A 120,979-nucleotide genomic window follows, 5' to 3' on the forward strand; every position below is an offset into this window, starting at 1 on the left:
ATAGGGGGCTTTGTTTTCTCCCATAGTGTATGATGTCTTCTGTTTTCTTTTGCAGTGCATGGTGTGCTTTGTTTTCACCCATAGTGCATGATGTCCTCTGTTTTCTTTCGTAGTGCATGCTGTGCTTTGTTTTATTCCATAGTGTACACCAGTCCTAGTCGTGGTTTCGCACCCATTTCTCCACAGAGACCACCCTCTTGGGGGTTACCAAGAATTTGCGCACTCGTCTTGACCAGGGCGAAACCACGGCGCTTATTCTTTTAAATTTAAGCGCCGCATTTGACACGGTTTCGCACCCTGTCCTTCTCAAAGCACTGAAGGCGGCTGGGGTGGTCGCACCTGCATTGGCTTGGTTGAGTTTTCGATAATTTCAGGTTGTCTCTTCCAACTTTTCTTCTTCCGTCCGATCGTCTGCGCATGGGGTGCCTCAGGGGTCCTCAGTGAGCCCTATGCTCTTTAATATCTATGTGAGGCCCCTGGCTACCATCGTGGAAGATGCTGGTCTTTCCCTTCACTCATACGCAGACGATACTCAAATTATCTTCTCTCTTTCTTCGGCCAAGCTGTGTTCCACGTCCGCTCTTAAACAGGGTCTTAGTCGAGTGGCGGAGTGGATGCAGACGAACCTCTTAAAACTGAATGGGGACACGACGGAGGTGGTTATTTTGGGCAAGCATAAACATCTTTGGGGCCCCCAACATTGGCCCCCGGATATGGGCCCACTACCCCTTCCTGTTGCGCAGGTCCGAAACCTTGGTTTTGTTTTAGATGATTCGCTCTCTATGCGGCAACAAGTGGTTAGAGTGGCAGCCACCTGTTTTTCCATCTTAGGGTGGCTTCGGAAAATCCTCTGGATGCTCCCTGACTCTACCAAGCGCACTGTAGTCCAGGCCCTGGTCATCTCTCGCCTGGACTATGGCAACGTGCTTTACCTTGGAGGAACTCAGGAGATACAGAGGAAACTCCAGCATGCTCGAAATTCTGCTGCCCGCCTCTTATGCAAGGTCCCATGGAGATCCTCCATCTCTCCATATCTCAAAGACTTAAACTGGCTCCGCATTGAAAGCCGAGTCAAAGTTAAGGCCCTTTGCTTTATGTATAAGATTAAGCAGGGGTCAGCACCGGCCTATCTCCAGTCTCTCTTCCAACAATATGTTCCTTCCCGTCCTCTCAGATCTTCATCTCAAGGGAATTATTTGATTCCACGTTTTAAATTGATGAGAATGAGCGGACGCTCCTTCTCCTGTCTGGCTCCAAAACTGTGGAATTCTCTTCCAGCTGCATTGAAATTTGAACCATCCTTGACGAAATTTCGCAGAGACCTGAAGACCTGGCTCTTCCCTCAATGATAACTTTGGACTCACTTTTGTGTTACCTCTTGCGGCGCCGGGAGACCCCATTGTGGGTAGCGGTGCGCCTTATAAATGCAATTATAAATAAATAAATAAATTATGTATTCTGTTTTCTGCTGTAGTGCATCGTGTGCTTTGTTTTCTCCCATAGTGTTTGATGTCTTCTGTTTTCTTTCATAGTGTATGCTGTTCTTTATTTTCTCCCATATTGTATGCTATCTTCTGTTTTCTTTCGTAGTGTATGCTGTGCTTTCTTTTATTCCATAGTTAATGATGTCTTCTGTTTTCTTTCGCAGTGCATGGTGTTCTTTGTTTTCTCCCATAATGTATGAAGTCTTCAGTGTTCTATTGCAGTGTATAGGGGGCTTTATTTTCTCCCATAGTGTATGATGCCTTCTCTTTTCTTTCGCAGTGCCGGGTGTTCTTTGTTTTCTACAACAACAGATGGATAACCTGCACACCTAATTCAGTGCTCCCAAAAATTATTTTCTTATTAACAACGTTCACTACATTTTTAACACCGTTTAAAAAAAAAATGGTTCACCCCAGACACACCTGACTAACCCCCGTCAGGTGAAAATATGTGAAAAAGTCAAACAGAGCCTGCTTGAATGCTAGGGTGCTATATATATTCCATTTTTCAAGTGGACATTTCACTTAATGCAAAAATCTATGCAAAATCACTTCATCAACATTGAATAAATGCGGCGTGATTCCTCAGTTGTACATCAACCGTAATTGAAGGTTAAACATATCTCAAAATAAACGAGACGGCATTGCAACATGCATACACAAACATTTCTAAACAGGATTATCACAGTTCAACACAGTGTGTACTGCTTTATTTGCAATTTCCAATTTTCAATTTTCAATTCTTCAACACAGCATCCAACATTTCCCAATGCATTTCGGTGCTGGCACCTTCATCAGGGGAACACTGTAAAAACATATATGTACAATCCATGTATTCCATGTCTATTTGAATTTCCAAAATGACAAAAAAAAATTAAGATAAAGTTCTTCAAATGATTATGTGAAAACACCACTAGCCAAAGCAAAGGAACATAAAGGAAGTCCCCAATCTGGTGTGACATATCTCAAAACACTTTAGAGCCCAAGTGTGCATATGACCAGAACAATAAAGTTTTTTTTGCGTAACCCATGTTTTTTCTAAAAAGGCACGCAAAGTGAAATGAATAACGTGTGAATCTCCAAGGTCATGCTATGTGAAAGTATACACAAATGTGATGATAATCCACACAGTGTGGCATGCTTAATGTGCAAAAAGTGACTTAGAGTACTCAATTTCCTTCAGTCGGCTCACTCACCTAAGATGCTTGTAGAAACAACCAACTATGCAGTAGCCTCATAATACCAACGCGGAAGCCACGTACTCTAATAGAATTGACATGAGCCAAACAAACAATATCCCAATCAGCCAAAATAACGTATAAAAGCTAGGCCCCATAACTGGATAAAAATATCTGACTTGCACACACCTCTGCTCGTATTCGCTAACACCGACTCTCTCCCCACTCTCTCTAAACTGAAGATCCAATGTTGCTACACATGCTGCAGAGAAGAACGTTACAGTCAATACTCGAACCTGTGGCATAATCATCACTAGTTTCTAAAGAGATATTGGCTAGTTCACTCTCATTCTTACCTATGGTTTAAAAGGTACAAGGTCCTCGGAAATCACTTGCGCTGTAATTTCGTTGTGCCCCGAGGCGTTCTACACGCTTCTATTTCAACTTCCGCGTTAGCGCGACATAAGGGAAATCATAGATATTGGATTGGATTGGATGTGTATTTGTAAAGCGCGAATTGCTGCCCGAAGGCGTCCAAGTGCTAAGAATACCGTCAACCCAGGTTGTGGTCCCGTGGGGAGATGAGGGAGATGATCAGATTGGGTGAAATAAAAAGGTTTTCAGCTGTTTCCGGAAGGCTAGAAGGTTAGGGTTAGCTCTAAGATGCAGCGGGAGGGCGTTCCAGGCCCTGGCTGCGTTATATGAGAAAAACCTGCCTCCGGATCTGGATCTCTTTATTCTGGGAACTGCTGCCAGGAAGGTCTGACTCGAACGTAGATTCCTATTGGGCGTATAGTGGGTTAGTAGGTCTTGAGTGATTCTGGGGCCAGAGTTCCAGAAGGCCTGATGGGCTATGCACATGGCCTTAAACATAACTCTCTGGCGCACTGGTAACCAGTGGAGAGATATCAGTCCAGCCCTGACTGACTGTCTTCGGGAAGTGTTAAGTAAGATGCGGGCAGCGCAGTTCTGGACTATCTGGAGCCTTCTCAGCGCGTATTCCGGGGCCCCGAGGTAGAGTACATTATTAAAATCAAGGCGTGACTGGATTAGACCTTGGACCGCTGTTTGTCTGGCCTCCCTAGGAAGGAGAGGAAGGATTCTCCTCAGCATCCTCATGATGCCGAAACATGTTGCTGAGAGTTTTGTGGCTTGCGTACTGAAGGACAGAGATCTGTCAAGCCAGACTCCGAGACTCTTGATGCTGTTTTTTGGGGTAGGTGGAGGGCCCAGACTAGATGGCCACATGGATGCAGGGACACAGAGGTCTGGGGGACCAAGAAGCATCAACTCGGTTTTGTCCCCATTCAATTTTAAAGATGATAGAGACATCCAGGTTTTCACTTCCTCTAGATATAAACAACAGACTCCCGTTGTCTGTATGCTAAATCTGAATGGAGGACAGACTCCGCGTCCCACTAAAACTCTAACATCTCAATGCCAATCGAGCACTACACTATTGCATCAAAAGAATTAAAATGAATCAGAAGAATACCAATAAGTTGCTACACCATTTTTTGAAAATAAAACCACCAAAAGTGTAAAAATTAATCAGATAAAATTAAAGAAACAGGTTGCCCCAAGTACATTGTACAGGCGCATTCTACATTTGATGTAGCATAAAATAGACTCCAAGTATTCAAGACCACAGAAATCTCTAAGAAACCACTGGGTGGCCCTAATGCACAATACCCTGGATCTGTGAGCCCAAATCCATCCAATGACCATAGTAGCTCTCCATATTCGTCCTTCTGTACAGAAAGTACTATGTGGGTCTATTGTTGCATGTCTTTTTAAAGGAAACCATATGATAAGTTCATAGGTCCGAATGGACCCCATACACATTTTCTTGTAAGAAACATTTATGCAAAAAAAGATATATGTAAAAGAGATTATTTGAGAAACCATATCCACTTCCATACATGTATATTTAAAAAAAGCATGTGAATTAAATTTTATCATTCAACCCACAAGGACTCATAGTCTTCAAAAATCTGATCCAAAATGTCTCTCTTTGCGCTAGATATCTGGCTATATCAACATGTGGCAGGGCTGACACCTAATCTAATATAGTGAACCGTAGCTGAGGTATGGTGTGTTTCTGTTCTCCCCAGTGCAATGCTAAACATGACTTCACATTAGCGGTTCTAATCATGGTTTTGTGTTCTGTCATTCTAATTTTTACTTTTCTGGTGGTTCTTCCAACATATACAAGTCCGCAAGGACACTTGATGGCATATGTGACCATGCTGGAATTGCAAACTGATGTATGTTTGTGCTTCATTTTTTTCCCTGTATGTGGATGTGCAAACTTGTCACCCACAATCACGTTGCCACAGTGGCAACAGTTATGCCATTTTCACATCCTGTGTGTGATGGTTGTCATACAATCTGTATTTGTCTTGCTAAGTATCTTCCTTGTACCTTTCAAACCACAGGTAAGAATGCAAGTGAACCTGCCAATATCTCTTTTGAAACTAGCGATGATTATGCCACAGGTCGTTCTTCTCTGCAGCACGTGTAGCAACATTGGAATTTCAGTTTAGAGAGAGTGGGGAGAGAGCTGGTGTTAGCGAATACGAGAACAGGTGCATGCAAGTCAGATATTTTTATCAAGTTATGGGGCCTAGTTTTTATACTTTTTTATACGTTATTTTGGCAGATTGGGATATTGTTTGTTTTGCTCATGTCATTTCTATATAGAGTACGTGGCTTCCGTGTTGGTATTATGAGGCTACTGCATAGTTGGTTGTCTCTACAAGCAATTTAGGTGAGTAAGCCTACTGAAGAAAATTCAAGTCACTTTTTGCACATTAAGCATGCAACACTGTGTGGATTATCATCACATTTGTGTATACTTTCACATAGCATGACCTTGGAGATTCACATGTTATTCATTTCACTTTGCGTGTCTTTTTAGAAAAAACAGGGGTTTATTTATTTATTTATTTATAGCATTTGTAAAGCGCTTTTGCAACCCTACGGGCATCCTGGCGCTGTGTACATATTGCTGAATAAATACTGTGCATCAGAGGAGGGGAGGATAGTAATAACGTTCTGGTGAGATTAAGCTTTGGGGAAGAGCCATGTTTTCACCTTTTTTCGGAAAGCCATCAATTCGTCTGTTTTCCTGATGTCAATAGGCAATTTATTCCACAGATGGGCTGTGGCTATGCTGAAGGCTCTGCCACCATAAGTGGCTTTCCTGATCCTGGGTATGCTTATGAGATTGGAGGATGAGGATCGGAGGGACCGTGTGGGTATATACTATTTGAATTTCTTTTGAAGTGGTCGGGGGCCCAATCCGTGTACTGCCCTAAAGACAATGCAGAGGGATTTAAAGCAGATCCTTTGATGTACAGGTAACCAGTGAAGGTCGGCCAGAGCGAGGGTGGTAGAGGATCTTCCCTCTCGGGAGAGTGCCAGCTTTGCTGCTGCCGCCTGGATGCTTTGCAGTCTGGAGATCAAATAGGCCGGGGATTCCAGAAGCAGAGCATTACAGTAATCCAGGCGGCTGAGATCTGGTCATATGCACACTTAGGCTCTAAAGTGTCTTGAGAAATGTCACACCAGATTGGGGACTACCTTTATGTTCCTTTACTTTGGCTAGTGGTGTTTTCACATAATCATTTGAAAAACTTTATTCATAATTTATTTTGTCATATTGGAAAATTCAAATAGACATGGAATACATGGATTGTACTTATATGTTTTCACAGTGTACCCTGATGAAGGTGCCAGCACCGAAATGCATTGGGAAATGTTGGATGCTGTGTGGAAGAATTGAAAATGGAAAATAAAGCAATAAACACTGTGTTGATCTGTGATTACCCTGTTTAGAAATGTTTGTTATATACATATTGCAATGCTGTCTCGTTTATTTTGAAATATGTTTAACCTTCAATTACGGTTGATGTACAACTGAGGAATCACGTCACATTTATCATTGTTGATGAAGCGATTTTGCATAGATTTTTGCATTAAGTGAAATATCCACTAGAAAAATTGAATACATAAAGCACCAGTTGGGCATGTGAACAGTGCACCCTAGCATTCAAGCAGGTTCTGTTTGTTCTTTGTTTTCTCCCATATTGTATGAAGTCTTCTGTCATTTGACATATTTTCACCTGACAGGGTTTAGTCAGATTTTTCTGGGGTTGCACTAGAAACTAGAGCATTTCAAGCTAAACCTAGATCCACAAGCCAAATCATTAAACAGTTACAATACACCCTTAGAAGAGAAATTAATCAACAGCTACATGCCACCACCCTCATCCAATACAACAAGGCGAGGCGTATTCCTAGAGGACTGCCTATAGCATTAAGACCTATGTTGTTTAAATTTAATAAACCATTTATGACTAAATGGTATGCTATATTGAATACGTGCTCCTTAGACTTGATACTTCTGATCATAGAAGAGCTTTCTGATATACTTAAGGAACTTGAAACAGAAATACATGATCTGAAAACTGATTTATCCACGAGAATGACTTCAGAGGAATTAGACCAAACACTTAAGGAACTGACTGAAACACTTGATTTACACGCAAAGGAGGTGCACGAGCGTAAACTGCGCAAATTCAGACGGGACACAATAGATTATAAAGTGGACGAAGTTTATACTTGGCCAGATATGTACGCACAAAGATGCACCTTTATTAAACCAGAAGCCTCCACATCAGAAGAGAGTATTGCGACAACAGGATACATGTCCTCCAATGTAACTCAGTCCAGAACTGTTGAAACCACAGATGACACGGCCACCACCAGTGGAACACCGAAACAGTCTTTTTTCAGAAACAGGACGTACAACCAATCATCCACCGGAAGAGGCAGCAGTTGGAAAATCAAACAAAACAGGAGGGGACAAGGGGTCAAAAAAACAAAACGGAACACGACGCAATCCGAATAGGAATCAATTATGAATATTTCAAGTACCGAGTTGACACTCTGTGAACGGTCTATTTTAAACAAAAGCATATCTTTTGTTCCTACTTACAATACTAATGCATTAGAAACAGAAGTTTAAATGTTCAAATGTATGCAAAAACTGAGATTGAGTTGATTTTTCCATCATGTTGCACAAGAAACGTCACCAGCAGAGCCTAAAAAAGGTTTTAAACCAAAGAGTACTTTCATATCTCCTTTTTCGCATAAGACACTTGATCTATTCGAATTACTGGTCAAAAAAGATTTGGTTGCATTACATCAGAAGGAACACACACAGCTGAACATGTCCAGAAGGAGCTGACCATCTTACGCAACTTGGCCACTAACGAAAAGCTGGTGTTCCAGCCTGCTGATAAGGGTGGAGCGTTGGAGATCATGGACACCACATACAGGATACTGACACCTACATACTTTTGGAATCTGATCCCACAAATGCATTCCAAACAAATTTACTGCAGATTCTGAAGAAAGCAAAAGATCTTCGATGGATAGATGACAATACTTACAAATGTTTGATTACTGATTACCCAAAAAGGCTGCATATGTCTATGCTCCCGAAAATGAACAAAAATCCCATTGATCCCCCATTCTGCACTATAGTGGCAGGGTGTGGCTCTTTGCATGTACCAGTGGGTACATTTCTAGATTATCACTTACAACCCCTTGTGCAGAACTGGGTTACCTATGTGCAAGACACGATGGACTGTCTAAACAAGTTACAACACATTAATATACCATCAGATACAGAAATTTAGCTGGGAACCATTGATGTATCAGCATTGCACATATCTGTTCCCATGGAGAAGGTATTGAAGCTGTTGAGTGGATGCTGCTGCGTCATGATTACTGATTACCCAAAAAGGCTGCATATGTATATGCTCCCGAAAATGCACAAAAATCCCATTGATCCCCCATTCCGCACTATAGTGGCAGGGTGTGGCTCTTTGCAGGTACCTGTGGGTACATTTCTAGATTATCACTTACAACCCCTTGTGCAGAACTGGGTTACCTATGTGCAAGACACGATGGACTGTCTAAACAAGTTACATGACATTAATATACCATCAGATACAGAAATTTGCCTGGGATTCATTGATGTATCAGCATTGTACACATCCATTCCCATGGAGAATGTATTGAATCTTTAAGCATCTTTCTATTGGAAATGTTACAACTCAGCCTCTACCACAGTTATTTTACCTGGAAACAGCAATTTTACTTGCAGAAGACGGGAACCTCTATGGGTTTTACCGGGGCACCAACATACGCCAATATTTTTATGGCTAAATTCGAAGATACACACATTTTACACAACAGAGTCTGGACAGATCATCTGATGTGGTACCTTTGATATATAGATGACATCCTGATGTTATGGAAAGGAACACAGAGTCAATTTGAGAATGCTTTACTCATGCTGAGTACCTGTCACCCTCAGATAAAATTCACACATACAATGGATTCAACAAGCATAAACTATCTGGACATTCGTATTGAAAGGACAGGGAACAGTTTAGTGACCAGGGTATTTAAAAAACCTACAGACAGGAACAATGATCTACATTATAACAGTTTACACTCATTCACCCTTAAAAACCATCTACCACTATCACAGTTTATTTGGATCAGAAGGATTAGTTCAGATGACAAGCAAGCCCAAATAGATTTTGATGAACTATCACGACAATACTCCGTGAGAGGGTACCCTACGGTGGTTTTAGAGATGACCAAGCAGAAAGCTTTACAGTGCAATATATCCCAACTATTACAAAAGTCAGTGGAATCTACATCCCATAGAGAAGTTTGTGTTTCAAAATATTCCACAGCAGCTATGACAATTAAGCGGTGCATTCAGAAACGGTGGGAATTAATAGAGCAGGAACATGATTTCAATGAAGTGTTTAAAGGTAGCCCCATCTTTGCCTTCTCCAGGTCTAAAAACCTTAGGGAGATACTTAGCAAGACAAACACAGATCCTTAGCAAGACAAACACAGATCGTATGCCAACCATCACACACAGGATGCGAAAATGTCATAACTGTGGCCACATCTTTCCTAATGGCCCGGAGACGCCAGCAGTCATCAAAAGCAGCGCCCGTCGCATACAGTTATTTTTTAGATCAGAAACAAGGGGAACATTGACTTATATGTTACCGTTCTCGGAAGCACGGCAGATAGTCTATGAAGAAGTGGCCTCTAGATGTCGGCTCGATAGTTTATCTAGAACTGTTTCCGGTAATGGAGAAAACACCGATCCTAACGCTCCAGTTTTATCTTGAGGCCCTGAAAAGGCACTAAAGGAAGATATTTCACATCTCTTCATGACTTTATGAGTCTTTTTACTGGAATCACACTCAATGCACTTCTCGTATAATGGACTAATCATCGACTATATTTCCATATTGCCACTGTATCTGTTAAGGAATTTTCTATATTTCCATACTTGTTGCTACGTTTAGACCACTGTTTGAAGCATCGCCAATTGCAGTAAGACTCATAGCGACCAGCTATTAATATAGACTGTGGCTCCTGAAGAAGGCGTTTTTCAGTACGCCGAAACGCGCGTCGAAATTATTAACTTGCCACATTTTTGTTAACCTTTTAACGACTGTGTTGAATATTAATGCTTATGTCTTTTATGTAATGATTTTATGCAACATTTTGATATGTTTACATGTTATTATTTTTTGATTTAATATTAATGTATTGTCAGATTTGTTTTTATACTTGAATAACTATTAAAAATGATATATATACTTTTTTAATTTCTTGTTAGAATTCCTTTCTTGTAACTACCCCAATTATGATGTTATGACTTTATGTACACATGTGTCTAAAGGTAGCCCCATCTTTGCCTTCTCCAGATCTAAAAACCTTAGGGAGATACTTAGCAAGACAAACACAGATCGTATGCCAACCATCACACACAGGATGCGAAAATGTTATAACTGTGGCCACTGTGGCAACGTGATTGTGGGTGACAAGTTTGCACACCCACATACAGGGGAACAAATCAAGCTCAAACATACATCAGATTGCAATTCCAGCATGGTCATTGTTGGACAGGCCACGTGACGGGCCGCTCTCCCCCGGCTCGACCAAGCCCGAGCCAGTCATACAAGCACCACACCCCACCATTGCACGTCCTACGTCCCCTCAGGGACACCTGCCCCCGAGCATGATAACCTCGTGGGTCCGATCCACGGCCGACCCACGCGCCCAGCCCGGGCCGCCATCTTGGACACTTCGCCACGAGGCCGCCTGGCCCCCGATCGACCTCAACCCTGGGCCTAGCCCGGCCTCAGACATTCCGGCACCACCCTCCACCCAGGAGGTGAGCGAGCTACTTGGCCAGTCAATGGGAGAAAGAGGTGTCGATGGTTCTCCCCCGGCCAGTGCCGCTCGCCCATCGCCTCCCCGGGCGCTGGCTCCACCCCCCTGCTGGGTGGCTGGACTCCCTCATCCCGGACCTCCCGACCTCCAAGTGCGAGGGTCCGGACATCAAAGCACGCCAGCCCTATAACTGGGGCAGCTCCAGAACAGGAAGGCAGTTGTATCTTGGAGTCGAGAGACGAAAGAAGAACTCATCCTGGACGGACTACTGGCGCTGCCGTAGCTCTGTCCTGTGCACCATCGTCCTGCCTGTTGGCGCTGCCACAGCCGTCGTAACCTTCATCCTTCACCGTCGTCCGGATCTGCTGGCGAGGCCGCGGACCGTTGTAACTGTCATCTGCATCGGGACCTGCTTGGCTTCTCCACGGCCCGTCGACCATCCTTCATCCATATCGGGACCTGCTTGGCTTCTCCACGGCCCGCCGACCAACCTTCATCCATCTCGGGACCTGCTTGGCTCCTCCACGGCCCGATCAGCAACCACGCCGAGCTCGAGGATTGAGAGCTATTGAACTCATTGGTAACTAAGACTGTCCCGCTACCCTTTTCCGCAACCAGAGATCAGAACCGAGGGGACCCCTGAGTCCAGACCTCCTTGTATTATATCAACGTAACCTAAGAAGTGCATATAAAGTCTCGTTAACCTTCAATCTTGTGTGGTGTCCGTCTGTGGGGGGGGAAGTTACTTATCTGTACAGTCGTTGGAGACGGCTCTCCCTGGAGACCTCTCCCCGTAATCTCGGCCGACCCTCCCGGTCCGTCTAACATTGGTGGCCAGCGGCGCGATCCGAATCACCGCATAACGTACAGAGAGTAGCTCACCCCACAACGAACAACAATGTCGACTAAAGAGAGCGGATCAACTGAGAAGTTCCAAATGGAAAAGCTAGAGGAATACAGCCATCGTGAACTAAAGCAGTTCTGCATCGAACTAGGTATCGCTACCACCGGACTAAGTACCAAGGACGATTTTAAGCATGCCCTAGAATCTTGGGCAGAGACCGGGGATGTCGAAGCCCCGGAGCAAAGCACCGCGAAAAAGACCAACACGGCCCCTGAAGAGCAAAGAACGGGTCTCTCGCAAGACGAGATCCAAGAAAGAGAAAAAGCCCGACTACACGAACTTGAAATGGCCCGACTCAAGATGGACATAGAACTCAAATTGGCCGAGCAAAAAATAAACTTAGAGCACCTTCGCCTCCGAGAAGAAAGAGAGGAGAAACAGAGGCAAAGGGAGCTCGAGGAAAAAAGACTGACGTACGAGCACGAGCGGAACCTAGCCGAGATCAACCTGCGCAAACAGAATAAAGAATTAGGGGTGCCCGACAGACCGTCCACCCCCGGGACCACGGACAAAAAAGTGCACATCCCCAAGGATGTGGTCCGAGAATATTTTCGAGAAGACGACATCCAGCAATGGTTTAAAGCATATGAAATCGCGATGACTGCGCACCGGATCGATAGAGCCGACTGGGGAGCCGGCCTATGGGGCAAATTCCTCAATGAGGGCCGCGATACTCTGTTACAGCTCCCAGACCACCAGATGACCTCCTACGACCATATGAAAGCGGCCCTCCTCACTCGCTATGGCCTCACGCCCGAGATGTACCGTCAGAGGTTCCGAGACTGCACACGCATTCCAGGTACAACTTGGGTGGACTATGTAACGTACTTTAGCCGAGCCTTCGAAGGCTGGATCAGAGGGAACAACGTCACGACCTACGAGCAGTTGTTCAATCTGATGGTATGGGAGCATCTGTCCAACAACTGCTTCATTGAACTACGCCAACACCTCCTCGACAGCAAGTTAACCGATCCCCGGCAGCTCGCAGCCGAAGCTGACCGGTGGGAGATCACCCGAGTGGGCCGGAATGGGTCCTACGAGCAGAACAGGAACAACAATGGTCACCACCGATCCAGAGGAGGAGGAGGGGGCCAAGGACGAGGAAGAGACAACACTCCGGCCGCCCCCACTACCAGCACCACCCCCCCGGCCAACCGGGGCAGCACCCCGGCGCGACCGGGATACAGAGCCAATGTTACATGTCACCGATGCCAACGAGTCGGCCACTATGCAAATGACCCAAGCTGCCCGCAGTATCAGAGCCCAAGACCCCGCCAGGTGACCGCCGCGGCACTAGGGGAAGAACAGATCTCCGAGGAACAAGAAACAGACGAGCAAGAGTATCAAGGGTGGGAGCCAGCCGCCATGACTCTCGCGTGCTTAGGGGGAAGAGACATGGTCCCGCGGGTCCCCCTACCCGCTAACACCCAGAAGTACGGCCAATGGGTGAGCATCAATGGACAACGGGCCGAAGCCCTTCGAGACACCGGGGCCAGTGTGACAGCCGTCCGCTGTCATCTGGTGACCCCAGAGCAATATCTACCGAACATTCTCTGCCCTGTACGATCAGCCGACAACTCGGAGAGTCTGTGTCGGATGGCCTGCGTCCCCTTTGAATGGGGAGGGGTCTCCGGCATGTTGAAAGTAACGGTCCGAGACGACGCCCCCGTGGACTGCCTCCTCGGAAATGACCTGGAAAGCTCCCCGTGGGCAGCCGTGGAGCGAAAAGAACACTTGGGGATGTTGGGCGTCCCAGACTGGGCGTGCGTCACCACCCGGTCTATGGCCGCCCGTGCCAACCATCACCCGGAAGAACCAGAATGGCCGGCGCCTCCGCCTCCGGTCGCCCCCGCCGAGACCCCCGACCAGTGCATCCCCCTCGAACCTGCTCAACCTTCCGACCTTGCTAATCTCGACCAGTGGGCTCAAGAAGGGGGGCCCACACAAGAACAATTTCGTCAGGAGCAGAAGACCTGTCCCTCCCTTGAGGGACTCCGACAACAAGCGCTCGCCCAAAGCGCAGGGGATACCTCCGGAGCTCATTGGGTCTACTGGGACAATGACCTACTGTACAGCGAGCAACGAATCGCCGAGCTGGGGGCCAACCGAGTACTAGTGGTGCCACTCCGCTTTAGAGACTTCCTGCTAAATCTGGCCCACGATGTCCCCCTGGCAGGGCACCTGGGACAAGATAAAACCTACAGCCGCCTAGTGACCCACTTCTTCTGGCCAAAAATGAGAAACGATGTGCACCAGCATTGCCGATCTTGCCCCACGTGCCAAGCCAGTGGGAAGAGCGGCCGCAAATTAAAGGCCCCCCTGCAACCCTTTCCCGTAGTCACAACCCCATTTGAGAGGGTCGGAATAGACATTGTGGGACCCCTAGACCCACGTACAAGACAAGGCCATCGCTTCATCCTAGTACTAGTGGACCACGCCACCCGCTACCCTGAGGCTATTCCTCTCCGGACCGTCACAGCCCCAGTGGTCGGCAGGGCCCTGATGGGGATCTTCTCCCGTGTGGGGTTCCCCCGAGAAGTCGTCAGTGACAGAGGCACGAACTTTATTTCCAAATACATGAAGTCCCTCTGGCAACAGTGTGGGGTCACCTACCGCTTCACGACCCCCTATCACCCCCAAGGAAACGGACTTGTTGAACGGTTCAATCGCACACTAAAAGGGATGATCGGGGGATTGGAAGAACCCCTCCGTCGCCAGTGGGACGTGCTGCTGCCGTGCCTCCTCTTCGCCTACCGGGAGGTCCCACAGAAGTCCCTAGGCTTCAGCCCATTCGAGCTGCTCTATGGGCACCCAGTACGGGGGCCACTCAGCCTGATCAAAGAAGGCTGGGAGTTGCCTCCGGCCAAGAGTCCTCCAGATGTCTTCCGGTACCTCCTCACCCTCCGCAACCAGTCCCAGCGGTTCAGAGACCTAGCGAAAGCCAACCTAGAGGCCAGTCAAGAGGACATGAAGAGATGGTATGACCAGAACGCCTCATCTATTGAATTCGAGCCGGGGCAACAGGTCTGGGTAATGTCCCCCACAGAACCGTGCGCTCTCCAAGACAAATGGACGGGACCCTTCAAGGTAATCGAGCGCAAGGGACCCGCCACCTATCTGATCGATATGGAGTCCGCCCGGAATCCGCTCCGAGTCCTCCACACCAACAGACTGAAACCCCACTTTGCACGAACAGAACTCAGCCTCTTGATGGCCACAGACAACGGGGTTGAGGACGACTCCGAGCCTCTCCCTGACCTCTTGCGGACCCAGGAGCAAGACGGCTCCGTGGATGGGGTCCGACTCTCGGAGACCCTCACCCAGGAACAACGCCAAGAGTGCCAAGCCCTCCTATCACGATTTGCCAGCCTGTTCTCCCTCACCCCAGGTGTCACTTCCTGGTGTGTGCACGATGTGGACACCGGAGACAGCCCTCCTATCCGCCACCGGGCCTACCGCGTACCTGATCGGGTACGGGCCTGCATCCAGGCGGAAGTAACTAAGATGCTCACGCTCGGGGTCATCGAGCCCTCCGACAGTCCATGGGCCAGCCCGGTCGTACTGGTCCCCAAAGCAGCCGCCCCCGGAACCACACCCGAACTCCGGTTCTGTGTCGACTACCGGGGCCTGAATGAAGTCACCAGAACGGACGCACACCCCATCCCCCGGGCAGATGAACTGGTCGACCGAATGGGCGCTGCCCGTTACCTCAGCATCTTCGATCTAACGGCAGGCTATTGGCAGATCGGCCTCACACCCCGAGCACAAGAACGTTCTGCCTTCTCCACCCCCGATGGCCACTATCACTTCACGGTCATGCCCTTCGGCATGAAAAATGCCCCAGCGACTTTCCAACGGCTCGTCAATCAGGTCCTGGCGGGGCTCGAAGAGTTCAGCGCCGCCTACCTGGACGACATCGCTGTGTACAGCCACCTCTGGACCGAGCACCTCCACCACCTCCAGGCAGTGTTGCAAGCCCTTCAGCGAGCTGGCCTCACGATCAAGGCCAGCAAATGTCAAATTGGACAAGGGTCAGTGACCTACCTCGGACACCAAGTAGGAAGCGGTCTAGTGGCCCCTCTTCAACTGAAAATTGCCGCCATCCAGAACTGGCAACCCCCTAACACTCAAACTGAGGTGCGAGCCTTCCTGGGCCTCACGGGCTACTACCGAAGGTTCGTGAAAGACTATGGTACCATCGTGGGGCCTCTCACCGAACTCACGTCGAAAAATCAGCCCAAGAAGGTGAACTGGACCCCAGAGTGTCAAGCGGCCTTCGAACAGCTAAAGGCCGCCATGTGTTCCGCTCCTGTACTCCAGGCCCCAGACTACAGCCGGGAGTTCGTCGTCCAGACGGACGCCTCCGACCAGGGCATTGGGGCGGTCCTGTCCCAGGTGAACACCGAAGGCCTTGATCAACCGGTGGCCTTCATCAGCCGGAGACTCCTACCACGGGAGCAACGCTGGAGCACCATAGAGAGGGAAGCCTTCGCTGTGGTATGGGCCCTCAAGAAGCTCCGACCCTACCTTTTTGGCACCCACTTCCGGGTGCAGACTGACCACCGACCCCTGCAGTGGTTGATGCATATGCGGGGGGAAAACCCAAAACTGCTACGCTGGTCCATCTCCTTGCAAGGTATGGACTTTACCGTTGAACACCGGCCTGGGTCTGACCACGCCAACGCGGATGGCCTGTCCCGGTTTTTCCGCCTCGACGAAGAGAGTCCCCAAGAGGATGGGTAACTCTCCCCGCCTTCAGCTGGGGGGGACGCATGTTGGACAGGCCACGTGACGGGCCGCTCTCCCCCGGCTCGACCAAGCCCGAGCCAGTCATACAAGCACCACACCCCACCATTGCACGTCCTACGTCCCCTCAGGGACACCTGCCCCCGAGCATGATAACCTCGTGGGTCCGATCCACGGCCGACCCACGCGCCCAGCCCGGGCCGCCATCTTGGACACTTCGCCACGAGGCCGCCTGGCCCCCGATCGACCTCAACCCTGGGCCTAGCCCGGCCTCAGACATTCCGGCACCACCCTCCACCCAGGAGGTGAGCGAGCTACTTGGCCAGTCAATGGGAGAAAGAGGTGTCGATGGTTCTCCCCCGGCCAGTGCCGCTCGCCCATCGCCTCCCCGGGCGCTGGCTCCACCCCCCTGCTGGGTGGCTGGACTCCCTCATCCCGGACCTCCCGACCTCCAAGTGCGAGGGTCCGGACATCAAAGCACGCCAGCCCTATAACTGGGGCAGCTCCAGAACAGGAAGGCAGTTGTATCTTGGAGTCGAGAGACGAAAGAAGAACTCATCCTGGACGGACTACTGGCGCTGCCGTAGCTCTGTCCTGTGCACCATCGTCCTGCCTGTTGGCGCTGCCACAGCCGTCGTAACCTTCATCCTTCACCGTCGTCCGGATCTGCTGGCGAGGCCGCGGACCGTTGTAACTGTCATCTGCATCGGGACCTGCTTGGCTTCTCCACGGCCCGTCGACCATCCTTCATCCATATCGGGACCTGCTTGGCTTCTCCACGGCCCGCCGACCAACCTTCATCCATCTCGGGACCTGCTTGGCTCCTCCACGGCCCGATCAGCAACCACGCCGAGCTCGAGGATTGAGAGCTATTGAACTCATTGGTAACTAAGACTGTCCCGCTACCCTTTTCCGCAACCAGAGATCAGAACCGAGGGGACCCCTGAGTCCAGACCTCCTTGTATTATATCAACGTAACCTAAGAAGTGCATATAAAGTCTCGTTAACCTTCAATCTTGTGTGGTGTCCGTCTGTGGGGGGGGAAGTTACTTATCTGTACAGTCGTTGGAGACGGCTCTCCCTGGAGACCTCTCCCCGTAATCTCGGCCGACCCTCCCGGTCCGTCTAACAGTCATATATGCCATCAATTGTCCTGCAGACTTGTATATGTTGCAAGAACCACCAGAAAAGTCAAAATTAGAATGACAGAACACAAAAGCATGATTAGAACCGCTAATGTGAAGTCATGGTTAGCATTGCACTGGGGAGAGCAGAAACACACCATACCTCAGCTATGGTTCACTATATTAGAACAGGTGTCAGCCCTGCCACATGTTGATATAGCAAAATATCTGGAGCAAAGAGAGACATTTTGGATCAGATTTTTTGAAAACTATGAGTCCCTGTGGGCTGAGTGATAAAATTGAATTCACATGCTTTTTGTAAATATGCATGTATGGAAGTGGATATGGTTTCTCACATAATCTCTTTTACATATTTTTTTTGCATAAATGGTTCTTACAAGAAAATGTGTATAGGGCCCATTCGGACATATGACCGTATTATATGGTTTTCTTTAAAAAGACATGCAACAATAGACCCACATAGTACTTTCTGTACAGAAGGATGAATATGGTGAGCTTCTATGGTCATTGGATGGATTTGGGCTCACAGATCCAGGTTATTGTGCATTAGGGCCACCCGGTGGTTTCTTAGAGATTTCTGTGGTCTTGAATACTTGGAGTCTATTTTATGCTTCATCAAATGTAGAATGCGCCTGTACGATGTACTTGGGGCAACCTGTTTTTCACTTTCTTTCATTTTTTCTGATTCGTTTTTACACTTTTGGTGGTTTTATTATCAAAAAATGGTGTAGAGTTGGACTAATACAAACACTCTTTCAAAAGCTGCCAAAAGATCCCTGACCACTAAAACGGACCTGAAGATTAGACAAGTGCAGAGAACCAAGTTAGACCTAGTTCCAGCACTATAGATACTAGTAGGACACGTCGAAACTTAGAAAACCATAGAGTGTTGATATTTCCTGCTAATGTGAGCGTGAAATACATTCTTATGCATGAAGTAAAAAAAAGAGTATGTAATGTGTGGGATTTTTTTTAATGCATTTATGTGTACTGCCGTTTAAAAAGCATAAGCATGTCCAGTGAGTAATGTACTGTATTATTGAGTCTATTCAGAAAATATTGAAGACACTCAGTTACTCTGTTATGTATAAGGTGAAGGAATACTTAAATGACAAAAAAGTTCATTAAGAAAGAAAAAATAATAATATAAGCACAGAGTCAATAAAAGGGGCTTCTGTGACAAAACAAAACTTTCTTGTGATTCATGGTGTGCTTTCATTTCACCTATAGTGCATGATGTCTTCTGTTTTCTTTCGTAGTGTATGCGGTTCTTTTTTTTATTCAATAGTGTATGATGTCTTCTGTTTTCTTTCGTAGTGCATGGTGTGTTTGTTTTCACCCGTAGTGTATGATGTCTTCTGTCTTCTGTCTTGTTTCCCGTGCAAAATTCACTGAAGACATCACTGATTTTATCACCCCACACGCCCTCCCCTCCGAGGAATACATTCTACTGGGAGACCTCAACTTTCACCTGGAAAAGAGCAATGACAGCAACGCCACCACCCTTCTGGATAATCTCGCCAAACTCGGACTCAAACAACTTGTCACTACCCACACCCACATCGCAGGTCACATACTCGACCCTATCTTCACCTCCAGCAAACATGTCTCCTTCAGTCCCACCACAACTCTACATTGGACGGACCACAGCTGCGTTCACTTTAGCTACAATAAGACCACAACTCACAACCATCCTCAACCTACTCTGCGAAGAAACTGGAACAAAATCACCATCGACCAGATCTCCTCATCGCTTCTTCAAAACCCCCCTGTCCACTCCTCAAACCCCGACCAAGCAGCCATTAACTTCACCCAATGGCTATCCAACAGCGCCGACATCCTAGCACCGTTGAAAAAACGCCAAATCAAGCTAGGCAGCAAGAACTCCTCCTGGTTCAACGACGATCTTAAGAAATCTAAGAAATTCTGTCGCTCCCTTAAAAAAAAGGCCTGGAAAAAAGACCCAAACACCAGCACCAGGGACGCCTTCAAAAACGCCACCCGCACACACCACCAACTAATCCGGTCTGCCAAGAAAGCCGCACTCAAAGACCGACTAGATAACAACGCCCACAACAGCAAGGAATTATTCAACATCGTCAAAGAGTTTACCAACCCCTCAGCCAACTCCAACGACATCACCCTCTCTCAAGCCCTCTGCAACTCCCTAGCTTCATTTTTCCACAACAAAATCGCAGACATCCACAACAGCTTCGACAACCGACCCGGAGACCAACCCACCCAACCCTCTGCAGGACCTTCACCCCCCTTGAACATCCTTAATGACTGGAACCCAATCTCCACTGAGGACACCATCCGCCTGATGAACTCCATCCACTCAGGATCCCCCACAGACCCATGCCCTCACCACATCTTCAACAAAGCAGACTCCATCATAGCACCACACCTCCGAGACGTCATCAACTGCTCCTTCAACTCCGCCACCTTCCCGGAAAGCTGGAAACATGCCGAACTCAGCGCCCTTCTGAAAAAACCCACAGCTGACCCCACCGAACTCAAAAACTTCCGCCCCATCTCGCTCCTTCCATTCCCGACCAAAGTCATCGAGAAAGCTGTCAACAACCAGCTCGCCGCATTCCTCGAAACCAACAAATCCCTCGACTCCTCACAGTCCGGCTTCCGAGCCAAACACAGCACTGAGACCGCCCTCATCGCAGCCACAGACGACATTCGAACTCTACTGGACAATGGAGACACAGTCGCCCTCATCCTCCTCGACCTCTCCGCAGCCTTCGACACAGTCTGTCATAGCACCCTATTACAGCGCCTCAGAAACATCGGAATCCAAGGAAAAGCACTGGATTGGATCACCTCGTTCCTCACCGAAGAACCCAAAGAGTCCGCCTCCCACCATTCAAGTCTGAAGCCACTGAAGTCATCTGCGGCGTGCCACAAGGATCTTCACTCAGCCCCACCCTCTTCAACGTATACATGAGCCCCCTCGCGGTCATCGCACGCCAACACAACCTCAACATCATCTCATACGGTGATGACACTCAACTGATCCCATCACTCACCAAAGACCCGAACACGGCCAAAACCAACCTACATGAAGGAATGAAAGAAGTAGCCGAGTGGATGAAGCACAGCCGACTAAAACTGAACTCAGACAAAACAGAAGTCCTTATCCTAGGTACCTCCCCCTCCGCCTGGGATGACTCTTGGTGGCCAGAGGCCCTTGGAAAAGCACCCATCCCGACGGACCACGCACGGAACCTGGGCGTCATCCTGGATTCTTCACTCTCCATGTACAGACAAGTCAATGCCGTTTCATCATCCTGCTTCAATATTCTTCGCATGCTCAAAAAAACATTTCGCTGGATCCCCACCGAAACTAGAAAAACTGTCACCCACGCTCTGGTCACGAGCCGCCTGGACTACGGAAACACCCTATACGCCGGTACCACCGCAAAACTCCAGAAAAAACTCCAACGCATTCAGAACGCTTCAGCCAGACTCATACTAGACATCCCGCGTAAAGACCACATCTCTGGTCACCTGAAAAACGTCCACTGGCTCCCCGTCAATAAAAGGATTACTTTCCGCCTCCTAACCCACGCTCACAAAGCACTCTACGAACTTGGACCCGATTGCCTTAACACACGACTCTCCTTCTACAACCCCTCCCGCCAGCTACGATCCTCCAACCAAGCCCTTGCTACTGTACCTCGCATCAACAAAACCACCATGGGAGGTAGATCCTTCTCCTACCTGGCAGCTAAAACCTGGAACTCACTTCCCACTCACATTCGCCTCACTCAGAACCACCTAGCATTCAGAAAGCAACTTAAAACTTGGATATTCGACAAGTAATTCCCCCACCCTTCTTCAAGCGCCTTGAGACCCTCTGGGTATGTAGTGCGCTATATAAATCATTTGACTTGACTTGACTTGACTCCTAGTGCATGGTGTGCTTTGTTTTCCCCCATAATGAATGATGCCTTCTGTTTTCTTTCCTAGTGCATGGTGTGCTATGTTTTCTCCCATAGTGTATGATGTCTTCTGTTTTCTTTAGCAGTTTATGGTTTTCTTTGTTTTCTCCCATAGTGTATGATGTCTTCTGTTTTATTTCATAGTCCATACTGTTCTTTGTTTTCTCCCATAGTGTATTATGTTGTCTGTTTTCTATCGCATTGCATGGTGTGTTTGTTTTCTATAATAGTGTTTGATGTCTTCTTTTTTCTTTAGCAGTGTATGGCGTTCTTTGTTTTCTCCGATAGTATATGATGTTTTCTGTTTTATTTCATAGTCCATACTGTTCTTTGTTTTCACCCATTGTGTATGATGTCTTCTGTTTTCTTTCACAGGGCATGGTGTGCTTTGCTTTCTCTCATAGTGTATGATGTCTTCTGTTTTATTTTATAGTCCATTCTGTTCTTTATTTTCTCCCATAGTGTATGATGTCTTATGTTTTATTTCATAGTCCATACTGTTCTTTGTTTTCTCCCATAGTGTATGAAGTATTCTGTTTATTTCATAGTCCATACTGTTCTTTGTTTTCTCCCCAAGTGTATGATGTTTTATGTTTTCTGTCGTAGTGCATGGTGTGCTTTGTTTTCTCCCATAGTGCAGTGATGTCTTCTGTTTTCTTTCATAGTGTATGCGGTTCATTGTTTTATTCAATGGTGTATGATGTTTACTGTTTTCTGTCATAGTGCATGGTGTGTTTTGTTTTCTCCCATAGTATACAATGTCTTTGGTTGTCTCGTGGTGTATGCGTTTTTTTTCTTCCATATTGTATGATATCTTCTGTTTTCTTTCATAGTGCATGCTGTGCTTATGTTTATGTGCATATGTACAATGCTGATACATCAATGGTTCCCAGCTAATTTTCTGTATCTGATGGTATATTAATGTCATGTAACTTTTTTAGACAGTCCATTGTCTCTTGCACATAGGTAACCCAGTTCTGCACAAGGGGTAGTAAGTGATAATCTAGAAATGTACCCACTGGTACGTGCAAAGAGCCACACCCTGCCATTATAGTGTGGAATGGGGGATCAATGGGATTTTTGTGCATTTTCGGGAGCATATGCATATGCAGCCTTTTTGGGTAATCAGTAATCATGACGCAGCAGCATCCACTCAACAGCTTCAATACCTTCTCCATGGGAACGGATATGTACAATGCTGATACATCAATGGTTCCCAGCTAAATTTCTGTATCTGATGGTATATTAATGTGTTGTAACTTGTTTAGACAGTCTATCATGTCTTGCACAAAGGTAACCCAGTTTTGCACAAGGGCTTGTAAGTGATAATCTATAAATGTACCCACTGGTACATGCAAAAAGCCACACCCTGCCACTATAGTGTGGAATGGGGATCAATGGGATTTGTGTTCATTTTCGGGAGCATATACATATGCAGCCTTTTTGGGTAATCAGTAATCAAATATTTGTAAGTATTGTCATCTATCCATCCAAGATCTTTTGCTTTCTTCAGAATCTGCAGTAAATTTGTTTGGAATGTATTTGTGGGATCAGATTCCAAAAGTATGTAGGTGTCAGTATCCTGAATGTGATGTCCATGATCACCAACGCTCCACCCTTATCAGCAGGCTGGAACACCAGCTTTTCGTTAGTGGCCAAGTTGGGTAAGATGGTCAGCTTCTTCTGGACATGTTGTGTTGTGCTGTGTGTGTTCCTTCTGATGTAATGCAACCAAATCTTTTTTTTTTTTTTTTTTTTTAAATCCTCATATTGCGGTTTATGCAGAAAAAGAGGTGTTTGGGAGTTTGACCGTGTTTGAGCGATTGTTCCAACATACTGCCCCTAATCGTCTATCGATGGAATACAAGGGGAGTTTCTATTGTCTTAGCTCTTTTCAGTCTTTTTCCTTCCGTACACCTTTATCTTGCTCAATAATTCCTTTGTTACTGAGACTATCTGGCCCTTGGGCTGTTTGGCAGACATCATGTCATACCTGAAATTATTGCTCCGCTTAATCATTGGAATCAAAAAAGAAAAAAGAAAAAGATAAAGGGGCCAAAGAAACTTCAAAACAAGGAGGGGTTCTAGTTTCTCATCTGGAGATGATATAATTTTCCCAGATCTCCCAATACTTCATTCTTTTGGATTGTTTCCCTCTCCTATCCAATCTGCTGGTTCTTATTACAGCATTTAACCAATTTTCATGGGTTGGTGGAACCGGTGTTATCCAGTTAATACAAATCTCTCTGCGTGCTAACAAGATCATGATGAACAATACATTTTCTTGCTGCTTACTTAACCTAATCAGATTTGGTTGAGTTGTGCAATGGATCCCAAAAATAATTAAAAGAGTACTCACAGTTATAGGTGATGCCAGTACTGCAGTTAGTGTCTTACCAATCTCTTGCCAGTATTGAGTGAGTGCTGGACAGTCGCCAAACATATGGATATCATCCACTTTTTCTTCGCCACATTTGCCGCATGATTTTACTGTCGAGCCTTTAAATTTTGATAATCTTTTGGGTGTCCAATAGGCTCTATGTATAGAGAAAAGATGGTTTCTTTTTAGGGCTGCGGGCTTTACACACTGCCAGCATTTCTCTACTGATTTTTTCCAAATTTGATTTAGATTTAAGGCTTTGTTTGGTAGATCTTTCCTCCATATCTTTTCAGGTATAGTAAAATTTTCTTCGCCAGATTCGATTAGAGTCCAATACCATTTTGAGACCTCTTTCTTTAATACCATCTCTTTCGTCATTTCTGGCTCCAAATTATTCGGGTCTGTTGCTCCTTTCGGAAGGGTATTTGCCCAACTGCATAGCTGATAATATTTAAACTTCGATATTTTTCGTTCTGTTATTGTTTGTAGATGTTCCCAGGATATTAAAACATTTTCAACCAGGAGTTGACCCCATTTTTCAATTCCAGATTGTCTGAGTGGGGTTGATAGTAAGTCCCTTAAGCATTCTGGGGTGCCTGGCGAGTTCCATATTGGAGCCATGCTACTATAGTAAGGAATCTTTGTGGCAATTCTTATCTGATTCCAAAGCTTAACGGCGTTCTTCAAAACCTTCAGTTTTACTTTTTTGAAAAATTTAGGGTGACCAAATTTAAAGAGGAAATAATCTTCACCGTTTGTTAAATGTTGTAAGTAAATTGGATAGGCATGATGTACGTTTAACAAGGCTCTGAAGTTCTTAAATTGGAGGGATCTATAGTATTCGTATATGTCAGGACTTGCTATTCCTCCTTGTTCCTTCTTTCTCCTGAGTTTGTTCCATGAGATTCTTATACTTTTTGCTGACCAAATGAAGCTAGATAATTCTCCTTGTATCTTTTTTAAAGTTTCTTTTTTAAATTCTAACGGAATGTTATTAAAGAGATAAGTGAATTTGGGAATAATTGACATCTTTATTGCATTGGATTTGCCTAAAAAAACATAGCGGCAGACCTGACCAGATTTTGAGAAGTTTTCTCATTTCTTTCACCGTCATGTTTAGGTTTGTTTCTGATATTTTTCCAAGATCTTTTGTTATAGTGATGCCTAAATATTTTCTTTTATCCTTTAGAAGAGGTAAGTTTAAGTTAGTATTCCAGCTCATTGCCTCTGTTTTGTCAATAATTATCAGATAACCTGAAACCTTGCTGAATTTGTTCATTACATCCTCTATCGCTGGTTTAGATAAGTTATAATTATCAGTGAACACCATAAGATCATCAGCGTAGAGGGCTACTTTCTTGGACCAGTTTTGATATTTGAAAGGTGTTATGAGTGGATGATTTCTGATAGTGCAGGCCAAGGGTTCGATATACAAATTAAAAAGTAGCGGAGACAAGGGGCAACCTTGCCTTGTGCCTCTCTGAATCTTAATGTTATTCGTGAGGCTCCCGTTAACTGCTATCCTTGCTCTTGGGTTTGTATAGATTTCTTTTACCATGTGACTAAAGTTGCTCCCTAATTTGTTTTTTGACCAGTAATTCGAATAGGTCAAGTGTCTTATGCGAAAAAGGAGATATGAAAGTACTCTTTGGTTTAAAACCTTTTTTAGGCTCTGCTGGTGACGTTTCTTGTGCAGCATGATGGAAAAATCAACGCAATCTCAGTTTTTGCATACATTTGAACATTAAAACTTCTGTTTCTAATGCATTAGTATTGTAAGTAGGAACAAAAGACATGCCTTTGTTTAATATAGACCGTTCACAGAGTGTCAACTCGGTACTTGAATTATTCATAATTGATTCCTATTCGGATTGCGTCGTGTTCCGTTTTGTTTTTTTGACCCCTTGTCCCCTCCTATTTTGTTTGATTTTCCAACTGCTGCCTCTTCCGGTGGATGATTGGTTGTACGTCCTGTTTCTGAAAAAGACTGTTTCGGTGTTCCACTGGTGGTGGCCGTGTCATCTGTGGTTTCAACAGTTCTGGACTGAGCTCCATTGGAGGACGTGTATCCTGTTGACGCAATACTCTCTTCTGATGTGGAGGCTTCTGGTTTTTTAAAGGTGCATCTTTGTGCGTACATATCTGGCCAAGTATAAACTTTGTCCAGTTTATAATCCATTGTGTCCCGTCTGAATTTGCGCAGTTTATGCTTGTGCACCTCCTTTGCGTGTAAATCAAGTGTTTCATTCAGTTCCTTAAGTGTTTGGTCTAATTCCTCCGAAGTCATTCTCGTGGATAAATCAGTTTTCAGATCATGTATTTCTGTTTCAAGTTCCTTAAGTATATCAGAAAGCTCTTCTATGATCAGAAGTATCAAGTCTAAGGAGCACGTATTCAATATAGCATACCATTTAGTCATAAATGGTTTATTAAATTTAAACTACATATGTCTTAATGCTATAGGCAGTCCTCTAGGAATACGCCTCGCCTTGTGGTATTTGATGAGGGTGGTGGCATGTAGCTGTTGATTAATTTCTCTTCTAAGTGTGTATTGACGGTGTATTTCACACGCCTGCCTGGCGTCTGACGTCAGCGTCTTCAAGCGTCTTTGGCTCATTTAGTTGTACAGAGACATTCAGAAAACTAGAAGACACTGCTTCCCTCAGCCAGTAGAGGTGGACTAATACAAACTCACTTTAAAAAGCTGCCAATAGATTCCTGAACACTAAAAAGGACCTGAAGATTAGACAAGTGCAGAGAACCAAGTTGGACCTAGTTTAAGCACTATAAATACTAGTAGGACATGACAAAATGTAGGAAACCATATAGTGTTGATATTTCCTGCTAATGTGAGCGTGAAATACATTCTTATGCATGAAGTAAAAGAAAGAGTATGTAGTGTATAGGAAATAGGAATTTTTTGAATGCATTTATGTATACTGTCGTTTAATAGGCAGAAGCATGTCAAGTGAGTAATATACTGTATTTATGAGTTTTTGTATAAATGTTAAGTCTATTCGGAAAATATTGAAGACACTCTGTTATGTATAAGGTGAAGGAATACTTAAATGAAAAATGAGTCCATTAAGAAAGAAAAAATAGTAATATAAGCACAGAGTCAATAAAAGGGACTTCTGTGACAAAAAAAAGTTTATTGTGATTTATGGTGTCAGAGGTATTATGCTTGCTGAAATACTACATTATTTGATTCCAGCCTCTGTTTTCCTTAAATTAGTCATTCCCCTTATCCAACAAAGCTCACCATGCACTACGACAGTAAACAGTAGACATCATATACTATGGAATAAAACAAAGAACCGCATACACTACGAAAGAAAACAGAAGACATCATGCATTATGAGTGAAAACAACCACAACATGCACTAGAGAAGAACAAAGAAGACACCATCCACCATGGGAGAAAACAAAGAACAGCATGCACTAGAGAAGAAAACAGAAGACAGCATACAATATGGGAGAAAACAAAGTACAGCATGCATTAGAGAAGAAAACAGAAGACACCATCCACCATGGGAGAAAACAAAGAACAGCATGGACTATGAAAGAAAACAGAAGACATCATACACTATGGGAGAAAACAAAGAACAGCATAAAAACTGAAGCTGCCATTATCCATGAAAAAGGCAAAATACATCATACACTAAGAAAATATCTAAGCCTGGGCAAAATTTTAATTGCACCAGAGTAATTTCAGTTTTTAACCATTACTCCTGCAATGCGAAGTTACTGCATTTATGCGATTACCCTGGCTTGAGTAATTAAGGGTAATTTGGGACAAATCCTACCACAGGAGCACAGGAAGAACAAACTCATGGCCGCTTTTAGGGGGAATTGGTATAGGGCAATCAAGTAAATATGAGGCATCGTCAAAACCCAAGGGTGTCGCGTGGGAAAACCCACTGCAACGCCCATGGAACGCGTGCCAGGCGCAGAGTAAGGCAACGCAGCGACGTGTGCTCCTTTGTCTTACTTCATATCTATGCGGCCATGCAAAGCCCTCAAAGTGGCTTCGGTGGCCTCGTAGATATGGCTGAGAGGGTTGCGCCGCTGGAGCGTCAGAGGAAGTGGTGCTCCAGCAGCGCAAGCCTCTCATAAATAAGCCCTTCAGAGAGCGCGTAGCTCTGGCCACAGCTGTTCGTGTCCTGTAGTACTTAGTGCTATTTTGGACATAAAGGAGCTTTTTGCACTAAGAAAATAGCGCTATATGCTGGATTACGCTTGCCATGTACTTACGCATAATTACGAATCATTTCGCACTAATTACGAGTAATTTGGCTTTAGAGAATTACACCCACCCCTAAAAACACGAAAGACACCAGGCTCCATGAAAGAAAACAAACGATTGGAGGTTACAAATCGGAGCTTATTGGAGAAAATCTGGCAGGCAGTTGGCGGGCTCTCATATTGTGTCTGAATTTCTCAACTATGGAGATGTTGAGCTGAGAGTGGGGGATGTAATTCAGGAAGGGGCACCATATCCCGTCATGAGGGCGTAAGGTTGAATGTCCCTGGTACCATCCTTCCATCCATCCTTTTACTCGTTTACCCTTCATTCCACCCACCCTGGCCTTGCACCTTTCTTTAATGCAAGTGGCCTTCCACAATCCTTTTCCTCAACCCACCCTTCCTTTCGTCCAGCCTCCACCACGCTCTTCATCCACACATGTGTTCATCCTCCAATCCTGTCTTTCATTCTTCCACCCTTCCTTTCATCCTCCCTCCCTTCCTTTCGTCCACCACATCCATTTCATTCTCCCACCCTTCTGTCATGCTCCCACCCTTCCTTTCGTCCGCCACATCCATTTCATTCTTCTACCCTTCCTTTCATCCACCACATCCATTTCATTCTTCTACCCTTCTTTCATTCTCCCACCCTTCTTTCATCCACCACATCCATTTCATTCTCCCACCCTTCTTTCATCCACCACATCCATTTCATTCTTCCACCCTTCTTTCATTCTTCCACCCTTCTTTCATTCTCCCACCCTTCTTTCATGCTCCCACCCTTCTTTCATTCTTCTACCCTTCCTTTCGTCCACCACATCCATTTCATTCTTCTACCCTTCCTTTCATCCACCACATCCATTTCATTCTTCTACCCTTCCTTTCGTCCACCACATCCATTTCATTCTTCTACCCTTCCTTTCATCCACCACATCCATTTCATTCTTCTACCCTTCTTTCATTCTCCCACCCTTCTTTCATCCACCACATCCATTTCATTCTCCCACCCTTCTTTCATCCACCACATCCATTTCATTCTTCCACCCTTCTTTCATTCTTCCACCCTTCTTTCATTCTCCCACCCTTCTTTCATGCTCCCACCCTTCTTTCATTCTTCTACCCTTCCTTTCGTCCGCCACATCCATTTCATTCTTCCACCCTTCTTTCATTCTCCCACCCTTCTTTCATTCTTCCACCCTTCTTTCATTCTTCTACCCTTCCTTTCATCCACCACATCCATTTCATTCTTCCACCCTTCTTTCATTCTCCCACCCTTCTTTCATGCTCCCACCCTTCTTTCATTCTTCTACCCTTCCTTTCATCCACCACATCCATTTCATTCTTCCACCCTTCTTTCATTCTCCCACCCTTCTTTCATTCTTCCACCCTTCTTTCATTCTTCCACCCTTCTTTCATTCTCCCACCCTTCTTTCATTCTTCCACCCTTCTTTCATTCTCCCACCCTTCTTTCATTCTCCCACCCTTCTTTCATTCTTCCACCCTTCTTTCATTCTTGCACCCTTCTTTCATTCTCCCACCCTTCTTTCATTCTTCCACCCTTCTTTCATGCTCCCACCCTTCCTTTCGTCCACCACATCCATTTCATTCTTCCACCCTTCCTTTCGTCCACCACATCCATTTCATTCTTCCACCCTTCCTTTCGTCCACCACATCCATTTCATTCTTCTACCCTTCCTTTCATCCACCACATCCATTTCATTCTCCCACCCTTCTTTCATTCTCCCACCCTTCTTTCATGCTCCCACCCTTCTTTCATTCTTCTACCCTTCCTTTCATCCACCACATCCATTTCATTCTTCCACCCTTCTTTCATTCTCCCACCCTTCTTTCATTCTTCCACCCTTCTTTCATGCTCCCACCCTTCCTTTCGTCCGCCACATCCATTTCATTCTTCTACCCTTCCTTTCATCCACCACATCCATTTCATTCTCCCACCCTTCTTTCATGCTCCCACCCTTCCTTTCATCCCCCACATCCATTTCATTCTCCCACCCTTCTTTCATTCTCCCACCCTTCTTTCATTCTTCCACCCTTCTTTCATTCTTCCACCCTTCTTTCATTCTCCCACCCTTCTTTCATTCTTCCACCCTTCTTTCATTCTCCCACCCTTCTTTCATGCTCCCACCCTTCTTTCATTCTTCCACCCTTCTTTCATTCTTCCACCCTTCTTTCATTCTTCCACCCTTCTTTCATTCTCCCACCCTTCTTTCATTCTTCCACCCTTCTTTCATTCTTCCACCCTTCTTTCATTCTTCCACCCTTCTTTCATTCTTCCACCCTTCTTTCATTCTTCCACCCTTCTTTCATTCTCCCACCCTTCTTTCATTCTCCCACCCTTCTTTCATTCTTCCACCCTTCTTTCATGCTCCCACCCTTCCTTTCGTCCACCACATCCATTTAATTCTCCCACCCTTCTTTCATTCTTCCACCCTTCTTTCATTCTTCCACCCTTCTTTCATTCTTCCACCCTTCTTTCATTCTCCCACCCTTCTTTCATTCTTCCACCCTTCTTTCATTCTTCCACCCTTCTTTCATTCTCCCACCCTTCTTTCATTCTCCCACCCTTCTTTCATTCTTCCACCCTTCTTTCATGCTCCCACCCTTCCTTTCGTCCACCACATCCATTTCATTCTTCCACCCTTCCTTTCGTCCACCACATCCATTTCATTCTTCTACCCTTCCTTTCGTCCGCCACATCCATTTCATTCTTCTACCCTTCCTTTCATCCACCACATCCATTTCATTCTCCCACCCTTCTTTCATTCTCCCACCCTTCTTTCATGCTCCCACCCTTCCTTTCATCCCCCACATCCATTTCATTCTCCCACCCTTCTTTCATTCTCCCACCCTTCTTTCATGCTCCCACCCTTCCTTTCGTCCACCACATCCATTTCATTCTTCTACCCTTCCTTTCATCCACCACATCCATTTCATTCTCCCACCCTTCTTTCATGCTCCCACCCTTCCTTTCGTCCACCCTTCTTTCATTCTTCCACCCTTCTTTCATTCTTCCACCCTTCTTTCATTCTTCCACCCTTCTTTCATTCTTCCACCCTTCTTTCATTCTTCCACCCTTCTTTCATGCTCCCACCCTTCCTTTCGTCCACCACATCCATTTCATTCTCCCACCCTTCTTTCATGCTCCCACCCTTCCTTTCGTCCACCACATCCATTTCATTCTTCTACCCTTCCTTTCATCCACCACATCCATTTCATTCTCCCACCCTTCTTTCATGCTCCCACCCTTCCTTTCGTCCACCCTTCTTTCATTCTTCCACCCTTCTTTCATTCTTCCACCCTTCTTTCATTCTCCCACCCTTCTTTCATTCTCCCACCCTTCTTTCATTCTTCCACCCTTCTTTCATGCTCCCACCCTTCCTTTCGTCCACCACATCCATTTCATTCTTCTACCCTTCCTTTCATCCACCACATCCATTTCATTCTCCCACCCTTCTGTCATGCTCCCACCCTTCCTTTCATCCACCACATCCATTTCATTCTCCCACCCTTCTTTCATTCTCCCACCCTTCTTTCATGCTCCCACCCTTCCTTTCGTCCACCACATCCATTTCATTCTTCTACCCTTCCTTTCATCCACCACATCCATTTCATTCTCCCACCCTTCTTTCATGCTCCCACCCTTCCTTTCATCCACCACATCCATTTCATTCTCCCACCCTTCTTTCATGCTCCCACCCTTCCTTTCGTCCACCACATCCATTTCATTCTTCTACCCTTCCTTTCATCCACCACATCCATTTCATTCTCCCACCCTTCTTTCATGCTCCCACCCTTCCTTTCATCCACCACATCCATTTCATTCTCCCACCCTTCTTTCATGCTCCCACCCTTCCTTTCATCCACCACATCCATTTCATTCTCCCACCCTTCTTTCATGCTCCCACCCTTCCTTTCGTCCGCCACATCCATTTCATTCTCCCACCCTTCTGTCATGCTCCCACCCTTCCTTTCGTCCGCCACATCCATTTCATTCTTCTACCCTTCCTTTCATCCACCACATCCATTTCATTCTCCCACCCTTCTTTCATGCTCCCACCCTTCCTTTCATCCACCACATCCATTTCATTCTCCCACCCTTCTTTCATGCTCCCACCCTTCCTTTCGTCCACCACATCCATTTCATTCTCCCACCCTTCTTTCATTCTCCCACCCTTCTTTCATGCTCCCACCCTTCCTTTCGTCCACCACATCCATTTCATTCTTCTACCCTTCCTTTCATCCACCACATCCATTTCATTCTCCCACCCTTCTGTCATGCTCCCACCCTTCCTTTCATCCACCACATCCATTTCATTCTTCCACCCTTCTTTCATTCTCCCACCCTTCTTTCATTCTTCCACCCTTCTTTCATGCTCCCACCCTTCCTTTCGTCCGCCACATCCATTTCATTCTTCTACCCTTCCTTTCATCCACCACATCCATTTCATTCTTCCACCCTTCTTTCATTCTCCCACCCTTCTTTCATTCTTCCACCCTTCTGTCATGCTCCCACCCTTTCTTTCATCCACCACATCCATTTCATTCTTCCACCCTTCTTTCATGCTCCCACCCTTCCTTTCATCCACCACATCCATTTAATCCTTCCATCCTTCTTTCATGCTCCCACCCTTCCTTTCATCCACCCACCATGCCTTTCATAGTCCCACTCTGCTTTTCTTCCTACTCTGCCTTTCATCCTGCTCCTCTGCCTTTCATCCTACTCCCCTGCCTTTCGTTCTTATATCACCCTTTCATCCTTCCACCCTTCCTTCCATCATTTTACTCCCATGCCTTTCATTCTTCCACCCTTCCTTTCATACTCACACCCTTGCTTTCATCCGCCCACCATGCCTTTCAAAGTCCCACTCTGCCTTTCTTCCTACTCTGCTTTTCATCCTGCTCCTGTGTCTTTTGTTTTTATACTCTTCCTTTCATCCTTCCACCCTTCCTTTCATCGCACCACTTTTACTTTCTTCCTACTACTCGGCCTTTCATCCTGCTCCTCTGCCTTTCATCCTACTCCTCTGCCTTTCGCTCTTATGCTCATCCTTTCATCCTCCCACCCTTCCTTTCATTGTCCCACTCTTCCTTTCTTCCTACTACTCTGCCTTTCATTCTTACACTCTTGCTTTCATCCTCCCACTCTGCCTTTCATACTCCTATCACGTAGATTATTCTTTTACCCTTCCATTCGTCCTCTCACTCTTCCTTTCATCGTCCCAGTATTTCTTTCTTCCTAGTATTCTGCCTTTCATCCTACTCCTCTGCCTTTTGTTCTTATGCTCATCCTTTCATCCTCCCACCCTTCCTTTCATTGTCCCACTCTTCCTTTCTTCCTACTACTCTGCCTTTTATCCTACTCCTCTGCCTTTCATCCTACTCCTCTGCCTTTCGTTCCTCACCCCACCCTTCCTTTAGTCCAGCCTCCAGCAAGCTTTTTACCCACGCATGTGTTCATCCTCAAATCCTGTCTTTCATTCTTCTACCCTTCCTTTCATCCTCCCACCCTTCCTTTCATCCTCCCACCAAGCCTTTCATTCTTCCACCCCTCCTTTCATTCTACCACCATTGCTTTCATCCGCCCACCATGCCTTTCATAGTCCAACTCTGCCTTTCCTCCCACTCTGCCTTTCATCCTACTCCTCTGCCTTTCGTTCTTATACTCATCCTTCCATTCTCCCACCATGCTGTTAATTCTTTCACCCTTCCTTTCATCCTTCCACCCTTCATTTCATCTTCCCACATTTCCTTTCTTCCTAATACTCTGCCTTTCATCCTGCTCCTCTGCCTTTCTTCCTACTCCTCTTCCTTTCGTTCTTATACTCATCATTTTGTCCTCCCACCCAACCTTTCATCGTCCCACTCTTCCTTTCTTCCTACTCCTCTGCCTTTCATCCAACTCCTCTGCCTTTCATTCTTACACTCTTCCTTTCATCCTCAGCCCTGCCTTCCATCTACAGCTGTTTAACTCTGATCCATCCACGAAGTTAACTAACTTTGCTTGAAACATTAAATCTGCTCTCCAGACCCAAGCCCAGCGCATCAGATTTTGTTTCTCTTGATCTTCTCCACTCCGGGTCTTTCGGTGCCTGGAGGACTTTTGCTGTTGTTTGAGGAGCCAAACCCTGAAGGTGCGCCTGTGTCCAATCCCAACTTCACCCTCTTACAGAAAAGATACAGACAACACGAATATATCACAGTGCAGGGACTGTCACAAACCCAATTTACCACACTTAAAAGCTGCTTATTATTATCTTATCTCTGGCACCTCAGAGGCGATCCCAGGGCAGTCTCTCCAGGACAGACACACCTTGTGATCTGTGCAGAAAGAGACGTCATCCTTGGGGCTGGAGGCTGATTGGAGGATGCTCAGCCTCTTCAAGGTATATAAAGGACTGGGTCTAAGGTCAACGAAGCATCTCTCTGAAGGAAGAAACATTGTCTGGAGGTGACCTGAGCTCTGTTCCAGAACCAGAGAATGGACAGTCGAGCATGGACCCTGGTGGCAGTGTGCCTGGTGGGCACCTGCTGGAGCTTACCTGTACAGGTGAGACCCCTTTAACGATGGTATATGGAGCTGAGTGCAGGCACAGGTGAGACCCCTTTAACAATGGTATATAGAGCTGAGTGCAGGCACAGGTGAGACCCCCTTTAACAATGGTATATAGAGCTGAGTGCAGGCACAGGTGAGACCCCTTCAACGATGGTATGTAGAGCTGAGTGCAGACATAGGTGAGACCCCCTTTAACGATGGTATATAGAGCTGAGTGCAGGCACAGGTGAGACCCCTTCAACGATGGTATGTAGAGCTGAGTGCAGACATAGGTGAGACCCCCTTTAACGATGGTATATAGAGCTGTGTGCAGGCACAGGTGAGACCCCCTTTAACAATGGTATATAGAGCTGAGTGCAGGCACTGGTGAGCCCCCCTTTAACAATGGTATACAGAGCTGAGTGCAGGTACAGGTGAGACCCCCTTTAACAATGGTATATAGAGCTGTGTACAGGCACAGGTGAGACCCCCTTTAACAATGGTATATAGAGCTGCATGCAGGCACAGGTGAGACCCCCTTTAACAATGGTATATAGAGCTGAGTGCAGGCACAGGTGAGACCCCCTTTAACGATGGTATATAGAGCTGAGTGCAGGCACAGGTGAGACCCCCTTTAACGATGGTATATAGAGCTGTGTACAGGCACAGGTGAGACCCCCTTTAACAATGGTATAGAGAGCTGAGTGCAGGCACAGGTGAGACCCCTTTAATAATGGTATACAGAGCTGTGTGCAGGCACAGGTGAGACCCCCTTTACCAATGGTTTATAGAGCTGAGTGCAGGCACAGATGAGACCCCCTTTAACAATGGTTTATAGAGCTGTGTGCAGACACAGGTGAGACCCCCTTTACCAATGGTTTATAGAGCTGAGTGCAGGTACAGGTGAGACCCCCTTTAACGATGGTATATAGAGCTGTGTGCAGGCACAGGTGAGACCCCCTTTAACAATGGTATATAGAGCTGAGTGCAGGCACAGGTGAGACCCCCTTTAACAATGGTATATAGAGCTGTGTGCAGGCACAGGTGAGACCCCCTTTAACAATGGTATATAGAGCTGTGTGCAGGCACAGGTGAGACCCCCTTTAACAATGGTATATAGAGCTGTGTGCAGACACAGGTGAGACCCCCTTTAACAATGGTATATAGAGCTGAGTTCAGGCACAGGTGAGACCAACTTTAACAATGGTATATAGAGCTGAGTTCAGGCACAGGTGAGACCCCCTTTAACGATGGTATCTAGAGCTGAGTGCAGGCACAGGTGAAACCCCCTTTAACAATGGTATATAGAGCTGAGTGCAAGCACAGGTGAGACCCCCTATAACAATGGTATATAGAGCTGTGTGCAGGCACAGGTGAGACCCCCTATAACGATGGTATATAGAGCTGAGTGCAGGCATAGGTGAGACCCCTTTAACAATGGTATATAGAGCTGAATGCAGACACAGGTGAAACCCCCTTTAACAATGGTATATAGAGCTGTGTGCAGGCACAGGTGAGACCCCCTATAACGATGGTATATAGAGCTGAGTGCAGGCATAGGTGAGACCCCTTTAACAATGGTATATAGAGCTGAATGCAGACACAGGTGAAACCCCCTTTAACAATGGTATATAGAGCTGAGTGCAGGCACAGGTGAGACCCCCTATAACGATGGTATATAGAGCTGAGTGCAGGCATAGGTGAGACCCCTTTAACAATGGTATATAGAGCTGAATGCAGACACAGGTGAAACCCCCTTTAACAATGGTATATAGAGCTGAGTGCAAGCACAGGTGAGACCCCCTATAACAATGGTATATAGAGCTGGGTGCAGACACAGGTGAGACCCCCTTTAACAATGGTATAGAGAGCTGAGTGCAGGCACAGGTGAGACCCCCTTTAACGATGGTATATAGAGCTGTGTGCAGGCACAGGTGAGACCCCCTTTAACGATGGTATATAGAGCTGAGTCCAGACACAGGTGAGACCCCCTTTAACAATGGTATATAGAGCTGAGTGTAGGCACAGGTGAACCCCCCTTTAACGATGGTATATAGAGCTGTGTGCAAACACAGGTGAGACCCCCTTTAACCATGGTATACAGAGCTGAGTGCAGGCACAGGTGAGACCCTTTTAACAATGGGATATAGAGTTGTGTGCAGCACAGGTGAGACCCCCTTTAACGATGGTATATAGAGCTGCATGCAGGCACAGGTGAGACCCCTTTAACAATGGTATACAGAGCTGAGTGCAGGCACAGGTGAGACCCCTTTAACAATGGTATACAGAGCTGTGTGCAGGTATAGGTGAGACCCCCTTTAACGATGGGATATAGAGCTGCGTGCAGACACAGGTGAGACCCCCTTTAACGATGGTATATAGAGCTGAGTGCAGACACAGGTGAGACCCCCTTTAACAATGGTATACAGAGCTGAGTGCAGGCACAGGTGAGACCCCCTTTAACAATGGTATATAGAGCTGAGTGCAGGCACAGGTGAGACCCCCTTTAACAATGGTATATAGAGCTGAGTGCAGGTACAGGTGAGACCCCCTTTAACAATGGTATATAGAGCTGCATGCAGGCACAGGTGAGACCCCCCTTTAACAATGGTATATAGAGCTGTGTGCAGGCACAGGTGAGACCCCCTTTAACAATGGTATATAGAGCTGCATGCAGGCACAGGTGAGACCCCTTTAACGATGGGATATAGAGCTGAGTGCAGGCACAGGTGAGACCCCCTTTAATGATGGTATATAGAGCTGTGTGCAGGCACACGTGAGACCCCTTTAATGATGGTATATAGAGCTGAGTTCAGACACAGGTGAGACCCCTTTAATGATGGTATATAGAGCTGAGTTCAGACACAGGTGAGACCCCTTTAACGATGGGATATAGAGCTGAGTGCAGGCACAGGTGAGACCCCCTTTAATGATGGTATATAGAGCTGAGTGCAGACACAAGTGAGACCCCCTTTAACAATGGTATATAGAGCTGAGTGCAGGCACAGGTGAGACCCCTTTAACAATGGTATATAGAGCTGAGTGCAGGCACAGGTGAGACCCCTTTAACGATGGTATATAGAGCTGTGTGCAGACACAAGTGAGACCCCCTTTAACAATGGTATATAGAGCTGAGTGCAGGCACACGTGAGACCCCTTTAATGATGGTATATAGAGCTGAGTTCAGACACAGGTGAGACCCCTTTAACGATGGGATATAGAGCTGAGTGCAGGCACAGGTGAGACCCCCTTTAATGATGGTATATAGAGCTGAGTGCAGACACAAGTGAGACCCCCTTTAACAATGGTATATAGAGCTGAGTGCAGGCACAGGTGAGACCCCTTTAACAATGGTATATAGAGCTGAGTGCAGGCACAGGTGAGACCCCTTTAACGATGGTATATAGAGCTGAGTGCAGGCACAGGTGAGGCCCCCTTTAACAATGGTACATAGAGCTGAGTGCAGACACAGGTGAGACCCCCTTTAACGATGGTATATAGAGCTGAGTTCAGACACAGGTGAGGCCCCCTTTAACAATGGTATATAGAGCTGAGTGCAGGCACAGATGAGTCCCCCTTTAACGATGGTATATAGAGCTGAGTGCAGACACAGGTGAGACCCCCTTTAACGATGGTATATAGAGCTGAGTTCAGACACAGGTGAGACCCCCTTTAACAATGGTATATAGAGCTGTGTGCAGGCACAGGTGAGAGCTGCAGTAACAGGGCAGTATGTGGTATTGTGTAGGTGGTGATGTACAGTGTTATATATGGTTGTGTGTAGGCATAGAGTCTCAGGTGTGCATCGCTGTAAGTACACCTATGCAGGTGAGAGCCGAACTAACAGTGTTATATGGACCTGTGTGCACATAAAGCCTCTCAGATGTACCGCACCTGACTGTGAGGGCATCTGCAGACCCAAGAAATGCAGTAACCATAATGTAGGGGTCTGTACTGCACCTGTACAGCAAAGTATATTAGTGACAGTGTTACACAGCCCTGTGTACATGTAATGACTCTCAGGTGTGCTTCATCGAGAGCGCACCTGGACAGGAGTGTAATATGAGTGACAGTATTTCACGAGGCGTGGCTTGGGCGCCGATGGCGATGGTCGCCTGAGAGCTCGGCTCCGGGACTAAGCCCGAGTTTATCCTGAAAATCGGTGGCTGAGGGGCACCCCAAACCCCGCATTCGGTTGTGCGAGGCGACGACACCCTGCCGGGGGCCTTAGTGGAATTTGGACGGGGACTGCTCTGAAGAAATGCCGAAGTTTGCGGAGTGGCGGAGTGCGACCCAACATGGCGCCCGGATCCCTTTGTCCCCTCGATCGGAGCTACTGAGCTGAGGAGGACTCGCGGATGTCGGCTGGCACCCGGCTTCATCATCCTCGGTTGTTTTGGACAGTGGACATCGACGGGCTCAGACTTTATGCAACGGGTTCACACTCGATTAGACGACTGGGCGGGTGCCCACGCACTGGAGGGCACCGGGTGTGGGAGCCTTCGGCTACAGGTGGTGGCCCGCATCGCGACTCCGCAGCCAGATACGTCCTCCCGGCCAATTCAACTACATGGGAGGCGCGACACTCTGGCGCCACGGAACAACCGAGGGAGTTGGTGGCCCTCACCCGGGAGCTATAGTGGGTGAACGGGCCTGCCCGTCCAGGCGACGGTTGTCTCCGCCCCCTCATCGGTGCCCTCGGACGACGTGGCGGTGGTGTGAGCCGAGGCGGCGGAGCCCCTACAGGCACTGGAGAAGGAGATCGCCCAGACCCGATGTGAGACGGAATTCCCGGGAAGGTCGCGATCGACTCCTGTACGCGGAGACACTTACTCCGGGACACCTACGGAGAGCCCCCGGCAGCATGGGGAAACCCAGAGGAGCCAAGGGATCCACCCAGACCACCTCGGACTCTGAAGCCCAGGACAAGGAAGAGCAAGGAGACCCCAAAAGACCTGATGGCGCTCCGCTGCAGCAACAGTTCGACCGAATACTGGAGGCGATAGAGGCTACTCGGTCGGCCCTCCAACAGGACATTGCTCAGGTGGCGACAGGCCTGGGCCTCCTTAGGGCGGACCATGGTAAACTCTCGGACCGGGTCAAGGAGGTGGAGGGCACGGTGAAAACTTTGGAACCGGCGCAGAGAACCTTAGCTGCGACGATAAAGGATGCCATGTCCCGAATCGAGACCCTCGAACGGAGGGCGGAGGATGCGGAAGGCCGCAACAGAAGGAACAACATCCGAGTGGTGGGCCTACCGGAAAAAATCGAGGATGGTGATATGGTGCGATACTTGGAGACCTGGCTCCGAGACACGGTGGTCCCGGAGGGGCTGTCCTCCTTCTACACTCTGGAACGGGCCCACAGAGTTCCAGCACGACCCCTACAGCAGGGACGCACTCCAAGGCCGGTGGTGGCGCGGTTGCTACATTTTCGGGACAGAGACTTGATCCTAAACGCCGCCAGGCACAATGGTCCGTTCCAGGTCGCGAACAGTCAGGTGAACATCTTCCCTGACTATACCTACGAGACGCAACGCAAGCGGTTCTCCTTCCTGGCGGTTAAGCGTGAACTCAGAAGTGAGGGCATCCAATATTCCCTCCTATTCCCCGCGAAGCTCCGCGTCATTGTCGACGACAAAGCCCAGTTCTTCGACACCCCGGAGGAGGTCTGTAACTGGCTCGAACTGTATCGGACAGGGAAAGATGGTTTCGGCGCCTCGACCCAACGGGAGGATGAGCCGGAACAAAGGAGGCGATCCAAGAGAGTCAGAAATCGCCGCGGCCGCACGGGAGGGCCATCGACTGCGGAGACATCATCGGAGCGGAGGGGAGTGTTGGAGGTTCTGTCGGAACTATCGGGAGCAAGAGATGAAACTCTCGAGGAGGAGGAGGAAAACCCGGGTGCCCAGGGGGCACCATCGGACTCGGAGGATTCAGTGGCAGACAGTACCCATACACCGGTGATCACACCGAAGTCGGTGGAGGACCTCTTAGACGGACAAGGGTGACGGGGTACGCTGCCTTGTTTTGGGTGGGGGCCCGGCAGGGGGGAGGCGGCTGCCGTTCTTTATTGCTGACAACGGAGGAGGGAGGGTTGGGGGGCCTCTGCTCTTGCCCCAGGAGGGTTTGATACCGGGGGGGGCTTGCTATAGTCCTGGTAGCCTGGGCGACGAGGGCCCACTGCCTCCGCCCAGCCCGCACCTGGCCCATAAGGCCTTCCTACGGTGGCGACCGTGGGACTAGGGGAGGTTTTGGGGTTGATACACGCCGAGGTTTGGATGGGATCTAGATGGTGCAGTTTGGGTCCTGTTCTGGGGGGGTTGGGGGGGGGCCTTGTTGGTTTTTGGGTGGTTTGGTTTTGGTTGGGGAAAATGGCCGCCATCAGCGCTGAGTGGATTGATGCTTTTTCTTTGGGGGGACCCAAACGGGAAGACTGTGCAAGAACACTATGGGACAATGGCTGATGTTGCTAACTTGAAATGTGTTACTTGGAACGTGAGGGGGCTTCACACTATGTCCAGGCGTCACAAGGTCCATGCTTATTTAGTGCGTAGGGGAGTGCAAATGGCGCTGCTGCAGGAAACGCATCTGAACAAGGCGGAAGGGGCGGCGCTTCAGCGTAGGTGGCGAGGGCAGGTCTTCTCCACGGCGTACTCTGCTTATGCCAGGGGGGCGCTAATATGGATTAGGGCAGGAGTCCCCTTTCAGGTCACGAGGACAGTGTTGGACCCAGAGGGGCGTTTCGTGGCCATCTCAGGCACCCTAGGAGGGAGGGATCTGAACGTTTGCTGTGTGTATGCTCCTAATGTTGACCAGACTGCCTTCCTTTCCGGGTTATCGGGCTCGCTGGCCCACTTTTTTGCCGGGCCCCTCCTGCTGGGGGGAGACTTTAACTCCGTAGTAGATGTGGACATGGACCGCTCGCACCCCCCGCTCCCCGATTCCCCGGTCCGGCGTACGGCCAAGGGTCGTCAGGATTGGCAGACCCGCTGGGGTTTGACGGACATTTGGAGGGCGCATCACCCCGCGACTAGAGATTATTCATACTTTTCGAGCCTCCATGAGCTACATGTCAGGCTAGATGGCTTTCTTGGTTCGCCTGAACTAGTTTCGGCAGCGGTCCGTTCGGAGTACCTATCGCGGACCATCTCGGACCATAACCCCCTCCTGCTGGACGTTCGCTGGTTCCCCGGGACGCCGGCAGTACCCACCTGGAAGATGCGCCCCGAGATCCTCGAGGACAGTGTCTTCAAGGCGGACCTAGGGGAGAAAATCGCGGATTATTTTGCGTCCAACGGCGGTTCCGCGAGTACTAGGGCGTTCGAATGGGACGCTTTTAAGGTGGTGGTGAGGGGCTACTGTATCTCTAAGAAGGTGGGCATGAGGCGTGTTATCCTGGCAGATTTAGATACAGCGGACCGGGCACTCCGCGAACTTGAGGTTAGCCGTCCCGGGCACCCGGAATTACAAACGCAAACGGTAGAGGCGAGGGAGAAGGTAGCGGTAGAGGTCGAGCGGCTCCGCTGTTTTGATTATAAGGCCTATACGGTCCGGTCTATTGCGGAGGGAGATAGGTCAAGTGCGTTGCTGGCGTGGTTGGCCAACCCCACGCGCCAGTCCCAGACAACGACAAACATGCGTAGGGCAGATGGGACCGAGGTTTGCACCCAACCGGAGATTCTTAGTTGCTTCCGGCATTACTACGAAAGTTTGTACCGTAGTCGCTCCGCGCGTGACCCGGATCGGCTTGACAACTATCTTAGCCCACTGGAACTCCGCACAGTAGGACAGGAAGTGGCTGAAACCCTGGGATCCGATATCGACTTAGGGGAGATCCGCGGGGCCATCAAACGGATGGCGAGAAACAAGACCCCGGGCCTAGATGGCCTCCCAGTGGAGTTCTATGCAGCTTACGCTGACCTCTTGGCCCCTCGGTTATTAGTGGTCTACAGGGAGGCGAAGAGGTTGGGTCGTCTCCCTGGCTCGATGTGTGAGGCGTTGGTGGTTCCTCTCCTCAAACCGGGCCGGGACTCGTCCGACCCGGGGTCTTACCGTCCCCTATCCATGCTGACGGTGGACTACAAAATATTGAGCAGCATCTTAGCCTCGAGGCTGCTGGGACATATGAGTTCCCTAGTACATGAGGACCAAGCCGGTTTCATCCCACGGCGGAATACAACTATGAACATCCGACGGTTGTTCCGCTTGCTTGGGGAACCATTTGTGGAAGCCCCGTCCCCGGTGGTCTTGTCGGTAGACCTGGAAAAGGCTTTTGATAGCCTGGAATGGGACTACCTATGCACGGTATTACGGAGATTCGGCCTCGGGGAGGGATTTGTCAAATGGACCGCAGTCCTCTACGCTTCCGCTTCGGCCAGGGTTCGATCGGGCCCTTTGATTTCGTCGCGATATCCGGTGGAACGGGGCACGCGGCAGGGATGCTCTTTATCCCCGCTTCTTTTTGCACTAGCGGTAGAGCCGCTGGCGATGCACCTCCGCTCGGGAGCCCACTACACGGGCTTATGGACGGCGGCGGGCCCGCATTATGTCTCGCTCTATGCGGACGATCTGTTGCTCTTCCTGGAGGATCCGGTCGACGCTTTGCGGGGAGCGGAAGTAGCGCTAACGGAGTTCGGAGCAGTCTCGGGTCTCCAAGTGAACTGGTCTAAGACCTGCCTCTTCCCAATGCGCAGGGGCACCCCCGCTCCTACGCTAAGTAAGGAGATCAGGTGGGAGCCCGACTGCTTTAAATACCTCGGGGTATTTGTGTATCATGACCAACCCGACCTCCTAGATGGGAACATTGCCCGTTGCATGCGAGCGCTCCGAGGCTGCATGGACTTCTGGGCCACGCTGCCGCTCTCAGTGGCGGGACGTATTGCCCTGCTCAAAATGGTGGCGCTCCCCCGGCTATTGTACTACTTCCGAACCTTGCCGATTTGGGTCCCACCGGCCACGTTTCGTCGCCTGCGTTCTATGGTGATCGGGTTCCTCTGGGGAACGGGCCGGCGGCGGGTGGCCCTCAACACCCTGATGAGGCCAAAGGACGAGGGGGGGCTTGCTGTGCCGGATTTCGAGAAGTACTACCTGGCGGCATAGCTCCAGACCTACACCCAGGAGATAGCCAGGGAATTCAGAGGCCCGGAAGACGGAAGGGGGACGGGTATGGCCAGGCACATCCTCTCCTTTATCGCGCTGCGACAACGCTTGATCCTACGGGACCTATCGATGGAGGAGCGGACTATCCGACTGTGCTGGAACCGGGCTCACGCTAGAGGCCACTCACGGAATCCATATGCACCTGAAATACCGTTGGGGATGCTGACGGCCCTCCCCCACGGAGGGGATTGGTCACGATTGGCGGACTGGGAGGACTCAGGTTTACAGCTCGTCGGGGACCTGTATGAGGACGGAGCGCTCTTGTCCTTTCAGGATCTCATTGACCGCTTTGGGATCTCCAGGGGCGACTTTCTGCTGCATTCGGCCATTGTGCGAGCGATCCAGGCGCACTGGCAGAACGGGCTAGAGGAACCCCAATTATCTCAGGTATGCCAGTACGTGATGATGTCGGCGGGCACGGTGAAGGCGGTCACTTGCCTCTACGGCAGGTTGATCACCGAGGGGTTGGTTCCTCTCACCACATTGAAATCCCGCTGGGAGGAGGACATTGGTAGGGAGATACCGGAGACGACCTGGGCCCAGCTGGTGAGGCGTGCCTGGAAGGGTACACGCAGCGCCCGTTTCCAACTGGTCCACTATTATGTTCTCCACAGAGCGTACCTGACCCCGGTAAAGATCAGGCGTTATTTTGCCACGGCTTCAGCAGAATGCCCTAGGTGCCCGGCTCAGGAGGCGGACCTTTTACACATGCTATGGGCCTGTCCAGGGCTGACGTCCTACTGGCAGGAGGTAGAGGCGACCTTAGAGGAGGTGACGGGGAGGCATCTATCATTCGATGTGGCGGTGGGGCTCTTGCACTGGTTCCCCCACACCCCCCGGAATAAAATCTCCAGTAAATTCATTGACCTGGGGCTCCTACTTGCTAAGCGAGAGGTGACCAGGAACTGGAAGGCACGGGCTGGTCCGGCAGGCAGCAGATGGCACGGTGAGCTTTTGAAGTGGGCGGCGGGTGAGAGCGCGCTGAGATACCAGCTGGCTTGGAGGCAGGGTAACGAGAAGGCGCAGGAGGCCGCGTTAGAGTGGGAAACGCTGGTGCAGGCCCTCAGAGATTATTGTACCCCCAGCGACTCCGATTGTGATGAGGCAACTCGCCCCGAGTCCCGATAACCATTAGCATTGATAGCACTATTACCTTCACCGTGGGTCAAGCAATGGATCCTACGTTGATGAGCTCCCTGGCGCTGATGGTGGGGGGGGGGGGGGGGAGAGTTCCGTAGTTAATGGGCAGTTCAAGGGGGGGGGTTACTGTGGGGGTATTGGGTTTGTTTAGAAAAGCAGAAGACGGACAGTGTGTCATCCGGACCAGCTCCAGCATTCTACTGACCCCAGCTTATTTGCCGCCCGACCCCAGGGATATGGGCTAATTGGCTGTGTACAAACGTTATGGAGGGGGATCAGTGGGCTTTCTGTTGTACATATCGTTCATAACACAATGCTGGTCGATACTGTATTGATTTACTGATTCCTGCAATAAAAATATATTTAAAAAAAAAAAAAAAATGAGTGACAGTATTTCACAGCCCCGTGTACATGTAATGCCTCTCAGGTGTGCTTGACAGAGAGCGCACCTTTGCAGGAGAGTATTTCAGTGACAGTATTATATAGCCCTGTGCACATGTAATGCCTCTCAGGTGTGTTTCATAGAGAGCGCACCTGTGCAGGAGCATGTACCAGTGACAGTATTACACAGCCCTGTGCGCATGCTACGCCTGTCAGGTGAGCTTCACAGAGACCGCACCTGTACAGCAGAGTATATATGTAGAGTATATATGTATATATGTATATCAGTGACAGTATTACACAGCCCTGTGCACATGTAATGCCTCTCAGGTGTGTTTCATAGAGAGCGCACCTGTACTGCAGTGTGTACCAGTGACAGTTTTACTTAGCCCAGTGCGCATGTAACGCCTCTCAGGTATTGGTAGTGATTGTGAGCTGGGCAAAAATTATGTGTGCTTAGATATTGCACCTTTTGGCTTTTAGGTGGTGGTGAAAGCACGCAGTACACATAAAATACAAAATTCAAGGGTGCCACAAATGCCATTTTTTAGCACCAGGACTTAGGGCCTTATGTAGGTAAATACTATTTACCGATTCTAAAATACCGAATTTTACCGATTTGGTATTTCAGAATCGGTAAATGGTATGTAGGTATTGAGTCGGTAAATTTTACTGAATCTGTAAATTCGGTAATTACCGATTCGGTAATTCCCCATCATTCCCATGGGCCTGGAGGCCCATAGGAATGAAGGAGAATTACCGATTCAGTAAATACCGAATCGGTAATAGGGGGAAGACTTACAAGGGTGGCAGGGTGTAACATTGACACCCAGTTGCATCCCTGAGTAGTGCATGGGTGCACATGTTGCACACATACATGCCCTAAGGGCATGTATGACTGCCACATGGCACTTTGGAAAAGCACAAATTTGCTTTTTCAAAGGTTTTCGATATTTACCATCAACTTTTAGTTGGTGGTAAATATCGAATCCTTAACTCAGAAATGCACTCACTTGAGTGCTCCCTGCATTAAGGATTAAGTAATTTACCAAATCGGTATTTCAAGGATTCAGTAATTTACCGATTCCTTAAATTACCAATTCGGTAAATTACTGAATCCTTAAATTTGGCCCCTACATCTCAAATGACCCATACCGGTCGTCGAAACGGACGAAAATCAGTAATTTCGGTGGTCAATCGGTATTGGGCTACCTACATCTGGCCTGTAATCTTTTACAAATTAAGTCACTGAACTTATACATTTAGCTTTATTTAAACTCTGCTTCAAAGAAATTGGCAACAAGAAGAAAACTGACAGTAAACCTGGTTAATTGGTTGCAAAGACTGTGTTTTAAAATATCTTATGGATTTAATGCACCTGTTGCAGGGATATGTGTGTTCCCAGTGAATCTGATTGAATAATAATTGTGAGATAACTCTGGAGGTTAATGCACTTGCTGGAAAAATCTGTGTTATGTTTAGCCTCAGTTTTGACTCAAAGTAGCATTGAGGGTTAGTGCAAAGCACATCATGTAACATGCAAATGACAGATTTTATTTTATGTAGATAGATAGATAAGTGGGTTACTGCTTTGAAGCCGGAGATCCTTATGTTACTTGCAGTTGCATTGTAAAGCTTTTAATATAGCACAGTGAGCTATGGAAGATGATATGTGTCTTTTACCCACTGTTTTATGTAACACACTCTGTACAATGATTTACAAATGCAGATGATTTATTGTATATGTATATTTATGTGTGATGAACAGCGCTTCGACACCCTGCATTGGGATGAGTAGCACTATACAAGAAAAACTTAGTGGCACTTAAATTATTTCAACGCCTCCTCAGGGGTAGTAAGCGCTATATAAATGCTATTTATTTTGTGTAAATACTGGGAAAGACCAACACATCTGACATTATGACAGTGCACGCATATCTTGAAAACCGACCCTAAACAAAGTGAAAATCTGCCTCCCTTAGGTGTGTGGGACGTGCTTACAAGGTGTGAGCCTTTGTGACGCCTCTGCTTCTAGGTGTGAGCCTTTGTGACGCCTCTGCTTCTAGGTGTGAGCCTTTGTTAGGCCTCTGCTTCTAGGTGTGAGCCTTTGTGACGCCTCTGCTTCTAGGTGTGAGCCTTTGTTAGGCCTCTGCTTCTAGGTGTGAGGCTCCTGACTGCTCCCAGCCAGGAGACTGAACAAAAGGAGTCCAGCTGGAGTCTGAAATGAGAACGCCCCGCCCCTGCCTGCACGTTGTTGCTTATGGGAAGCAGGCAATGTGCAGGCGCTGCTGAATGTGTTCTGGTGTTTAAAAATGACACCGGGACGAGTCCAGCACATTATTCAGTGGGGCCCAACCTCTTGGCATGGTGGACGGCGTTCACCCTGTGGATATATATTCTATGATTCCTCATGTCCTACGATGTAATGCAACTTCTTCTTTTCCTTTATGTATGTAAAGCGCTCTGATACTCCCGGGTCTAGCTAGCGCTATATAAAACTTTATAAATAAATACAACAAAAATCATAATAATAGTTGGACGCCGTCCACCCATGTGTACCCCCTGACTTGTGCCCTGGGCCATTGCACAAAGTGCTCGGTTTTCTGCATTTGGGGTCTCAGAATGGGGGGTGAGGCCTAAATCGCATATTCTAGAAGATGTAAATATTTTTGGAAACTCAAACATGGATTTTGTGGAGTGTGCCTGCTCCATTTCTGACACTTTTTACCAGGATGAAATCTTGCTTGCCAAAAACCTGCGATTATGGAATTAGCACGCACATTTGAATTCCGATTGGGCCCAAATCAGGATTAGTGCGGCCAACAGATGGTCCTACTTGAGATACCCCATGGACAACTCAACAGACTCTTCTGTTACATTGTACGAGAACTCTGTACATCCTCGGAGCCATCTGTGCTGCTGAAGGCCATTTGTTCTTGTAACACTTTTTACCGAAACGTTCCTCCAGCAGTTAAGTCAGCATCCAAATAGGTAGATGAGCCACAGACTTCACCCTTGACATCTGTGCAACCCTGAGTGCTTGAAACAAGGGGCCAAGCCATGCCAGGAGCCACAGTGTTTAACCACCATATGGACGCTTCATTATCGATCGCAACAATATTGACCGCAAAATATCAGCTGCCCAGTATCGACAAGAAGAGTCAACAAGGAGGCATGGGAACAGTAAATCCCCGCTCCCCAATATACTCTTACCTTGATGGGTTGTATGTTTTTACAACGAACTCCGTTGTAAAGCATGCCTTTACCACGCATGCATTACTACGGAATGCTATTTTCACGCTTATCCTTCTCCACGTATTTTTCCGTGGTGACGTCATACGTAGAAAAAAAGAAACAGCCGTTTCCTTCCTCTGCGACGCCGATTGCCTGCACATCTCGTCTAAAGGTTAGTGTTTTTTTTGGGGGGGGGGAAGCCCCCCTAACCCCCCTTTTTTATTTGTACCCTTTACCACACATGCCTTTACTACATACCTCGTAGTAAACGTATGCGTGGTAAAGGCTGTCGTTGTAACCACGCATGCGTTGTAATGCATGCGTGGTTAAGGTTTTCGTTGAAACGGCCTCTTTGTAGTGGCCGTTTCCCACCTTGATGATACTGTGCCAGGTGATGCCCTGCAGCCCATACCATTACAGGTTGAGGTTTGTTGTTTCCATATTTTGACATATAGCCCAAAGTACATCTTATGTCATCTTTTAAAACATTAGGGTTTCCTAAAGTTCTAATATCCTTATACTTACACTGAGTGATTAAAATGTCACTTTTCTCTTTTGCAGATTTTCTATGAACTGGAGAAAAATCGTAAGTAAATTTTTAGTCGTGATACCTTTGAACTTGAGCATAGCGCCTGTATGTAACGAAGCGCTGTACTCTTAGCGCGGGTGGTGGCTGCATCGAGTACTATCTACCTAATCCCTTTAAATCAGATTTTGTGTGTTTGCAAAGGGATAGAGAGTAAGATGTGCGGCCCTGAACGATGAGCAAAGTGTGCCTGTGCGCCTTGTGCATGAACATAGTGCTGCTATGAGTCACAAGGTGTGAGGATGAAAGGAGGAGCAGTCACACCACTGACTACATGCACAAATGAAGTTGCCAAGACCGGACATGAGAATAAGAAAAACATCCACAGAGAAGCGAACCCCTATGCACCATTGGCGTTAGACAGAAATGGAGCCCTTTATGGATCGGACTGTCCATTGCGTATTTGGAACCGGTGTTTGGGAAAGGATTTAGAATGTCAATTAATCAATCAGGGATTTATAGAGCGCACTACTCACCCGTGAGGGTCTCAAGGCGCTGGGGAGGGGGGATTTGGACAGCTTGAGGTCATCCGAAGAGACAGGTCTTGAGGTCTTTTCTGAAGGCTTGCAGTGTAGGGCTCCGTCTGATGCTGAGGGGGAGTTCCTCCCAGGTCTTGGCTGTGATGTAGGAGAAGGATCTTCCCCCGTTCTAGCTCTGTGGATGCAGTGGATGTTGGCAAGGGCTAGGTTGTTGGAGCCAAGGTTTCTCTTGGGACTGTGGGAAGAGATTCTTCTGTTGAGGTTCAGTGTTTTGGAGGGCTTTGTAGGCGTAAGTGAGCAGCTTGAAGGTAACTCTCTTTTCGATGAGGAGCCAGTGGAGGTCGAAAAGGTCCTGGGTGATGTGGTAGTGTTGTGAAATGCTGCGGGCGAGTCTGGCTGCGGCCTTCTGGATGGTCTGGAGTTTGCAAAGGAGTGATTTGTTGATTCCGGCGTACAAGCTGTTTCCACAGTCCAGCCTGCTGGTAAAGAGTGAGTGGGTGACGGTCTTCCTGGAGTGGGGGGGGGGTCCATTTGAAGGTCTTGTAAAGTATGTAGAGGGTGTTGAAAAATGTGGAGGACACAGCGTTGATCTGTTGGTTCATGGTGAATGAGGAGTTGAGTATGATGCAGAGGTTGCGGGCGTTATCAGAGGGAGTGGGGGATTTCTGAGGCAAGGGAGCCACCAGATGTCGTCCCATACTGGGTGGTGGATCCGAGGATAAGAACTTCTGTTTTCTCCGAGTTGAGCTTCAGGCAGCTGCTGCTCGTCCAGGATGCAACGTCCTTCAGTCCTTCATGGAAACTGTGCCTGGTGATGCTGTGTTCCACTGTGAGGGAGAGGATGAGCTGCGTAATGTCGGTGTAGGATACTATGCTGAGTCCGTGTTTTCGGACGATGCTTGCAAGGGGGGCCATGTAGATGTTGAAGAGCATGGGGCTGATGGAGGATCCTTGGGGTACTCCGGTACTCCACATCTGATCTTTGTGGGTTTGGAGAGGAAGGGCGGGAGTCTTATTCTTTTCGTTCTGCCAAAGAGGAAGGAACAAATCCAGTCTAAGGCAGTTCCCTGTATGCCATCGTCATAGAGTCTGGTGACTATTATGAGGTGGAAGATGGTGTTGAAGGCTGCTGAGAGGTCTAGTAGAATGAGGGCTGCAGAGTGGCCTTGACCAAGGAGGGTGCGGATGTCGTCAGTGGAGGCTAGGAGAGCAGTCTCGGTGTTGTGGTTGCTGCTGAATCTAGATTGGGATGAGTCAAGGATGTTATTTGTTGGATGTTGATGATTTTCTCGATGACTTTGGCGGCTAAGAGGAGGAGAGAGATGGGCCTGTAGTTCTTGAGGTCCGTCGGGTCTGCGGAGAGCTTCTTGAGGAGGGTTTTGACTTTGGCACTTTTCCAGGCATCGGGGAACATGACTGTTTCAAGGGTGCAGTTGATTGTCAGGGTAGTGGTCAGTGAGTGCTCCGGAGTGGATGCTCTTCATAGTCTTTGCGGTGTCTTCAGTGATGACAGGGGTCCAGGTGAGGAGGGTCTGCTGGGTGGCATAGCTGGTGGATGGTCATGGGTCGGTGACTTGGTCTTGGTTGTTGAAGTTGTATTAAAGCGTCCTGACCTGTGGTGGAAAAAAGAGCTAAGTTTGTTGAAGAGGTTCTGGGGGGAGGGACATTGGTGGTTTCGCTGGGGTGTCTGGTGAATTATTGTATAATGGTGAAGAGTTAGGTGAAGTTGTTGGATTTGGAGAGGATTCTGTCCTGAATGAAGTTTCTCTTCTTAGATCGGTTGAGTTGGTGGTGTGCCGTGGTAGTTTCCCTGTAGGCAGTGCATGCTTCTGGGGTTTTGCTCTTTCTCCATGCTTTCTCCAGTCATCAGCATGAGTGCTTGGATTCTCGGAGGTCCGTGGTGAACCTGGTAGCTTTCATGTTGTGTCGTCTGTTGGAGTTCTGGAGGGAGGCGAGCATGTTGGTGCAGTCAGCGATCCATTGGTGGAGGTCGTTGGCTGCAGTGTTGATGTCTGTAGTGGTAGGGGGAGGAGTGCGGTTGAGGGCGGCGGTGAGGTGCTCTTTGGTGATCTTGCTCCAGATTCTGCCTTGGAGGCATGGCATAGGCTTGTGTGCGGTGGGTTTTGAGAAGGAGAAGTGGACGCAGTGGTGGTCCGTCTAGGTGTGTGCTGTGGTGTGACTGAAGGCAATGTTGTTTCCTCCGGCTAATATGGGGTCATGGGCGTGTCCCACCGTGTGGGTGGGGGAGCAGATGAGTTGCTTCAGTCCAATGTTGGCAAGGTTCCCTAGGAGGGTGGTGGAATTGGAGTCGCTGGGTTTGTCTAGGTGGAAAGTCAGGTCTACGAGCAGTACCTAGTCTGTGGAGGCAAGTGAGTGGAACGCAATGTAGTCTGTGATGGTGTTGGTGAACAGGGAGCGGGGTCCGGGTGGTCTGTAGGCGAGTGTCCCGTGGAGAGTCATTCTGGGGTTGGGCTGAATCTGGAAATGGATGTGTTCCATGGGGGGGCGAAGCGTCGTTCAAGATGGAGGTTGTCACTCGGAGGGAGCTTTTGTGAACAATGGCGAGGCCTCCTCCAGGACGGTTGGAGTGGTCTTTCCACAGGATCTTGTACATGTCTGGGATGGCAGTTGCGATGTCAGGAGCAGAGCTGGCGTCAGTCCAGGTCTCTGTGAGGAAGGCAATGTCGGGCGAGAGGGTGTTGAGGAGGTCCTAAACTTCTACTGAATGTCTTTGCAGGGAGCGTGCCTGTGTAGGATGCAGTGCAGGGGTATGTGTACATTGGTGTCCGGTGGGTTTGCAGCAGCTGTCTGCATCTGGAGGTGGATGAAGGTAGATGAAGGTGTAGCAGCAGTGTTGGCAGGAGAACGGGCCTTGGGACCTGCTCAGCATCGAGAGCTGGCAGTTGTTGCATCCAGGGTTGAGTGCGTGGAGAGAGCGGGAGTCGTAGCAGCGGGGAGTCGGAGGACCAGGGTCCCTGGCGTGGTCAGGTCACGGGTGGGCACAGACGGGCTTGCCTTTGGCGTGCCAGTGACATGGCTGCGCAGTGGCCACCATTAAGTAGGGGTCGGGGAAGGGACAGAAGCTGGAAGGCAGGAGTAGGTACAAGCGCGGGGGTGGAGCCGCGGGAGCAGCAGCAGTAGGAAAAAGGCAAAAGGCAATGAAAAAACAGAGGCAACAGAGAAATCTGCAAAACAGGCAGTGGAAAAAAAACAAAAACAGAAAAAGACATGATGACCAGTAAACAGAAAAAGACAGAAAAGGCTGAACAGAGTAGACCAGCAGAAGAGCAGGCTCTTCCACTGGACCACCAACGATGAGGCGCAGGTAGGACCCTGCGGGTGAAGGAGGGCCTTGAACACCTCCCGAGGAGCCAGAAAGGCGCTGGGGGCCGTGCCTCAATGACAGAGCTGCACGAGGGGAGAGCAGTTTCCCTGACCAGGAGGTCAGAGGTCAAGCATTGTAAGATCATACGGCCCATAAGAAAGATGGGCCTGCACATTTTCCCAGTTTGCAGCATATGCCCCAGCACCTTCAGGGCTCTGCGCATTTCTCAAACCTCCACCCACTCTGGCCATGACCGTTTTTGCGAGTTGGCAGAAATAGACAGTTTGTGCATTGACACTGATGCACATTTGGACCCAGTGAATGTTTCACCTTCTGTAATTGCTTTATGAATCCATCTATTCCTGTGCGCGAGCAGCTGATGTGAAGCTGGGAATGTGCCTTCTCTTTCAGACACCCAGCATGCAGAGGAGGCCCTGATACCAGACATCTTCGAGATCATCACCAATGAGAACCAAGGTAAGAGTAAAGCTCGGGTTTCTGGGCGCTAGACTTTATCATACGTGACCCTGAGGCCTCATTTAGATGTAAAGACATAATACAAATGTGTGGACGAAGAATTACATGGTGGGGACAGGGTGAAAGGGTGCCCTTGACAACATGTGTGACATCACAGCTGGTGTTTGCTGACAGAAGACATAAAGCGCTTAGAAGGCAGTTACCCATCGCAGCTGTTAATCTGATTTTTCTGTCTTAATACTCTCAATGTTATTATGGCAGTAAAATGCTTTAAGTGGTGCCATAAATCACTCCTGCAATGACAAGATGATAACACTATAGGAATGGAAGAGGCAGGAAACCATTCCCAGTAAATATCGACAGCTGCAATCACTCACTGTGCGTGGCTGTGTGCTGAGGTCTTTTTAGTCCTTAGGGTAATTCGTTTTCCTAAGTAGGGGCCCGATTCACAGAACTAACTGAAGACAAAATCCTAAACTTACTACCATTTACTCATTTTGGCATTCACAGAAGGCACTTACTCATTGATGAGTCAGTGCCTCTGTGAATACCAAAATGAGTAAGTGCCTCTGTGAATACCAAAATGAGTAAGTGCCTTCTGTGAATACCAAAATGAGTAAGTGCCTTCTGTGAATACCAAAATGGTAGTAAGTTTAGAATTTTGTCTCAAGTTAGTTCTGTGAATCAGGCCCTAGGTGCTTAGGCTACGGTTTTGGTTTTTGACCCAAAATGGCCGCCTCTACCTCCGCCACGAGTGGTTCTTGCATTTTCTTTCTTGAGATTGCCCTTTAGGTTTACAATCAGCTTCCTTCTCTTCCGTGTGCTCTTGTTCCTTCCTGTTCATGACAGACCCTGACTTCTCTCTCTGTGTTTTACTGTTGTAGGCAGCTCACAGCTGATCCACGAAGGGGACATTGCCATCCGCCCAGGCCGCAGTGCCCTCCAATGTCCAGACAACAGCTGCTTCTGGCCTAAATCCAGTGATGGGACTGTCCCTGTGCCCTACACCCTCAGCCCCACTTACAGTGAGTTCACTTTTATGCCAAGGCCCAGCCTTGAATTGAAATGAAACCTTTCGAGGCTGCTTCCCCTTATGTTATCCTCTCCTTTCCTCTGCTGTCCCTCAGGTGCTGAAAATGTGGCTGCCATTACAGATGCAATGAGTGAGTTTGCAACAGTGACCTGCATCCGCTTTGTGGCCCACACGGCAGAACCAGATTACCTGCAGATTGTTCCTGATACTGGGTAAGAGCACAGGACACCCAATGACTGACCCTAAATTCAGCATCACACCAGAGAGGGCTCCATCAGGTGGACTCATTACCTCCAGACCCTGCCTGACGATGGGTGAGAGCACAGGACACCCAAAGGACTGACCCTACATTCAGCGTCACACCAGATAGGGCTCCATCAGATAGACTCATTACCTCCAGACCCTGCCTGACGATGGGTGAGAGCACAGGACACCCTAAGGACTGACCCTACATTCAGCATCACACCAGAGAGGGCTCCATCAGATAGACTCATTGCCTCCAGACCCTGCCTGACGATGGGTAAGAGCACAGGACACCCTAAGGACTGACCCTACGCTCACCATCACACCAGAGAGGGCTCCATCAGATAGACTCATTACCTCCAGACCCTCCCTGACGATGGGTAAGAGCACAGGACACCCAAGGACTGACCCTACATTCACCATCACACCAGAGAGGGCTCCATCAGATAGACTCATTACCTCCAGATCCTGCCTGAGGATGGGTAAGAGCACAGGACACCCAAGGACTGACCCTACGCTCACCGTCACACCAGATAGGGCTCCGTCAGATAGACTCATTACCTCGGGACCCTCCCTGACGATGGGTGAGAGTACAGGACACCCAATGACTGACCCTACATTCAGCATCACACCAGAGAGCGCTCCATCAGATAGACTCATTACCTCCAGACCCTGCCCGACGATGGGTAAGAGCACAGGACACCCAAGGACTGACCCTACGCTCACCATCACACCAGATAGGGCTCCATCAGATAGACTCATTACCTCCAGACCCTGCCTGACGATGGGTAAGAGCACCGGACACCCAAGGACTGACCCTACGCTCACCATCACACCAGAGAGGGCTCCATCAGATAGACTCATTACCTCCAGACCCTGCCTGTGGATCGGTGAGAGCACAGGACACCCTAAGGACTGACCCTACGCTCACCATCACACCAGATAGGGCTCCATCAGATAGACTCATTACCTCCAGACCCTCCCTGACGATGGGTAAGAGCACAGGACACCCAAGGACTGACCCTACATTCAGCATCACATCAGAGAGGGCTCCATCAGATAGACTCATTGCCTCCAGACCCTGCCTGTGGATCGGTAAGAGCACAGGACACCCTAAGTTCTGACCCTACGCTCACCATCACACCAGAGAGGGCTCCATCAGATAGACTCATTACCTCCAGACCCTCCCTGACGATGGGTGAGAGTACAGGACACCCAATGACTGACCCTACATTCAGCATCACACCAGAGAGCGCTCCATCAGATAGACTCATTACCTCCAGACCCTGCCTGACGATGGGTAAGAGCACAGGACACCCAAGGACTGACCCTACATTCACCATCACACCAGAGAGGGCTCCATCAGATAGACTTATTACCTCCAGACCCTGCCTGACGATGGGTGAGAGCACAGGACACCCAAGGACTGACCCTACATTCAGCATCACACCAGAGAGGGCTCCATCAGATAGACTCATTAACTCCAGACCCTGCCTGGTGATGGGTGAGAGCACAGGACACCAAAGGACTGACCCTACGCTCACCATCACATCAGAGAGGGCTCCATCAGATAGACTCATTACCTCCAGACCCTGCCTGACGATGGGTGAGAGCACAGGACACCCAAGGACTGACCCTACATTCAGCATCACACCAGAGAGGGCTCCATCAGATAGACTCATTACCTCCAGACCCTGCCTGACGATGGGTAAGAGCACAGGACACCCTAAGGACTGACCCTACGCTCGCCATCACACCAGAGAGGGCTCCATCAGATAGACTCATTACCTCCAGACCCTGCCTGACGATGGGTAAGAGCACAGGACACACCAAGGATTGACCGTAGAAGTTTAGTTTAGAATAATATGTCTAAACTCTTTATCTTTTTAGGTCAATATAAAAAACAACTTGATAACGTGGTAAAAAACCCTAAAGGAGCAATGACCTTACGTTGGCTGCGAGCCCTCAATTAGTGAGCATCACTGAACTGTTGACTACCACCTAGAGACTCTCCATGGTTTTTGTTGCCTCAGGGAATGTCCATCCATGTTCTGTGGGCTCTCACTGAGGTACCCCAGGGGTTGTGTTCTCTACGTGTGAGGCCCTCCTTGGGTCCAGGACTGTCCATGATGACCCTCTTTGGGTTGCAAACTCACTGTGAAAGACCCCACATGCGAGGTGGATTTTCAATGATAGAACGTACATGGGTGTGGGTTCGCAGTGAAAGATGGTTCTCCAAGGGGTGCGAGCGCTCATCAAAGGGCTGCCCATGGTCCGTGGAGCGTTAGTGATAGATCCTCTACTGGGAGACGCCCCTCTGTTGGCAGTAAAATTTAAGGGAAAGACTTTCCATGGGCAGTGGACTCTCAGTGAAAGACATTCCATGAGCAGTGGACTCTCAGTGAAAGACTTTCCATGGGCAATGGACTCTCAGTGAAAGACTTTCCATGGGCAGTTGGAACTCAGTGAAAGGCTTTCCATGGGCAGAGGACTCTCAGTGAAAGACTTTCCATGGGCAGAAGACTCTCAGTGAAAGACTTTGTATGGGCAGAATACTCTCAGTGAAAGACTTTCCATGGGCAGTGGACTCTCAGTGATAGACTTTCCATGGGCAGTGGACTCTCAGTGAAAGACTTTCTATGGGCAGTGGACTCTCAATGAAAGGCTTTCCATGGGCAGGGCACTCTCAGTGAAAGACTTTCCATGGGCAGAAGACTCTCAGTGAAAGACTTTATATGGGCAGAATACTCTCAGTGAAAGGCTTTCCATGGGCAGAGGACTCTCAGTGAAAGACTTCCCATGGGCAGTGGACTCTCAGTGAAAGACTTTCCATGGGCAGTGGACTCTCAGTGAAAGGCTTCCCATGGGCAGTGGACTCTCAGTGAAAGACTTCCCATGGGCAGTGCACTCTCAGTGAAAGACTTCCCATGGGCAGTGGACTCTCAGTGAAAGACTTCCCATGGGCAGTGCACTCTCAGTGAAAGACTTCCCATGGGCAGTGGACTCTCAGTGAAAGACTTCTCATGGGCAGTGCACTCTCAGTGAAAGACTTTCCATGGGCAGTGGACTCTAAGTGAAAGGCTTTCCATGGGCAGATATGATGCTGTTCTCTGCTACGGCTTCACGCTTTCAATAGGGTGGTGTTTATAATCCTCCTGTTCAGAGGAGCAAACGTGCCAGACAAAGTCCTGACGTTGATATGTCTGATGTTTGACTGGCCAATTTTCTCTATTCGATGCCTATCACAACACAAGGCAGGAGGTGGTCTCAGAGCCTTTTGCTGGACAAAAATGTTGGGCCTAGCAAAAAAGAGATGTGCTTTATATTCTATTCCCACCCATAGATCCATGAGGTCTTAATGCAAAGATTCCAGAGGCGGAAACAAGTACACAAAATATAAACACATCCAGAAGGGACTAATGATTTTAGGACACTACTCTCAATGTATATGCTTTCACAGATGCGCCACACATGCATCATGCCACACGCAACCAGAACTCTGACTGCGTTGGAGTATGGATCCCAGTTATTGGGGACTGAGCCGAATTACCCCTGGGCAGCTGGTAGGTCAGACCCCCCAGGCAGACAATAGTCACAAATTGAATTCAATTCATGACATTTATAGAGCCCACAGCTACCTCCAGGGAGGTGTCTAAGGCACTAGTGGAGAGCTCATGAAAGTGATGGGAGAACTGTAAGATTACACAACCAAAAGAGAGGTTATCAAACAGAAAGGTTTTGAGATCGAGGTGGAAGACCGATCCCAAGGGGCTACAGCGCAGACTGATGTGGAGTCCACTGCGAGAAAATATTACAGGGTAGACCAGAAATGCATCAAACTGCTGCATGATGACACACCTTTCCTTAGGATGCAAGATCTTGCATTACAACCTAGACTGCACATTGTCTTTCCCTAAAATCCCTCTTTCCTTGCAGATAGCCACAGTCAGAGAGGAGACACACAGGCAGATCCCTTGTATGTAGTAAAATTGTAATATTCTTTCTCTAAATGTGCCATTGCAGTAATTTATGGGTCTCCCTGGTCCATCTTCTCCCGTAGGTGCTGGTCATACATCGGGAAGACAGGAGGCATTCAGGAGGTATCTCTTCCCGGGGGATGTCTGTCGAAAGGAACCATCCAGCATGAGCTGACCCATTCCCTGGGCTTCTACCACGAGCAGAACCGCAGCGACCGCGACAACTACGTGACCATCATGACGGAGAACATCTCGCCCGGTCAGTGTCACCCCCGGGCTCCACTTACCACTGAGAGGGAAAACTGAGTACAACTCAGATTCCTGATGGGCACACCTTGGCACTGATTTGAACACCTGATTGGTTCAGCTTAGGTTTGATCACAGATACCCGCCAACACACCCGTTCAACCAATCTGACCCCTGGTTACGGTGATGTAACCGGGTCTGCAGGAAGGGGCAGGAGACGTGTCTTGGTTTTGCAAGGTTTTATTTTTTGCAACAAATGATCGGCACAGGTCTTTCTGTTTACGACTCTCCTTGGAGATCGACTTCTCTCCTCTCGGGTCTTTTGGAGTATTCCCTCCTCCCTCCGACGGAAGGGGCTCCTCCTTCGGCTATGCTCCTTCGGCTCCGTAATGGCCCAGGCTCCACCGGTGCAGGGGAAACACAAACAGAGGCAAGTATCAGTACGCTACCTTCGTAATACTCGTAACAAGGGAAGGGGGTGTGAGGGAAACCGTAGTGCAGGCTTTGTCGGGTCGTGAAGGGGGGGGGCAGTGCAGGGTTCCCAGGGCACAAAGGGGGAACGTTTAACGGAGGCTTTTGCCTTTCTTTTTCACCCAGCCCACGATACGGGTACGCACCTCTGAAAGCCACACCCCTCCTGGAGTGCGGCTGGGCGAAGCACGGTGTTGGCCTCCTGGCTTGCTCCTTTCCGCTGCTGGGCTTTCGTCCTCCTCTCCTGACGGTTCCTCCGATTCGATTGGGACACGTTGACCATATGCCTCGGGCTCTCCACCTTTCTCGGCCTCCTCCTTCGCTGTCCCGCTCTCTCCGCTGTTCCACACCTTTCCACTGCTCCACGCTTCTCCGCTGCTTCCCGCCTCTCCACTGCTCCACGCTTCTCCGCTGCTTCCCGCCTCCCCACTCTTCCAAACTCTGTCCGCTCCTCCGGTGTAATAACACACCTGTGGGTTCTCGCAGCTGTCATTTATCGTAGGACGTAACTCCTCCTCCTCCATTCGGCTTCCCATCCATTTAAAAAGCCCGCACTCGTCCTCCTCGTCGCAGCTGTATCTCTCCTCGCCGGTCCACCTGAGGAGCTGCGGTGGCTGTGGAAATAAGAGGGGGGATCACACGTTATATGTTCGCGCCCTGCATCAGGGTGAGGGTGGTCCCCCTGGTTACAGGTGATCAATATTTGTTACTGTCACAGTCTGCTGTCCTTTTCACAAACGTCACCACTGCTGAGGGCATTAACTAGAGCAATACTTCATTTTAATCTGTTTATTCTTTGCCCACATAAAAATTGCCTGGCATAGGATAAATTATGACTTGTGGTTAAAATGCATTTTCCTGAAATTGATAATGAGGATCAGTGATTGCTGCTTGCAGTGCCTGCTTCAGAGACACGGGGTACAGATTTGCACAGAAGTGTTCAGCTTGAGTCGCTGCGCTGCATCGTGTGAATGAAATTCTATGATGTGGCGCTACTCTGCTGGCTCCCAGCACTGGTGGCAGACTTTAGGCAGACATGCACCAACACAGGGACCCTTGCGCCGTAGTGCTAGAATGTATGCGTTGTCTGAAGCACAGTCTTTGTGCAGAAAAGGGTCCCTTTCAATACAAAAACTATGCCTCAAGACTTTTAACACATTGTAGGTGTGCTACACAATGCAGCAACACGCAAAGGGGGAAAAACTAGGAGGAATGAAAATATTTCCCCCCGGTACACTTGCCTTGAAGAGGCAGAGGGTTTGGCCCAAATCTGTTTAAAGTGTTTTGTAGATATGGATTTATGTCAAAACCCATGGGGGAAGGCGTAGTAACACCTGTGCATCACCCATAGAACGCCCCCTTGACGCAAAGTAATGCAAGGCAGTGCAAAGCATAACTTTTTGTTACTTTGGGTTACAATTTAACTCCTATCGCGATTAGCTTTGGATTGTAAATTCCACCTGAATAGTTTCATTTGGGTTTGAATTAGAAAAGTAACATAAACCTGACACAAAGCATGCGTTGTTAAGTGGGCCCGGGGCTGGTTGGGATGTACATCGCCTTGAGCACCACCCTTTCTTACTCCACTATCTCACATACAAATAATGGTGCTTCTTTCTACAGTTTTTTCATTCTTCGATTGCATGGCTTCTCAAAAAGCGTCCTCTGTATTCCCAAAACTGCATGAAAAACTCCCCTCTCCCTTTCATTGGACTGACTATCTCCTTATTTTTCATATTCTGCATGTCTCCTCTCTCTGAGCACAGCCTACTTTACGTCACAAGCATGTTTGCCTTAATCTTTACTATTGCATTTCTGTGAATGTCCTCATTTTCTACCAAATTTTCAACTAAATCACCTCTTTCTTGAAAGTCATATCTGCAAACTAATAACACCTAATTTCGCTCAGGCATTAATCCCACAAATCATCTCCATGAACTCACATACTCCTTCCACCTCCCAAATGAGCACCCCTAACCCCAGATCATTGTCTCTTCCTCAAAGAAACTGGAGTAAATGCTTGGAATGATTTTCTTGAGAGCACAAGATGTATCCCAATAACCAACAACCACTGGATTAACCATTCGGCCTTGGGTGCCTGGAGTAGTGTGCTCCCGGCATAAAGTGCTGCAGGCCTTGTCAAGAATAGTAAGCGCTATAAAATGCAGCTACAATTCAGTGGTGCTCTTCATTAAATAGGATTTAAATTTAGAATTTTACAACTCCATATCACATATTGAAGCGATTAACCTCAAATGCATGCTTTTCGATCTTGTTCCCGGGACCCGATTTGACTCCTCTCCCCCATGTTCCATATTCGACAGCATAGCCATTAGACTACTCCTAACCCCTGCAATGACACATGGGGGCACTGCCCCCTGGTGAGCTGGGACCTTCTCTTTATTGGAATGTGCCATACCAGGCTCAGTCCTCACTAACTCATCTGTACCGTCTGCTCATCTCAACAGACAGCATCGGCAACTTTAACAGAGAGAACACCAACAACCTTGGCCTGGAGTACGACTACGCCTCCGTGATGCACTATGGGATGTAAGTCTCCGATGCGCAGCTAAGAAGAGATTTTCAATTTACAACTCTGATGAAAGGCTTTTATATCTAGACAGTGACTGATTTAGATTTTGGCAGAGAGGGTACTCCTTTGCAAACATGACTGATTACCCTCTCCACCAAACCCTAGGACCACCCGCTTCATTTCAATATGGGCAGACCGTAAGAATCCTGTTGACAGACCTCCTATTGGCTCTGTTGATGAAATACTTCCTCTGGCAGCCCAATGAAGTAGCAGCCATCTGAGGAATGGCATTACAATGCCTGCCTTATTTAGGGTGGACGGTGTAATATTTGTTTTTCCTCCTGTCCATCATCATATGGAAAAGCCCAACATTGAGGGACAGGAAGAAAACAATACTGACCCCCAGAACCTGGGTAAAAACCTTTAGTAACTGCAGTAATGATGGTTTCTTTAATTATGTAGAGATGGCTGCTGGGCCGAGGTCATGGCTATAGTTGGTGATGAAGTACCGTCGGGATGGCATTGGTAATGTCCTCCACCATCCCTATAATCCTCCGTCCATCAAACCCTAATTCACACCCAGTGATTCTGATCACATTCTAATGTGATCTTTTTAATTAGCGCTGAGATTGCTGGGAATGGGAAGTAGAGGGTGGTCTTTATTTCACCTTTGATTAGGGAACAGCTGTAAGATGATGATGAGGGTAAGAAAGTGAAGTTGAGTCATAGCTGTGTCAGTGAACATGATTGGTTAGGATTGATGCTCTGTATGTGAAGCGGGGCACAGAATGATGGCTGGGCTGGGGAACGTGGGCACAACAGTGTGGAACTGCCGTAGATGATGAGGGTAAGAAAGCGAAGTTGAGTCATGGCTTTGCTGGTGAACAGCATTGGTTGTGATTGACGCTCTGAATATGAAGCGGGGTACAGAATGATGGCTGTGTTGGTGAACATGATTGGTTAGGATCGATACTCTGTATGTGAAGCAGGGTCCGGATTGATGGCTGCGTTGGTGCACATGATTGGCTTTGATTGATACTCTGTATGTGAAGCATGGTACAGGATGATGGCTGTGTCGGTGAACATGATTAGTTAGGATTGACACTCTGTATGTGAAGCGGGGTACAGGATGATGGCTGGGTTGGTGTATATGGTCGCCACAGTGTGGAACTGCCGTAGATGATGAAGGTAAGACAGTGAAGTTGAGTCATGGCTGTTTCAGTGGACATGTTCACGCAGAGTAGAATGTCCATGGATGAGGAAGAGTAGTACCATCTCGGCTGTGTTGGTGAACAGCCTTGATTAGGATTAACGCTCTATATGTGAAGCGTGGTACGGACTGATGGCTGTGTCGGTGAACATCATTGGCTATGATCGATGCTCTGTATGTGAAGCGGGGTATGGAATGATGGCTGGGTTGGTGTATATGGGCACCACAGTGTGGAACTGCCATAGATGATGAAGGTGAGAAATGAAGTTGAGTCATGGCTGTGTTACTGAACTTGTTCCCATAGAGTTGAAAGTCCACATGTGGGGATGGAAAGGGAACGTTGTCTGAATTGGTGAATAACTCGGTTTAGAGTGGAAGATCCATTGCTGATGAATCGCATGAGGATTGGTACCTCAGTACTAAAGCCACCCTCTGTCACAAGAGGAAATGTCATGAGGCTACACTAGAGAAATTTTTCAAATCAGTCTTTTTAGGATCTGAGATGCTGAGTGTGAGTGAGGGCGGTAAGGGGGGAGTGTGTTGCCTACATGGATTTGAGGCTCATGAAAAGGAGAACTGAGAAATTTTAGACTGAGCTGGGCAGGATCTGTTGGAGGCTAGTTCTAGAACAACATTGAGATTGAGTTTAGATATGCATCATTTTATGCAACACCAAATATTTGGCCCTCACCTGTTCCCGCTGTAGACTCAGCTGGACTTGCTGTAGAGTTCTATCTGTGAATAATGCGTTATAATGGTGCATACACTGTGGGCTTTACCTGTGAAGTCTTCCTTTCCCCAGGTATGCTTTTACTACCAGAGCTGGACAGCCGACCATCGTCCCCAAGCCAAATCCAAACACAGTCATCGGACAGAGATATGGGCTTAGCAACCTGGATGTTTCCAAAATCAACGCCCTGTACCAGTGTGGTAAGGAGGGCATGCCTGCAGATAGATACTGAAATGTCATATCAGTCACAGCATCTTTTCCTCGGCAGTAATATTATCTTTTGTTATGATTCCAGCTCAACTTCCACCATTATCATCCATCATGGAACATTTTAATGTTGTTAGTTAATTTGTGGAGCGCACCCTTTGAACTTAATTATTATTTTTAGGTGCCAGTGTCCCTAACTAACTATTATAAAATGCCATATACATGTAAGTGCTGCAAAAAGAGAACACAAGTGGAATGTTGTAAGGCTTTCCTAAAGGTAAGCGGAGTATTTCTATTCTTAATATCCAGGTGCAGTCAGTACATTCAAAATCTTTGGCCCAAATAGTGGGGAATCTGCAGTTTCCCTTTCCCTCAATGTTAGTACTTCCAGCATTGAGAAGAGATAAACCACAGGACCCTGGGTTACAGGAGGGAACGTTTCTAATGATTTTCTCCCAAAAAACAAGCTGATGCTGTTCCCTTGATGCACTTGAGAACAACAAATGCGTTGTTGAAGATCATGACCTTAGGATAGGGCTTTTGGATGGGTATCACTGAAGTCTAGCCTGTTGATTTGATAATGGTCTTTTGGATAGCGCTTTTGAATGGGCACCACCAAAGTCTAGCCTGCTGATAAGATAATCACCTTTGGATAGGTCTCTTGGATGGGTACCACTGAAATCTAGCCTGCTGATATGATAATGACCTTTGGGTAGGGGTTTTGGATGTGTACCACTGAAGTCTAGCCTGTTGATTTGATAACGGTCTTTTGTGTGGGGCTTTTGGATGGGTACCACTGAAGTCTAGCCTGCTGATATGATAATGACCTTTGGATAGGGGTCTTGGATGGGTACCACTGAAGTCTAGCCCGTTGATATAATAATGACCTTTTGGATCGGGCTTTCGGAAGGGTACCACTGAAATTGAGCCTGCAGATAGGCTACGATAAATCCATAGTTTTAAAACAAGTTGTGCCACCATCTCTTTTACATGTTGCATCTCGGCAGTTTTATTTTTGGAAGCCAACTCAGAAAGGAATTGGCATAATCTGGGTTTGAATCAGTCAGTGAACCAGAAAGGATTTTGTGATGTTTGTTTTTGATGTAGGGCAATGTCTGTTTCAGTTGTCTTATGCTGAATAAACTTGAACGCTCTACAGAGCTGATGTGAGCCTCAAAGTTCAATTCGGTATTCCAGATGACCCTCAGCTTTCTAGTTTCTTAGTCAAGGTGGATGGGGGTCTCAAATATCTCCATTGGCTAAGCAAGGTTATTCAGAAGTCTGTGTCTTGAGCATACGCAGAGCATCTCAGATTTGCTCTGTTTAACTCGAACCCACTTTTATTCATCCCCATGTCCTACGAGACCAACATGTGCACGTAGATCTGTATGTCATCAGCAAATCAGCATTATTTGAGGTCTCTGGAGCAAATGGTAGAAAATAGCAGCTCGGAAAACAAGAGAGAGGGGGAAAGGGTGAAACCTGGGGTACTCCACATTCAACCTTCCCCTCTGATGACTTGAAGAACTCTAGTCTGACATTTTGTGTCTGTCTTCTTAGAAAATTATCTGAACCATTTTAGAGCTGTATCCGATGCAGTAGCTACTATTCCTCACTGATCATGCAAAAAGATCTAACAATATCAGCCAAGATAAAGATATTTAACCATCATCAGCTAAGGCAGGCATCTAGAACTGTTTTATTGCCCAGCCGAGAACTAAAACCAGCTCTTTGTTCTTCCTGCTATTAGGATGAAATCTCAGCATTTTTCTCCTGATGAGATCCCAGTATTTATCCGCTGCCTGAATTCCAGATTTTGTCTCATCCTGTTGCGATTTCAGCATTTATCCTCTGATAGGATCTCAGCCCTTGTCCCCAGTAGGACCCCAGCATCCTTTCCCAGAGTGGTTCCCAGCATTCATCATATGACATGATGCCAGCATTTATCTCCTGATGGGATGCCAGTGTTTGTCCCCTAAGAGGATCCCAGCATGTATAACTTATTGGCCTGGCAATTATTGTCCCCTAGAATCCCGAATTGCATTGCCTCAGTGAGTTCTTGCATGCATCCCCTGAATGGATTCCAGCATTTATCCGCTGATTGGATTCCAGCATTTATCCCATAACTGGTATCCAGCATTTATCCCTGGTTTGGATTGGATTCCAGCATTTATCCCATAACTGGGTTCCAGCATTTATCCCCTGATTGGATTCCAGCATTTATCCGCTGATTGGATTCCAACATTTATCCCATAACCGGATTCCAGCATTTATCCCCTGATTGGATTCCAGCATTTATCCCATAACTGGATTCCAGCATTTATCCCCTGATTGGATTCCAGCATTTATTCCCTGACTGGATCCCAGGATTTATCCCCTGATTGGATTCCAGCATTTATCCACTGATTGGATTCCCACATTTATCCCATAACTGGATTCCAGCATTTATCCCTTGATTGTATTCCAGCATTTATCCCATAACTGGATTCCAGCATTTATCCCCTGATTGGATTCCAGCATTTATCCCATAACTGGATACCAGCATTTATCCCCTGATTGGATTCCAGCATTTATCCCATAACTGGATACCAGCATTTATTCCCTGACTGGATCCCAGGATTTATCCCCTGATTGGATTCCAGCATTTATCCACTGATTGGATTCCCACATTTATCCCATAACTGGATTCCAGCATTTATCCCTTGATTGTATTCCAGCATTTATCCCATAACTGGATTCCAGCATTTATCCCCTGATTGGATTCCAGCATTTATCCCATAACTGGATTCCAGCATTTATCCCCTGATTGGATTCCAGCATTTATTCCCTGACTGGATCCCAGGATTTATCCCCTGATTGGATTCCAGCATTTATCCGCTGATTGGATTCCCACATTTATCCCATAACTGGATTCCAGCATTTATCCCCTGATTGGATTCCAGCATTTATCCCATAACTGGATTCCAGCATTTATCCCCTGATTGGATTCCGGCATTTATCCGCTGATTGGATTCCAACATTTATCCCATAACTGGATTCCAGCATTTATCCCCTGATTGGATTCCAGCATTTATCCCATAACTGGATTCCAGCATTTATCCCCTGATTGGATTCCAGCATTTATCCGCTGCTTGGATTCCAGCATTTATCCCTTGACTGGGTCCCAGGATTTATCCCCTGATTGTATTCCAGCATTTATCTGCTGATTGGATTCCAACATTTATCCTATAACTGTATTCCAGCATTTATTCCCTGATTGGATTCCAGCATTTATCCCATAAGTGGTTCCAGCATTATCCCCTGATTGGATTCCAGCATTTATCCGCTGACTGGATTCCAGAATTTATCCCCTGACTGGATCCCAGGATTTATCCCCTGATTGGATTCCAGCATTTATCCACTGATTGGATTCCAGCATGTATCCCCTTATTAGATTCCAGCATTTATCCCCTTATTAGATTCCAGCATTTATCCACTTATTAGATTCCAGCATTTATCCGCTGATTGGATTTCAGCATTTATGCTGATTGGATTCCAGCATTTATATCCTGACTGAATTCTAGGATTTATCCTAGTGCGATGTCAGTATTCAGTTCATGATGGCATCCCAACATGTTCCCTTATGAGATCCCAACATTCATCTCCCGGCATAAATCCAGTGGATCCTGGAATTTGCTACTAATTGGATCCCAGCCTTCATATGTAAATAGGATCCCACTATTTATTTCTGGCTACAATATCCGCTTTGGTTTCACTGACGGATCCTTTCTGATCTCTTGATAAGATAGCAGGATCTCATTACGTGTGTCTTAGTTTGACTGACACACAATAGAATCCCAGCATTCATGTACTCATCGCATCCTGGCTTAATCCACCGATGAGACACCATCACTGACCTTTGATAGGACCCGAGCATCCATCTACTGATTGATTCCTTGCATTCACCCCCTTGTTGGAATATCAACATTCTTCCTTCCATGAGAGCTTGAGATTCGTTTCATGTAGCGATCCCAGGGGCATATTTACATGGGGATAACATCACCTGATTACTCTTAGCGACGTTCTGGTGGCGATATGGCCTTCTGCATATTTTCATAGTGTCGTAATCCCCTTTTTGTGTCTTAACCCCGCCTTGTAAAAAAGCCGCCCTCACACGCATCATGTAGTGTGAATGGAGCGTGCTATGGGTGTTGCTGTCAGCGTTCCACCACAACTCCCACTGCTTTTTGATGCTGCCCAGATTCACAAGGAGGTGTTAATCTGAGGCAGCGCCAAAACTAATGCCATGCAACAGCAGGCGCTATAATGGAGAAACGAGGAGAAATGCTTTTATTTCTCCATGTTTTTGCATTCTGCAGCACACATAGAAAGAGCAAAATGCCATTAATGAATATTTATGTGTAGGAAGAGACACCTTCCGGGACATAAACAATCATTGAATAATGACGAATTGCTACTTCTACGTATGCTGAATTCAGCAGCACACATAGAAGTAACACATCACCATATAGGATTGTTTATGTGCAGGAAGGGACACCTTCCTGGACATAAACAATCATTCCCTGCAACACAGGCCCCTTTGTACTATGGTGCAAATGTGCTTGTGTTGGAGCTAGGCAGCTCATTTTAGCGCCAGCACAGGGGAAAACACAGGGGAGCTTCGTATTGGTGTAAATACAGCGCATTCCTCCATTTTGGAAATGTCGGAGCACGGCGATGCCGAAGATGGCGCAGTTCCGCTCTCCAAAATTTCGTTGTAAATATGCCTCCCCAGTATCCATTCACCGATGGGATCCTTGCATTTATCCGCTGGTGGGATCCCATTCTTGGGAGAACTCCATAGTTCATCCTCTGACTGGATCCCAGTGTTCATCACCTGATGAGTTCCAAGCACAATCTACTACTTTATGGAAACATATTCCTCTTATAGTGGAGTTTCAGATGGGTTGAATGTTAGAGTTCTGCTAAGACCCTGTTTGTTACCTTTATGGAGCTTGACCTTTGGGTTCCCAGCTTTGAAAATGTCCCTGCCATTGGGATCCATGTCTTCTTTGCATTAGGAGTTATGTGGCCTTATAGCCAGCTAGACACCATGTATGTTTCTTTGACCTGAACACTGAAGTCACTTTAGACCAGCAAAGAGAAAGTGGAGTGACAGAAATATTCTGTTCTTGGTCCAAAATAATTTGCTTTTGCAGAGTTTCATTTTTATTTGTCTCCCTAAAAATCCACCCCACCTTTATTGCCATTTAATCTGAACCAGGGCAATTTGTGTTGACGGTCAGTGTGCCCAGTGCAGTTCTTGGTACCTACTTATATTCTTGTCTGTGATTCCATATCATTGCTAAGACCAGCACCAGCCACAGAGATCATTGTTTAGGTCAAGGGGCGTCCTCCTGGAGGAGATATAAAGATGCCAGCTTAAATACTAGTGAATCTAACTGAGACATTCTCAGTAGGAGCCGTTGGAGGGTGGAAATTCAACCTGTCAGGGTCATTGTGCTGTTTCTAGACATTAATATTTAAAGAATGTTCCTTTTCATATTTGGTTTCAGGTGTTTGCAGCACCCTTTTATCTAACCCGACCGGCACCCTAGCGTCTTCCAATAACCCTTCCTCGTACCCGAACAACGTCAACTGTGTCTACATGATCCGAGTGCCTTCCGATAAGGTATGTCCTTCACAGACAAGCTGATGGGGCTAGTCGCGCTTTCCTCCTGCCAGAGTCCTGAGCCGCCTAGGAGTGGGACTTAGAGTAGCGCGCTGGGTTAGGAGCTGCCTGATTGGCGGCCGAGGTTGCTGCTGAGATAGGTCACTCTGGTTAGATGGCCCATCAGAGAGGAGGAGAAGGATGTGTCCTTGGAATGTTCTCTCCAATGATGTCAGCACCATAGCTGCAGAGCTTCGGAGAACCAATCAGAAGATATTATTGAAATCTACAGTAGGGCTGACACCACAGACTAGATGGAATAAAGCTTAAAGAGTGGGTCTACAAGGGGCAAATAAGTCAAACTTTAACCATCTTCAAATTGGACGTCACAGAAATGCCCCATGGGGGCAATAAGCAATGGTGAGAGGGAATGCCAGTGGAGTTCCCCAAAAGATATGGGCACACAAGGATTAACCTATTAATGAACAGTGTAGCAGGACAGAATACCGGGGTGCACAGCGATAGGTGTGTATGGTACAAGAATATTGAGTTTTGAATACAGTGCTACAAAAACATCTTAGCCAAAATATCAGCTAACAAAGTATGGTTTAGGTCAATATGCATAGGTACGTATAGACTTTCGCTACTTAATATCACATTTATCTTGAGCATATATGGTCTGCTGGTGGGCATCACTCACACTCAAAGGGTAGGACACAGGTTATTGGTAACCCAGAGGCAGTGCCCCAGAGAGGTGGAGGGCCATCCTTATCAGTCCAATGAGGAGCCAACTGTACCATGTGCCTTGAAGCTTACCCCAGCTTAGCTCTCTCGGTTACTCCTTTAACTTGACTGAAAACCCCAGCTTAGCACAGGCAATCAAGACCCCAGTGTGTAACTTCTTCACAAGAGGTACCAAAGCTTCAGAACAGGGTTGCTTCCAAGTAGAGGCACCATGAGAGAAGACAGGAGCTGCAGGGACAGCATAAGGGTGTCATGTCTCTTTAAACGCATGTGAAGTTTAGGGATGGTGGCGAAGGAGGCTGGAAACAGTACAAGTCAATGCAAAATCACCGACTGAGTCTAGTCTGCGGATGACTTTCAAAAACTGAAAATCTGTCCTTTTTAAACAAATGGTGGATATAAAGTTCTAGACACCCAGGAGGTCGTATGTCTGATTTACTGCTCCTTCTTCTCAGATTCTTCTGCAGTTTGATGCCTTCGATCTCCAATCCTCCTCAAACTGCGACTCCGACTACCTCACAATTTACGATGGCAACAGTAAGGCAGCCCCAGTCTTACTCAGCAAAGCATGTGGGACCGGGCTGCTCCAGCCATTCATGTCTTCTGGAAATAAGATGCTGCTGGAGTTTGTGACAGATGGTTCCATCACCGCCAGTGGCTTCAAGGCCTCCTACAGCAGTGGTACGGTCCGTGGTGTCAGGGTGCTCTCAGGCAGGGAGGCGGAATGTAGAAGGCTCTTTCAACAATGGTATGGCCCTTGGTGTCCAGTCACTCACAGACAGGGGAGGGAGGGAGGAAGCAAGGGCCTTCTACAGTAATGCTGTAGCCCTTGGTGCCAGCCCACTGACAGACAGGGGAGGAAGGAAGCAAAGGCCTTCTACAGCTCGCCAAGACCTCTTGTTGGGACCCAGTGAGCTGTGCTCCCAGGATATCTGGGTGTGTTGGCGTAAGGCTCACTGCAGGAAGTGCTTGTTTCTCAGAGTCAATAGAGGTCTCACCATGGAATACAAGATGTCGTGGGCCCAGCACACTGACAAAATACCTTGAGTCTGGGGAAAGGAGCTGGAGATGGTACATAGATTAGCAGTGTTTTGTTTCTGTCTTGGCCACCGATGATCAGGGGGTTGTCAAAGATCACAGTGTGCACAAAATATATGGGAACACATATGATTAGTGACATGGGAGAGTACTGACAAGAATCTCTGAAAGTGGGGGTCCTCTATTGGCAGGGACATGGGCTCTATTATTTACCATCCTGACAGTAAATGTGTACTTTCTGACTGGAACCTCATGTCATGTCCCCAGTTTCTTGCCATGTACCACTATTTTTGGGGACATGTTATGTTATGATATGTTATATTTAATTTATACAGCGCACAGCTGCTCGAAAGTGTGAGCTGAGGCACAAACAGCGTGCCGGGGGCATCAGGCAGGACCCTACTCCTGGTTCTGGTGTGGCACACAGTTGTGGAAGGGCTGAGATGTGTTTTGTGCATGTGGACTTTGTACTCTCATCACCGGTACTCTATGCACAGAGTACTAAGATGATTCTTTCTTCTGTTTGACAGTAAAATGTGGCGGCACATTCACCAGCTCTGACGGCACCATCTCATCCCCTAACTTCCCCAACAATTACGATTCCAACATGGACTGCGGCTTCTACATCACGGCTCCAGCTGGATCCAAGGTAAGTGAAGGAGCTACCCAATGTCATTCTAGTACTGAGAAAAAAGCACGCAAGCCTGGTAGACCATGGAATCATGAAGAACCTTCTAGAATGTTCGCCAGAGAGGGCAGTGTGACATCATGACTTTCCAGAACAGCTTTAAACAAGCATTAGTGAATGCATTAGGTTTCGCCTATGTGATTAAGAATAAGCTTTTTTTCTTCTAAGTTGTAGTTTGATGAGCCGTTGCACAATATAAGTTACAGAAAGTCTGATAAAGTGTTATGACTTGTTTATGTTCAAAAAGGAAATATATTGTGCTTTTACTACTGGTATTAATAAGGAGATTAGGTAAATGGACAAACATAAAAAAAATGTACCTGACAAGTAGACTTGAAAATGTTGCAGCTATGTGGAGAATACGTAAAGGGTGGGATGAAAAAACATACAAGTAAATCGTAAGCACGGTTTTTGCAAAACCAGAGAACAAGATTATGAAAACTCGATTAAAAGGTGTTGTTTGGTTATTGCCCATTGGTAACATAAACAAATGAAAATTAACTTTACATTTTTCAAATGAGCATTTGACCATTTGTGCAATATAACTGAAAGAAACACACTGAAAGTAAGACGTCCCGGTGCCACTGTACTTGCTAAACCATTAAAATCATGATAACTAGATAATGCACTTTGCCTGTTTTAAGAATGTACAGTTGGTGTTCTTTAGATTATGTAACAATGAAAATACAGGAGCCTGTTTAAATGACTTCAGCGAACTATTTTTAGCAATTATTGAGCTAAAATACCACGCTTTAAAAGTATGCAAATAAATATGAATACATTTTACATCCATGGAAAGACTAACTGCAAACTTCTCACTATTAGAGTATCTCTCAATGACCACGTTGTTTATTCACATGGGGCAAGGAAAATACAGCAAACCATATAGCATGTTTTGTGCTAGAACAATACAATCTGCACAGTAAAGGCCAGTCCCAAAAAAAGAAAGTCTTACCACCTACCTGCTTACTAAATTAAATGCTTAGTGGTAAAAAAGAGAACTTACACCAGGGGGAAATAATATGTTTTTTTATATTTAAAAGATTCCAGCAATGCCCAGCAGCTGGAATTTTTAAAGTTACTGCTACTGAAACTATACAGACTCCTTTCCTGGCAAGTCAAAGGAATAGGGTGCAATCAAAAGACTCAATGAATACTTTTAGAACAGGCACATGACCATGTATACAATCCTAGAGTTGTCTGGCGCTGTAATGTTACTCAGAAACTGTCCAAACGAATATAGGAGGTTAAAACATCCCTTTAGAGCACCAGGGAGCATGCTCGTGTAAAGCACTGCAATCAGTTCGTTCAAGTTTACACTACATAATGCCCAACAACAAACACATGACACGAGAAGAAAACAATGTTGTTAGCAACAAACACATGACACAGAATAAAATGCTATTTTTATTAGGGGAATAATACCATAAGGAATGTGAAATGTGATAAAAGCTCCACACACTAAAGCAGAGTTACACAAGCAAGCTTTAAATGCAGGCAGCCTGGGGAAGATAAGTATCGGTAAACACTGGGCAGCCTTAATGTAGGAAAAAAAGATCCACAACTTTTGGGCCCAGTGCCACTGCACCTGCTGCACCATTGAAATTATGATCCTAGTGCCTGAAAGATAACTGTATTTGTGACTGCCTGTTTAGTAGTTAAATATAGCAATATTTGGTGTTTAGAGGAGGTAAGACAGCTTTTTGCTGTGGTGCCACTGCACCTGCTGCACCATTTCAATCATAACTGTATTGCCTGCAAGGTAACTGCACTTTGAATGACTCTTTAATAGTAAAATATAGCAATATTAGGTGTCTGGTGGTCTGCCTAGAGCTTTTGGCCCTGTTGTCAGTGCACCTGCTACACCATTGTAATCATGACCCTGGTGCCTGCTAGATTACTGCACTTGTGACTGCCTGTTTAGTAGTTAGATTCAGCAATATTCTGTGTTTAGTGGGGTCCCAAGAGCTTTTGGCTCTGGTGCCACTACACCTGCTGCACCATTAAAAACATGCCACTATTACCTGGAAGATAACCACACTTGTACTGCCTATTTTTTTTTTTTTTGTTTAAGAAATTTTTATTAAGCATTAAAAAATGATACAAGAAACATGTCATGAAAAATTAGGAAAAAGTACATATGAGTATAATAATAATTGAAAGACATCAATCTACAGGAATTAATATAGAGAAAGGAAAGGTATGAAAAGATAGAAAGGAGAAAGAAGAAAGGAAAGGATTGGAAAGGAGAAAAGAAAAGGAAGAAAGCAGAAGACAGGGAAAGAGAAGAGGGGAGAGAGAGGGGAAAAAGGAAGTAGAAATAAGGGATCATGAGGGACAAGGAGCACGCGGTAAGGGAGAAGGATTGGAAGAGAGATAGGAAGTAAAGGGAAGCCATAATAAGTCAGATTTAATTTTCAAAGGGATAGAGGTAGAAGAGGCAATAGAAATTCTATATTCGTCACATATATAATTCCACCATGTGTGGACCGAGAGTTTAGAATTATCTTTCCAGCACGATAAAATAACTTTAAATGCAAGTGCAATAAAAAGGTCTAACAACTTAGCAGAAGAAGGGGTACTAATAACAATATCATCAGCTAAAGAACCTAAAAATATGTGTATAAAAGACAATTGTGAAGAAAGAGATAACATTTTCATACATATATTCCAAACATCAGTCCAAAAAGATAAAACTGGGAAACAATAATAAAGTTGGTGTTGTAGAGTACCAGGGTCTTTAGAACAGGACCAACATAAAGGAGAGGAGGTTGGAGAAAATTTATGTATAGTAACCGGTGTAATAACAACTCTGTGGTAAATAAAAAGTAAAGATTGGGTAATGCGTGCAGCAACAGAAACTTTGAAGATTCGAGACCATATACGATCCCACAATTCAGTGTCAAAAGAGACATCCAGATCAGTTTCCCAAGCAGTCTCCACTGTAGACTTAGATCGAATAGAACAATTAGATAATAAAAGTGAATATACAAGAGCAGCTTTAGGTTGATGAGTAGAGAAAAGAGGGTAAAGTGGAGTGACAGGAGTGAAAGAAGAAAAAGAATCAGAGGAAGAGGATAACGAAGTTAAATGAGACTGAATAGCAGTGACTATAATAGAATATTCAGCAAGAAAAGAGGAGGGTAGGTTAAACTTATTTTGTAGATCCGCAAAAGAAAGAAGAGTAGAATCAAGAAAAAATTGATGTACAAACATTATATCCTTTTCCTTCCAGTGTTTAAAATAAAATGATTTACCTTTATATCTAAGAAATTTGTTGTACCAAACTACAGATGATAGAAAACATTGAAGAGGAGAAAGGGAAGAGGAAAAAATACTCTGCAAGGTAGATTGGCAATATTTCAAAATAGGATACTTGGATATAAAGGTACAGTTTGACATGAAAGGAACATGTTGAAATGAGAAATCTTTTAAAAAAGAGCGTTCCAGGAGCACCCATTTAGGGACAGGAGTATCAAGGAAATCATATGCCAAGGAGAAGGATTGCTTGATAAGAAAGGCAGAATGGTAGGAGCCAAAATCAGGGAAACGAACACCACCTTCGTTTTTAGGGCGAACCAGCTTATGCAATCCAATGCGGGGGTGTTTGCTATTCCACAAAAATTTTGTGCAAATTGAGTTGATACGGGAAAAATAGGATTTAGGGATTTTGAAGGGGAGCATAGAGACTGTATATAAAACATGAGGGGTAATCATCATTTTGATGGTATCTAATCTACCCCACCAGGAAAGAAATAGGGGAGACCAAATCTGCAGAAGGGATTGAATTTTCTTAATTAACGAATCAAATGTTATTTTAAGGGTGTCTTTTAGAGAGGAAGAAAACCATATGCCGAGGTACTTAATTTTAGAAGGGCACCATGCAAAATCAGTATTATTAAACATATATTGAAAACACAAAGAATTAAGGGGAAGCACTTCTGTTTTGGATAAATTGAGCTTATATCCTGATATTGAGGAATATAACTGAACTTCATCTAAAAAGGGAGGGAGGGAAGATTCAGGATTGGACATGTAAATGAGGACATCATCAGCGTATGCTGAGAGTTTAGTTTCGACAGAGGGGAATTTTAAACCCGTGATGTGAGGGTTAGAACGAATACGTTGTAAAAAGGGTTCAAGGCATAGGATAAATAATAAAGGGGAAAGGGGACAGCCTTGTCTTGTACCTCTTGTTAAAGAAAAAAATCTGGAAAATTGATTGTTAACAAAAATACTGGCACGAGGAGAGGAATAAAGGAGTTTGACTAACGCTATAAACTTTGGTCCAAAGCCAAACCAAGTAAGGGTTCGAAACATGTACTGCCAATTAATACGATCAAAAGCTTTTTCAGCGTCTAGGGAAAGGGCTGCTAATGGGGTTTTGACAGTTTTGCTGTGAGAAAGGACATTGGAAAAAAGACGGGCATTATCCGCAGCAAGTCTGCCCTTAACAAACCCCACCTGGTCTGTGTTGATTAGGCGAGGGATAATGGAATCAAGGCGAGAGGCAAGGATTTTAGCAAAAATTTTACAATCATAATTAATTAAGGAAATGGGGCGGAAATTCTTACATTGGGAATGATCCTTATCAGGTTTCGGGATGATGACAATGAGGGCGTCCAAAAACGACCCAGAGGCCTTAGCTTCAAAAATAAAAGAATTAAATAATTGAAGGAGTTTGGGAGCAAAAAACGAATGAAAGGAGGAGTAAAATTCAATCGGCAGGCCATCAGGACCAGGGGCTTTTGATTTCTTAAGGGAATGAATAGCTGAGGTAATCTCTTGGAGGGTAATTTCACGTTCTAGGTGTGAAAATTCAACAGGGAGGGCTGGGGGGGATGAGAGGCCGTCAAAAAAAGTCGTTAAGTTAGCAGCAGAAGGGTGAGTATCATCGGTATATAAGGCTTGATAGTAGTTGTGAAAAACTTCAGCAATGTCTTCATCGGAGGTGACTAACTTGTTGAGTGAATCGTTAAAAATTGGACCGACAGCTTTGCGTTCAGATTTGATTTTCAAGTAGTTGGCCAACATTTTACCTGCTTTGTTCTGACCCCCATGATATTTAGATTTTATTTTAAGGAGAGTATGACAAGCTTCATTAGTTATAATTTTATTAAGGTCTGATTTGGCATGGATCAAGTCCTTAAGGGCAGATGGGGATTTGGAGGAGAAGTAAGTATGTTCAAGTGTTTTAATGTGTTTAAGTTGATCTTCATATTTTTGCTTATTAAGCTTCTTTTTGGCAGAAACATAGGAAATCGTAAAAGCACGAAAAGAAGCCTTAAAAGCATCCCAAGTGTTAGGAATGGAAGTATCAACAGGATCATTTAAGGAAAAATATTCATGAAAAAACTCAGTACATTTTTTCATAAAAGTGGCATCAGATAAAAGAAAAGAGTTAAATTTCCAACGACTAAAAGTGGAGGGACTAATGGATAGATCAAGGGTAGTGTAAACCGGTGCATGGTCAGAAATAAAAATAGAGCCAATAACAGATTTTTGAAGGGAAGGAAGGAGAGACTTACTAATCATAATATAATCAATCCTTGAACGTGTATGGTGGACATTAGAGAAAAAAGTATATTCTAGTAAATCAGGATTACACACCTTCCACGAGTCATAAAGAGGACGAGAGGCAATGGCAGATTGGAAAGCCTTATGGGTTTTATCAGGTTGGAATTTACTCGAAGACAAACGATCTGAAAAAGGGTCCAACCACTGGTTAAAATCACCAGCAACGATGAAATTAGGACAGTCAATGGATGCAATAAGCAATTTAATGTCTTTCCAAAATTTGGGATCTGGACGAACAGGGCCATAAATATTCAATAAGACCATCGTCTTGTTGTGAATAACAACCTTTGCCATTGCCCAACGACCTTCATCATCATTTTGAGAAGAGATAATTTGTGCATTTAAAGCCTTGTGAAATAATATAGCAACCCCTCCTTTTTTGTTGACCGCAGGAGAAAAGACAACCTGACCCACCCATTGTCTTTTTAATTTAAGGGAATCAATGTCCGAGCAATGAGTTTCTTGAAGAAAGACAACCTGTGAATAAAATTTGGTTAAATGAGACAATACCTTCTGACGCTTGACAGGATGACCAAGACCACGAACATTCCAAGAGACAAAATTACACATGTCGGAAGGAGGAAGGAATGGGCGAAGAGTGGAGGCAACACACAGCAGGGAGATCACTATGTAGGGGGAGACAAAAAATAACGGTTAAACATTGGAGTGGGAGATCGCTCATTTCAAGAAAAGAATGAGAAATGAAATAGCATGGAAGGAAGAGACGGAAAAGTAAATAAAACAGCAGAGTTAGCTTGAGAAAAAGGAAGCAAGGAAAGAGAGAGAAGAGAAAGAGAGAGGGAAGATACATAAAGAAGGAGATAGAATTAGAAAACAGGTCAAGGCACAAAGGCTTGATCTGAAAAGAGAACAGTAACCAAAATTTGTGAGACGCGGGTACACCAGAGAGAGGACATGACCCACGAGCAAACCATATACGGACATATTAGAAAGGATAGACACAAGGATGTGAGAAGAGAGTCTAGAACAAAATAGAAGGGGGAGATATGATAAGAGAAGATATATAAATTAAAGCAGTAACGTTAGAAGAGGAAAAACATTGATAGACGAAAGAGCATTAGCTGGCAATTTCCATGGTGGACGGTGTGATACTCATCAAGTAGTCTCGAAGTTTCTGGGGATCATCATACGACTTGGTACGACCATTGTGTGTGATCTTGCAGAAACAGGGATGAAGAATTCCATACTGAATGTTGAGTTGTCTCATCGTGGGACGAAGGTTCAGGAATTCCTTACGTCGAGCATTGGTAGCAGAAGAGAGATCTTGGGAAATGAAGATGTTGTGACCAGACCACTGGAGACGACGTTTGGCCCTGGCAGCTTTTAGAACAGCCATGAGTTCTGTGAACTCTAAGAATAGCATGATGATTCCACGTGGTTTGGTTGCGTTGGAATTGATACGACCAAGACGATGCGCTCTCTGGATGTTGAGAGGATGAGTCGATGGGGAGAGTTCCAAAAGTTCTTGAAGAAGTTTCCGAATAAAAGAGACCATGTCGGACCCCTCCAAATTTTCCGGAACACCATAAACGCGTAGGTTGTTGCGTCTATTTCTATTTTCCAAATCTTCGGTGTGCAATTTGAGTTTGTGTATTTCTTGTTCCAAAAGTGGAATCCGGGTTGAGAGGTCTTGGACATCGCTGACACGTTGCTCTAAGTTCAAAACCTTATTTTCCATGACCACCCAGCGCTCCTCGATCTGCTGAAGTTTAGCGTTGGTAGCAGTCATAAACGGTTGAAGACCATGCACCTCCTCAAGGATTGAATCCAGAACAGGATTAGTCGAAGAGTTTATGGGGGAGGGTGGGTCATTTTTTTGTCTTTTGGGTTTTGTTCCTGTTTGCGATAACTTCGGCGAAGTAGAGATATTTGCCATGATGCTGGTTGAAGAAAGGAAGCTATGCCCAATAATGCTGTTGAATATGAAATAGAGCGTGGACACCCAAATGTGAAAGGGGCACACCTTGTGGCGAAAAAGAGGGCACTGAGACACACTATTTATCAGTGTGCGAGTGAAGAAGCAGCCACACGAGGACAAACAGGAAGCGTCCACTAACTCAGAGACTTGATATTGCGACGAACCATCATGGCATTATGGATTGTCAGATTAAATGAAGCAGAGCACCAAGACATTCACATGGAGGCATAGACAGTGCATTAAGGTATTGGAGGAGACCGATGTACATTAGAGGTCAGAAGAACAAGAAATCTGTAGGGACGCTGAGGCATTCATCACATTCCTTGAGCATTAGTAGGAGGTCAGGCATCCAGAGGCACAAAATGGCGGCCGTTCCACCTCAGAGAAAAAATTGCGCTTTTAAATTGGAAAGCGGTAGTAGCGTCAAAAGTGCAAAATAGACCACAGCAGCTCATGAGTGAAGTAGGATGATATGTAGTAATAGTGCCACAGTAGCGCCAGAGCGAAGGGAGAAAGAGCAGGAACAGCGCAGTGAAAACAGCCGAATCGGCAGCATACAAAATGGCGGCCGTTCGCGTTGCGCAGCGAAGGAATATTTACCAAAACAAATTGTCCCTGAAAATGAGCTCTTTTCGGCCGGCAAAGTGCTTCATTGTGGAGTCCCCACCTTCCGATGCTGATATCTGGCAAGAAAACCGTCCGAAGGGCGGTTTTGACGATTTCTCACGGCATCCGCGGGTTGTCCGAAGCGGAGCTCACGGAGGAGACGTCCTCTATCGCCGGCGCGGAAGCCACGCCCCCCTTGTACTGCCTATTTAATAGTAAAATATAACAATATTTGGTGTCATGGAGACGGGTTCCTGCTCCCAGACCAAGCTGGTGCCTGCAGCCACGTCTCTTAGAAGATGTCTGATTTAGAGACACTTATGCATACTACATATTTCTCTGGTACGGCTTCCTCGCCGTTGGTGGAATGTGAAGCATTTAAGGTAGTAGTGCATGGTGCCTTGATCGGCCAGAGAGCCTACACTCGGAGAACACAGAAGCCGACAGGGCGGGCACGCTCCTGGCTCAGTTAATCTGTGGGGAACCATCTCCTAAGCCTATCTTATCAATCTACGGACTCACGCAGGGGCCAGTGGTGACACAACTGGGGATCAACAGCATTCCTAGACAAGTGCACCCCTTTATAAATGGCTCTGCAGCCTCCTGACCCTGTAGAACTATCTGAGTTTCAACACCAAGCAGCTCTGCCTAGGGTGCCCACAATGGAAAGTGAAGAACTTGCTCCTTCCATCCTGGCGAGTGAGATTCGTGGCACCATCAGATTTGTCCTCAATAAACACACGCATCTGATGGAATTCCGGTGGAATTCTTTTCCACCTATGCTGCAAAATTGGTGCCACAGCTGGAGAAATTATATTATACTTCACTAGATGTATAATACACGCTCCCCTCCCCCAATAGCAAAGCTATCGGAACATCCCTGTTGAACCCGGCATTGGTACTGAATACAAAATATAAAATTCTCAGTAAAACTCTGGCCCGCTGACTGCTCCCCTTACTCGTGCACTTGATCCACACGGATCAATGTGGTTGATTTCCCGGATGCAACACCTCCTTGAACATAAGGGTCCTGTTTGGAATAATGGATGTAGCCTGAGACCACCCATATGCCGGCTGCCTTTCCTTTGATAACTAACAAGATTTTGATACCCTAGTCCGCGACTCCCATGCTTGCTGCTTTGATTCGCTATGGGATACCCCTGCTTATATCCGGTGGGTGAAACTACTATATTCATCACCTACGGCCAGAGCCAGAACTGGTCCCTATGTCTCCGATCCCTACCAAGTGTCTATCCGCACTCAACAGGGTTGCCCTGGGTCCCTTCTCTGCTTCATATAGGCGGTCAAGCCAATCGCATAGCGAATCCTGCAGGTGGTGGACCACAGTGGGGTCCCTTTCGATTGAGTGGTGCATTCAGTGTCTCTATATGCCGATGACATGCTTCTGTATTTCAAAAACATCTGGGAGGGCAAATTAGAGATAGCCCAATTGCTGTCCTTGTTTGGCCACTTGTCAGGGCCGCATATTAATGCAGATAAATCTTGAGCTTACTTCTTTACTAATACCTATACAGAGACCACATTTAGATTCGGTGACACACAACTGCAAACAGCACCAAGCACCTTTCGCTAACTGGAGATTCAGATATACCGCAAAACACAAGGGGCCCAATTCCCAAAGGTAAACTGAGACAAAAGTCTAACTTTATGACTTTCGGTATTCACAAAGTGCATTTACAAGTAGTACAGTAAGACTTTTGTCTCAGTATGACTTAAGTTTTGGTCTCAGTTAGACTTGAGACCAAAACCTAAGTTAAACTGAGACAAAAGTCTAACTTTATTACTCGTAATTGCCATTTGTGAATACCAAAAGTCGTAAAGTTAGACTTTTGTCTCAGTTTACCTTTTTGAATCGGGCCATTATCTATTGGAGGGCAACCTCATACATAAGATTAACACACTGAGATCTCAAGTGTCGTTTTGAGTCACATTACCCCAGTTGATAGCGGGCCGTCTGTCCCTGGCGAAAATGGTGATGTTGCCAGACTTGCTGTACCACTTTGTGAATTCACCAATCATAATAACGGCATGGGTGTTTAAACTGTTGAACACCATACTGATTGATCTTACAGGTGGGAGGGGGCCCCGCAGAATCAATCTACATAAACTGCAGATGCCTACCTCATGGAGGACCTGGCATGGCAGTGCGGGCTGGACTGTTCCCATGGGGCACAAGGTCAAGACTGATTTGCATGTGGCTGGGTTCATGGCATGGTGAGCAAAAAAACGATGGATTTAGGCCCAGATCTCTGTACTGGGGCCAATTGCGATTCCCCATTTTGCAATGTGTGATATTGTTCTGCATTCTGTCCATCAACTGTTGTTTTTGCATTTGTCACCCCGAGTGGGATGGGTATGCTCAGACGTGAGTCCTGTGCTCTCCATGCCACCGGAATCAAGCTATCCTGGCTGATGAGGGCTGAAAGCCCGAAACCAGTCCTAGGATGCTTTTTTCCAGTCCAGGGAGGACCTGGCTTGGCAGTTCGGGCTGGACTGTTCCCAGGGGGCACATGGTCAAGACTGATTTGCATATGACTGGGTTCAAACTGGAATGGCACGGTGAGCAAAAAAACGATGGATTTAGGCCCAGATCTCTGTACTCGGGTGAATGTATGACATTGCTCTGCATTCTGTCCATCAACTGTTGTTTTTGCATACCTCATGTGGGCAGCATGGGGGCTCCAGACTTCAAAGACTGTTGCATAGCTGGACAACTATAGTGGCTATCATATTCAACCCCACACAAAATCCACAAAATGTTCCCTACCGCCCCTTGGCGTGCCCACGCTGTCGCGCCCCGGACGCTGATCTAATACATATGCTTTGGACTTGCCCTTCCCTGATTGGTTACTGGGGCGGGATTTCAGCTGCACTAACAGACCTTATTGGCCTACATCAGTATTGGGGTTATCTCCACGGCCCAAAAGCTCTAAAGTGGCCCAGCGCTTTACGGGCCTCTCTCTGCTCCTGGTCAATAGACTGCTTACGAAATGCTGGAAGTCCCCACAGGCTCCTAGGGTAGTTACCTGGCAGGATGAAGTCTTGCAATGGGACTTGGCAGAAAGTGAGGCTCTGAGGAGGGAAGAATATAGGGGTCAACAGGAAAAACCTATACCATTCAATGGGACAGACTAATGGAAGGGTCCCAGGCGCAGACTTTGGAGCCCTGGAGAGTGGGGGCGCACGCTGTGACTCTGGTTACCAAACTGGGGGACTCCTCTGTGTGGGTGGCACCACAGCCATTGATTTCTAATTCTGAAACTGGTCCATATTAGAGGTATGGAACTCGTGCCCCAACCTCACTTCCATGTTCATCTCTTCCCTCCTTTAGACGGCCCTGAACGAGGCAGTCTGGCCACGTACCGGCATACATCTATTGGAGGTTGAGGGTTTTTATATATAGCATATTTCATGACATGTTGATTGCTTCTAGTACAGACTGATTGATCCCTGTATGTATATTACCATCTAAATATCTTAATGTATTAGGTGGGCTAATGTGCTGTATTCTTATTGTATAACAAAAATTCAATAACATTTGTGTTAAAAAAAGATATATTAACAGCAATAGATTTCACAAGCGCCGTGCTGACGGCACCTAACAATTGACCTAATCTGCGATTCCAGTCAGATGATCGAAGCCGCTTCTGTGTGATGAAGGTGTCTAGGCACTGAACTGTATATAGAAAAGCTCAAGTGCCTCCCGCTGACAGGACAGTGATGGAAAATAAGGGCTAATTTATACATCTGTTTCCTTATGTCACACTGCCCCCTGCTGGCAGAATAGTGATGGTAAAGAAGGGCTAAAACATACTACTGCTTCCTTATGTCACACTGCCCCCTACTGGCATGACAGTGATGGCAAATAAGGGCCAGTGCATACTTCTTGCTCCTTACATCAGATTGTCTTGTGCTAGCAGGACAATAATAATGGTGTGTAAGCAGCAGTGCATACTTCTCATTCCTTATGTCATACTGCACCAGATGTATCAACATTGGATTTGGCAATTCTATAATAGCGAATTCTACCGATTTTCTATTATAGACTCGCAAAATCAATGTGTGTAGGTTTCAGCAAATCTTTTGTGATTCCTACATATTCCTTATTTGTGACTCGCAAATAAGGAATGGCTTCCCATTCTCTTCTATGGGCCTAGGCCCTTAGGAATGAATGGGAATTGCATGCGCAATTCGCGAGTACCCAATAGGTACTCACAAATTGTTTATGCGATTTCAAGGGTCCAAGGGGGCCAAAAGGAAACCCTGATGCACCCCTGAACTATGCATATGTGCACAATTGCGATTCCCTATTTTGCAATTGCCTTTTGAGATGATACATCCCAAAAGGCTTTTTCCCATTCGCAAACAAGCCAATTCTGTGAATCAGCGCGTTTGCGAACTGGAAAACGCTTGATACATCTGGCCCACTGCCTCCTGCTGGCAGGACAGTGATGTTAAATAAGGCTTGTGCAAACTTCTCCTTTCATATGTCACACTGTCCCCTACTGCTGTGTTAGAGGTAGTAAGAAACGACTGTCACGTAATTTTCATCCTTATGGCACACTGCCTCCTGCTAGCATGATAAGAGGTACTTTTTAAGAACTAACAAATACTTCTTATTTACACCCTGCAGGTTTCATTGACGTTCACATCTATTGCCCTTGAACCTAATCCTAAGTGCGACGCTGATTCCTTGTCTATTTTCGATGGTGCCAAGACAACTTCCCCGCTTATTGGAAAATACTGCAGTTCCAAGCTAATCCCCCCAGTGACCTCCACCGGGAGCTCCCTTCTGCTCCAGTTCCACAGTGATGGCTCATTGAACATGAAGGGATTCCAGGCCACCTACACCTTCGGTAAGTTCATCTGCGGTAAAGAGACTACTGGCTCTTCATCACTGAGGCTAGGCACAGCGGGGAGGTGTCTGGTCTTATCTGAGAAGAAGTGGCAGAAGGCCAGAGTGGCACCATGGCATGCGCTCCAGTTTACTGTGCATGGGGGTAGCATGTACCCTCTGGATGCTGAACCTGCACAGAAGAGATACCCAATGCTCTAGGAAGACTAAAGTGTGTACAAAGAGCACAAGTTGGCCCTGTTGTCCACCGATTACCCACAGGGGTCCTATCTTGGCTGAAGGGTCAGTTGAAGGTATTCACACCAACTGGACATGGAATGGATGTGAGGGTCAATCAATCAATCAGGGATTTATAAAGGGTGTGACCCTAGTGCATTGGAAGGCTGGACCACTCACATGTTCACCAATACCTAAACAAAATTCCAACACCTGGGACCTTACTTTGTGAAAGTCCTGCCTGGGCTGTCGCATGTGATGTCAATAAGTGAAAGGTTATGCAACTTAGATCAGAGAGCAAGACTCAGTAAATAGGGGAGCAAAGGCAGAGAAACTATAAATGCAAGTATAAAATGACCTGAAATATTTAGCGTTCAAGGTCAACATGTGGAAGATTGACAGGTCTGACCAATGAGCCCCACTCAGTAAGGGATGGAGATCGGTGGGGTAGCAGCAGAAAAAAGCATTCTTGAATAGCTGAGAGCTCTGAAATAGTTTTCCACTCACTCCTGAAGTCAGGGTGTGGGATTCAGATACACTTCCAGATACAGCTGCGGCCACTGATGGACCCTTTCCCATCTCCCGAGGATGCCCATCACAAAAGGCTCTAGTGCCAGTTAATAAATAGCCTTGTTTCCCACCATCTAACTCTTGTAGTAGTGACGTGTGTTGTAGGAAACTCGTACATATTAATACATATCCCCCTCTCCCACCATCTAACTCTGGTAGTAGTGACGTGTGTTGTAGGACACTCGTACATATTAATACATATCCCCCTCTCCCACCATCTAACTCTGGTAGTAGTGACGTGTGTTGTAGGACACTCGTACATATTAATACATATCCCCCTCTCCCCCCATCTAACTCTGGTAGTAGTGACGTGTGTTGTAGGACACTCGTACATATTAATACATATCCTCCTCTCCCACCATCTAACTCTGGTAGTAGTGACGTGTGTTGTAGGACACTTGTACATATTAATACATATCCCCCTCTCCCACCATCTAACTCTGGTAGTAGTGACGTGTGTTGTAGGACACTCGTGCATATTAATACATATCCTCCTCTCCCACCATCTAACTCTGGTAGTAGTGACGTGTGTTATAGGACACTCGTACATATTAATACATATCCCCCTCTCCCACCATCTAACTCTGGTAGTAGTGACGTGTGTTGTAGGACACTCGTACATATTAATACATATCCTCCTCGCTCACCATCTAACTCTTGGAGTAGTGACGTGTGTTATAGGACACTCGTACATATTAATACATATCCTCCTCTCCCACCATCTAACTCTGGTAGTAGTGACGTGTGTTGTAGGACACTCGTACATATTAATACATATCCCCCTCTCCCACTATCTAACTCTGGTAGTAGTGACGTGTGTTGTAGGACACTCGTACATATTAATACATATCCTCCTCTCCCACCATCTAACTCTGGTAGTAGTGACGTGTGTTGTAGGACACTCGTACATATTAATACATATCCCCCTCTCCCGCCATCTAACTCTGGTAGTAGTGACGTGTGTTGTAGGACACTCGTACATATTAATACATATCCTCCTCTCCCACCATCCAACTCTGATAGTAGTGACGTGTGTCGAAGGACACTAGTACATATTAATACATATCCTCCTCTCCCACCATCTAACTCTTGGAGTAGTGACATGTGTTATAGGACACTCGTACATATTAATACATATCCTCCTCTCCCACCATCTAACTCTGGTAGTAGTGACGTGTGTTGTAGGACACTCGTACATATTAATACATATCCTCCTCTCCCACCATCTAACTCTTGGAGTAGTGACATGTGTTATAGGACACTCGTACATATTAATACATATCCTCCTCTCCCACCATCTAACTCTGGTAGTAGTGACATCAGTGATTTCCCTTTCAGTGGAAGACAAAGGGGCTCATCTAGCAGTTGGCAGAGAGCAGCCCTGACGCTCATTGGCATTTCAGGGCCTGGCGTTTCTCCTGTAGATGCCCAGTAAAGACGGGCACTGGTGCCAGTTCATAAAAAAGCCTCCTCTTCCACCATTGTAATATGGAAGGCAAAGGGGACCACTGTTGACCGAGGGGGGTCCTGTTGTAAATTAGTGGGTAATGCTCTGGGAAACCCTCACTCCCCCCTCTCGTTCGAGGTGGGCAGCGGCTGATTGGCTGCTGGGGCAGCCTCCACTGGCAGTAAGCCATCTGCCACAGGTCTCTGCCTTTGATGCATCATTAAACCCACTCTATCTAGGGTGGGCACCCAAAGCAGGTCTGCCCCGCCTGTGTCTGCCATGGGAGACGTGGGTGAAACCGGGCAGGGACAAACAACCGTGGTCTCCAGGGGCTGGGGAAACACCCGGCAGGTCAGGGACATTGGTTTTGTCTGTTTTTTGTACTGAATCCCTGCTTTGAGGGCTCGTTTGTGAGAAGCAAAAAATTATTCTGCTGCAAACGTTACATCTAATTAAGGTGGGGTGGTCTGTCTGCTAGGGCAGGGTGGAGGCCGTACCTCTGCAGCCACAGCAGCCTTCCTGCATGACTGCTGGTGCCTGAATGACCCCAAAGTGCTTATGTAGAAAACATAAAGATCCACCCTCAGATAGATGTTTAGCCGTGTGCTCCCAGACTACGCGTGTTTCCTACAGTGGTGGAAAACACACCGTTTTGTTAAAATACCCCTCATACACCAAAAGGGCCCTTGGTGTCATGCTTCATCATAGGGGTCTTCCACTTACACTCCTACGCGACGCATAGTCTTGTTTTTTTGGAAATAGTGCTCCCACGTAGCCATAGGCCATAGCACATCCCGTCCCACAGCGGGGCGGGAAGACCCCTATGATGAAGCATGACACCAAGGGCCCTTTTGGTGGATGTATGACAGTACCAAGCGTACTTTTACAACGCGTACCGTTACCACGCTACTTTTACCATGCAAGTCGTTACAACGACTTGCGTGGAGGGGCGCTGGATAGTAAATTATTTAATTTACTATTCCAACTCCAGTCCCCGTGGACTCTAGGGAAAGGAGTTGAATAGTAAATTAAAGTATTTACTATCCTGGAGCGCCCCCCAGCGCATTTCGTTGTAACGACCTGCGTGGTAAAAGTAGCATGGTAACGGTACCGCATTGTAAAAAATGCGTGGTAACCGTTGTATACCCCTTTTGGTGTGTGAGGGGTATTTTAACAAAACTGTGTGTTTTCCACCACTGTAGGAAACACGCGTAGTCTGGGAGGATAGGGCTAAACATCTATCTGAGGGTGGATCTTTATGTTTTCTATACATTGACTAGAGGAGGGCGCATCCACCTCCATTACTCCTATGAGCATTACCTCTTCACTCCCCTTTTTTGGTATTTTTGTTGTTTGAGCTGAAAGTGCTGCTGACCAACTCTATTGATTATTAAAAAAACAGTACAATCCATTCATATTTTATACAATAAAATTATATGCAAATACTCACCACAGTAAATTTATATTGCACATATTCATTGGGGATCATGAAAACCTGAGTGAGTTTTGCTATTCAGTCGGAGGGAGAGTCTGCTCGCACATTAACAACTTATATGTGGTTTCCCACATTTACTTGCAGTGAGCGCCTAACCCAGGAGAAGCTGACATGCCACAGCGGCAGAGAAGGTCATGACCCCGGAAGTACATCTGTTCCACGTGAAGAATGGTTCAAGGGCTGCATTTGTTTCTCTATGAGTCGCAGTTTTTGGTCGTCCTGCTTCTCTCTCTTGTGGCATTTGTTCCATTGCTTTTTGTTGTCACACGTAGTCAGAAGCTCGTCACCAACTCTGGTCGCCAACAGTGAATCGAGTATTTGCAACCTGCCTGTCACCTGGCTCCTAGCTCGCCAGTGACGTATCTGATGGTGAATTATACTGAGTGTCAAATGTTGTGCTGATGTGAAGTGAAATAAAGACATAAAATAAAGTGTTGACTCTTTTGCTGATCATGGAACAGAACCACTGTATATTGGAAGATTGGGCCCTGCCCTTCCGACTGGAGTCTTCAATTTTTGGGAGGGAGAGAGAGGAGAGAGAAAGTGAGAGGGAGGGGAGCGAGAAAGTGAGACAGAGAGAAAGAGAGGAGATAGAAAGAGAGAGGGAGAGAATGAGTGTGTATGTGTGTGTGTGTGTGTGTGTGTGTATGTGTGTGTGTATGTGGGGGTGTTTGTGTGTGTGTATGTATGTGTGTGTGTCTGTGTCAGTTGCAAAGTGAGATATTAGCAGTGGTAAACATGCATCTACCACTGGTAATGAGGACACTAACACAGTCTAGGGCTCACAATAAGTCAGCATTTATTTCAATGTTCAACCCCTGATAGCTTGGCTGCGAGCAGGCAGGCTTAACTTCAGAGACAGGTATGTAAAGCATTTAAAAACACAAATTGAGTAAATAATGAAGACACAACACACAATAAAAATCCAACACCAATTTATAAAAATAGGAAATATTTGTATCACTAAAATGACACCAAAACGAAAAAACATTCAATGTAGGGATCCAGAGATATGGATTTTAAAAGATTAAACACTTTCTAGTGCTTAGAAAGCAATAGTGTCACTTCTGGACATTTGGTCGCCTCTGACCGGGACAAAGTCAAAGTTTGAGGCCAACCGCGATGGAGGCCTGGTTGGATACATTAGGCGGGAGGCCCCGGTCACGATTTTACCTTCACACTTAGAAACCTTTCTGGAGGATTTCTCACCAGATGTCGTGCAGCCTCCTCCAGCAGGCCAGTTTCAGGGAGGGTTCACCGGATTGCCTTTTTGTGAGGGTCTGGTCACCCTTTAGAGCTTTTTCACAAAAGTTCACCAAACTTTTCCAAACTTCTGGAACTTTGTCCTGAAGTTCCTTGTGAGGGTCCAAATTGTCCAAAAAACATTCCAAGGGTTGGGAATCTCCAAGATGGTCCTTGAAAGGTTGGGACCATATTCCCCACAATGCACCTGGACAACACCCTTAAAATTCCACTGGATACACTCCAGGCACCAGACTCTTGGTGGAGTTGATGCATGTGAGCTCTGTTAACATGTCGCTTGCAGGGAGTCCACTCTTAAATCCTTTTGAAGCAAGGTAAACCCAAAGGGCTGTAGTTCCAGATAATGCATCAGGCGCGGTCAGCTAGAATGCAGAGCCTGATTGTGCAAATCAAGTTTCCAGCTTGGCAAGCCTTCTTAGTTTCAAGCAGCAGATCTGAGAGGCTATGCTCCTCTCGATACTTGTTCAATGTTCTCAGGGGTCAAGAAGGTGGACACTCCTGTCCAATGAGGGTCCAGGCAACACCCCGGAGCATCACCATTTGCTCCAAAGTGTGACACAATGATCTCCCAGAAAGCACTATTCCTCCAAAATTCAACATGGCTTAAATCTCAGCAAAGCAGCAAGAGCTAGTTTAACCAACATGCAGTGTGGCTCATTTCCATGACTCACCCCCCCTCCTGGCATCTGAAAATTCCTTCCTTTAGCCTGCCCTCTGGCTGGGTCATGGAGAGAGGGGTGGATGGATCTGTTCTCTTCTGCCTGTCCCATCCTCCCTTTGAAGCTGCTACTTTATGACCCCTCCCCCCTCCTCTGACATTCCTGTGGAGCAGAGCTCATTCTAACAGATAGCCCCTCTTCAGGGTGAGACACTTATGAATTCATCAAAGCAGCCTGGCTAATCCTGTTAACTCTGACCAATCAGACGTGACCTCAGGAAGGCTGAATTTTGTTTAAGGAACTTTAGGATAAATTCAACAATAGCATATTGTTGGTTTTATCAATACCATTCCCCTTCATCCTTGATTGATATTTTTCTTTGGCTCCTATCAATATTTATGCATTCATAAACTATTTCAATGTAATCCTATGAGGCTAGGCATCTACAATGGGGAAACTGCAGTGTACAATTTCTTCAGCATCAAGTCATTAAAAACATCTTTAATAAAGGCAATCCTTATGGTTACATGTCCCCTATCCCTGGAACATCTAACGTTCATCAAAGAGGGTTCGTTTATGGGCAGTAGTGGCTCTCTCGCTGACGGTGCGTTATTCCATGGCTGAACCACGCCGTTTAAATCTCAGCCAGGCTCCCTCCTCAAAGGACAAATAAGCTGCACTCTCAACAGTGACTGTAGATACAATTTATTTATTTCCTCAGTTTTCCTGATGCGTTTCGGTCATTTTCGATCTTTGTCAAAGGATATGTTTTGGCATCTGAACTCCACAATGTCATTTGCATCCTTATTTTATTAAAGTTTTAGCCCCCTGGTGGATAACCTCTGATAGGTCCTGACAGTGAATCTTGGGACATGTAGTTCATAATTCAGTCTTCCGGTGGGTGATGCCTCAATTTCACTTCATTTTCCCCAAAAAAGTAAAGTCTATTTGCACTCACTGTTCACTCCATAGCATCCCGATTTTCAAGATTGCAGGGAGACCATGCCATAGCCAGTCTTTGGCGGCGCACAATATATATAAATATATTGTGTCATGTGATCAAGGCTATCTCTAGCCGAAACGCGTCATGGCGGACTGGTGCTGGGCTGAACTTTAAATAAAATCAAATTGCACCACTTTGGGTCTCGCTGGTTCCTGTTTGTCGGTGTGGCTGACTGCGCTGCTCTGCTTTCGTTGGGAACTGGACATACCTCATATATATATATATATATATATATATATATATATATATATATATATATTACCTACTGGCGGTCGCCAGTAGGTAATATATATAGTTAGTATTTTTTCTCTATGGGATTTTTGAAAATTCTATGTCTAATAACTTTGGCGTTTGTGGACGGAATTGGCTGAAATTTTCAGGAAAATGGAACATTTTGTTTCTGAGCAGCCCCTGACAATGTGGGGGGGTTTCATCAAGGGGGGGCCGAGAAAAAAGGGGGGTCCCAAAACGCGTTTTTCCCATGTTAATTTCCATAGGGCGGTTGGCCTCACTTTTAGCTCGAACGGCTGAATGGATTTGCACGAAACTTGGCAAAATTGTAGGGACTGTTAGCCCGATGTGCCTTTGCTAGGTCTCAATATATGTGCTCCAGTGGATTTTGAGTAATTTAGGTTCAAAAAAAGATATATATCTGGGCGGAGCCTAACCACACATCTGATCTGATTGGCTGTCAGCACTTCATCCAAGAAGTGTTGGCAGCCATCTTGGGACCAATATACATGATAGCACCTCATTAAAAAGCATTGTAGTTAATGGAGGGTTTTAGGACTTTAGTTACATTATAAATCATTTGTTGATGGTACCATACTCGTTTTAGGAATTGTGGTGGGTTCTAAGGTGATTTTACCATGTGAAACATTTGAGATGTCATCAGTGATGTCATCAGTGATGTCACTGACCATGTCATGAATGATGTAATATGTGACATCATCAGCAGTGGATTGCGGGTGCGCGATATATAGTTAGTGCAACTAACTATATATGGAATTTCAATGGTTTTGTGTGAGTAAAATAAGGTTTTGTCAATGCGAATTCCTAACTATATATGGTCTATAACCTATGGTTTTTTCAGTGAATATATATATATATATATATATATATATATATATATTACCTACTGGCGTTCGCCAGTAGGTATATATAGTTAGGATTTTTTCCCTATGGGATTTTTGAAAATTCTATGTCTAATAACTTTGGCGTTTGTGGACGGAATCAGCTAAAATTTTCAGGAAAATGGCACATTTTGTTTCTGAGCAGCCCCTGAAAATTCGGTGGGGTTTCGTCAAGGGGGGGCCGAGAAAAAAGGGGGGTCCCAAAACGCGTTTTTCCCATTCATTTTTCCATAGGGCGGTTGGACTCACTTTTAGCTCGAACGGCTGAATGGATTTGCACGAAACTTGGCAAAATTGTAGGGACTGTTAGCCCGATGTGCCTTTGCTAGGTCTCAATATATGTGCTCCAGTAGTTTTTGAGAAATTAACGTTTAAATCAAGATATATATCTGTAACAGCGCTCTGGGCAGCGATCCGGTTCGCTTACTTTTCGCGTTTCGGAACTTTGCGCGCAGAAAGCTGATTGGCTCTCCGGTGTCTATCAACATTCTAAACAGTCCGGAGCGGCCGCCATCTTGTCTCTCGGTAGGATCGAGAGAGAAGAAGAGGTGAAAAACGAAAGGGGAATTTAATGAAAGGGGGCAAGGTATCCCCCTCTTGACCCCCTAGGAATGTTGTTGGGGTTATTAAAGGGTCCCGTGGGGAAAAGAAAAAAAAAATGATTTTTCACGGTAGAAGCGCTTCACGGGCCGCGAACTGGGCCGCAAACTGGTAGCGAAACGGGAATTCGCCATTTTGTGCTTCGTTAATTAAATTATTAGGTATAAGGGAGACGTATCCTAATCCCCTATGTTTCCTGAGGGTGGCTGAGGAGGCTGATATATGTTGATACATCTCTTCCAGCGGCTGTGCGTGAGCTTTTTTTTTTTTTGCTGCGTGACAGTCCGGAGCGGCCGCCATCTTGTCTCTCGGTAGGATCGAGAGAGAAGAAGAGGTGAAAAACGAAAGGGGAATTTAATGAAAGGGGGCAAGGTATCCCCCTCTTGACCCCCTAGGAATGTTGTTGGGGTTATTAAAGGGTCCCGTGGGGAAAAGAAAAAAAAAATGATTTTTCACGGTAGAAGCGCTTCACGGGCCGCGAACTGGGCCGCAAACTGGTAGCGAAACGGGAATTCGCCATTTTGTGCTTCGTTTTAATTATTTAGAGACAAAAATTATCGCCGCACATCGGCCACAATGCATGAGTATCGTTGAAAAGTCAGCGATATTCATGCATTATCCAGCAAATGCTCTTAGCCGTGTTATCCACCTTCCATTGGATAACATGGTTAAAAACTGCTCTGTGCGTGAGCTTTTTTTTTTTTTTTTGCTGCGTGACGTTTGTTAACGTTCGATTCGATGGAAATCAGGAAGTGTTGACCACCATTTTGTCACTGCGAGTAAATATTTTGTTATAAATGAATCCTTATTGAAAAACATTGTCTGCGCCATCTTGCCTTTTTGTCCAATGCCACAATTTTGTCGTGCACGGCAGCCATTTTAGATGCCTTGACCAGGGCCACTCTCTGCACGCCGCCGATCCTCAGCATGGCTCCCCACCCTCGCAAGCATCTCCCCCACGCACTGGTCATCCCCGCTCTCTCTCTCATGCATGGGCCATATACTTCCCCCCAACTGCGCTGCTCTTCTCTGAGAATCACACCCTGTGCCCTCCCGACACCTCTCTTTCACCCTATTCACTACCGCACCCTCTGACACTCCTCTTCCTCTGTGTCCGATTGTCCAGGCCGGACCTAGGCTATCACCTACCCCTGCGGATGTAGTTTATGGCCCCAGCTGTAGAGAATTCAGACATGCCAACCCTCCCGATTCAGGCGTGTGACTACTGATTTCAGTGCTAGTCTCCCGCCTCCCGATTTCTGCAAGCAAAAACCCGGGGGCATATTACGAACAACTAGCGATAATTTTTGTCTCTAACTTGTTTAGAGACAAAAATTATCGCCGCACATCGGCGATTTTTATCGCAGATAAACCTTGCTATTATCGCAGAAAAGTCAGCGATATTCATGTATTATCGAGCAAATGCTCTTAGCCATGTTATCCACCTCCCATTGGATAACATGGCTAAGAACTGCTCAGGGCAGGTGTTAGATTTAGCGATAATTTTTGTCTCTAACTTGTTTAGAGACAAAAATTATCGCCGCACATCGGCGATTTTTATCGCAGATAAACCTTGCTATTATCGCAGAAAAGTCAGCGATATTCATGTATTATCGAGCAAATGCTCTTAGCCATGTTATCCACCTCCCATTGGATAACATGGCTAAGAACTGCTCAGGGCAGGTGTTAGATTTTGGAGATATTCGCGCTTAGCGCGAATATCTCCAAAAGTTGGTAATAGAAGATAGCGATGTTAGGGACTGTTTCCAGTCGCTAACATCTTGGCACGCCACTTTGCATGTCATTAGTGATAAGTATCACTGACATGCAAAGCGGGGCCCAAGATGGTCGCTATCTCCTTTTAGCTGTCACTAACTGGTGTTAGCGACAGCTTGGTAATAGGGAGATATTTTTATCTCCGCTTTCTTGGCTTTTAAAGCCAAAAAAGCGGAGATAAACGCCCTTGATAATATGCCCCACGATTCCTTGGGGGTTTCAGCTGACAGGGCTTGGTATTGTGTTACATGGTAATTTTTCCAGGAAACGTCAGAGGGTCGATGCAGGGGTTCTAGAAGAGATGATAAACCATTTAAGCCTCATGAACAAGCGCATGGTCTTTTAAAGATTTGTGAAGTACTCGGGGCGGCGGTGTGTGTGTGTCCTCTTTCAGGAGCGGGCGGGGGGGGGGGCACTGCCAGCAACTTGCCAGGTCAGGTAGTGTTCAACACGTGCATCACCCTTTCTCTGCCTGCTATTGCGCTCCATGCTTCGGAAAGGTAAGAAAAAGAACGTGCATTTGAGTTTGAAATGTCCGATCCTGCAGCAGCACACTTCCAAAGCCCACACATGACAATAACCTGATTCAAGGCCCCATTCACCCGTTTTAAAAAAAATAGATAACACTCCAACAAAGTAAGATTATAAAACTTTATTAACTATTAACTATAACGAACGGAACAAAAACTAAAAACATTTAAACATTTTTCAACACAAAAAGCAACAATGGTTAGAAGCTGTCTTTTGTGCGAATAGTCCCAAGGCAGCACAACGTGCAGAGTTCTGGACGGCACCCAGGTGATGTCGCCTGGGTGCCGCACTGGTTTTGGGATCCTACAATGCAGCACAGAAAAACAGCGTGGGGCGTCCCGGGTGGTGCGGGGGGAGGCCTCGTCAGTAGCGGTCTGTTGTGCGAATAGTCCCAAGGCAGCAGAACGCGTTGAGATGTTGATGGGACTGTGTCCAGTGTCACATGGCTGACACAACATGTACGACAGGCACCCAGGTGATGTCCAGTAAACTGCCGCACTGGTTTTGGTATCCTACAATGCTGCTCCGAAAATTGGCGTGCGGCGGCCCGGGGGTGGGGGAGGCGGCGTGAACGGGCCTCCCCAGGTGGCGGCCATCTAGCTGAGTTGCGCTCGCTTTTGCGGCTACAGCGTCTCGCTCACCATGTTGTTGAGTTGCTTCCACTCTTGCAGTGCAGCGATAGGCGGCTGCCACATGGCTCTTAAAATGGCGGACGGCTCCTCGGTTTTGGGCCTGGTCCACTGAAATGGCCCTGGTACACCTTGGAACTCGGACGCTTGCCTGCTGGGGCTTGGGCTCCATTCTCGAAAAGCGTCCCCTCAGCCGTGAAGATTCTACAAAAGTCTTGGGGGCCCCCGACTCCCGCAGGCTTCCGGTGGGGAGCGGCTGCCATGATTGCTCGCGGAATGACCACGACGGAGCCACGAGATGGTGGTGCTCTCATGCTGACGCCAGCTTCAGTCTGAATGATCCAGAAACAAGGTGGGGCTTTCATCGTTTGGGAAAAAAAAATGTTCTAAACCAATGAAAAGTGTTATTTTTAGGTCATATGACCAAGCCTTCCATCTTTAGGAAACCAAAAGTAAAATGAACCAATGAAAAGTTTTATAAACAAGTCACATGACCTGTTATGCGGCATAGGGCTACAAAAAGCGTAGAAAATCCGTTGGCACGTGAGGCGGCGTCAGTAGCGGACCGATGTGCGAATAGGCCGAAGGCAGCACAACGTGCCGAGATCCGGATGGCACCGAGGTGGTGTCCAGCAAATTGCCGCACTGGTGTGGCCATCCTACAATGCTGCACCGAAAGACGGCGTGTCCAGCTGAGTTGCGGTCACTGTTGCGGTACAGTGACTCGAACGCGCCGAGATCCGGATGGCACCGAGGTGGTGTCCAGCAAATTGCCGCACTGGTGTGGCCATCCTACAATGCTGCGCCGAAAGACGGCGTGTCCAGCTGAATTGCGGTCACTGTTGCGGTACAGTGACTCGAACGCGCCGAGATCCGGATGGCACCGAGGTGGTGTCCAGCAAATTGCCGCACTGGTGTGGCCATCCTACAATGCTGCGCCGAAAGACGGCGTGTCCAGCTGAGTTGCGGTCACTGTTGCGGTACAGTGAGTCGAACGCGCCGAGATCTGGATGGCCCCGATGTTGTGTCCAGCAAGTTGCCGCACTGGTGTGGCCATCCTACAATGCTGCGCCGAAAGTCGGCGTGGGGTGCCCCGTTGGCTTATGAGGTGATGTCAGTAGTGGACCGATGTGTGAATAGGTCGGAACCAGCACAAGGCGCCAAGATCCGAATGGCAAGTCCTGGATGTTGAGTGCCTCAGTTGAGAGTTCTGAGCAGTGCTTGTAAGACTATCTGAAGTTTATTATAAGAATCAGAGTAAGTTGAAGACTGTCTGAAGCTTATTTGCACCTTTTGCAGCTTCACTATTGCCCAAGGTGGTGTCCAGCGGAACTTTTTTCCTTTTCCTTTCTGCTTCTTTTCCTACAATCCGTTTCATCTGAAGACACGACCAGGTCCCTGAATGTGTGTAGGGGGACGCTATTGAGTGAATGAAAATGGCGGCTTGACACAAAGCTGACTCAAGCGTTACTGTTGATGCTATACAGACAAAAATTGGTTTTCAGTTTGTACATTCTTCAGGTTTTTTTTTTCCATCCAAGTCTAATTGAGAGTTTGTAGAAAAATGGCTTCAGATTTTCCACATACTACTCTTCAACATTCTTCCTAAATGTAACAATGTGAAACTCACTAGGAGAACGGCTGTTACTGTTTCCTTTCAAAATGCTGCCAACAATATTTTCTGAATGGAAGACACCATCTTGTAGCATAAAGGGCCGAAAGGGGTTCTGGTCTGGCCGATGGTTGGTGGAGACATTTTGACTATATCTTGGACCTGCCCGGCCTCGCCCAAAATGGCGCCGGTATAAATGGGACTCGTAACTCCTTGCCCGCAAATGTATATCTAGAAAATGTTATTGTAAGTGGCCCTGTCCTATTTTAATTACAAAATGTATGTCCACCGATTCCGCAACTGTTAGACACCTTAGTTCTTGCAACCTAATGGCCCGCTCGTTACGTTCCTCTACAGTGTAAATGTCTCCTCATCATATACGATTTCAGTTTGCTCCGTGGCCGGCCCACGTGGTTATAGGCCCGTATTTGTATACTGACATTTTCACAATAAAGGTTTTTAAAACAAAACACGGTAGTAGTATTTACATTGGTAAAGTTTTTACTTTTAGTCACTGTTTTCGAATCAGTAAAAGGCAAGTGAAATAAAGCAGTCCAATTACATGACGGATAAAAGGTATAATATGTAGGAACGCAGTAAAGATAAATGGTCAAGGGCAGTTGTGTTTTTCATGTCTGCAACATAAAGTGATCGATAAAAATCTGATAATCAGGCGTATCGGCGACTAAGACAGCAGGCCGAATCTCTTTTACTCAACGGTTCCGTCATGGAAGGAAGAAACGCCCTTTTTCTCGAAAAAGGAATATATTTTACTTGCAAGACAGTTGTAAATTTTCCGGGAAAGTACATTAGCCTGGAATATTATAACATATGTTTGAAAAAAAAATATTGTTCGAAAACAATAAAAAGCGTAATTTTTAGGTCATATGACCAAGCTTTTCATCATTAAATTAACAAAAGTAAAATGAACCAATGAAAAGTTTTATTAACAAGTCACATGACCTGTTATGCTTACGTTACGCGCTGCGCGCCGCGCCTCGGATCACTTCCGGGTGCGCTAATACGGCGTGTCATATAACGCATTACGCGACAACGTAGGTCAAGAATATAGTCAAAATGTCTCCACCAACCAGCGTTCAGAACACAACCCCTTTCAGCAGTCCAAAAAGTTCTGTTAAATGACAACAGAGGGGACAGGCAACAAGAACCATCAGTCAAAGAGGGGAGGGCAAGTTCTTCTCTTCCGGGTCATGTTGGGGCGCTACCGGAACTGATCGAATTGGTAGTCTACAGTGTTTCTGGATGTTTCAGACTAAAGCTAGCGTCAGCATGAGACCACTACCATCTCGTAGCTCCGTCGTGGCCATTCCACGAGCAATCATGGCAGCCGCTCCCCACCAGAAGCCTGCGGGAGTCGGAGGCCCCCAAGACTTTTGTAGAATCTTCACGGCTGAGGGGACGCTTTCGAGAATGGGACCCAAGCCCTATCAGGGAAGCGTCCGAGTTCCAAGGTGTCCCAGGGCCATTTTAGTGGACCAGGCCCAAAACCGAAGAGCCGGCCGCCATTTTGAGAGTCCTGTGGCAGCCGCCTATCGCTGCACCGCAAGAGCGGGAGCAACTCAACTACATGATGAGCGAGACGCTGTAGTCGCAAGAGCGGGCGGTAAACAGCTGAATGGCGGAAGAGGCACAGTGTAGCAAAAGCGGGCGGAATGGCAACTAAAACGGTAAACGGGCGCCCCACTACAGCTTGTCTTCAGGTGAAACGGATTGTGGGACAAGGTCCAGAATTGAAGAGTCATCAAAAGGCAAAAAGTTCCGCCGGACCCCGGGAGCCGGCCGCCTATGTCGGGGGCGATCTCAGGCTACACCAGTGCTATAAGACTTGGGGAGGGTGTCGGAGCCAAGCGTCTTCTCCGAGTCCATGGCCATCACACCGCCCCTCAGGGGCCTCCGTCAAGCTGTTTAGGAAGCTAACATATCACATTGTTTTCTAATGCAGTCAGGTCCACAAACGACACTCACTTACTTTGAGAATAGTGAAGCTGCAGTAGGTGGAAATAAGCTTCAGACAGTATAACAAGCACTGCTCAGAACTCTTAACTATGGCACCCAACATCCAGAACTTATGCTATTTGAGAATGGCAGTGACATCGAAGCATCTCAGGGACCAAAACCATTAACGTACTTTCACGTATGAAAATCTTACTTGGGGAGGGGGCAGGAGCGAAGCGCCCCCTCCCAGTCAGCGCCACCACACCGTATGTTGAAAATTTGAAGCCATTGTTCTACAAAGTCAACCAAACTTGGATTGAAAAATCTAGAAAAATGTACAAACTGAAAACCAGTTTTGGTCTGCATAGCATCAGTAGCAACGCTTGAGTCAGCTTTGTGTCAAGCCGCCATTTTGATTCAACAAAGCACAGGCATTGAAAAAGGCTCAAATTCAGAACTCTAAACTATGGCACCCAACATCCAGGAGCTTGCCATCCGGATCTTGGAGCCTTGTGCTGCTTTCGATCTATTCACACATCGGTCCACCACTGATATCATCTTATAAACCAACGTTATGTAAATAGTTTTTTAATAAAATGTTTTACCCTGTTTCTTTGCTGGTGTGTTGTCTATATTTTTAATATTTGCATAGGGTTTGTCGTTATTTTGTGCGGGATGGGTGATGGAGCCGAGCTGTCTTGCAGCCCTCATGGTGTGGAGCTCAGTTCATCTCACTATTTTCGTATTTCTCATGAAGGGTTGTTCCTAATATTTCTATTTTAGCGAGGTCAAAAAGAGATCCAATTAGTGGCCTACTGATTTTGCTCGATTACTTTTATTTTTTTTACACGATTTTTCACTATCTGCAAAGACTAAACAGAGTATTGCGACTTTGTGCTTGTTTGTAAATAGAGAATGATCCAAAGAGAACCAATTCTAAAACAGTAAATGCTTGGACAACAATCAATCAAATGGAGAGACAAGCAGGCACGACGGATTAAAAAGGGGGGAAAGGCTTGCGTTAACTACCGTTCACTATCTGCAAAGAGAGAGTACTACTAAGACAAAAGAGGGGAGGGGGGGGGGGTGCAGCGTTCAAAGCACATCAGCGTGCATAAATACGAAAATGTTTTCATCTATCACGTACTTGACATTTTAAAGCTTTTCATATTTGCTATTAAAAAACCAATGAAATTCACAGAAAAAACCATAGGTTATAGTGGATATATAGTTAGGAATTTGCATTTACAAAACCTTGAAAATTCAATGAAAAAACCATTGGTTTTAGGCCATATATAGTTAGGGATTTGCATTTACAAAACCTTATTTTACTCGCATAAAACCATTGAAATTCCATATATAGTTATAAGCGCTAACTATATATCGCGCACCCGCAATCCACTGCTGATGATGTCACATATTACATCATTCATGACATGGTTAGTGACATCACTGATGACATCACTGATGACATCTCAAATGACATCACTGATGACATCACTGAAAACATCTCATTTGACATGACTGATAACATCACTGATGATATCATTCATGTGATAATACGATGAACCTCTTCAGACTCTAATATAACCTTAGATACAATCAGTGTAAACAGACACTCACAGACTGTCACTCATCCATGGAGTTACTCACACACCTAGTCAGTCATGCAAAGAATCAATCACACCTCCATTTCCTCAAGTATACAGTTATAAAAAATTTACTTATTCAAACATATACTAACACATATTTACTCTATTATACAATCCCTGATACAAGTTCACAATGATCCATACAGCCACTCACACATTCACTGGCTCTTATGCACAGTTATTTATATATGTCAACTCTCACATGTACTGTGTTTTACATATGTACTTACTTTGACATGTAGCACTGAGATATCCATTCACTCTCCAATGCACTCATGCACACAGTCAACCGCCCATACAGCTGTTTCCACATGCACTTTTGAAACCATACATCTAGTGAATCAACTGCTCACACATCTATGCACAGAGTCATACACCTCCCAGCCACCTACACACACACTCAGTATCCCATACAAATACTTGGGCAACCAATCAATAACCCATATAGTTACTCATATAGCTACTTATCAACACATGCAACAGTTTACAGAACAACAGACATAATGATGTACAAATTAAGACAGTTTAGTCACTAACCCATGCACTCAGTGAGACACATTTAATCACTCACTCATACAGTCAGTCATGCACCTACTAAATCCTTCATCCAGACACTTATATATCCACTCATTCTTCAATATGTAAGAGATATTTTAACTTTACAGAAACATACAGTCACTGCATGTTGTCATCAGTGATGTCATCAGTGATGTCATTTGAGATGTCATCAGTGATGTCATCAGTGATGTCACTAACCATGTCATGAATGATGTAATATGTGACATCATCAGCAGTGGATTGCGGGTGCGCGATATATAGTTAGCGCTTATAACTATATATGGAATTTCAATGGTTTTATGCGAGTAAAATAAGGTTTTGTAAATGCAAATCCCTAACTATATATGGCCTAAAACCAATGGTTTTTTCATTGAATATATATATATATCCAGTTAAAGATGCAATAGAGAAATGTTATTGTCTGGATGACGCATTTCAACCACAAGCCTGTGGTCTTGGTCACATAGTGCACTAAGGTGAGAGGCATTCAATTTATAGTGACTTGAGTGACTTTACTATGTTCATAGTGACAAGGCAAAAAACGTTACACTTTTGCAGCATGTAGTAAAACATCTTGTCATGCAGTGATGACTAAGCGCAGCAATGACATGCAATTTTGGTAGCAGGCATAGAGAAAAGACTACCCCTCTATATGTAGGTGTGGATGGCCATATGTTCTGTAACATCAGTTGATCGCAGCAGATTAGAAGGTAAGCTTGTGTGCTGGCGGTGCCGGCGGCATGGTAAAAGATAAAAAAATATGATACATGAATGCAATGATTGGGTTTGAAGTCTCCCAAATGTTGTCAGATGGAAAACAAAATTAGACGGTATCACTCATGAATCCTGGGTGTGTGAATACATCCTAGAAACAATGAGTGCCAAATGGCACAATTAAATGTGGGAGGAATCCGGTGTACTATCGTAACTAAGAGGGGAACAATGTATTTAACACATTCATATTTGTAAAAGCATGTGGAAGCCAATGCCAAAGTCTATGTATCAGTCGGCGCGCAACTAATTTAGGCAAGAATTATAAGCTTAGTGCAGGTGCGGAAGAAGGGCCTAGATGTTGCTGGAGTTTAATCTTAATATGTTGAGGGCGGAGCCTGATGTATGGAAATCGAGTCAACTGTTACAAAAGAAGTCGAATAGGTGAGAAAAATGCTCTACAGTGCAGTCACTTATGGGTAAAGTTAAAAATAAGTGCATAATTGTTCGAAAACTCAGTGTTAGTGCCGCGAGATTTGGTGAAGACAAAAATCCAAACAGTCGCTTAAGGAATAGGGGAGATTGGAGCAGTATAGTTAAAAACCGTGTTTGTAGTGGATTATGCATTAAATTTGGAGTTCACTGCCACCATCAGCACAAACACTCTAGAATTTTTAGATGTAAATGTTTATGTTTCAGAAAACACGCTACAGTTCACCCTCCATAGAAAAATCGCTGCAGGTAACTCTACCCTTCACGCCACCAGCTATCACCCACAATATCTTATAGCTAGCATTCCATACGGAGAAGTGCTGCGCTTGCCCAGAATCTGCAGCAATCCCACTGACCTAGCCAAATGCCAATTGGAGTCCCAAATGAGATTCAAAGCCAAGGGATACACTGAAAAGACTACCACTGCTGCAATCACCAAACCTAATTCATTTCCTAGAGAGCTGGTATTAAAGAACACATCCGCAGATACCACTGCTGATACAGACACTCAAGCGGACCTGGCCACTAAGAGATATGTAACCACACGCCTTATCATGACTCACAACACTGAATCAAGAGCACTCAAATCCATTTCCAACAAACACTGGGGCATTATTTATTTTATTTATTTATTATGTATTTTTAGAGTTTTCTATAGCGCGGACCAGACCCAAGGTAGGGTAACAGAGCGCTTTACAAAGTGAGCAGGGAAATAAAAGTACATTTGTTATCAACAGCAATAACAGAAAACAATGCTAATAAGTAACAACAAGGACATATTCAAGTTCGGGGGATACAGGCAGAGAACGGAACAGCTTGCGATAGGAAGTCAAATCAGACCCAAATAGTCAATATCTTCAAGATAAATGAAGCAGCTGGCTTGGTATTTGTGCGGATTTTAAGGCAGGAGTTCGCTCATCATGAATGCTTTTGCTTCCTTTTTGAAAAGGAACGATGAGGTGAATTTTCTGATAAATCTCAGAAGCGCGTTCCAGATTCTTGGCACCGCACCAGAAAATGCTCTGTTGGAGGTTTTTGTCTTATTGAACCTTGCGGATTTCAGGAGTAGGCTATCTGTGCTTCTGGAATGTCTGTTTACTCCAGATAGGGTACGTTTTTGGGCTAGAAACGGCGGGGTGTTGTGGTGTAACGCCTTATGGGTAATACATGCCACCTTTAAGTGAATACGGGCTTCATAAGGTAGCCAGTTGAGTGCTTACCAGTAACTTGTATTTCCTTCTATAGGACTCTATTGTGTGGTTTTCACCAGAAAAGTTTCTAAGTGTCTATTTTTGAAACGTACAAATATTCCTCTAAAATCAGCTGAACTACGAATTCCGATTTACTCACCTGTTATCAGGAGAGACCTCAGTGCTGCATCTTTCAGCTCACCACTGATCCTGAAAAGTAATTCTAACCATAGTTACAGTAACTTGAATTTCCTTCCATAGGCTAACATTGACTGGTTTCACTTGGAAATTCTTCTAAGTGTGGAGTTGTGGAACTTTAAAAAATTCCTCTAAAATCAGCCGAAGTATGAATTCCGATTTATTCACCTGTTATCAGGAGAGACCTCAGTGCTGAATTTTTCAGCCCAGTACTGATCCTGAAAAGTAATTTTAACCGTACTTACCAGTAACTTGAATTTCCTTCCATAGGATATCATTGCCTGCTATATAAAATATATATACATTTAAAAAAATATAAAATAAAAAATAAAATATTTCATTTTCAATATTTTTAAAAACATTTTTTTCAATTTATATTAAAAATATGTAAAGTAATTTAAAAAATAAAATATCTAAAAATAAATACTTTAAAACAATGTAGTAAATCAGTATAAAAAAATATAACAATTAATACATTTAACAATTATCATTTACAAAACCTTTGAAATTCACTGAAAAAACCATAGGTTTCAGCCACGTTATAGTTAGGAATTAGCATTTAAAAAACCTTAGAAATTCACTAAAAAAACATAGGTTTCCGCCACGTTATAGTTAGGAATTAGCATTTAAAAAACCTTAGAAATTCACAAAAAAACCATAGGTTTCAGCCACGTTATAGTTAGGAATTAGCATTTAAAAAACCTTAGAAATTCACTGAAAAAAACCATAGGTTTCACACATGTTATAGTTAGCTGGACATTTCACTCATACAAAGCCATTGAAATTCCCCCGTTATGGTTAGTTCAGCTAACTATAACTCGCGCGCCCGCATGCACTGCTGACGACGTCACATATTACATCCCTCATGACATGGTCAGTGACATCACTCATGACATCACTCATTCCATCTCAAATAACATCACTATATATATATATATATATATATATATATATATATATATATATATATATATATATATATATATATATATATATATATATATATATATATATATATATATATATATATATATATATATATATATATATATATATGTATATATATCAAAGTTTAAATAAAGAACCCCCCAAAAATGTGCACTTCTATTCAAAACAATAACACCATCAAAATGTTTTACTTGTTGAGGCCAGACCCATAAAATGTTCTCAAACATTATGACTAATAGGTGACTCTGCAAATTAAAATGAATTCCGGAGTAGCGTGCTACTCACCAAAAAGGCACTTCAACACCTCATCAAAGGTAGCAAGCACTATATAAATGCAAACCTTTTTCCCTCTTTTATCCCTTCACTTCCATCTCAATACAAATAACTGACTAACATATCCACCACTCAAATCACATTCATATTTCACTATAATAATTCACCACTAGTCCTTTATGGGTTCCAGAGTAGCGTGCTACTTGCCAAAAAAGTGCTTCAACAGCCCATCAGGAAATGGCAACATAGGTAGACCTGTAACGTGTACCCCATGGTCACACACTCTCTCACTTTGTAGGGTGTTTTTATCTACTTGGATTTATTGAGGATTCATTTCTAATAATTGTTCACATTTTCAAAAATATGCTAAACAATCTGTGAGGAAACAGCAAGAATTTACTTTCTCTAAGTGGCTATCTCTGGAACAAATTAACCTAATTGCAAGCATTTCTTATATTTTCATTGAGAGCTAAGATGTTTTAAGGGCAAAGTGGCCAACTGCCTAGGGCGCCCATCTTCCGAGGGCCCCTGGTAATGTCATCTTTCTCTTACTTGGTCTTACCTTTGCCCATTTTTCTAACAGAATTTTAGTGCCTTAGATCTACACAGACACATAAAAGTGCCCAGCACACAGAAGAGAGATTCCGCTTTACTGTTGGTGTGCTACAGAGGACACTCTGGTGCCTGCTAGCTACAAGTGTACCATATGAGCACTCTTAGGACATGTAACTAACATTGAACATGGCTACACTTTACGTTTTAGCCGCGTCACCAACCTATAGATGCTCCTGCTTGGAAATATAGGCAGCCTTTCCTTTGGCACTAGATACAACACTTGACGATTAGTTGCAGAAAGACATATATCTGCAATTCCGATGATGAATTTGCCAAAAGCTGAGGCTCTTTTCTATTGTGCAACTCCGTGGCCTCAAGTTTCAGCCCAGGAGGAATTTCTGTCCCTTTAATCTATATTTGTAAAGATATCCCCCCTTAAGGTTTCAGGGCACTGGAGGCCGTCTGAGAGATTAAGTGAGCTATTGCCCAGAGTCACATGGTGCTGAGCTGAGCTGCCCTCAGCACTCGGGATCGAACCTTGAACCCCACGCTTCGGAGTCAGCCACTCTGGCCACTGTGATACACCTCCCCCTTCAGAAACTCACTTTAGAGCTACAACTCACATATGTGCAACAAATGAAAGATGCTAATTCTCAAAATTCCTAAATCCAAAAAAGTGAAAACATTAAAACAGACCTTCCGCCCAGCTCCAAAACTATGGTACTCCATCCCTGACTCCGTCAGACTTCAAACGGATCCACCGGCTCTTCGCTAAGAACTAAACATGCACCTCTCCCAACTGCACCTCATGGACTAATGTAGTCATCAGCTCTTCCCTTCTTCTTTAGCATCTTTTATTTGTATTCAATACTTTTAGAGTTTTCATTTAAAACAATACAACATGTCATCAAGAACTGACATACAGGTTCGTAAGCAGATCCTATTGAGGATTGGTACATTTAACCTAGGGGTGGTCAACAGTCACTACCTGAGCCAAAAGTCAACATTCGATCAACCGTGTCCGAGTCATACAGCCACACCCAGTTCACGAAGCAGTGAATCTTCCTGCTCTCCATCCTCCGGGGTGAGTACGCACAGGAGACCATGTGGCATACTATCAAGAACCGAGTTAAGATTATCGCCGCTTTAGCGCCATGAAACTGCTGCTAAAGCGGCGATAATGGGCTTGATAATATGCCGTAGAGAATTCCAATAGAAGCCCATGTTCACACCAGAACATGGGCTTCTATGGGAATTGACAAGGGCACATTATCAAGCCCATTATCGCCGCTTTAGCAGCAGTTTCCTGCCGCTAAAGCGGCGATAATTCTAACGTCGTTTCTTGATAATATGCCCGCTATATCTCTGGGACCTGAGGTGCACGGTAGCATTGAGGAGTAAGCCTCTGAGTAGGAGGTCTCCAATCCAGTCGTTGATAGTGGTTGGGGCTCCCGTGCCCCAAATCATAGCCACTCTAGACTTGGCTAGTAATAATCTTCTGGTTTGTTGAGGAAGGGCTTTTCAAGAGTCTAGCAGGGCCGGAGCGGGGAAGAGTGCAGTGTGATCTCCAACATTACGGAATGAGTGTCAAAGATAAATTACCAGCATGACAGAATCGGGGTTGCACCTTTTTGACCAGGTTTCTTGTAATATGTTACTGTTAAAGTGCACTGATACCTTTGTGGCTGAGTATACTCTATAAAATATTATGAATAAATACATGTTTTATGTATGTTAGTATTAACATCCATAATGATGAACTTGTCCCATTATCTCAGCTTCTACCAAGAAAGGTGGCAAAGTCCTTTCGATGTTGGCCCGCTGTGCAACGGAGGATTATTTACCTATAGAGAGACATGGCTATATCTGAATTGATTGCATCCCTAGAGTAGGACGTGCTGTGGTACCATGAAGCTGTGGGTTCAAGTGGACTCTATAAAGCCTAAGCCGCCCCATAATAGTCAACGATTCTAAGATTCGCCTCCTATGGACCCCTGAAAGACGAGAGTCTGGGGCCAGGTGTGCTGGCTTTGGCTCTACACCCTACCACACATGGCACACTCCTGTTCAGATCCACTGACCTTGGGTGCTGCCAGCACCTCTTCACCAGGCCTACTGTTGGTCCCTGGGTGCGTGTGCTGCATTTCTACCCCCGCTCTTGCAGGTTGGTTGCACTGTGCTCAGTCATGACTACCACAAGGAGCCACATGGTGGTACCATGGAGGTACATGATCCTCTGCACTTAGGAACTCATTGTGACAACGCTCCACACACCCACAGGAACTCTGGAAATTCCCTTGTGTGTGTTGTCTCTCCAAAGGCTGCACAGAGGGTACAGTGGCAGGTGGTACCAGGGCAGCAGTGCAATCCCTGAAGAGCACTAAAGATGTCTGCCCACCTGGCTTGTACTGTTCTGAATAAATCATGAAATGGTTTGATCTTCTGAAGACGTCCTCATCTTGTCTGGTCATGTTCCACATTTCCTAACTGGTCTGAACTGAAGTCTGCAGCAAGTCTAGAAACTGTTTTAGCAATTTGCAATGATGGAATGAATTGTAAACCATATTGACCATCAGGTACACATTTACCTCTAAATTGCCTTGCTTTCTCTGATCATTACATAAAGCAGGGTTAGATGTTTTTAATGGCAATTTACAAGTATGCAGCTATAGCATGGCACATAGTTTTATGGCTTGTATTTCACTTTGTGCTGAGAGATGGTTTTTGAACGTAGTTTTCATTTTTCTGTAGCATTATTCATGACATTTCGCACATTGAAAGGGATGCTTCATTGCAAGGTGGCTTTGAAACCAACTGTCATGGAATCACTAAGGATAAACATGTGAAGACCATGTGATGCCTCCTCAGACATGTGTTCTGGAAGCCAGGTCTAGGGGCTTAGTGGACTAATACATCCGCCTGGCCTGTAGGGGCCTGTGTTTGAAATCGTGGTCTCAGGTTCGAATCCCAGTGAGTCGTCTCAGACTTTCATCCTTCTGAGGCCGATAAAATGAGTTCCATTGAGATGGGTAACAATAAACATATGTAATTCAGTGCCGAGATGCCCTGCCGGGTACATGCCCTTTACAAATACACGTGTTATGTTATAGAGGAATCCTTCACCACTTTGTAACATAGTTTCTCTCTCAAGCAGAGTGTTTCACGGAGGCATATGTGTTCCCATATGTGGCACACCACAAATAAGTAGTCTTTTTAAAAAAAAATAAAAACAATTATTTGTCTGTACGCACATATAATGCAGAGCTCCGAAACCCGGAACCATCAGCAACAATAGGAAAACGATAATATCTGCAGACTATTACTAAGAACACAAACACCCCTTCCCTCCCCCCATCCTCCCAATTGCGCCGCTGCCAGTGCAAATATACAATAGAGAATCTGTAAATATATATGCCAAGTTCTGCAAGACACTTCACAAATTGTCCAACGTTCCAGCTGTCAAAGTGTCGGAAGGGCAGCCCTCTCAGGCGGAGGGTCCAAGTCCAGCCCTCGGTAATCAGCCCATCTCTTCCAGATTTTAAAATGTTTGCGAGGGCACCCCCTGGACAAGAACACAGGCTCATCCAGTCCTATGCAAAAGTCCATTCCATTCCTCCAGGCAGCCAGCGACGGGGCGCAGTGCGCCTTCCAAGCCCTGGCAATGTCTCGTTTGGCTAAGGTAAGACCCAGGAGTAGTAAATGACGTTTGTAGGTGTTACCCCCAATCCCCTCCATAACATGCAGCAACGCCAGTTTGGGGTCGCATGGAAGCTCCCAGGCCAGCACTTCAGATACACAGCTAAACACCCCAGTCCAGAATCTAGATAGCGCTGAGCACCCCCATTCAGTGTGTAAAAGCGTACCCACTTCCGACCCACAGCGGAGACATTCAGGGGAACCAACCATTCCCGACCTCCACAAACGCTGTCGGGTGAAGTATGTGCGATGGAGGTACTTAAACTGTATAAGTCACAGGCGTGTAGAGATTGCTGCCCCCCTCGGGCTTGCCAGGGCCTCCACCCAATCCTCATCCTCCAAGTCCCCCACGTCCCCTTCCCACCCGGACTTAAGTCTGTGCAAGTCGGAAGAGCAGTGATGGACTAGCTTCTGATAAATACGGGAGAGCTTCTTATCTGGCAGTTCCCCCATGAACAGCTTGGCCTCCAGGGGACCACATTCGGGAAGTCTCTCCAGGTCAGTCAAGTGGGGCGTCAAAGCATGTCGGAACTGGAGGTATTTAAAAAACTGTGAGCGGGGCATCCCAAATTCGTCCTGGAGATTCTGAAACGAATTCAGGGAGAGACCTGACATCACGTCGCCTAGAGTAGAAATACCAATCGCATCCCACCCTCTAAAGCCCAGTAACGCGTCCAGGTGGGGCAGGCGACCAGTGCGCCTAAGGGGGTCTCTTGAGTGAGCACGTTCCACCATCCCATCCTGCGACGTGCAGTCCTCCAAACGTGGAACACCACCTGGGTGGCCGCAGGAAGGCACCCTCTTAGCGGCGCAGACTACAGCAGTGTATGCACAGACACGGAGCCCATGAAGAACTGTTCAACCGCTTAGGCCGGGTCGCTCCCATCACCATACCACCAATCATTTAGAACCATCAGGTGCGCCACTTGGTAGTATGAAAGCACGTCAGATGTGGCCAGCCCCCCGTATATGAGGATAGAAAACACGTTCACAGCGCCACGCGCACAGCTCCCCCGGCCCGCAGAAACCCCCCCAGCGCCGAATTGACTTGCTGAAACCAGCGGGGCAGAATCCGATGTGGATGATTTTGTAGTTGATAGACCAGACGAGGAAGCGCCACCATCTTAAAAATTGCGGACCTGCCATAGATGGTCAGTGGCATGCGGGACCACACCTTTATGTCCTCGCGCGTGCATTCCCATACCGGGGCAAGTTTGCGTTCTCGGGAGGCAGCCGCATTCTCCGATAGGTAGACCCCCAAGTATTTCACACCGTCCATTGCCAGCCTAAGGCCCGATGCCCACCCTCCCACCTGCTGCTGGCCCCCGAGTATCCAAAGCGTGGACTTACCCGGATTCATATAGAGGCCAGACGTTTCACCGAAAATCTGCAGTAGCAATCCAAGTCCGTAAGAAAAAACAGGACATCGAAAGCCTTTAAGTTGGGCATCAATGCGCACCCACGCCACCAGGGGCTCCATAGCCAGCGCAAACAAAGAGGGGGAGAGGGGACAGCCTGATGCGTTCCCCGCCGCACCGAGAAGGATCGGGACACTGCGCCTCCCACATGCACCGAAGCTGTAAGCTCAGTGTAGAGCAGCTGTATGTACGCCAAGAAGTGTGAGCCCAGGTTAAGCCGTCGCAACAAGGCAAACAGATATGTCCAGCTCAGGGAGTCGAACGCGCGGTCCATGTCTGCCAGGAAAAGGGCTGCCTGCTCCCCCAGACTCCTCCAGGCAGATACCGCAACATGGGCGCGCCGAATATTATGACGAGTGGCCCGCTGAGGCATGAAGCCAGCCTGGTCCGGGTGGACCAGATCTGTGATGTGGGGCTTAAGTCTATTGGCCAAAGCCTTAGCCAAGACTTTGGCTTCAGAATTAAGCAGCGAGATCGGGGGGTACGACGGTGAGTCTCAGGGGGTCTACCCAGCTTCAGGAAGACCAACACCTCCGTGTGCCGCCAATCCGGAGGGAGCACTCTGCCCTCGCATGCCTCCTCCACGACCGGACGGAGGTGCGGACCCAGCTGCACATGAAATCGCCGGGAAAATTCACATGGTAAGCCATTTGGGCCCGGTGCCTTTCCAGGGTTCAGCTCACCCAGAGCCGCACCCAATGCGTCGTCAGTCAGGGGTACGTCCAGACAATCCCGCACCTCGTCTGAGACTGCCCGCGTGGGAAGATCTTCAATAAAGCACTGGATTACATCCACCCTCAAGCATTCCTGGGAGGCATACAGCCCCTCATAATTCACAGCAAAGCTCTCTGCAATTGCCGGGGGTTCAAGTATACTTTAATACTTTAATGCTCCTCCTCTGAACTCTCTTCATCACGGTCCGGTGGTGGCTCACAGATATCTCCCCGGAACTTATTCCACACTCCACATATCTTGCTCCATTTCTGGGGACAGCCTCGATTGACAAATACCGTCCTCTCAGCCATCATGCCATATTCATGTCTGTACACCATGCTGCCAAAGACGGCACCCTTGCCACCCCCCATGCCTGCGCTATATTTCGCTTGGCCACCATTAGCCCCATTGTTGCCCATGTCTGCGTCTGATGCATAAGGTCATTCGGTTCCGAAACATTTAGTAGGCACCTCCGCGGTTCTGGAATTAGTGACACTCCCTCCGTCTGCGACACCGTTCTCATTATCTTTTTCCAGTTTTCCAGTAGCCAGCTAGTCACTGTATGATAGAATGTCCCTTCTTCCCCACACCCTCTAAGGCAATATGGATGCTGAGCTCTGCCCATCTTGCATAGAGTATATCTAGTGTGGTATGTGCGGTGCAATATTTTGAGCTGTACTAGTCTTGAGGGTATACCCACCTCTTTTGGTGAGGCCAACGCCTCTTGCCATTCCGTGTCATCTAGGTCCCCTACATCGCGCGCCCATTTATCCCTGAGAGAGACTGTGGGGTCTGGTAGATTATTAATTAACTTACGATATGTGAACGATGTGGCTCGCTTTTGCATATAGTCCATTAGCAGCCTGTCCTCTAGCGGGGAGGCCTCAGGCACCTCCGCGCCTTCTGGCAAAGCTGCAAGTAGCACATGCCGAATTTGTTTGTATCGGAAAATTTCAGTTGGTGCTAGCTTGTACTGTTGTCGAAGCTGTCCAAACGGGATCACCTTCCCCTTGTCCCACAGGTCCCCCACTGTGGAGATACCTATAGCATCCCACTGCTTAAAGCCCTTGCTGTTTCTAAGGCTACCCAGTCGTTTAGTGTCCCAGAGCGGCATCTCCCTGCCACGCCAGCCGTGCCTGCGCTGTATGCCATATTGCCACTGTGTGTTTCGTGGGTCCTATTAGTTTTGAGATAGCCCTTTATTATAGAGTGCAGACAGCACATTTCCTGTTCCCAGCTGAAACCTGTCTGCCTTGTATGCTGGGTCAGCCTGCTAAGCGTGTATCCACTGATTAATGACTTTTAGTTGTGCTGCCCAATAGTACAGCTGGACATTAGGGAACGCTATTCCGTCATCATACCCTCCTAGGTGCAGCTTCACCTGCGCTATACGTGCTGGTTTGCTGCCCCATAGTAGTGTGGACAACTGAGCCCCAATTTGCTTAAAGTATTTCGGAGGTACAGGGAATGGCGTGATCTCGAGAGCATAGAGGAATCTGGGCAGCTCCATCATTTTATACAGTGCCGCCTTCCCCAACAAAGTTAATGGAAGCGATTCCCAGTGTGCCACATCTCTCTTCAAATGCTCTATTGGGGGAGGCCAGGTTGTGACATGTATGCCCAAATATTTGAACGAGTCATGCGTGATTTGGAGCGGGGAGCCACGGGGGCCATGTAGTATGTACAGAACCGATTTGGACCAATTGATGGTGTACCCGGATATCTTTTCAAAAGTTTTCACAGACATTAAGAAGGACCAGTATGGAGCGCCTCGGGGCAGTCAAGAAAACAAGTGAATTTTTAAACATAAAATGAGAAACATTCCAGCCCCCACCTGGATGACGATGCTATTAGCATCCTCAGAGGAAAGTCAGGGGACATCTGCACCCTCTAAATGGGCTAGATTCTTATCATACATGCAGCAAAAGTTTAGTATATACAATTAAAAAAAATTGGCAGGGCTCTCACATGCAATTAATGAAGAAAAAGACGGCTCTGAAAAATAAAATATTTGCCTAGGATCACAAAATTTGAGACCAATTTACAGGTCACGTACATCACAGTTAGGTCGAGTCGATTATTCCAGTCACTAAACCTGCAGGTCTGGTAAAAAATGTTATGATATTTTGTAACCTGATTAAGTGGTCAGAAAGAGATTCTCAAGGGGTTCTTGTGAGTGAGGGGCATTGGAGAAAGAGTATTGCAGATTCTGTAATTCAGTAATTATCTTGTGAAGTTCCCTTGAGTTTGTCGTTAAGGTTTCAAGTTTTCTTGCAATCTATTTCTAGGATTCTTTCATTCTTTTTTAGGGACTTTAGACCAGGTGTCTAGTTATGATGAGAAGCTTACGGTTTTGGATGGGGGATGCTTAGTGTGGTTAGATGTTTGCAAAGGTGTACCAGTTCTGCGGATCCCCATCACAAGGAAAAAAAACAGAAGACATCATACACTATGGGAGAAAACAAAGCACAGCATACACTACGAAAGAAAACAGAAGACTGTGGGAAAATACAAAGAACAAGAAAGACATCAAATACTATGGGTGAAAACAAGCACACCATGCACCCGGAAATAAAAGAGAAGGCATCATAAAATATGGAATAAAACAAAGCACAGCATACACTAAGAAAGACAACAGAAGACACCATACACTTGGGGTGAAAACAAAGAACACCATGCACTGCAAAAGAAAAAAGAAGACATCATACACTATGGAATAAAACAAAGCACTGCATACACTACGAAAGAAAACAGAAGACTTCATACAATATGGGAGAAAAAAGCACACCATGCACTATGAAAGAAAACAGACAACATCATACACTATGTGAGAAAACAAAGAACAGCATGGACTGTGAAAGAAAGCAGAAGACATCAGACATTATAGAATAAATCAAAGCATTGCATGCACTACGAAAGATAACAGAACACCTCATACACTATGGGTGAAAACAAACACACCGTGCACTACGAAAGAAAACAGAAGACATCATACAGTATAGAATGAAACAAAGCACAGCATACACTACGAAAGAAAACAGAAGACTTCATACAATATTGGAGAAAACAAAGAACACCATGCACTGCAAAAGAAAACAGAAGACATCATACATTATGGAATAAAACAAAGCACAGCATACACTACGAAAGAAAACAGAAGACTTCATACAATATGGGAGAAATAAAAGCACACCATACACTGCGAAAGAAAACAGAGGACATCATATACTATGGGAGAAAACAAAGCACACAATGCACTGCGAAAGAACACATAAGACATCATACACTAGGGTAGAAAACTAAACCCACCATGCACTATGAAAGAAAACAGAAGACATCATTCACCAGGGGAGAAAACAAAGCACAGCATACACTATGAAAGAAAACAGAAGACATCATATACTATGGGAGAAAACAAAGCACACAATGCACTGCGAAAGAAAACTGAAGATCTCATACACTATGGGAGAAAACAAAGCACAGCATGTACTAGGGAAGGAAACATAAGAGATAATATACTATGGGAGAAAACAAAGCACACAATCCACTGAGCAAGAAAACAGAAGACATCATACACTATGGGAGAAAACAAAGCACAGCATACACTATGAAACAAAACAGAAGACATCATACACTATGGGAGAAAACAAAGCACACCATGCACTACGAAGGAAAACAGAAGACATCATACACTACGGGAGAAAACAAAGCACACCATGACCTGCGAAAGAAAACCAAAGATATCATACACTATGGGAGAAAACAAAGCACAGTATACACTATGAAAAAAAATAGAAGACATCATACACTATGGGAGTAAGCATAGCACAGCATGTACTAGTGAATAAAGCAGAAGAGCTCATATACTATGGGAGAAAACAAAGCACAGCATACACCACGGAAGAAAACAGAAGACATCATACACTATGGGAGAAAACAAAGAACACAATGCACTGCGAAAGAAAACAGAAGACATCATACAATATGGAATAAACCAAAGCACAGCATATGCTACGAAAGACACATCATACACTTGGGGTGAAAACAAACACACCATGCCCTACGAAAGAAAACAGAAGAGATCATACTCTATGGGAGAAAAAAAAGCATACCATGCCCTGCGAAAGAAAACAGAAGACTTCATACACCATGGTAGAATACAAAGAACACCATAAACTGCAAAAGAAAAGAGAAGACATCATACACTATGAGAGAAAACAAAGCACACCATGCCCTGTGAAAGAAAACTGATGACATCATACACTATGGAATAAAACATAGCACAGCATTCGCTACGAAAGAAAACAGAAGACATCATTCACTAAGCAGGAAACAAAGCACACCATGCACTATGAAAGAAAACAGACAACATCATATACTATGGTAGAAAACAAAGAACAGCATGGACTGAGAAAGAAAGCAGAAGACATCAGACATTATAGAATAAATCAAAGCACTGCATGCTCTACGAAAGAAAACAGAAGACCTCATACACTATGTGTGAAAACAAACACACCGTGCACTAGGAAAGAAAACAGAAGACATCATACAGTATATAATAAAACAAAGCACAGCATACACTACGAAAGAAAACAAAAGACTTCATACAATATGGGAGAAAACAAAGAACACCATGCACTGCAAAAGAAAACAGAAGACATCATACATTATGGAATAAAACAAAGCACAGTATACACTACGAAAGAAAACAGAAGACTTCATCCAATATGGGAGAAATAAAAGCACACCATACACTGCGAAAGAACACATAAGACATCATACACTAGGGTAGAATACTAAATGGACCATGCACTATGAAAGAAAGCCGAAGACATCATACACTATGGGAGAAAACGAAGCACAGCATGTACTAGTGAAGGAATCAGAAGAGCTCATATACTACGGGAGAAAACAAAGCACAGCATACACTACAAAAGAAAACAGAAAACATCATACACTATGGGAGAAAACAAAGCACACCATGCACTACGACAGAAAACAGAAGACATCATACACTATGGGAGAAAACAAAGAACACAATGCACTGCGAAAGAAAACAAAAGACATCATACAATATGGAATAAACTAAAGCACAGCATATGCTACGAAAGACACATCATACACTTGGGGTGAAAACAAACACATCATGCCCTACGAAAGAAAACAGAAGAGATCATACTCTAGGGGAGAAAAAAAAGCATACCATGCCCTGCGAAAGAAAACAGAAGACTTCATACACTATGGGAGAAAACAAAGCACAGCATACACTACAAAAGAAAACAGAAAACATCATACACTATGGGAGAAAACAAAGCACACCATGCCCTGTGAAAGAAAACTGATGACATCATACACTATGGAATAAAACATAGCACAGCATTCACTATGAAAGAAAACAGAAGACATCATTCACTAAGCAGGAAACAAAGCACACCATGCACTACGACAGAAAACAGAAGACATCATACACTATGGGAGAAAACGAAGCACAGCATGTACTAGAGAATGCATCAGAAGAGCTCATATACTATGGGAGAAAACAAAGCACATCATACACTACAAAAGAAAACAGAAAACATCATACACAATGGGAGAAAACAAAGCACACCATGCACTACGACAGAAAACAGAAGACATCATACACTATGGGAGAAAACAAAGCATAGCATGTACTAGGGAAGGAAAAAGAAGTCTTCATACACTATGGGAGAAGACAAAGCACATCATATAATAGGAAAGAAAAGAGAAGACATCATACACTTTGGGACAAAACAAAGAACAGCATGGACTGCGAAAGAAAACAGAAGTTATCATATAATATGGGAGAAAATAAAGAACACCATACACTAGGAAAGAAAACAGAAGACCTCATACACTATGGGAGAAGACAAAGCACACCATGCACTAGAGAAGAAATCAGAAGACATTATGCACTATGGGAGAAAACAAAGAACAGCATGAGAACAGAAGCTGCCATTATCCATGAAAAAACAAAGTACATCATTCACCAAGAAGATAACTAGGCCTGGGCAAAATTTTAATTACACCAGAGGAATTTCAGTAATTAACCATTACTCTTGTACTGCGAAATTACTGAATTGATGCGATTACTCCAGCTTGAGTAATTAAGAATAATTTGGGGCAAATCCTACCACAGGAGCACTGGAAGAACACACTCATGGCCGCTTTTAGGTGGAATTGGTGTAGGGCAGTGCCGTAAGCCTTCCTGCTGTGCTGCCCTACCCTAATGTTTAAGGGCCGGGATGCACCGTATTGATGAAATACTGTGCATTCTTCTGCTTTCTCCTGCGCTGGTGCCTAATTTGCTGCGTAGCGCCAACGCAGGCACCATTGCACCATGGTGCAAAGGTGCCTGCGTGGCATGCAGGATTGCTTTGGCCCCTTCCTGCACAAACACAATCCTGAGAGGCGTTTTCCTCTTTCCATGCGCGCTGCAGAAGGCAGCACACACGGAAGAAGAGAAGAACGAGGAGAGAAATAATATTTATCAAGGAGGTATTGGTAGGGCGCACTACACGTGTTAGTCTGTGTTTGTTGGGTTGTTCGGTGCTCTGGAGTATCACTCTCTGACAGGGAGTGTAATCAATAACAAAGTAGGTTGCATACCCATCCACGTGGGATATGTCCCCCAGGCTCCGTTGATGCCTTCAATGCGAATGTTTCTCCTTTTAAAATAAAAGCTGAAAACATTTGTGTTGGTTCGCTGTATTTTGTTTATTTTAGGATCTCGTTGTATTTCACAAGATTTCTTATAATGCATATGGATGGTTCATTCTTAATTCAAATATCCATTTTATAATTCCCGATGCATTTCGGCATGGAATATGCCTTCATCCGGGGATATTTCTAAAGAAAAACGAAGTATCTAATTTAGCACTCTCGTATGAGGAAGTCGTGAAAAATAGAAATTTAAAAGGTGCACGAATGTAAAGACAACATTTGTGGTAGTGTTCCCCAAGAAATGTAAATGAAAATAGATGAAACCTGTGTTTAAGCGTCAAGGCGCTGTGATCTTAACGAGAGGAGAAAAGCAAATGAAGTATAAGTAGTGCTCTGAACCCGATGAAACAACGAAGGACACCATGGGCTATGAAAGAAAACAAATGATTGAAGGTTAAAATTCGGAGCTTAATGGTGAAAAGCTGTCAGGCAGTGGGTGGGCTCTTATATTGTGTCTGAATTTCTCAATTATGGAGATTGAAGTATGTAATTCAGAAAGGGGCTCCATATCCCGTCATGAGGGAGTAAGGGCCAATGTCCCTGCTGCCATCTTACACCCTTGCTTCCACCATTTTACTCTTTTTCCCTCCATTCCACCCGCCCTGGCCTTGCACCTTTTTTAATGCAAACAACCTTCGTCTAGCCTCCACCACACTGTTCATCCATGCATCTTTTCATCCTCCAATCCTGTATTTCATTCTTCCACCCTTCCTTTCATCCTCCCACCCTTCCTTTCAACCACCACCACCCCTTTCATTCTCCGACCCTTTCTTTCATCCTTCTAACCCTTCCTTTCATCTTCCCACCAAGCCTTTCATTCTTCCACCCCTCCTTACATTCTCCCACCCTTGCTTTCATCCGCCCACCACGCCTTTCATAGTCCCACTCTACCTTTCTTCCTACTCTGCCTTTCATCCTACTCCTCTGCCTTTCGTTCTTATACTCATCCTTTCATCTTGCCACTTTTACTTTCTACCTACTACTCTGAATTTCATCCTGCTCCTCTACCTTTCATCCTTTTACTCTGCCTTTCGTTCTTATACTTATCCTTTCACCCTCCCTTTTATCCTCCCACTCTTCCTTTCATCCTGCTCCTCTGCCTTTCATTCTCCCACCATGCCATTCATTCTTTCACCCTCCCTTTTATCCTCCCACCCTTCCTTTCATCGTCCCTCTCTGCCTTTCATCCTGCTCCTCTGCCTTTCATTCTCCCACCATGCCATTCATTCTTTCACCCTCCATTTTATCCTCCCACCCTTCCTTTCATCGTCCCTCTCTGCCTTTCATCCTACTCCTCTGCCTTTCCTCCACTCCTCTGCCTTTCATTCTTACACTCTTGCTTTCATCCTCAGCCCTGCCTTCCATCTACAGCTGTTTAACTCTGATTCATCTACGAAGTGAACTAACTTTGCTTGAAACATTAAATCTGCCCTCCAGACCCAAGCCCAGCGCATCAGATGCTTTTTTTGTTTCTCTTGATCTTCTCCACTCCGGGTCTTTCGGTGCCTCGAGGACTTT

The 120,979-nt window shown here is 46.0% G+C and overlaps 1 protein-coding gene across 1 annotated transcript; it reads left to right on the plus strand.

The window, feature by feature from the left end:
- The first annotated feature begins 34,765 nt into the window (after nucleotides 1–34,765).
- LOC147725055 (embryonic protein UVS.2-like) lies at nucleotides 34,766–109,738 on the plus strand. Its single transcript, XM_086918152.1, has 13 exons — nucleotides 34,766–34,889; nucleotides 49,352–49,376; nucleotides 53,592–53,657; nucleotides 54,542–54,682; nucleotides 54,785–54,902; nucleotides 58,994–59,169; nucleotides 62,096–62,177; nucleotides 64,173–64,300; nucleotides 69,863–69,978; nucleotides 71,157–71,382; nucleotides 72,270–72,388; nucleotides 85,204–85,426; nucleotides 109,644–109,738. The coding sequence occupies exons 1-13, from the start codon at nucleotides 34,821–34,823 to the stop codon at nucleotides 109,736–109,738; spliced, it is 1,584 nt and encodes a 527-aa protein (XP_086774278.1). The 5' UTR covers nucleotides 34,766–34,820.
- The last annotated feature ends 11,241 nt before the right edge of the window (nucleotides 109,739–120,979 follow it).

Source organism: Lissotriton vulgaris, chromosome 4_1 (genome assembly GCF_964263255.1).
Source record: "Lissotriton vulgaris chromosome 4_1, aLisVul1.2, whole genome shotgun sequence".
Taxonomy (NCBI): Eukaryota; Metazoa; Chordata; class Amphibia; order Caudata; family Salamandridae; genus Lissotriton; species Lissotriton vulgaris.

What these genes read in the sequence shown, in the direction of transcription:
- LOC147725055 (XM_086918152.1), top strand. Translation starts at nt 34,821, where the DNA reads ATGGACAGTCGAGCATGGACCCTGGTGGCAGTGTGCCTGGTGGGCACC. An exon ending in CATCACCAATGAGAACCAAG is followed by an intron (nt 53,658 to 54,541) that starts GTAAGAGTAAAG and finishes TTACTGTTGTAG; the next exon opens with GCAGCTCACAGCTGATCCAC. An exon ending in CAGATTGTTCCTGATACTGG is followed by an intron (nt 54,903 to 58,993) that starts GTAAGAGCACAG and finishes CTTCTCCCGTAG; the next exon opens with GTGCTGGTCATACATCGGGA.